General features: G+C 41.8%; 6 protein-coding genes across 9 annotated transcripts; 3 read left to right on the plus strand and 3 right to left on the minus strand.

Annotated features, from left to right (window-relative positions):
- Nucleotides 1-24,123: 24,123 nt before the first annotated feature.
- LOC133010853 (elongation factor 2b-like) lies at nucleotides 24,124-30,922 on the plus strand. The gene is made up of 13 exons (XM_061078506.1): nucleotides 24,124-24,216; nucleotides 25,312-25,526; nucleotides 26,177-26,358; nucleotides 26,738-26,946; nucleotides 27,118-27,296; nucleotides 27,520-27,625; nucleotides 27,824-28,076; nucleotides 28,156-28,351; nucleotides 28,472-28,838; nucleotides 28,997-29,350; nucleotides 29,503-29,685; nucleotides 29,798-29,930; nucleotides 30,556-30,922. Exons 1-13 carry the CDS (start codon nucleotides 24,214-24,216, stop codon nucleotides 30,747-30,749), a joined length of 2,574 nt encoding a protein of 857 aa, XP_060934489.1. The 5' UTR covers nucleotides 24,124-24,213; the 3' UTR covers nucleotides 30,750-30,922.
- A 2,342-nt stretch (nucleotides 30,923-33,264) lies between these two features.
- On the plus strand, nucleotides 33,265-37,399 carry hmg20b (high mobility group 20B). The gene is made up of 9 exons (XM_061077846.1): nucleotides 33,265-33,299; nucleotides 33,605-33,728; nucleotides 34,449-34,649; nucleotides 34,930-35,050; nucleotides 35,228-35,280; nucleotides 35,373-35,439; nucleotides 35,687-35,902; nucleotides 36,145-36,277; nucleotides 36,745-37,399. The coding sequence occupies exons 2-9, from the start codon at nucleotides 33,648-33,650 to the stop codon at nucleotides 36,755-36,757; spliced, it is 885 nt and encodes a 294-aa protein (XP_060933829.1). The 5' UTR covers nucleotides 33,265-33,299; nucleotides 33,605-33,647; the 3' UTR covers nucleotides 36,758-37,399.
- Nucleotides 37,400-39,094: 1,695 nt separating this feature from the next.
- Nucleotides 39,095-86,925, plus strand: unc13a (unc-13 homolog A (C. elegans)). Its single transcript, XM_061078257.1, has 45 exons — nucleotides 39,095-39,116; nucleotides 44,280-44,309; nucleotides 44,422-44,521; nucleotides 48,963-49,080; nucleotides 49,518-49,641; nucleotides 50,389-50,459; nucleotides 50,624-50,678; nucleotides 52,073-52,102; nucleotides 53,025-53,220; nucleotides 55,057-55,176; nucleotides 56,880-57,698; nucleotides 57,929-58,022; nucleotides 59,014-59,060; nucleotides 59,253-59,331; nucleotides 60,678-60,683; nucleotides 60,882-60,956; nucleotides 61,051-61,270; nucleotides 62,301-62,528; nucleotides 63,346-63,487; nucleotides 64,369-64,538; nucleotides 64,656-64,771; nucleotides 65,854-66,017; nucleotides 66,129-66,282; nucleotides 66,832-66,900; nucleotides 67,221-67,310; nucleotides 67,758-67,892; nucleotides 68,554-68,687; nucleotides 68,874-68,959; nucleotides 69,623-69,749; nucleotides 70,634-70,730; nucleotides 71,431-71,574; nucleotides 71,694-71,771; nucleotides 71,997-72,074; nucleotides 72,811-72,899; nucleotides 72,981-73,127; nucleotides 73,541-73,664; nucleotides 74,872-74,877; nucleotides 77,846-77,875; nucleotides 78,821-78,877; nucleotides 79,000-79,080; nucleotides 79,803-79,950; nucleotides 80,877-80,933; nucleotides 83,959-84,051; nucleotides 85,503-85,662; nucleotides 86,637-86,925. The coding sequence occupies exons 1-45, from the start codon at nucleotides 39,095-39,097 to the stop codon at nucleotides 86,923-86,925; spliced, it is 5,499 nt and encodes a 1,832-aa protein (XP_060934240.1).
- Nucleotides 86,926-90,399: 3,474 nt separating this feature from the next.
- On the minus strand, nucleotides 90,400-105,068 carry si:dkey-110c1.10 (unconventional myosin-Vb). Its single transcript, XM_061078358.1, has 35 exons — nucleotides 105,042-105,068; nucleotides 104,299-104,409; nucleotides 104,028-104,196; nucleotides 103,176-103,320; nucleotides 102,597-102,753; nucleotides 102,347-102,490; nucleotides 102,140-102,221; nucleotides 101,914-102,021; nucleotides 101,494-101,606; nucleotides 101,097-101,365; nucleotides 100,933-101,014; nucleotides 100,472-100,612; nucleotides 100,072-100,203; nucleotides 99,537-99,620; nucleotides 99,312-99,428; nucleotides 99,130-99,227; nucleotides 98,954-99,040; nucleotides 97,934-98,254; nucleotides 97,660-97,816; nucleotides 97,280-97,519; nucleotides 96,954-97,163; nucleotides 96,259-96,352; nucleotides 95,993-96,141; nucleotides 95,674-95,883; nucleotides 95,037-95,137; nucleotides 94,819-94,924; nucleotides 94,399-94,504; nucleotides 93,984-94,109; nucleotides 92,775-92,926; nucleotides 92,415-92,504; nucleotides 92,043-92,154; nucleotides 91,659-91,956; nucleotides 90,836-91,010; nucleotides 90,655-90,735; nucleotides 90,400-90,561 (listed from the first exon to the last, which is right to left on the minus strand). Exons 1-35 carry the CDS (start codon nucleotides 105,066-105,068, stop codon nucleotides 90,400-90,402), a joined length of 4,956 nt encoding a protein of 1,651 aa, XP_060934341.1.
- A 526-nt stretch (nucleotides 105,069-105,594) lies between these two features.
- Nucleotides 105,595-114,254, minus strand: mbd3b (methyl-CpG binding domain protein 3b). Of its 3 annotated transcripts, none has more exons than XM_061077959.1 (7): nucleotides 114,226-114,254; nucleotides 111,204-111,363; nucleotides 109,163-109,300; nucleotides 108,983-109,073; nucleotides 108,255-108,432; nucleotides 107,001-107,153; nucleotides 105,595-106,798 (listed from the first exon to the last, which is right to left on the minus strand). In XM_061077959.1, exons 1-6 carry the CDS (start codon nucleotides 114,237-114,239, stop codon nucleotides 107,006-107,008), a joined length of 729 nt encoding a protein of 242 aa, XP_060933942.1. In that variant the 5' UTR covers nucleotides 114,240-114,254; the 3' UTR covers nucleotides 105,595-106,798; nucleotides 107,001-107,005. The 3 variants fall into 3 exon arrangements, with proteins under 3 accessions (XP_060933942.1, XP_060933941.1, XP_060933940.1); XM_061077958.1 differs by lacking the exon at nucleotides 114,226-114,254 and adding an exon at nucleotides 112,439-112,658; XM_061077957.1 differs by lacking the exon at nucleotides 114,226-114,254 and adding an exon at nucleotides 112,343-112,658.
- A 450-nt stretch (nucleotides 114,255-114,704) lies between these two features.
- LOC133010337 (cytochrome b-c1 complex subunit 10-like) lies at nucleotides 114,705-116,992 on the minus strand. 2 transcript variants are annotated; one of them, XM_061077881.1, is made up of 3 exons: nucleotides 116,857-116,992; nucleotides 115,708-115,849; nucleotides 114,705-114,893 (listed from the first exon to the last, which is right to left on the minus strand). In XM_061077881.1, exons 1-2 carry the CDS (start codon nucleotides 116,916-116,918, stop codon nucleotides 115,729-115,731), a joined length of 183 nt encoding a protein of 60 aa, XP_060933864.1. In that variant the 5' UTR covers nucleotides 116,919-116,992; the 3' UTR covers nucleotides 114,705-114,893; nucleotides 115,708-115,728. The 2 variants fall into 2 exon arrangements, with proteins under 2 accessions (XP_060933864.1, XP_060933863.1); XM_061077880.1 differs by having other exon boundaries at nucleotides 114,705-114,919; nucleotides 116,857-116,989.
- Nucleotides 116,993-118,706: the final 1,714 nt, after the last annotated feature.

Raw genomic sequence — 118,706 nt, forward strand, 5'->3', positions numbered from 1 at the left:
CGGATGAAGATGAGATGAGATGAGACTTGCAGGAAATGTTGAGCAGTTTATACTTTATGCTGCATAATAACATTAATTAATAACATTGTCCATAATTGTGGCCTGTATTCCATATGGGAAAGCTCTATGTCTCTGTACCCGGCTGCCTCTTCCTCTCTAGTGCTGTCTTCTTTCACTGCTGCACTGAGGATAATTACTCCTCTCTCTTCCTCTAGCACAGTTGTTTTTATTTAACATGCCTTGTGCAGAAACGGTAGTGAATCCATCGCAGCCAAGCTCCATGTTGGGCAAAATCCATATTCATTAAATCACCTGTCAGCTAACCTGACAGAATATGTATCTGTTTGATGTAGGAAATGTTGGTTAGTGTAGTTCATGTTTCAACAATTTAACAGCTTTTAGTTCAAGACATTTTTGGGTCCATTTGTGCAAACTGTAGACAATTGTACTTATTAATTTGCAGTTTCAGTATAATCTTGCAGTTTTTAAAAAGTCAAATCTGCTGTGAACAAGTGCCCAGTAGATGAAGGTTCACACTTGGTTGTTAAAAATAGGAATTATCATTAGAGAATTGTGCCAAAGGTGTTTGGAATATCTGCAATCCATTTTCATTATCATTACTCACTCCTCTTACTCCTCTTTATCACTCGTATCTTCTTTTTCCTTGTCTCTTTCTCTGTTATGTGTCGTTACAAACTGTTCTTATCTTTTAATTTAAAATTTGAGCCCTCTTGCTAGCTAATCCCCTAATTACATGCATTTACACTATTTTAAGGGCACTTTTAAAAGAAGAACCACAATTTACTTTGGACATAACTTATTAATCATTTAAAGTAATACATTACTGTCTGTGGGAGTTGTTTTCATTTCCTAGATACATATTATGCACCTCTTGGGTGAAGGATTGTGAATATTTTCCATGAATAATATCTATCTATGCATAGTCCTGAGCATATATAACAAAGTTCATCACTGAATTCAGATTTGTCTCCTGAGGCCACAGAATGTGATTATGTCTGACTCTTTTGTGGCCTCATTAGGGCTGAGCAGTCACTCAGAGTTTCTCGGTATTAGAGGCCGACTGTCTCCCTCTCTTCACAGCTTCCTTTTCGCTAATGACTGCACTTGTGATGTTCACTGGACACTGTTCATTCATGCATTCATTCATTCTCTGCCTGCCTTTACCACATTACCAACTTCCCTTTAAGTCCAGACCCTCTAACCTTTCTCTTACCAGTTTTCCGAGCCGTGCTTGCCTTTTTACGTCAAGCAGCCACAACACAGACATTCTTTTGCAGTGTGGCTGGGAGTCACTCGAGTCAAGTTTGGAGGTCACCTAGGAGTAAGATCATCGCCTATAAGAGCCAACTTCCTTGGGACCTGTCCAGTAACAGCCAGAGCTCATCAGTCACCAGGAGGGTGCTGGTAAGCTGGACCCAGAAAACCCTCACACTCTCCTTTTCTTTTCAACACGTGCTGCTCATTTCTCCTGACCTTTCCAGAGACCCTTGACTGCAGGGACTCGTTGTTCAAATGGGGCTCGAGCCACTCCCTCACATATTGTCGAAGAGAGTTCTCTCAGTGGACATTTCCTTTGACATTATCACGTCACCCCTGGCATGCTCTCGGCCCTGGTCATCTCACGCCTAGACTACTGTAACTCCCTCCTGGCAGGTCTACCTGCTAGTGCCATCCAACCTTTGCAGCTCATTCAGAATGCAGCAGCTTGCCTGGTCTTTAACCTTCCTCAGTTCTCTCACACTACTCCGCTCCTCCGCTCCCTTCACTGGCTACCAGTGGCCGCCCGCATCCGCTTCAAAACATTGGTACTTGCGTACCCTGCTGTGAACGGATCAGGTCCTGTCTACATCCAGGACATGGTCAAACGTTACACCCCAGCCACTCCGCTCTGCTTCGGCCAATCGGCTCGTTGCTCCTTCACTGCGAGCTGAACACTCATCAAAATCACGACTGTTTGCTGTCCTGGCTCCTAAATGGTGGAATGAGCTCCCCATCGACATCCGGACATCAGAAAGTTCACACATCTTCCGCCGCAAACTAAAAAACATACCTCATCCGACTAAACTTGACTAAAAAAATTAAAAAAATACTGACAATTTTTTAAACTAACAATTTAGTAGCCCTTAAATAGCACTTACTTATAGCACTTTGTAGTTTTGCTTTATCTTTGAAGAAATTGTACTTTCTTGATTCTTGTTGTTCTTGGTTTGTACCCTCTGGGTTGAATGCACTTATTGTAAGTCGCTTTGGATAAAAGCTTCAGCTAAATGAAATGTAAAATTTAAATGCTGACTTCCCTGTACATGAGCAATTTAAGTAGTTATTGCTCATTCTTGGGTATCCCTGGTTAAGCCCATAACTTCAATGCTGAGTGGACCTCTGGGGCCAGACTGGGGTGGAGGTCTTACTGACATGATGTATTATTAAAGTCACATACTTCAGTCTTCAGATTTTTCGGACCTCTGCTTTGTTCCCCTCAATGTTTGGATTTTAAGGAGGTGTTCAACATGAACTGAGCCAACTCTCGTCATCATCATTCCTCCCATTTCATTGACCTCCCTCCTCCACGTGAGGGGCACCACCCGAGGGCAATGGAGAAGTATAATCTGGATGTCTTCGCCACAGGTCACATACATCCTTCCTCATCGCCAGCTTGGGGTCTTTGTGGAGAAGAAAAATACAACCATCCATCAACTTCTGTGGACTGAAGCACATCGCTGTGAAAAATGTATGTCATATTGCTGCTGCTCACATAACAAGCCTGGGAAGTTTGTTCTGTGGCTGAGAGGGAAATAATAAACATTAAATTATATCAGAGTAGTAACACAAAGATATGTTTATTGAAACATGTATTAATCCTGCTGATGCTTCTTAGTATAATATTGTCTCTTGTCTGACTCTTACTTACCCAAGTGGAATAGGAAGGGCTTTCTACCCTGCATGATGCCCACATACTGCAGGCACCACGGAGAGATGAGATTCAGATCTTAATTTTTATTTTACTGTACCTGAGGGGTAAGAAGTCAGTGTCAAGCTCCTCTGTGGATCTGAAATCCCTGCAGATTGTATAGGCAGGCTGCCTTTTGGTGTTGTTCAGTGAGCATCCTGAATATAGATCAGAAAATTCTGCAGGTAAGTTGGAAGGTACATGAACCGTGAAGTCTACAAAATGTGCCAAACTGCAGACACATTAACTTTATCAGTGTGGCACTGAGCTCGAACTCAATGATACTTTGTTTAAACAGTGGATTGACATTACATGTATTTAGTTCAAAGTGGAGAACAGTTGGTTCAGATTAGTTACAATTCATGAAATTGTCTTGTCTTTTGCAATACAACGGAACAAAGAGTAGGGATGTGTTATTTAAGTAGAACAATTTTAAAGACATGGTCTTCAAGGTGTGTCCAAATCTACTAGTTAAATAGCAAAAAACACTGATTGACCGATTCACCAGGTACATGGTAACAAATGATTGTACTTAGCATAACGATTTTGTAGCCAGAACTTTTAAAAGGTTTGTAGAAACCGTTTAGTGTGTGTTATGGCTGTAACGTTCATAAGACCAATTAGAGTGCCACTTCCCTTTTCCTTTAAAAGACAGGTGCACTTCCATCTTGGCAAATTGCTTTGGTTATGGGGGCATTGCAACCAGGGAGCATAAAGTAAGCCATTGTCCCACTGAGACTGGTTGATTCCATTAGTTCACAGCAATGACAATTTTATGAGAATTCAATGATTGGCTATGTACAGGAAAAAATTTAATTGAATGAATACAAATTAAATTTCTTAATGGCTTGACTTAATTTCATAGTAATTCATATCATAGTTGTTGAGATACTGCTGATCTGGACCAAAGTAGTGGATCTGGACGACTGGACCAAAGTAGTGGATTCATCAGACTAGCCAAAATACCAACATTGCCACTTCTAAAGAAGAAGCAGGCTGAATATGTAAAATTGATACTGATTAGATCTTTTAATTCCAGTGAGCTCTTTGGTTACTTGCAGCAGCTCTGTGGATTAACCCAGTGTCAGTGGCTTTTGCAGTCTTTCTGACCTTTCCCTGCCGATGATGATCTTGCCTTGAGGAACAATAGATTAGCTAAAATACCAGCCGGTAATTCAGGCTTTATCTATTCTTTTGCAGGTCAAAACAAAGAGAACTTTAGATATATCAAGCCAGAATGGTACAACTGCTGTCATCCACGTCTGGGGGTGTTTATTATCGCGCACACCAGGCCAATCTGTGGAGGCAGGTGGAGTGAACGCAGACCAACAACACATGGCTCGATGTTTGTCGGGTATGAAACACAAATTTCATTTTTGAATCTTTGATGACCCCTTGACTTGTCCTCAATTGCCACCATCAGCTCAACATTCAATGTGTCCTTTAGTTTTACCTGAAGAACTGATGACATAACCCAGAGATGTCAACCATATTGTCTGCCAAGAGATTTACTGATATGTTAGTCATTGCTGTTTATGATCCTTAGGGTGCAGATAAAAAAGATAAAAAATGCACCACATGAAGTGTATGAGGGCATTATCAGTGTTGATCATTTTATTATCTTTGGAGCAGCATAGAGGCAATCTTGCCTTGCATAATGATAAATAAATTGAATCTCAAATCTTGAATCTTGATGCCTCAGTTGTACTTTGTGTTAAGAACTGATTAGCAAATGCTTAACACTTCAATGGCAACCCAACTCAGTTATATTTATATATGATAAAATCATAATGGAGTCTTCTCTCTGTACTTTTCACGTTGAGAAAAACTACACCATTATCTTCACAAGATTATTCACAGAGACCCAACATTCCCCCATGACCGGGCATTTGGTAGCAGTGGGGAAGAATGCATAGCTCTGGGTGGGCAGCCATCTGCCCTGGGCAGTCAGGTTGGGGGCAGAATAACATGGCATGATGAAAAAAACTAATGCAAAGACTAATTTGGGATAGATGAACAAATACTAAATATCAACATGTTAGCATTGTCACCATGTGAATCTCTGTTGTTATACATTTCAAAGTTTTTAGCATGGCTGAAGTAGATGGGGCAGCCTTTCAAGAACGAGGAAGGAGTTTTGTACATTTGAAAGTGAAAAGTTGGAGCTGAGGCTGCATAGTTGAAAGAAAAATGTTTAAAAACTACTCTGAGGCTGGAATCTTTCTTAGGGCTCTGATCTATTTCATGAATCTGAAACCATGATCAGATAGACAATATGCCACTGGAGTTAAATCTCATCGGACGCGTCAAACATTTACACCACAAAGACCACTTCCCAGAGGGCAGCACCAGTATCAGAACTTTGGAGTTACTAGGTGCGGCTAGGAAAAATAAATAAAAAGTACTTTCATTTGGAACCGTGTCCCTCAAAAGGTTATGACGTTTTATTGCATCTCTGAATTATAAACAAAACAAATATGTATCTGCGCTTCTACAAAATCAACTGAGCATAGAGAACAGAACATGCTAAGGGTTCAATGTCTGAAATGAATAAAGGATGTGCACACACACACACACACACACATCAACTCACCAGCTTTCCTTGTCTATCATTACAACATGTTAAGTCAAAACTGAAAGAATGAACATTTAGAGGTTATCTACAGTCCTTCCTAGAAGCATGTGTTATATGTATGTTCCATAGATGTTGACCTACTAACCAGATCAATCAAAGTTTTGTGAATTACAGGTAAATAAAAAAAGTACAATGTGTTCTCAGTATAACTGTGTATTTACAACACAGTCAGGCTGTGGGTTATCTTAGGTGTGGAGATGCTATATCAGCCCTGCGATAGAGCAGATGGCGATTAAGTTAATGATTTCCGATACAAGCATACAAGTTGTTTTATTGTGGAAACTTTTAGTTTCGAGACTTGTTCATTTCAACATTCATGACAGAACATGTGTTGGTTTTATTATAAAATGTCATTATGAGAACCTCCCCCCTCTTATCATCCACTTTACAGGTGAGACATATTCATATCATATTCAAGCTCTGATCTTTAGACCTGAAAGACAAAAGTGTTGCTGCATGTCGATGTGAATGACATCTTCTTCATAAAATTCAGCCTAACAGTTTTTTTCAGCCTCTCAAAAGAGGATGGTATTCACCTTTAATACTCATGATGCTTCTCAAATAGAGAACAATTCACAAGTCAGATTCCCCGAGAGACTGAAGGTCTGTAATGTGGGTCAGGTATTTTTTTTGCAAACCTCCTATGACACAGCAAAACCAAATCTATCTATCTACCTTGTCAGGTGTACGGATTCAGGATTCAGACTTATTAATCATTCATGCCAATATAAAGAAAAACATTCCTTAATGTTTCCTACTGAAGAATAACAATGTCAGTAATCGATAATTGAACATATGCAGAGTAACTCTAACTGTAACGTTTTAGAGGAATTACGAATACAGCCGACTGGTTTTCAGTGGGCATCTGGAATCTTGGTTTGCCCTTGTTGTGCAGTGGTTTGCCAACTCATATCAGGGTCTTGGCTCCTGGAGAACAACTGATTTATCTTCAGTCGCTGAGAGAATCCAACTCAACTGACTGTTGTGCAATGCACCGCCCCATGTTAAGTGGGGGGTTTCAAGCTGACTCTTAAGAGAAATCAAGCAAGGTCACCTCGGAACTGCAGGTGAATCTAATGTGGACTGAGATTGGGACAGAGTTGAGGATCTTTGAGGGAATTGATGCCATTTACTGTATGATGTTCATATAACTTTGTCTGATCAAGGGAGGATCGTAGACTGTATATTAAGATAGAAAACATGTCTTCACTACAGAAATTAAGCCAAAATATCCTGGATATGCATTGTCTTGTGCCGATGATGTAACACGGAGCCAGACTCTGTGCAGTTTGTATTTTCTTTTCGCCTTTTTGGAACTACTATCTTTCGTGTTATTTTTTAAAGCGGCACATTGCGGCACATCCCGGTCAGTAGGGGGCAGTTTGAGACCATGGATGGCCCAAGGCACTGCTACTTTTTAGCGCAAGAACACTGTTCCTCATAGCTGTGAGGAATTCAGCAGAGGCAAGCCACGTCTCCGTGTCTCACTCTTGTCTCCTATATTTCCAGAATACAGAATATATAGCTGTTTATGGGTGCCACAGTCCGGTAGCTGTAACATTGACAATTACTTTTTAATTCGATCCCTTTCCCATTCACTAACAAGGAGGAGGCAGTGTCAATTATCTATATTGCAGACAGCCACCAGGGGGCAATCAAGACACATTGACTTCACTTTAGGGCAGATTATTCAGTCACACCAATATATTGGCGAGTATTAGCTAATTGCTAATGTATCAATATTAATTATGAGTTGTGTAATGCTGATGATACAGTGCTATTTATACTTGTGTAGACAGGGAAAACAGTTAACCATTCTACATATTTCCACTATATTGTGAGGTTACTATAATGATAACTATTATAACAAACTTTATTTATTTCACACTTTTCTTAACAATACAAAATGCTTTACAAGCAATACAAATTGAGAATAATACAACAGAACATGAGCAGAGAAAATAGAACAAAGAAAGTAAGTCACGATAAATAAATGCCAGTTTCATCATTTGTAGATGCTTTAACGAAAAAAAAGTTTAGAGAAAGAAGCAAATTTATTAGTCTGTAGGTTCAAGGGGAAGCAAATTCCCTGATTTTGGGGGTCTGATAAAAAAAAGCTTAGTCACCCTTTCCTACAAGGTGAGACCTGGGAAAAACCAGCAGGGCTCCATCTGCAGATCTTAACAGTTGAGCGGGCACCTACCAGGTCAATACTTCTATAAGGTATTTGGGTGCAAGGCCATTCAAGGTCTTAAAAGTGAGCAATAGAATTTAAAAAAGAAGCACAGGAATGGTGTACTCTTGTCTTTTTGTCCCAGTGATAAGCCCAGCAGGAGCATTTTGCATTAAATGACGATGACGGAGGGAATTCTAGTTCATACCTGAGTAAAATGTATTACAGTAATCAAGGCAACATCAAAGCATGTACACTTTTTTGCAAATCAGCAATTGACAAAATGACTGAAGTTTGAGATTGTCTTGAGGGGAAAGGAACAGGACTGAGCAACAGTCTTCCCCTGCACATCAAAACAGAGGTTGGAATCAAATATTACCCAAAGATTTCCAACAGTGAGCTTTATATTATTTTCAACAGATCTGAAAGACCAGCAGCGGCAAAACAGACCTTGTCTTGTCATCCTTGATTTTGAGGAATTCGTGGCACAACCAGGATTTAATGTCAGAGAGGCCAGTTGTGCTGACATCTGATAGCTTTAATTGCATGTATAACTTAGTGTAATCTTCATAAAATTATTAAATATAGCCAAAAGGGGGCCAATTACAGGGTTTTGGGGGACACCTAGCTGATGGGGAAGTGGAGTTTCACAGAGTGACTGACAAACACAATTCCCTTATCATAAATAAAAACCAAGACTCAGGAGATGGTCATGAGTCACGATAAAGCTGTATCACCACGTTTCACCTGTTCTGCCTAATGATCAACCTTTAGATGCATTCTACAAAAGCTTTATCTGATCGTGTATTAACTTTTAATATTTGCATGTTCGGTGTTATGGTCTTCTAGAACAAAAACAGACCATCTAGAATTGTAAAAACAAGCCAGTAATATCCTGGGGGAAGGGCGGAAACAATTTAACATAAACCAAAACCCTGACAAATTGTCACTGATCCTGTTCTTCCCAAGTTTTTTTAAAGAACCCTTTAGGGAAGATGCTTGAAGACTGCCAACCAAGAACATTTACAGAGAGTCTTTCATACCAAATCAACATGGTTCTAAGGAGGTGCGATCTTCTCCCTGTGAGTGCAGTCTGTCTGTCCTAACGCAAAAAAAGTAAGCACAATATCATCAACCATGACAGAGACAAACGCTACACCTCCTCCCCTTCCGTCTGAACAGAACAGGACATTCCACTTCTCGACGCTATAAATATTTAAGTTGAGGCGGGGCGGGGAGCAGGGAGGGCTACACGGCTGATCAGGGAAATGATTAGTATTTAGACACAGCAAAGCATCAAACAAAGAGAAAGATGGTTGGTTCTGTGTTTGTGATCTTATCTTTTGTGTTGGCCTTCAACTTCATAAATGCACGGTGCTACCGTTGATAACAAGCACCGACAATAATGAATTGTTGAAGATGCTAAACAAGATATGACATTGTCGGAGGAGATCTGGGTTTTTGAGAAAAATTTAAACTTTAATACGAGTTATTTATAAATATTTGTGTCCCTTGTTTCACAATATACCAGTGTCCTGCTGTCAGGGCAAGAAAGTCGAGCGATTCTTGACTCATGGAATCTACCAATAGACCTAATTTAAATAAACCTATTAAATGATACGAAAGCTCAATTGATTTCTCTTCTTACATCGGATCCCAAACAACACGATGTCTCATGAAGGATCTGATGTTGCCTGGTTGCATTTGTGGTGGGGAAGAATCCTCACTGTGGGTGAGCATAGCCTGCAGCAGTGCTGAACGCAGTCCCTATATAGGGCACCTATATGAGCTGCTTTTGTTGTGGCGTGGTTGTGGCTGGTGGTTGCTAGTTATACAGGTATGTGGTTGACGTGACTCGTTACCCTGTTGGCTCCTTTTCTGTGGCTTGCACATTCATTTTACTGCCTCCATTACAGCCAGCATGTGCCCTGTTGTCCTGGCTGTGAGAGACACAGACTAAGGCACCATACTGGAGGTGTTGAGTAGTGGTGGCCCCCATATTGAATGTGTTTTCACGCAGCATGGTCTGCATAACTAATATTGTTTATGGTCATATTCTGTATTAGTTTTTGTTTCAGTGCAGATGAGTGCCAGGTGCTGGGAGGCTAGGCACCCCAGGTGAGGTCAAAGGCAGCAAAGAGGTCTAGGTGGATGAGGATACTGATGTGGCCAGAGTCGGCAGCGTTGAGGATGTCATTTGAGATCCATGCTCCTATGTCTCAAAATGAGCAAGATCATATCCGGGATATTTTAGTTAATGTTTGGCTAGTGGGCGTAAGTGGACGGTCAGGTCAAAAAATAAAATGATATGTGATTATTGTAAACAGAAAACTCGGGAACACTGCACAACAATTTCTTAAATGGCTCAGGAGCCTAAACTAACCACTGTCATGCCTGATATTAAGTTAACTGTGATGACCACTTTCCCAGCCTCCTCACACGTTTCAGTCTCCAGCCTGTGACCCTCATTTTAACCTTTTACCACTCAAACTCCTGCCGTGACTCAGAGTGGGCCTTAATCAAAGCCTGCGGTTTGACCAACAGTCTCTTCGTGGGGACACTTAATCAGCAGCTGTCATCAAAGAAATTACTATTCATCTGCAGCAGTGCTGTACATCTCAAATAAGTCAATCTATAGTCACTTTACAAGACAATATTTCTGACAACCACTTATTTCCTGCACTTTAACAATGACTAATTTGCGTCAATACCAAGGGGTTGTTCTGGATAATAGTGTCATTATAACCGGGAATGAAAGAGAGACGTGATGACCAACAACAATATTGGCTGTAAATGGTGTTAACAAGTGTTCTATTATCTGAAGATGAACACTGGCGAAGGAGAGGCATGTCAATATAGCTGTCTAATGATTTCATTTCCCTGAGTGCCCTGCATGACTAAATTGAATGTTCTATGCATACACAGTCTTGTACTGGATGTAATTTGCCATTCATAAAAAAACTACAGATCTTGGTGAGTCTTAAAAGGCTATTGCATGAATGGTTTTGGTCTCGAATTCAGCTGCCTGCCTGGATGGATGAAAATGGAACTCTCTCGCTGCTCCATACTCATAGTCTCTCCCTCACAAGTACAACAGACGTTTGCCCAAAAATGTTATCAGCAATGATTGGATTTGGCTGCAACACTGTTTACCCCTGAAACTCCAGAAGTGATTTGTGGACTCAAACACTTCTGACTGACTGAAAGTCAAATCTTAAATGGTAAGAATCAGGCCCAGTGAGTTCAGGAGTAAAGCTGAACTGCAGATCAGTTAAAAACCGACATTTATCTCAAACATTGAGCACAGAAACTTTTAAAAGATGAAGAATTCTGCAGTTGTATGGTGTATTTGTCACAGCACTAGCTCTTCTAGTTCAGGAAGCAGGGGATCATGAGGGATATCCAGTGTTCAGTTGTGTTTCAGTTTAGTGAGTAGACCGAAAGAGTCAGAGCTCCACTCAAGAACTATCTCCAGGGTCTGACAGTAGCATTGGCTGAGTGTCTTATATAAGCAACTGAGAATCAGGTTTGTCTGTTTTTCTCTCTGCTGGGATTATAAACTGAAATGTTCACCTTTCGAGAGAGGATTCCCTTCTGACCTCTGTCTCCTGTATTGTCTCATATAAAGCAATATTCTATCCTTCAGTGCAACAGTGTTTTGTGTTTTATTTCAGGCATGCACATAAAGTGTTTTCCAGGAGTTGGACTGGGAGAGGCCATACAGTTCTGCAGAAGTAAAAATATAAAGAATGAGGTGGCGAGAAGTATGGAAAACTTCCCTGACCTCCTGCAGTTTACCGAGCTAAGAGAGGAACTGGGTTTGCTGCCATCACTAACTCATTCTTCCCTCTGAGCATCTGGATGGCTTAAAAAATTCCTCGCTTCACTTTAAAATGTTGATATTTCTACATGAAATGATTTAACCCACATCCTGGCAGAGAAACTGCCGATCTATTTTAGATGTGACAGTATTATAGGATAGATTTAATATCTTTGACTTGCAGGAGTAAGAATAAATTATTCTTAGTGTGAAAAAAAACATTTGTACCCTTCTGCTATAACTCACCAAATGGATATACAGTATCTTTTAGACATTTTTTCTCTTGATGAACATGTGAGATTATGAAGCAGTAGGCATGCAGCGAATGTATGTAACTACATGTCTGCATTTGATTAAAAGCAACAACGAGGCCAGTTCACCCCCCAGGAAGTGATCCACTTTCTCTGTCTGCACACCAATGATGTTTCCGATGGCTGGAGCTGTTTGCACACTGCATGGTTTGAAAATCAGTCCAACAGAGAACCAAGGGAACTTCCACACAGATGCCAGCTACATAAGCCATCCATGCAAACGTGGCCACTAAAATCACTGAGGTGAAATAATGCAAATCTGATTCATCAAGTCACACAGAATTGGAGTAGATGGCTCTTTTATTACACAATAATGGTAGATACTAGGGTTAGTTAGAGGATAGACTGTATATAAAAATGGATGACATGACAGCTCACAAAAACAAAACAAACTAAAACTGCAAAAATGCACCATTTTTTCTTAAAGATGGTTTCTGAAAGTTTAGGTGGCTCTCATTACACAGAAGTATGTTCAAGTATTTATGTCTCTGATGAGCTGCTTGCCAACAACCTTTTGTTTTACCTGTGTTTGTTTGTTTGTTTGTTTGTTAGTTAGCAGAATTACTTAAAAACTACAGAACCAATGAGGGGTGGGACGTGGTTGGGCCAACTTTAAATTTGGAGGGTGTCCCAAATGAACGGACCTAAGAATTGATTTCACTTTCTTTGCGGTTTCCACATTGCATGTGAGAGCGAGCATTTAAAAAAAATGTATTGTACTTCTTATTTTCCTTCAAGTTAATGCATGGGAAACTTGTAACATGCAGTACACCTTCTAGTTCATGGCCTCTGCATTGACGTGTTGCTGTGAACTCACTTTCTTTTGTTACAAACTTTCTCCTCAGCCCGCCATGGTCTGCTGAGACTATTGTCAGTAAAGACATGGGGATCTCTGCGGCCACAACGCTGGATCAGTTCTCCAAAGGAGTGAAACAATAAATAACCAAACAACAAAACAGACCCAACACTTGAAAATAGGAATAGACTGAGTGTGCATTTTTTAACCCCGGTATAATCTTTGGCAATTCATAACCATTGTTGCCACATTCTGCCCTGTGTGGGAATGAAGATGAGGGAAGGTTATGAGTGTAACTTGCAGACAAATTGTCGCAATTCAGAAAGTCTGCAGAGTTCAGAAGATACACATTATACAAGCACTCCATTCAATTCGGAAAACACTCTTCTGATTGTGTTAAAAACATTCACACAAATAAGGAGAACAGATTAAACAATTCCAAAGTCTAAAGCTTTTTTATTGGCATACTTACACTTTCTAGGGATTTAATCTCTAATTTAATCACCATCCAAAGCAACTTTTTTCTTCACCCGTTTTAAATCCGGAGAGCACAAATGTCCTTTGACAAACTTTCAAACTGTGCCCTCTCAAGGGAAAGTTAAATGGTGCTTTAAATAATGAATGATGGTGCTTCCAATTAGGTCCTATGCAAAATATTATGGCAGAAGTAATTACATTTTTATTCATGTCCATCAATCACTGCTCGTCTTCTAAACATAAACCCTTCTTTAATTAAACTGTTTCAGAAAAGGTCGACGGAAGACTGGTACATTTCGGTCTATAAAATTAGATGTGAAAAGATGTTGGCGATAATCAACCACTACTTAAAGTGTGTGATTTTGTTTGAGGTAGGTTGTTACAATATAAAATAACATTAAATCCACGACCAGAAATACATTTCTGCCATAAACATTGGCTACAATTAGGTGATTATTTTGAGTGTTTTCCATTTTTAAAAGATTGGTCGTCACAAAGAAAATGCCCAGACAAACCCTGGCAGTAACAACTCTGAGATGCAGGAGGAGCAGCAGGAGGCAGCTCCCCTTGTGTCCTGAACTACTCAATAATCTAATGAAATAGAAAACAACAGTATGCTTCACCAAATGTTAAAATAAAACTATAGAATCCTACAAAATATAGTCTATGCGTGTGTATGTATATATATATAAATTGTGTTGATGATATTGTCATCAGGCAAAATGGATTGTATATTATATTGGCGGTCTGATAATAATCAGTCATTTTCTTCTATCCTCAGTTTCCATTGAAGTGATGTTGTTCAGATAGACGCCTGAATGGAAAATCAATTCATCTCACAGCTGGAGAGACTGATAACACTAGTATCGGCTTTGAGATGTTTCAAATTGCTTTTTATCCATATCTCCTTGCAATTAGTCAATGTTTTTAAATGATGTCTTATCATTCATCCTAGACCATAATAGACGGGAGCAATTTCACTTACACTTGATATTACAGACAAAAGGCTATAAAGGGGAATCAGAGGTCTCTCATACACCCGAGTTTAGACGGAAAAGAAGAAAATTGCAGATTTAAACAGCTTCAGTCATTTATTTGAAAGTATTTACACAATTGTAATCATATCCAATAATAGAACTAAAATATAGTTTTATATTAGTTTGGTCCATGTTTATTGCATGTACTGCAGTCAGCCCTTTGGGCGAATGAGATGATTTGTCTCCACTTCAGGGAGCTGTCATGTCGTCCAACTGCATGTACAGTCAGTTGGTAAACAACCTCTTTTATTTCTCTGCACCACTGCAATACAGTTGTTTTCTGTTGAAGAAAAATGCCGCATCTCACTGACAGAAGAAGTTTAGCACTCAAAGTGTCTAGGGAGAGTCTCGGCCCACAGAGCACAGTCCAAGCAAAAACAGCTCTGCTTGCATTTCTAGCTCCAAAGGGAAGATGGCACAGATATACTATATTCTTTCAAAATCTTTGAATAGATTGACTCAAATACAGACAATCAATCAACTTGTTTGTTGCTATTTGGTTTTTAGATGTAAAAACTTTATGTGTATGTGCTGTATGAAAAAAGATATCCTTCCATGCAGAATGGAAAAAAATCCTGTATGTTTTAATCTGTAGTTGGTCAAAGCAGCACAATCATTTTATCAGACTGTTTGTTCGAGATGCGATTGAACGGCTTTATTTATTCCATTTGTGCAGTTACAGAGAGCCAGAGTGATACAAGAACTAGAAGCAGATTCGTTTGTCCTTTTCAGAAAGTTTCCTGTAAACCTTCCAGTCAGAAATCTCATGGGTTTGACCATATACTGCAAATAGAAATGGAAAGCCAGTTTAACTTGGCAGACCAGTTGCACACTTGGGTATGCTCCCTCTAGATGTTCTAAAGCACAACAGCATGGACGAAACGCAAATAAATAAATAAATAATATCCCAATGGCAATTAACTTTGAAAAGTCCTCCAGGGTGGATGGAAAGATATAGAAAATATGTGATGCAACAGCACCAGTGTCAGTGTAAAGAGTGAATGCACGCATGAAGACCTTTAAAAATCCAGGTCAGTGAAATGTGATGGGTGAAGCAGGTTTGCTGTCAACTGACACAGCAAAGCATAACATCGAAGCCCATTTCAGTCTTGACAAATGCTGGCTTAAAGTCAGCATGTCAGCTGCTCTGAGTTCTGTCTGGGAACCCGTCACTCCAATAAGCCACATCCTGGCCACATAGATGAGCCCAAACTGGCTTATGGAGCCTGCCACATAAAAGAAGTGCCACTGCCATTCAATGCAATACCCAGAGCTGCTCAGCTCCTGTTTATTTATGTGCAACTTCACCTCAAAGTTGTGGATGAAGTGTCTCTCCGAGGAAATTAAAAAAGAATGCACACAGACATCGTAAGCACACACAAATACAATATACCAATTAGCTTTCTGAAGTTAAGTTATCCAAGTTGTCTAGGACTGTGCAGCACTTTAGCAACAACTATTGTATGCAACAGAGGGCTTCTGCATCTGGAGTTCCCTGATGGCCAGACCCCAGTCGCCCTGAACCGTTTGAACCACTGGCACAGGCAGCTCTATTATGATTTCTAAAAAACAGAGTGAATGTGAATGTAGCTATCAATTCTTAGTACTGCTGGCTCCCTGTCTGATAGAGTTTGGAATGCGCTGCCAGAACTGGGTCAGTTTGATATTTTGGGCCTGATTTCAAAATGTCCCTGCATTTTAAAGTTTGTTTGCGTTTGGTAATCTAATGTCCACAAACAAGAGGTGTCAACAACTCCTACCTGCTACTATTTCCTTTACAATATACAATGTGTTCCCCCCCCTCTCACCACACTAACTGCGACTATCTGCACAGCTTTAGTTTTGTACCAACTTTGGTTATATTCTCCCACACCTTCTCCTTGCCTAGACTCCCCTCCTCTTCTTTAGCTCTCATTTGGTTCCTCTCTCTTTTGTCTAATCCTGTGCGTCTCTCTCTTTGTCCAACTGACAACTGATGGAACAAAGCAGACATAAAGGTTCCTAGTCTTACTTAAGTTATTATGGGTTAGAACTGAGCAGAAAAGCTGGTGGGCTTCTTCCAGACATCTACTGAACCCTGGGCATTTGCTTCAAATTTTTCCCGGAGAGAAGAGTATGTGAGAATGAAAATGTTTAAGTCATTTACTCTGGACATTTTCTGTAACTTCTCCTGCCAGCCTCAGTGTAAAATGTCCAGAAAATGTCAGATTGAGTCCATTTGAGAATACGTCAAGATTTCCAGAAACTGCAGTGAAAGCGAACAAGCATGTTGATAACGTTTCTAACACATTCCCCAAAAGGAATACGAGTATTTCAGGAAACGACAAGGTGTCATTCTCGTAGAAGACGCAGACGAAAATGTCATCTTGGAAAGACATAAAGATTCAAAAGCTTTCGGTGATAAGAGCAGACGCCAGAGTCAACACACAAAAACACGTAGTGGAATTTATATATATATTGTGCCTCATGCACAATCTATCCAGGTATCACCCCTCACCTGAAATGTGACATTTTGACATCTCTTTGTGCATTCTTCATATGTGATAGCCAAACTCTGCAAAATGTCTGCACACAATTTTTCTGGACATTTTCTGGAGTTTATGTCGGAAAATGGCTTAAATTGCAAACAAGCCAGACAGTCATAATTTTAAGATGATGATAAAGAATAACTTGATTTCAGGCTCCAGTGTAGCAAAGGAGTTGTGAAAGGTAGAAAGAAATCGTTAGTTATTGACGTTTAAGGCAAGATGCAGAAATCACAAGTCAAACATTCAACTCCCTGTTGAAAACACTGTAGTCTCAGCAGAAGAAGCCCTTCATGGAGATAAACACCACCCTCGTACAGTTTCATCATTCTAAACTATGTAGTACTGCAGATAGACTATGAATGAGATGAAGCGAGATCAAATATGAACTTTCATTTGTATGATAATGTGTCCTTTCTCTCAGTTTTGGGGTGTTGTTATTGGTCTGTGTCGGTTTACATCCAGGAGAGATTACCAAGATTATGGGTTTATTGCCTCATCATAACACAGTCAAAACTGAGAACAGACATGACACACATATGTTTAGATTCTGTTTAACTCACACTCCCAAAGAAAGTCATCGTCCCTGATGTTCACATCCATAAATCTGCACAGAATAAGTGCCTCTCCAGAACTTCCCATTGAAAATTTTCCTCAGTATCATTGAAATCCAGTGACAGTTACCTGAACATTCACTGAGACATTGTGAATGTAAACATTTCTGGGTAGTAGACATTCTCTGTGTGTTCTATCCGCCGTGCAGCAAATATCAAAAATCCACACGAGTGAACATTAAGACACGTCGGCCACAGTGCCACCTGACAGGGGCTTTATTCAGGGAGTGTGAAAGGAGAGATGAGACAGAAATAGTCCTGCCCTCTCCCTTTTAAATTTAACTGCGATGACACTGGAGCATGACAGATTATATCGGCCGAAATTCACCTAACTCTTTAAAGGAAAGCTTCTTTGTGAGACTGAAAACTCAGACTGTGCCCCAACCCCTGCTCAAGTAAGCCAACATGCCATAGTTTTACTTTTAAGGCATTTGTAGAAGAGGATTCAAACACGTGTTTTTTTATTTTAAAATTCTAAACACATTTGACAAAACAGGGAAAAAAATGCCTTTCCTTGAAACTTGGTGGAAGGATGTGGTATGGGTCAAGAAAGAACACATTTTGGTGCAGACACAGATCAGGGGACGGATCCAGAAAATTTGTTATGAACAGTTCCTTAACTAGAATGACACTCAGTGGAGTGCATACCACCAAGGCTCAACAGTCTCCTTAAATTCAACCCAGCTACACCAAATTTCACTCACTCAAAGGTATCACTTCCCTTAATGTTTCTGACCTTTGTTATCAAATCTGGCCAATCTGTGAAAATGTTACCTTGGATCCTAATTTACACCAACATGTAATGGGTTCTTCCCTAACCCATACCGCATCCTTCCACCAAGTTTCATGGAGATCACTTATGTAGTTTTCGCATTATCCTGCTGACAAACAAACAGACGGGGAGAAAAACATAACCTCTTCGGTGCAGTTCCTTTTCTCACCAGAGTAGCTTCATCAGTTCCTGCAGTCAAAGCTCACATAGATGTGTCGTTTTAGCTGCAGCTTTGGATAGTTTTGTATCTCTGCTGTGCTCCACTCTGACTATAATTTCAGTTGGTATCAGAGACGAACAGTTTGACGACAGCGACATGAAATGATTGAGCTGTTTTTATTAAATGTCAGCTGCAAGACAGCCGCACATAATCACACACAATGATCTTTCCCGAAATACCAAGGGGGTTGTCATAGTCAGGAATACTCCTCTGCAAGCATTGTTGTTCAAATTTTCAAAAAAAAGTAAATTTACCTGTCAAGCATCCTCTTGTGGCCGTGTGAATAACCACTGTCCTCTCTGGATTAAAAGGTCACCATTGGTTAAGTCTTCAATCAGTTTGAGCCCAAAATGGCTCAAGGTAGCCAAAAGGAAGTTGTCACTCTCTTTGTAAATATGGTCCTGGAAGATGTGCTCCCCCTCCTCCCTCAGGGCAAGTTCCGCAACATAATGAAGCTGCAGTAAATATGCCATTGTGCGAGGCTGCAGAAATAGGCTTACTTTGGGCCTATAAATACTATTATCAAACAGTTGCGCTGCTCTGTATTGATGCTGGGTGCGACACTTTACATGATTTATATGACATGCCGCAGAGTGCTTTCAGCGCATTGTGTTTTCAGCTCAGGTTTTGAGTCCAAATCAACATACAACTACATGTTCTTAACTTACGTGTACCTTGTTTGGTTAGCTCGTGTTCAGGAGTGTTTTGATTCTGCCCCTGTTATGAAACTTGGAAGGACTTTTCATTCGTCTTAAGACATCTGATGGTCTTTATTAGGGACATTTGATGTATCGCTCTAAATCTCTTTTGTTGTACTCATTTTTGAATTTAAAGAATTTTATTTGTGGACTTTTTGATATTCGGCTTGGACTTTGGTCTTGTATATTTGGCTGGTTTGGATTTACAGACTTTGGCCTTTTACTTTCCATTTGGTTTTTGGATTTGGATTCTTAGCTCAGTTGTTTGAACTTTGAGGTCACTATTTTCTGTTTGACTTTAAAGTTTAGGTCCCATTTCACGACTTTTTTTGTTCATGTGATTTGAAGTTGGAATGCGGAAAAAAGTGCTGTTGTATCCATGTGTTTAGAGCGTTTAAACAACACATTGACACCTCTTTCCAATATCTACATTATAATCATGATCAAATAAGCAACTCGGCGATTTGTGTAACAACATTTCGCCAACTTTCCAATTTGTTGATCCGAGTTGAGATGATGTTTAATGCGTATTATCCCGGACACAAACTTAATTTTACAATAACTCTGACTCCACATGAATGTTAATTACAATCACTATAGTCCACTATAAAGTTAGCTTGTGGCATTGACAGAAAGAAAAATGTTGGAGAGATGACAGCAGTGAGAGCAGCCTTCTCTCTGAGGAGATTTTACTCTTTATTCTTATCAAAAATTCCCACACACCATTCGTCGCTTCACCTCCCTGCATTTCCTAGCTTTTTGGTTTGGCTGTTTTGGAATTTATTTGTGATTCACTTTTTATGTTTTTCTGCCTTACTGCTTCTTACCTGTAAAACTGTAAGCCAATTTTTTAAATTAGTTTCTGCATCTTCTCTACCAACCTTGTCGTTGGTCGGCTACTTGGGTCCTGGAATCTCTAAACCTGTCAATTTGTTCCCTGGGTTGGCAAGATAAACCATACAGCTGAGGGGGCGTTTAGCAAGACACTGTGAGCCCAGCAGAATGAAGGCTACTTATCTTGAAAAAATGTACCTGGACAAGTTAAGACAACAATGACGTATGCTATGCAATGAATGTATTCTTAGTACAATAATAGGTACATTTAATTCAGCAGATTCCTGAAGCAATATGCTTTTTTTACACTTTTTATATATTGATCCTGTGTCAACCTGAAAGACAACATGCAGTGTGTGTACTGCAGAGTACTGCTCTGAATACAATGGGTATTAACTTAAATTATCAGTTGATAAAGAGTAGAAATCTTCCATCTCCAACTATCTTTTGCAGCTTATACCAACTGACACTAGGCGAGTGAAGAAATTATGAATCAGACGACTTGGGTGACACACTTGCTGGAGCAGGACCTTGAGGAAACTGGGATTACTCTAATGGAATCTATTATTTGTAAGTGATCTCCAGTCCACTCTATGCGCTCTGTGCGCCTGATGGCACAGTCTTATACTTGATGATACACGCACAGTGATAAAAGATATTATTAAAATCTATTATTGACTCGGCTCTGCAACTCTGCTGTTTAATGAATCTGAAGATCTTTTCTATCTTTTTCAATTGAAGGTTCTTAATGAAGAATTATGTTGCATGAGCAAAAATGGTGTTGTCTGTTTTAAAGTAAATGATGAAGTGGATCAATAATCTGGTTTCAGTACACTATCCACAATGAATGTGTGTGTGTGTCTGTCCGTTCGTCCACATGCATGTCCCCTGTATATCTGTTCTTGGTGCTGTTAGTGCTCAAAGCTACTGAAAACTGGAATGAAATTCCTCATATGTGACAACAGACGTATAACCGTGGGTTACCTGTCATTCGATGACAGATTCTGTTTATTTGCGTCATTTCTATATTATATATTGGCTCAGCTTGTGTTCGGTATCTGAGCTACATTTATAGTCCAGATAGTGCAAATGCATTTTGAATGTACTCAAGGTTCTAAAGTAATTCAATCCAACAATGTTGTGACGTGAATTTGGAATATGATACTGGTTTGGCCTTTTCTCTACAATACGCCTTTCGATTGGTGAAAATGAGAGTTCAATTTCAGACTATAAGCTAATTGAATATGAGATGATTTCTTATTTCTCAATAATATGTGCTGTCAAAGACAACTGATAGCATGTGCTGGTCAGACCTAGATGCGAAATAAATGAGGGCAGGGAAGTGAGAGACTGTGGAGCGGGGCAGACTGTGGATGAATTAGACTGTGGACCTGGTGTGTCAGACTACTGTCTCTCTGTCAAACAAAGTACCAGGGCAACATGGACTACTCAGAGAAGGAAAAACAGCTTTGAATATTTACATGACGCATGCACTGAGGTTGCTCTTGTGGCAGAGAAATCATACATCCTCTGAAAACTCCTCTAAACTTCTCTAAAACTTCTTTGTCATTTTAATCTATAGTCAATTACTCAGGCTGAACTGTGTGACGTCTGTGCCCGTCAATCATCTGTGCGTGACTGTTTTCAGATACGACTGCGTGCTGGGAGCTACAGCTTCAGAAGCACATCAGGTGCGATGGTGTTAAATGAGAAAATTTTACAGAGTTAACTTCCTTTTTTCGTTTTTTTCGAACGGGTAATTAACAATGTCAAATTAATTCTGGGTGCTAGGTAGAGTGTTTTCAGAGTGCGTGTGTCTGTGTCCGTGTTATAGGCCTAATTGTTTTCAAATTGTGTCCTCTACATGCCCCTCTCTGTTCCCAGTTTCCTCTAAGAATATTAATCATGGGATAATTTATCCTTTTTGTGGCACTAGAGCAACCCATAAGATTCGTCCCATTACGGTCAATCTATCAGAGTATTCATCATCTCTCGACAAGCAATCAAACTGACTGCTGCCTTTGAAGAAAGACTGTTTCAGCATGGAGTGCAGACAGAGATGGATTTCCCTTCATTCCTGGTCACTGTTGTCTTTTCTTCCTCGCTCACGAACTACCTCCGCTCCCATCCCCACGATTAAAGGTTTGCGAGTTCACGTGTCAGTCCACAAAACCCTTTTGAAGTCTCAGGGGTTTAACAGTGTTTCAGCCAAATCCAATAAAATGTAAGTAGCCTTCTTCCGACATAATATAACAACAGGAAAAAAACATGGCTCCATAGTGTCTGTGAGCCCTGACCTCCAAATTCGACTCGAAACGCATCATTTACACTGTTTGAGTAGGTGGTCTATGGCAGATTAACAAGAGATAAGCCAGCAATCCACAAAACACCTTTATATTCTATGTGCAATCAGATTAAAAGTAATTTGTCTGACATCATTCTTGGATTGTGGGCAGTATTTTGGTCAAGGAACAAATCTGTGACAATTACGCAGTTATTATTTAGTATTCATATGTAACCCTGACTGTTGTCAACCATAAGAGATTATGTAGTCCAGGTTTAATAATTTAGAGCCTCCAATCACTGGATGAAGCAATTACTCACACAGACCAAGGGAATTGCATTCTTTTGTGAATTTCACAACCTTCTTCTAAAAAAACACACGCGTTAACTATACATTTATTTAATTAGATACAACTACCTTACCATCTGCTGAGGTTATTCTCAGCTGTATCCTATAATGAGAGTCAATTAAACAGCATATTTTCTTGAGGCAAAAATAAACCCACAGTTGAGCATCACTTGTGCTGAAAGTTGGAGTGGCTGGTTATGAAGTTGGGGCGCCATCTGCTGGAAGAAAAAAACAAGTATGCCAATGGGCAGTTGAAGTGTTTGAGTCCAAAAAACACTTTTGGAGTTTCAGGGGTAAACAGTGTAACTGATTAGTGACCTATCTTCAGATGTTATAAAACAACAGAACAAAAACAAAACTGCTTATGTGGTGTCCTCCAAGTGTCCAGAAGACCCGGCATTCAAATTCGACTCGAAACGAGGTCATTAACATCGTGTTTTAAGACTCATTTCAGTGTGATGACATTTTGGGGTGAAATTGTTAAGATAATCGAATCCATAGGTAATGTTAACATTTCAAAAATCTAGTAAACCTGATAACTGAATAAATGAAAAGATGAAAAGTATATGAGGTATGTCAAGTAGATTTTATATCACAAGGACAAACAATACAGCAAAAAACACAACCTGAAAACATGTTAAATACAAAAAAGAACTCAAATGTCAAAACCGTATATTTTCATATTTACATATTTACTGTAAATGTTGTGATATATCAACAGATATCACACAGCCAAAGCGCTGAATTTAAACACTTGGATGACGTCACATGAGCAGTGTTTAGGCCGCTTTTTGGTGGAAGAATTGATCATCGGTAACATCAATTGTGTGCACCCCCACCTGACTTGAACTTGTATTTCGCCCCCACACCTCAAGGATGTGTTTCATTAACATATATTCATATTGTATTATATTGCAAATTGACATTGCTGTCCTGTTTTGCATTACACTTAGTTTTAACTCTACTTTTATATCTTTTATTTTATATATTGTTGTTTTTTTTCTTATGTATGTTGTATTTATTGTGTTTTTATGTTCATTGCATACACCAACAACCAGAACAAATTCCAGGTATGTATAAACCTACTTGGCAATAAATACATTCTGATTCTGATTCTGATGCATGCAAACTGTTTACCCCTGAAACTTAACTCTTTTGAATACTATGAAAGTATATGCCCATATTTCCCCTGTCCCATTCTCCCTGCCATCCCTTTTCCGGTCCTGATTTTGATTAAACTTTAGATCTCAGCCTTCCAGCCCAAAGTGTGCAGGAATCCATACAAACAAGTAGGGCTTCGATATCTACTGCGTCGTCATCACGTTTAGTGCACAGTCACGAACCAAACTTTGAAAGTTGAACTTCTTCACGTTTGTGCTGCGGCTGTGGACCCTAGACTGTATATTCCAAGAAGAAGAAGAAGAAAAAGAAGAATAAGAAGAAGAAGATGATGATGATGATAATGATGACTGGACCCTTCTTGCTCTCTGCGCATCAGTGGCGGGAATCACCCGTGAGCCTCTGGGGTTCCGTCAGTACGTGCTTACGTAGGATGGTGACGTGGGGTGGTGACGCAGGCCGGTGACGCAGTGCCTATAAACGTCTGTTGCTTTTCATCAGCTGCCTCTTCCCTGCCTAAGCCATCGTGTGGTGGGCAGCGTAAAATTTACTGAGCGAGCGTATCCGAAACCATCCGTCAAAATGGTAAGTTCCTAACATTTCTCGGAGCAGTGTTTGAACGCTAAGTCGTGTCAGTGGTTTAGAAACGCCGGTATTCGCGGATGGTGCGCTACCAACGCGTATATAATGTGAATGTGGCTTGGATGAAAATGGCAACCATTTTGTCGTCTGTCCCGCTGGCACCGCCAAAGGCCGCAACGACTCTAGAAACAAACTCAACTCGCTCCCTTCAATGTAAAAGTGAAGCTGTGGATCAGAGAATTGCGTGAAGTGGGGTTTAAATGGCTAACGTCAGATGACATGGCGTTTTTTGGGGAACATCGACAGTAGCGGCTTTTGCTCCGTTAGCTGCTGAAATGCTCACTAAAAAATGAAATGTTGATGCGTAGCTTGAAGCGGGGGAGCGAGCACCTCGAAATGTAATCTGGGTTTTATACATGTAGCGGTTTCCGAGTCATCTTCTGCCGGCTTTTCGTGGCCTGGCGCGTAAGGCTAGTTTAGCTGTCAAGCTAATGTTAGCGTTTAGCATGTTGTCCATTCTGTACACGTGGCCTATTCATGCCGGGTGGTGGTGGTCCGATCACTTTTTTTGGAAACGTCAGTGACGCACTTGGTTGTTAAAATGGATGACGTCATTGCTGTCCACTTTATGTCCGCATACATACTGACTGAAGGCGAGGTCAGAATTCTCTGTGAAACTCAGACAACAACAGCATTCCAGCTGTGGCCGTGGCGGACGCCCAGAGAAACGGTGCAGAGCCATGAATGTTGAACCGGCAGCCATTTTTGAAATGCAAGGGTGCAGCCACTGTGGGAAATTGTTTCTGTCGCAATTCACCCAAGACGCTGTCATCCAATTTAACTAGACAACCGTAAATTGTCCGAACAAGTAGATTAGCTGAGTCCATTAGTAACACCATAAGTTATGAGGAGACACCGTGTAGTTAATGAATCCGTTGGTAAGTGGCACTTCCAGTAAATTCTCCATCAGATACGATCTGGATTGTCGACCGAAGTAACTATTCACAGAATACAATGACCGCTGCATGACCGGCTCTAACGCAGCTGTACAAAGTCTGATTCGTTTTGTGTGACTGTTCAACTTGACTGTCCCCCCAGGTGAACTTTACTATCGAGCAGATCCGTGCCATCATGGACAAAAAGGCCAACATCCGTAACATGTCTGTGATTGCGCACGTCGACCACGGAAAGTCAACCCTGACAGACTCGCTGGTGTCAAAGGCAGGCATCATTGCCAACAACCGTGCAGGAGAGGCCCGTTTTACAGACACCCGCAAGGATGAGCAGGAACGGTGCATTACCATCAAATCTACGTAAGTATCTTGCTTCATTTCACACTATTTAATTTTGTATTCTATTTTATTACATTCTGTGTTTTTTTGCATATATATGGCAATAGAGGTGGTTGGAGCCTGAAGGAAATCTTTTGGATAGGGATAAAAGTGCAGGACAGACCCTACTGCTGTATTGCTGCATCACGTCTGACTCTATAATACTGGCACACAATTTGAAAACTCTTCATTGCAGCTTTTTATTTTGTGCAGAGTAGTTTGGCTTAAGTGGAAACTGCCTGATCATGAAAGCTCTTCTCAATGACAATACAGCAAAAAAGAAGCTTGTTTCTCTAGGTAACCTGCTAGTCTTAGTTGGAAGACAAGTGAACTATTCAGATTTTTTTTCTTGCTTCAATTTTTAAACATTGATAACTCGGATCAATCTTCCACATGGTCAACCAGTTTACTCACAATGTTTAGTTTTGCGATATTACACTTCATTAAGCACCTAATCATTTGATCTCTCTTTCCTACTGTAACATGGTAGATTTCCATCTTTTGGGACTAGTAAAGAACTTATCTGATGTTGAGAATTGTTCTGGCTCTGTATAGTTGGATTAAAAGAAAAAAAGCTAGTCTTTAATGTTACTTTGATTAAATCTTGACATCTGGTTTTGCCCACATTGCAGCGCCATCTCCATGTACTACGAGTTGAGTGACAGGGATCTGGCCTTCATTAAGAATAGCAAGGATGGTTCTGGCTTCTTGATCAACTTGATTGACTCACCAGGACACGTTGACTTCTCCTCTGAAGTGACTGCAGCTCTCCGAGTGACTGATGGAGCCCTGGTTGTTGTGGATTGCGTCTCTGGTAAGAACAAGTCCAAATCTTCAGTGGATTGTGTAAGCGCTTGCTTCTGAACTTAGAATTAAATGTAAAGGTGGAAAATCAGGAACACAGGCTGGCAATTTTAAAAATGAAGCATTCCAGTCACCGCTTCGTAAGATTTACTTAATCTATAAAAAGTGGCTACAAAAAACAAGTTCTGGCCAACTGGCAGCTTGCTAATAAGACTGTCTTCTGAATTGGGAGTGCAGAATTTTCTTACCGTAATTTTGTTTTTCATAAAAATATGCTGTTTCCATGATTTTTTTTTTTTTTTTTAACACCATTGGCTACTTGTTTTAAATTAGATTCACAACTTGACGCTGCCTTCCCCTGGGTTAATTTGTCTCTGTATCCCTGCCAGGTGTTTGTGTGCAAACCGAGACTGTGCTCCGTCAGGCCATTGTTGAGCGCATCAAGCCAGTCCTGATGATGAACAAGATGGACCGTGCTTTGTTGGAGTTGCAGATTGATCCAGAAGATCTCTACCAGACTTTCCAGCGTATTTGTGAGACTGTGAACGTCATCATCGCCACTTATGGAGAAGATGATGGTCCTATGGGCCCCATCCAGGTGAGTGGAAGTCTCAACATTTTATCTAAAGTACAATACTCAGTGGTATAATTGTAGTTTCACACACGTAGTTTACCTTGAGCACTGTCTTCGAAATAGTGATTTCAGCAACCAAATTGTCATATCCTCCCTTTTGGCATATAGTGATGAATGGTCTGTCGCTTCTCCAAGATTGATCCACCAATAGGTACTGTTGGCTTTGGCTCTGGACTCCATGGCTGGGCTTTTACCCTGAAGCAGTTTGCTGAGATGTATGTAGCCAAGTTTGCTGCAAAGGGCAACACCGAGATGACACCAGATGAGCATTGCAAGAAGGTGGAAGACATGATGAAGAAACTGTGGGGTGACAGGTGAGTCTAAAAGGCGCTTGACTGCCTTACAGATTGCATTTGAATAGACACCATAGCCAACAGTGACACAAACCAGTAGAGGGGCCATAGTGCGCAAAAGTGGCTTCTCTGAAATGTTCATCTTTTTGTTTAAATATCAGACTCTTAACTTTCAGAATTTGCTTATCGATGTAGCTTATTCTGGCCAGTTTTTATTGGTAATCTTAAACCTCTTATGTTTTAGGTTCTTTGATGTTAGTACTGGAAAGTTCTTGAAGTCTGGTAATACAGCTGATGGCAAAAGCCTCCCCCGTACCTTTGTTGCTCTTGTGTTGGACCCCATCTTCAAGGTAATAAGAGATGCTATTTACCATATACAATTGAAAATTTTGCCTGCAAGTGATGATTTGATTATTCTTCACTTTGACCTGACTAAACATTGATGATGACCTTCACTCTGAGCGGGGACCATTCTATGGTTTTCTCTATCATCATTGGTTAGGCTATGTTGGTTTTCATTCATACTTGCAATCAACTTCCTTATTTAGGTGTTCAAAGCCATCATGGAATTTAACAAAGAGGAAACTGCCAAACTGATCGCGAAGCTGGAAATCAAGTTGGATAATGAGGACAAAGAAAAGGAGGGCAAGCCTCTCCTGAAGGCTGTCATGCGTCGCTGGCTTCCGGCTGGAGAAGCACTTCTGCAAATGATCACCATCCATCTGCCTTCCCCGGTTGTTGCCCAGAAGTACCGTTGCGATTTGCTCTATGAAGGACCCGGTGATGATGAGGCTGCCACCGGTATGAAGTTTATTTATTTTTCATTTTAACAGTTGTCAATAGATCCTGGTCTAAATGTCTGACTTATTTGTTTACCCAGCTATCAAGAACTGTGACCCCACTGGTCCTTTGATGATGTATATCTCAAAGATGGTCCCCACCACCGATAAGGGTCGCTTCTACGCCTTTGGTCGTGTGTTCTCTGGGTGTGTCTCCACTGGCCTGAAAGTGCGCATCATGGGACCAAACTACATCCCTGGAAAGAAGGACGACCTTTACGTGAAGCCAATTCAGAGGTTGGTATCAACTTTTTGTCTGTTAATTTGTTATTATTTGAAATGAATCTGGAGCCTAGCTGTGAGATTTATTAATAAAGTAATCGGAACATTAGAATTGTCCAACTTTCTCTTTGCCAGGACAATTTTGATGATGGGCCGTTACACTGAGGCCATTGAAGATGTACCATGCGGTAACATTGTGGGTCTGGTTGGAGTGGACCAGTATCTTGTCAAGACGGGAACAATCACCACCTTTGAGCATGCACACAACTTGAAAGTGATGAAGTTCAGTGTCAGCCCTGTGGTGAGAGTTGCTGTGGAGGCAAAAAACCCTGCTGACCTGCCTAAGCTGGTGGAAGGTTTGAAGCGTCTGTCGAAGTCCGACCCTATGGTGCAGTGCATCATTGAAGAGTCTGGAGAGCATATCATTGCTGGAGCTGGAGAGCTGCATCTGGAGATCTGTTTGAAAGATCTGGAAGAGGATCATGCTTGCATCCCAATCAAGGTGATTAAGTCCATAATTTAAGTTTACTTGAGTTAGTATTTTTTTTCTTTAATGATTTTTCAATTCATAAAGATCAAATATGCAATTTTCAATCCTAATATTTTGATAGTCCCTAGACGATGACTTTTCTAAATTGCAATTTCTGCTTTCTTTTTTAGAAATCTGACCCAGTGGTGTCCTATAGGGAGACAGTCAGCACCCCATCAAGTGTCTTGTGTCTGGCAAAGTCGCCCAACAAGCACAACCGTCTGTTCTTGAAGGCCCGTCCCCTTGAAGAAGGCCTAGCAGAGGATATCGACAAGGGCGATTTCACCCAGCGTCAGGAGGCCAAGGCCCGTGCTCGTCAACTTGTTGACAAATTTGACTGGGATGTTGGAGAGGCTAGAAAGATCTGGTGCTTTGGACCTGATGGAACTGGCCCCAACATGCTGGTTGATGTTTCCAAGGGAGTGCAGTACCTTAATGAGATCAAGGATAGTGTTGTTGCTGGCTTCCAGTGGGCTGTCAAGGAGGTAACGGGGCCATTTAGAATTCAGTCTCCATCTAACTCAGCCCATACACTCTGTTAAAATAGTGTCTTGTATTCATTAGTTTAGGAGGAGATGTGTGCAATTATTCTAACTGAGGTCAGTGCATATACTTCAACTATTTATTTTCTCTTTAGGGTGTCCTCTGTGAAGAGAACATGCGTGCTGTTCGCTTTGACGTCCATGATGTGACCCTGCACACAGACGCCATTCACCGTGGTGGTGGTCAAATTATTCCAACAGCCCGCAGAGCCATGTATGCTTGTGCACTCACAGCTGAGCCTAGAATCATGGAGCCAATCTATCTGGTCGAGATCCAGGTAAGTTCTCCTCCTCTAGTTACCTGATGTATCTCAGAGTTAGATGTATGATTTATTTTTTTTAATGTATATATTTTTCTGTTGAACCTAATATTTCTTCTCCACTCTGTAGTGTCCAGACGTCGCTATTGGTGGAATCTACGGTGTGTTAACCAGGAGGCGTGGTCATGTGTTTGAAGAGTACTCCGTCCAAGGGACACCCATGCATGTCAGCAAGGCCTACCTGCCTGTCATGGAGTCATTTGGTATGTTGGGGTTGTTTTTAAACTAGCAGTGCAGGGAAAACATTTCTTTTTAAACCAGTATTGGGAACTGATTCTGACTTAATATTGGTACTTGCCTTATGTAACAGTATAATCTAGTCATTTCAACACGACATCTTGTAGTTTCACACGAGATGTAGTAGTTTTGATTTTAACAGTAACTGACATTAACACTTTTGCTGTATAACTTGAGTAGTCTTTTACCATAGATCTGACCCACTGGAACAAAAACTATAGACTACTTAATCTTGCTCTATTATGAATATCTACATCCAAATACTGGAGTGATATGGAAAGCTCTGCAGGAGGCCAATGGTCAATTTAACAAGGGATGTGTCATTTGGAATTTGTAACTTAGAATCACTTGCACCTCTGACAAGTACAAGCCAAATTTTGTTCGTACACGTACCACTAATCTTATTGTTCCTATGATCTCAATTTAATTTAAGCCAAGTGAAGTGCTCCCACTGTTGCACCCTGGGTGGGTTTAAAGCGACCAGCTCTTAACTCACTAGTTGCTACATTAATTTAACATACAACCTCCATTGCCACTATTGTAATTACTTGATGAGGATATATTGAAACATTTTACTCTGTCCTTTCCTAGGTTTCACAGCTGACCTACGGTCTTCCACTGGTGGCCAGGCCTTCCCACAGTGTGTGTTCGACCACTGGCAGATCCTCCCTGGAAACCCAATGGATTCAACTACCAAGCCTGGCATTGTTGTCACTGAAACGCGTAAACGCAAGGGTCTCAAGGAAGGTGTCCCAGCACTGGATAACTACCTAGACAAAATGTAAAAGCTCACCTGGCTCATGCCTAATTCCTGCTTTCCCATCAAATTTAAGTCTACATCATGGGACCGGACTGTACAGAACACAGTGTTCACCGTTTGCCACAAGGATTGACAATATTGAATAAATATCTACAAAAATTGTAAACCATCAATAAAAGAAAATAAAAATGTGTTCGAGCTCTTTGTTTTCTCGGTTGATTTTTAAAGAGATAACTACGTTTCCATGTTTTACAAAGACATGAACACGTCCAAAACAAATGTAGTTACACATAATTGAGTGATATTAGGAGAGATTTCAGTTTTAATGCAGTCTGTAACTAGCTGATGTCAGTGGGGTGTTCCTCAGTCCAGCAGCTAGTTAGACATGCCTCCAACTGTGGATGTAGAGCTGGGAAGAGTGTTGTAATGAGAGTTAAAGGAATAGTTCATAGAGAAATAAAAATCGACTTGCCATTACGATGATTCGGAGGTGGGCGGGCTAAAAAGATGTAAATTACTTGGTCAAATTTGAATGTCTGGCTTACGGACAGTTCAATGACATCACAAGCAGTCGTTTTTTTTGTAGTCAGTTTTCTTCAATTTTTTGGGATTTGGCTGCACCGCTGTTTACCACTCAAACTCCAGAAGTGTTTTGTGGACTCAAACACTTCGCCCACCCCTCCATCGACAGGTGAATTAAAAATTGAATGATGGAACATTTCATTTATTTGTAAGGTACTGCTATAAGGTTTTAGGCATTCTAAGTTACTATTTTAACAGTTCCATTTTTCCTGATACCTTATTACTTTCAACACTTAAATGGCTTACCCTAAACAAGCATTTACAGGCAATCTTATACTGGACGAGGCCTGTGCAACTATTAATAAAAATAAAATAAGGTTCCTAGACACATTCCTGCAGTGGGCCTTGATGTAGAGGTAGCAAAGAATCTGATGCAACACTTTTAGATAACAAATCAAAGAGACAGGGTGATGTTTGACATACTTATGTTTTCTTCAATTTGAACTAGGAGAGCAAGGTTACACTTTAAGGGGCTCTGTAATGTGTGCCGTAGTGTGTAACTGTAAAGCTCCATCCCTCAGAAGCAACTGAACAGGCTTAGTGACATGTGGCCTTAGGTTCAACACACCTTTGTAATGGGAAATTTAACCATTAGACCACACTATATATGATCTCTTCTTATGCATGTTATATCTGCTTATGAAACTGTTACGATGACATTAGAGCCACGAATCTGACCTGGTTTGTCTCCCACCACCAAGACTTCGAAAAAGCATTCAACCTGTGTCCTGGAGGCCTTCAGCATGTGTCTTATCTCCTGGGATGTTATTATTCACTCAGTTTACATACAGTAGTTCTCACACATAGAGTTCTAACACACACACCTCTTCATTGCATCTGCATAAAAAGCATACGCCTGCAACTGTTTCTGTCACTCCCTCTGCAGAATGCTCATCACACACTATGACTGTCTGACCTTCCTTGCAAGGAATAAAGTATATTTAAAAGACTATGACTATTCTCTAGCCTCTTTATTTCAGAAGTGTCACCAGGTCAAATTTCCATCACAATCTCAACCCTGAATTGTTCTCTGAGAACAACTTTGTTTCACACTGTTTCATTCCCAGACTTTAAAATCATTAAATCAAGTCAAAATAATAGCTAAATTCTTGGTAGGATAATAAAATAAATATTCCACAACAATATATCACTGTGTTTTTCTTTACATTAAAAATCAAGTAATTTGAAGGAGCGAACTTTATGACTTTTACTTCTTGGTTTCAAATTTCTCTCAGTTTGGTCACTTCGTTTTGAAAGTACATCTCAGATGTATTAGTATGCTGCATGCTTTTTGACTTGGTTAAATATATGTACAGTTTTGTTGTAATTTCTCAATGTAATCAATTAAATGGTGGTGAACACTTAATCCAGTGTATATACAGCAGTGTGGATTTAAAAGTAAACTAATAATTATTAGTCTGGCGATAAAACATGCATAAAACATACCATCGCAAAACATGCTTAGATAAATAATTTGATAAATAAACATTGTATTAGAATCCAAAAATCCATGGATACAGTCCATAGTTTAAAGAAAGGTACTCCAATGAGTGTGCTCAGTCCAAAACGCTTTACAAAAAACATTCTATATGATATACAACTATCTTTCAATGACAACTTTCAGGCATAGACTTTCAAAATAAAACATACCACAAGTAATTGTTTGTTGAACTCCACCCTGCCTTTGATTATACTTCAAATGTCACGAGAACCTAAAACATGTGGCACTTAAGTATTACTTAACAAAAATTGTATAAAAATGGAAGCCTTTCAAAAATAAAAGTGAAATGTAAAACAAGTAAATTGAAATATATCAGTGGGGCATAAGTGATGGATGTTATTTAACAGAGAAAACTAGAGGAATCTAAAGTATCGAACGAGCAGACGAATGGGGGAGGGGTGAACGGCCAACCAGCCAATCAGGAGTGTCCGTTTCGACCAATCAGATAACAGACAGTCTTCTCTTCCTGTTTGGACGAGGACTTCACTGTCGGTAAGTAATATTAGGTTTAGGTAAGAAGTAAAACTACTTGTTAAAAACACTGTCCCAAGTGTGTAGTTTGTACTTTAAAGTAAAATTACGTATTTTGCTTTGCAATATTTGTTCCTTCGGCAGAGCGAGTGTGTTGTGTTACCTTTGTGTGTGTGTGTGTGTGTATGTGTGTGACCAGTTAGCCACAGTGAACAGCTAGCAGGCAGGTTAGCTTACCAAGCGGCGTAGCTGTGGGGACAGTAATACCACAATTAATCTCTCGCCTCTTGTTTCAAATATTTTTTCTCCTATTTTATTTTGCACAGACACTTGACCCAGTTTCAGCCTGAACACAGTCGGTTTTCCCCCATGGGAGGGATCAAGCAGGAGCAGGGTGATGCCTCACAGCAGCTCCGAGCCTCGCACTCAGCCGAGCAGACCCAGGATGAGGTGACCACGATCAACGTCAAATCATTTAGATTTTGCCTCCTGTATGCGGGAATAAGGCTGTAAGATTTTCAAAGTGAAGATCTGAGGACATGTGTCTTTAACTTTATGCACAAATAGTCACTCTTTTGTCGCAGCAGTTCTGGAATACTCTTTTATAAATATGTAAATACAATATCAGCTTCCCTCTTTCCTTTCTGCCTGGTTTTACTTGGCATGTTACTCCCTCCACCCCCTGGACTTCACAGGAAAATATAAGTAGTATACATGTTTGTAGGGTGTTTTATAGTATATGATGGGGAGCTGACAGTAAAGATGTATTATCAGCATAATGGTACACAATTGAACAGCGGTACTAAACCTATAGCCTCTTAAATGGCCTCAAAATAGAAGAACGGGTTTCTGTCGTACTTGACATGTATCTTACATTTCCTTCATTACTTTCTAAAAAAGTGGTTTAACCTGCAGGAACCCCAAAGTTATACTGATCAGTGTCTGCGGTACAGCTGGAACATCTGATTTATTAATTGTAATCTTTTAAGTAAAGATGCCAGACATTTTTTCGTTCTATACGGCATTGAATATGTTTTCATTGTGGGGTCTTAGTTGGATGAAACCGGAAATTTGAATTTGTTTTTAAACATGTTTAAACATCGCATTTACAAACCAAACAAATGACAAGCCTCTCCACTCACCAGAGTGTCATTCTTCCTCTCTCTGTAGCCCAAGAAGAGAGGCTGGCCAAAGGGAAAGAAAAGAAAAAAGGTGCTACCAAATGGGCCTAAGGCACCAGTAACCGGATATGTGCGCTTCCTGAACGAGCGGCGGGAACTAATGAGGGCCCGATACCCGGACTTACCTTTTCCTGAAATCACCAAAAGACTCGGAGCAGAGTGGACACGTTTACTGCCAAATGACAAACAGGTAACATTTCAAGATATACAAAAATATGTAATGACACAGTATATTCAGTGCTCCAGGTACTTTCTTACTGGTCCAGTTGGAATCTATGATGACTCGTGGACACCAAGTCAGGAATATAATAGAAGGTGTTATCTGTATTTTAGCAATTACAACATATTTTTAATATAAAATTTCAAAGATTTTCAAACCTCATGGTTTGCAAAAATATTTTAAACAAATTCCAGAATGTGCCATTAAGCAAGTCAGGTTTTTTCCCTGAACATTATTTGTGTACCGGCAGCGCTATCTGGATGAGGCGGAGCGGGAGAAGATGCAATATGCACAGGAATTGAAGGATTATCAGCAGACTGAAGCCTATCAGATCACCACTGCTAAGATACAAGACAAAAGGATCAAGAAAGGTAAACACTAACTTCTACTCAACTAATGTTTGTCATGTTGATTACTGTTGTGCATGTGTGTTTTAATTAGTTACTGCCTAAGAAATAACCACCGTCATCAGGGAAACTGACAAGATTATTATTCAACCTCTCTGTTCCATCTGAGCTGTATTATGGATTATAAAGTTTCTCTTTCAGAAGACTCTCCATCTGTCATCATCAGTACTAGTTCAGGGTCATCTTTACCAAAGGTACACTGTCACTGTAAACTTGTCACCACATATTCTTCAATATTTTTATAGAGTAAATTGCAGAAAGCTAAGTTGTGCATTTTGTCCTCAAGGCTTCTGACCTCCCGAGCAGATTTGACATCCCTATCTTCACAGAGGAGTTCCTTGATCAGAACAAAGGTAAGGAAAAACCTGAAAATAATCACATGAGAAATAAAGCACCAGGCGTGTGTTCAGCATGGCTAGGTACTAATGCTAGGACAGAATTATGACATTACCTAATATACTAATAGGACATTAACAGAGGTGGCGCCTGGACATCATGCTAAGAGAGGTGATCACATTGATGTAATGCTTTTTCAGTTTTAATTCTACCAACAAACAATCTCATCAAATCTTTTTTTTATTTCACCATTTGCCGTTTCAGCTCGAGAGGCTGAGTTGCGGCGGCTTCGTAAGGCCAACATTGAGTTTGAGGAGCAGAACGCAGTGTTGCAGCGGCACATCAAGGACATGTACAACGCCAAAGAGCGCCTGGAGGCTGAACTGGGGCTGGATGAGAAGCGCACCCAGGCTCTCCAGCAACACTTACTGGCCATTAAACACACGCTGGTTAACAGTCTCTCATCAGTCCCACTGCCAGGTAAGGAGTCAGGAGGCTGTATTTAGGGAATACAACCACAGAGTAATATAAAGGTTGTGTCTTCATGCCAGGTTCATTCAATTTAATGTCATTATGAAAACAGCGGTCCTCATTCTAAATATCTGGCTATATTAAAAAACTGTACCGTCCTAGGAACTGCTATATAAGTGCATAAATTACATATTTTCCATTTCAAAAATCAAATATTCAAATATGTCTTAAGATATTTTTTTCCTGGACAGGTACAGGTGAGACAGCCTCTCTTGGGAACCTAGACTCGTACCTGAGTTGTCTCAGTGGCGCGCTGGAGGGAAACCCACACAAGCACCGTGCCCTGCTTACCCAGCTTTGTGAGGTCCTCTCTCATCTTGACAGGTAACTGAAACCTCTTTTACATACAAACTGTGGGTGTGTCACACTCAGACTTTTGCATTTAATCTGTATCTGACCACTGATACATCTACTGATCATAGACATGCTTTGCTGAGTTAATTTGTGCACACATACACATGCAGCTATTACCTATAACACTTAAACTTAACCATCATGTTCAAGTGTCGGGTAGTTAATAAATAATAATTTACTCCAAGATATTTAGTATCTATTGTAAACTTTGTAGCTCTAACCCGTTGGAGAGAGAGAGAGAGAGGGAGAGACCCTCAGGAGAAAAGAGGCATGTAAAAATAAACATTATTAAAAGTTGCACACTGTCATTGGGCCTTTGTCTATCATAATTATCCTTTTTCCAATTCTGAGCTTCCAAGTTTTGAAGACCATATTTGAATTGTAACCCTGAATATGTCGTTTTCTTTCTCCGTGTGAATGGACTATTTTCTTTTTAGTGAGAAGCTATGAGGAGACTCCATCTGAAGAGCCTTTGATTCCTGCAGCAGAGCGACAGGTGATGGACATGTGGTATTAGCTCAAACTAGTGCCATTCAACAACACACGTGGCTATCTCAAGGATAGGGAAGACAAGGGTACAAACATTTCAAAACACCACATAACTTTTCTTTATGAATGTGTGTATTCACGCACATTTTTCTTGTGAATGTAAATCTGTGGGGTGGTGTTAAGGGTTTTTAAAGTTCAGGAATTTCATTAAATGTTATGTACAGTAATTTTACCTTCTCGGATGCCATAAGTAAATTTAGATTGACCTTAACTCTCTATTGTGTAGCTTTGTATCAACAGTTGCTCACCAGCCCTATGAGCTGTCCAATAAGGCTAGACTAATACTCAGTTTACATTTAATGTCATTGCGTATGTGGTGGGTGGGTGTACATAGGGTTATTTAGACTGCATGAAAAAACGAACTGGAAGGGATTGAAAATGTAATGTTCTGGTTTACTGCTCATGTTTGAATTTACATTGATGATGGCAGGTAGTGGGATCGATGAGCAGATAAACATGTCAGAATATTATATATTTGTGAAGTATATTTGTATTTTTCTTAAATGTTCATTAAACCATATTGAAAATTTTTCCAACAAAAAAGTGAGTGTGTGCAGCTTGAAATGTTTAAATTGTCATTGGTGCATTGTTTTTTAAATGTCACATCTTAAGTTTAGATCCAATCCCAGAAGTGTAAAATGTGCTTTTGTATAATGTTGGTGCTCTGACCCTGAGGACTGTGAAGCTGTATAGGCTGTTGTGTACCAGCAGGGGGAGCTGTTGGCCCACACAGCCAAAGCTAGACCAGCAGTTTGTTTTTTAATTGACATTGAGATTATCTGTTTTAAATATGCAACACAGTTTACACTGAATTCAAAGATTGAGACGGTTTTAGATTTTGTCAACTCACTCAGTCAGACAAAGGCTCAAAGATTGATATCCTGCTCCACTTACGGTTGGCTGTGGCTCAGGCGGTAGAGAGGGTCGTCCACTAACAACTAGCAGGTCGTCAGGGTGATCCCAGTCTCCCATAATGCGGGCAGTGAAGTGTACTTGGTTTCTAAGTGATGTGTGATTGAGATAAATTTCTGCACATAGATGCAATGTATGAATGGGTGAATGGCAAAAACTACTGTGAAGTGCTTTGAGTGGTCATCAAGACTAGAAAATATATAAATACAGCTATTTACCATTTAATTATGATATTTTGTCTTTCGTTAAGCACCAACAGTCCATCTGCTAAATTATCACCCACATTACCTCATATTGGGGCTATAATAATTTCCATCATTGTTTAATCTATCTATTTATCCCCCTGATTAATCAGTTGGTTCATAATATGTCTGTCTATGTGCGTGTTTATTCGTGTACCTTGCATCTTTTATACTTTTGCTGTAAATGTATCAGAATAAGAATTTTCTTTAACATAATGATGCCCAGTAATTTTTGCCCCGTCCGCTTTGTTTTAGAGTTCTATTGTTTCTTTGAAAGTCGGGCTGGAAGATAGGGCCAATAACTACATTAAGATAAACATTTCCATATCAGTCAATTTTGATAATTATCACAACAAATGTCACATTATCTTTTCTATTACTTTTAAAGACAGTGTTTTGCTCCTGAGTGAAGGTTGTGGCTTTAAACTCTACTTCATGAAAAGCAAATGACAAACACTTGATAAACAGCAAGTGTTTTTCATGTCATTGTTTGCAAGATGGTTGAAAGTTTGACTAGTTCTTTCTTTTTATTCTCCAAAAGGTAGTCCTGCATATTGTGGCAGTGACTGAGGAAGAATTGCAATATTCCCAAAGAGATAGTGGTGAGATAAAAGGTGTAAAGCCTCAGGAGCTTAAGAACAACTCCTGAATAGATGTCTGCTTGTTCAAACATACAAACACACACACTGGTGGGGGAGTCTCACCACAGACCACCGCCCTGACGTCACTGCCAGGAGCTGTCCACGCGGCGGTGGTGCTGAAGCTGAACAAGATGGCTGAGTGCTGGGGAGCGGAGAGCTGAGAGAGAGAAGGTGGTCGGCGGAAAAGTCTCAGATTTGGACAGACGCGCCACTCAAACGAGGACAGACGGGTTTACCTCTCCGGAGCTCGGCCTGAAACAGCGAACAGTTGATTTCCTGAGCAGCGGAACGAGCCCGGCCAGGCCCCGGCTCTGCTGCCGACGGCAGGCTTCTCCCCTCCCGCAGCCCCGCGACCCTCTCCCCGGCTGCGCTGCCGCACAGATTAGCTCCGTGAAGGAAGCTGGTGAAGAAGCTGCACCCGGGGCCAAAGGCGCTCATAAGAAATGTCATTGCTGTGTGTTGGAGGTAAGAGCGACGAATGAGCAATAATCTGGCACGACTTGCTTTCGATTTCCTCCACATTAGATAAATCCAAATCGCATCTTGTCGGCTGTTTGTGGAGGGGTTGACCTGTGAGGATGCATCCATCCCTGTTGGGGATTAGCTACTACACGCTCATGACTCTTATTTGCAGTTTATTTCGTGCACATCTCACTAATAAGGCGAATACTTCCCATTATCACCTATAGCGTTTGGTGTCTTTTACCCTGTATTCACTCCCACTGTCAGCCATGAGCACGACCTGCCCGCCTGGGCTCATTTCAGCAAACCTGGGATCACTACAACATTTAAGGATCGATTCATGGTGTCGGTGTATGCTTTCTGGCAGCCGCTGTCAAACAAGGTAAAACCAGATGTAGGTTGCTCCACTCGCAGTTTGTGCCTGCATGTGTTTCATGATACAAGTCATTACGGGTGCAGACGTCTCCTCGGTTCTCATCCGTAAATGTGCGAAAAAATAAGCATGTTTTCTTTACATTAGAGTTTTCAAAACAGATAAGATTAGATTTTTAAATTATCCTTCTCCTATTGATCGAGCTCTACAACAACACCCAAAGTCTTTTGTGCTTTTGAACAATTCAAGATTCTTCAAATAGTTGTTTTTCTTTCCTCCTAAGAAGCCTGATTTACAACAGTGTTGTGTAATGACTTCTTTTCAAATATCTTTCTCCAGTCACTGATGATGTATTTGTATTTTTTCAGTGAAGTCTATGTGGCAGAGAAATAGAACCTGGACTCCAATAAAATCTAGTCCTCTGATTACAAACCTTTAAATGTAATTTATAGGTTATTAACACTACATTTAGTTTAAACCTGTGAAGATTTGTAGTTGTGTTGTTTTTGATTGATTTATGATTCCGGTTTGACTAACATTTTTGTATCAGGAGTTTCAAACTAGTGAGTGAAGACCTCCATTCATCAAAGGTCACTTAATTTTAATCAGGAGTCTTTTGCTGTCAATTATAACTTAAATTGTTATGTATAAATGTCAAAGGGAAAACTTGGTGGACAGATTTCTGCAAATGTCAACGGAATTAAAGAGTCCTACTATTATCCTGCAGCGGATCTCCTCCGAGCACCTCAATAACACCTGGTCAGCTGCAGATTTGGGAACCCGAAAGTTTAAACCACTTAAGACAGCTTTATATTCAAGATTTTATCAAGAATCTGAATGTGTGGATTTATTATGGTTAGAAATTCTCCCCCCTCGTAAGGTTTAATTTACACTTCCTCCATAGGAGCAGACTTCAAGTGTTGATGAAGATGCTGCTTCTGTGTGTTTTGACACCAGCTGATACCGCCATTGTCAAGATTGAGATTCAGGCTCATTGGTGGCCCCTTCATGTCCTGAAGCTTTGTTGGCATGGCAACCCCAATGGTATTTTAGGTCTCTGCTGGCATTTTCTCATTAGTTCCTTCACTCTCTGTGGCAGGCCTGTAGCTAGGTTTATATTGGTATTGTATTTTTTCACTGTGGTTGTGAGCAGAATGAAGTTATGAAGAGGAAGATGAGTATAGGTGTTCACCTTGGTGCAATTGTTACAGGCTGATATGAACATTGCAGTAGCAGTGATGTGACATCGCCTCTGCATGTTCTGCTCCCACGTCTTGTGATGTTAGATTTAGTCTTTAAAATGATGGCCTGTGTCACACAAGCTGAATAAGCATATTCAGATCTGACGGCTCTCCACTCGCTGTCATCCCTAGAGATGTCAAGTCACACGTTACAACTGTATAACAGAGCAAACCATGAAAGACGTCTGTATTACTTTCGCCTTTTTGCAGTAATATAATTACCTCCAACAAGGAGATTACACTTTTTAAATGTTGGTTTAGATCTGGAACAAGGCGCCAGATCCAGGATCTCTCTGCTTTTTAAACATTTTTGTTGATTTGTCAAAGAATCTTACGCAAAATAAATTCAGACATAATTAGGGAGTAGGTATCGATGAGTGTGTGTGCAGTTTCATGTGGATCCAAATAGAAATCTGTATCTAGTGGATTTAAACTTTAAGGTTTAGGTGTGTAGGCTTTGTTCAGACACCGTATCAGGGCTAGAAACCTGTAACTACCACCAATGTGTTGCTGAGAAATGTAAAGTGGTCTCAGCTTTAAGTTTGTTTTGATTTATAGAGTCTGTTGGGCCTTGTCAGAGGTACATGCTCTACTGAGTGCATTTCACATATTAATATACGTGATCAGATCATTAAGAACCTTGGTAAAAGTAGTCACCTTTGTCAGACACTATAAATTAATATAAGTTAACCAAGTCAAACCATCCTAAGCCTCTGGTGTTTGTTCTCTTATTACATTTAAAACACAGTGTTATATTACTCTCACTACTATGGCACTCAGAAAAGCACATATCTCTGCCAAGATCAAACAATCCCACACATGTCCGTCTAGCTCTTATAGTAGAAAAAAATATATAAAAAGGAAGTAGTCGGACAATCTGCTAAAATGTGTACAAACTCTTAAATCTCAACACCATACGTATGTCTGGTTTGTTCTCATCAAACAATTAATTTCCCCTAAGAAGTTGATTTCCTGGCCCACATTGGGAAATCCGTTTTACAAGCAAAGGGCGGGGTGAAAACATAACCTCCTTGGTGAAGTTAATAGAGTTATTGTGATTCTGGGTTTATTGTAAATAATAATACTAGATAAAACACAGCATTCATATTCTGTGCTTAATGATGCAAAGGCAACAGCATTACGTACTGTTTATATCCTCTATAAAGTCTTACGTTTGATCGCTAAGCTTCTTCATTAGCAGACATGAATTAGTGCTTATTAGAGGAGTGAAGTCACCAGAGACCGTAGTGCTTTTTTAACAGTTACATTCTAATCAGCATCACTAACACACAGTATTCCCTCAGGTATTGTTCAGGAGTCTGACTGAATGTTATCCAGCAGAGCAGACAGGAGTGCGCTGTAATGACCTCTCAGGTTTACTTCCATCGTTTCTAGTTTCTTTCCGTCCATCTCTTGTCTACAGGTTTTTAGTGTTTTTCCTGGTGTCTAAATCTGAGGTGTGGCCTGTTTGAAACCTTAAAAGAGGCTTATCTGCACCGGGCAACCTGTAATTTCTGTGGTGGGGACTCCACGATTTGCAGAAAACTGCTACCTTCTCCTCCCTCCTCTGTTCTGTAACCACAGCGATGTTGGTTTAGTCTCATGCCTGAGAGCTGTGAGCACCCCACCCCCCCTTTCCGGCAAACCCCCCACCCTTGTCACACTGAAGTGGTTATTTTTAGTGTTGGGGATGCAGCGCGCTCTGCCCGCATCCGGCTGCACACAGAGATTAATGGAGCACAAGCGAAAGAGATAGAAAGGGAGCACACGTGCATACTTGCCACATGGCAGGGGAAGCTTGTAGGAGCAAGTGATTGAGAGAGAGAGAGAGAGAGAAGGATGACGACGACTGGCTGATGGTGTGGAGGGCGCAGCGTTTGACAGCGTTGGCAAGGTTGCAGCCGAGGATGCATCTGTCACTTACTGTCTGTATGAAATTATCCATTTGAACGTCTCTTTTACAAATGTATACATTCGGTACTTCCACCGAAATGAACCCTCTGTACCCCCTTAGGCGTGACTGCCCCTGACAGCAGCTTTAATACCAGCAGGGGGATTTCACTTTGAAGTTGGATAAGTAGCACATATGCTCCACCGCACCTTGTACTCTGCCACCTGCCTCATGAATCAGAGAGATATTTAAGTGATAAGCAGGATCCCAAGGGGGTTTGCTGGGGTTAGGCTATTTTTAGAAGCAAATTTGTCCACAGTGATTATCATACCTGCTCGGCTGTCACCGACTCTGAATGCATCACTTTTGCAACTGTAATTTTTCTTGATTGAATAAGTGGGCGTCTATATTTATATACTCAGCTCCTTCTATTTTAAACAGTCGGACTGTAGGCCATACATTTTGAAAGCATTCTTCTTACAGCCACACACACACACTCATAGGATTTATTAAGGGCTTGTTGCTGTGGCCTGATTAGATCGATTTTAAATGATGCTAAGTTGCTCTATTTCTTTCCCTAAATGTAACATCAGTGAAAAGATGCAATCAGCAGGGATTAAAAAGCAGAGCTGTGAATATTAATGCCTCACTGCAGAACATGGGGACGCTGGGCACCAACAGGGTGCAGGGCTGAATGAATAATGGAACGGCTCCTGACGTCACTGTGGCTATAAACGTCAGACTGGTTCCTCCAGAGGTCCCTGTGTTGAGGAGTCCTTTTATCCCCCCCCCCTGTCGATGACCACGCAGGAACTTTAACACACACACACACACACATCATAGAGGCTCATTGCTACTCTCCCTGCTGGCATCACCTTTTCCCTGTCACCTGCACAAACTGCCCTCCTGGCCCCCTGTGACTCATAGACCCTGAAATCTGATGAACAGATGCAGTCTTTCATACTGAGATCCTGGCATTCTGCCCAAAGAGGATGGCGGAGTCCCAGGGTTGAGAAGAGCACCACCTCCCTCCTCTCCCTCCTCCCCCTCCTCCTCCTCCTCCCTCTCTCTCTCAAATGCCAGGCGCCTGTCAATCACCAACCAGACGAAATCGCACACAAGCTACAGGCAGTGGTCCGTCTGGACTGTAGGGTAGAGTCGCTAAGCACAAGACGAGCCTTCGTGGAGTCACTTAGAGCTTCAGAGCATAAAAATGTGAAAACTTAAAATATATTCTATAGCCTATAACCTTTATATAATAACCTTCGACAAGAAGGTTACATTTTATGTCTACAATTGTCTATTATAAAGCAGGATTCTGCAAAAACTAACTGTCGAAATACCACAAAACTGGGTCAGGAAAGGATGAATTACATGTTGGTGCAGATGCAGATCCCAGGGATGATACAGTTTTTTTGACATACAATGATTTTGAACATATTTGTTAATTTCTAAAACAATAATTCATGGGTCTTGATGAAAAACTGTGGTATGTTTGGAAGACTGATATTTACGGCTGTGTCCAATTTGTTGCAGTGACAAAAAAAAGAATCTGGATTTAGTGAATTTAACCGTGTTTTCATGAGGGGACTGATGGGCTCTCTGAGGGCCACATATGTTCCTCTTTCCATAGACTAATTTGTCCATTGTTTTATTTACAGTGAAGAAAGCCAAGCTTGATGGACCCCAAGGTGAGTAATGGCCTTCGACCTCGGGAGATCAGCCATATCTTATTTATTTTCGCTGACTGCTGTTAAACACACACTCATTGGTCAACACAGTTTTTCTGTTTCTTTTTCACAGAGAAATTTAACACATACGTGACCCTGAAGGTGCAGAATGTTAAGAGCACCACCATCGCTGTGCGCGGCAGTCAGCCGTGCTGGGAGCAGGACTTCATGTTGTGAGTGATTCTTGCCATCTCTCCGTCTTCCACCCCTCTTCTAACTCAGCACGTCGTTCCCCTCTTTACTGCATGTCCTCCTCTCTGACTTTTTATTAGGTTATTAAATGGGGGACAGTGCTTAATTCAATGTTTTTTACCATATTCGCTCTTCTTCAGACCTCTAATTTTCTCTCTCATTGTTCCCATTAAATGTATCCTCACTTGGACCCACAAACTATGAATGGGCTTGTAGTGTTTCGATATAGAGAGGGTTTTGACTGGTTTTCTCAGGTAGAGCACTGCTTCCTTTTGAATAAGATAAATATGAAAAACATTGAATTATAAAACAATACATAAATGCCAGATTAAATAGTTGGGTTTTTAGGGGTGAAATTGAAACATATTTTTTTTATATGTTGGCTGTTGAAGTTATGATCTTATAATTCCAATAAATAAACATATAACCACAACACTATCAGCTAGCAGATGTTAGTCTATGGTTGATATTTTATATATATAATTGATTATATTAATTCACACATATAGAGATGTCACCTCAGGCTTAACTTTTTTAATACACAGATGTTGTGTATCACAGGGTCAGCTGTGGCATTTCTGCCTCCTCCTATTTTTGCCCTCTACTTGCTTCTCGTCTTTCTCTCTCCCTTTGAAGAGGGAGATGACATAACAGCTCTACTTGAGCTACTCCAGCAGAGTTCACACACCCAGTCGAGAGGGTCTCCCCCAGTTCAGACTTCAGAACATCCTCCAAAGAGTTTATATAAAAACCTGCCAAAAACAACAGATAAGCATCACAATTTTAATCAAAAATAAAACCATATTCTTTGAGGATAAAAGACATTGGTCCAAGAGGAGATATGATGTCATTAATCATCATGATCGTATGTTGAGGAAATTATATATATTGATTAAAAAAAGAATAATTAAAAGTACAGAAATAGATAGATAGATAGATAGATAGAGTACTTTATTCATCCCCGAAGGGAAATTAAGTTGTCATAGCAGCCGGTATATTTGAATACAATAAAATACAATACAATACAATACAATAAAATTAAAAATATTGAGGTAGAAAGAATAAAAAACAGAAGCACAAGATAAAATACAATAAAATAGGTAGATAAGGTGCAGTGTCAAGATGATGGTAATACTGATGAAATGATGGTAATGGTATTGTTAGAATACAATAAAATAGATAGATAAGGTGCATTGGCAAGATGATGGTAAAAGTACTGATGATATGATGGTAATGGTATTGTTAGACAGTATATAAGAATAGTACAGTATATATAGTATATAATATAACATAATATATATTTATATATGATAGTAATTATACCAATATAAAAGCAGTATATGGTAATAATGGCAGCAACAGTATATATAATAGTAATGGCGGTATAATAATAGTAATTATAACATGTACACATGTATAAATATGTGTATATAGACTTACGTAAACAAGAATATACAGAGAGTATGATATGATATATAGTAGAAGTATGAATATGAATATAAGTATTTGACTATACAATAGGTAATATAATATACTAAGAGTCTAAGAATATGTAGACAGAGTGTGCAAAAGACAATATTATTGTATAAAATGATATATAATATCAATATGGTATATATGAACACATATCACATATGATGTGAAGTAAGTGTATATGGAGCGGAGTGTTGTACAGGATCCACAGTGCAAGGAGACAGGTTTAGTGCAGTTCTGTGATGGTGGCTCTGACAGAGGTGGATGAGTTGTACAGTCTTATTGCGGTTGGGAGGAACGATTTCCTGTATCGTTCATTAGAGCAGCGGGGTTGAATGAGTCTGTGGCTGAAGCTGCTCCTTAGCTTGTCCAGTGTTTTGTGGAGGGGGTGAGAGGGATGGTCCATGATTGCCAGCAGTTTTGCCAGCATCCTGTCCTCAGCCACCTCCTCCAGGGTGACAAGCTTAGAGCCAACCACAGACTCTGCTTTCCTGATGAGTTTTTTCAGTCTGTTGGCGTCCTTTGCCTTGATGCCCGCACCCCAGGACACCACAGCAAAGAAGATGGTGCTCGCCACAACAGACTGGTAGAACATCTGCAGCATCTTGTTGCAGACGTGGAAGGACCTGAGCCTCCTCAGGAAGTAAAGCCGGCTCAGGCCCTTCTTGTAGACGGCCTGTGTGTTGGTGGACCAGTCCAGTTTATTGTCCAGTGTGACACCCAGGTACTTGTATGCCGACACCACCTCCACATCCGTCCCACCGATGCAGACAGGAGAGGGCAGAGGCTTGTTCCTCCTGAAGTCCACCACCATCTCCCTCGTCTTCGCCACGTTGAGCTGCATGCAGTTCTCCCCACACCACTTCACAAAGCGGTCAACCAGGTCCCTGTACTCAGCCTCCCCCCCGCCCTCAACACACCCCACAATGGCCGTGTCATCAGAGAACTTCTGTAGATGACACGACTCAGTGCAGTGCTGAAAGTCAGCAGTGTATGTGGTGAAGAGGAAGGGGGACAGTACAGTTCCCTGGGGGGCCCCGATGTTACTGATCAGACGACCAGACACACAGTTCTGTAATCTAACAAACTGCGGTCTGCCCGTCAGATAGTCATCGACCCAAGTGATGAGGGGAGCACTCACCTGCGTGCCCTCCAGTTTGGCCTTCAGCAGTCTGGGCTGGATGGTGTTGAAGGCGCTGGAGAAGTCGAAGAACATGATCCGGACTGAGGTGTTGGGTCTGTCCAGGGAGGAATAAGCCTTCTGCAGCAGGTAGATGATTGCATCATCAACCCCTACATGGGGCTGATATGCAAACTGCAGGGGGTCTTGTGATGGGAACACCAGCGGCCTGAGGTGTGCCAGGACCAGTCTCTCCATGACCTTCATGATGTGAGAGGTCAGTGCCACCGGCCTGTAGTCCTCCAGTGCAGCAGGACGTCCTTTTTTGGGCACTGGGACCAGGCAGGATGTTTTCCAGAGCACTGGCACTCTCTGAAGTTGTAGGCTCAGGTTGAAGAGGTGCTGGAGAACTCCACAGAGCTGGCTGGAGCATCCCTTCAGCACACGAGGGCTGATGCGATCAGGTCCTGCAGATTTCCTCAGTTTGAGCTTCTCCAGCTCTCTCCTCACCTGGCTGGCTGTGAATTTGAGTCCAGACTGGGGGGTGGGGGATGTCAGTGGTGGGTTTGAGGGTGGAAGGGATGAGGGTGGTGCAGAGAGGTGTGTGTTGTAGGAGGTGGTGGGGGGCTGTGGGTGATGTGAGGATGTCCTGGGGGTGGGAGGTGTGGGAAGGTCTGTGGTGAAGGTCAGCGGGGGGGTGGGGGGAGGTGGTGGGGGGCAGGGGGTGATGGGGGGAAGTGGGGGGTTGTTGTTCAGAGAAGCAGAGGAGGCAGTGGAGGGTCCGCTGGGGTTGGGGGGGTTGGAGTTGAACCTGTTGAAGAAAGAGTTCAGCTCGTTCGCACGTCCCTCATCTCCCGCTGCTCCCCCACCTCTCCTCTGGAAGCCGGTGATCTCCTTCATCCCACTCCAGACGTCCCTGGTGTTATTGTCTTCCAGTTTGTGCTCCAGTTTTCTCCTGAAGTTGTCCTTGCTCTCCCTGATGCTGCGTTTGAGCTCCCTTTGTACACGTTTGAGCTCTGCACTGTCCCGTGATCTAAAGGCCCTCTTCTTCTGGTTCAGAAGGGCCTTCAGGTCGCTGGTTACCCACGGCTTGTTATTTGGGTAACAGCGAACCTCTTTAGCGGGGATGGTGTTGTCAATGCAGAACCCAATGTACTCAGAGACACAGTCAGTCATGCCATCAATGTCCGCAGGGCTCCACGCAGTGTTTCCATGGCCTCAGGAGACCATTTACTCACAGTCCTCACTGTGACTGGGTGCTGCTGAACCACAGGCTTGTAAGATGGTGAGAGCAGGACAAGGTTTACTCTTAAGTAAACACACGGGCACAAGCATAGTGTACATATATGAAGCAGACACACACATACACACACACACAATAATCTGGACATTTTGTAGTTGTACAGATAAAAGTTATCATTACAATATCAGAGGCTGTTGCTCGGTTTGGCTAAAACAGGAGAAAAAGCACGATGCGAAATTCTCACTGTTACAAGCGTTTCTGATGAATCTATATGTGGTGTTTACTGTCCATGACTGTTCCATGATGGAAACAGAAATAATTTCTGTTGTTGTTCCATCTTCGCTCCCTCTTATATCTTGTCAGCGACCTGGTTGACAATCACCTTCTCCCTCCATCCTTGTGCTGAGTGACTCATTTCCCTCACAGTGTGTGTTCATCCCCGAGCTGAAGTGAAGCTCCTGATGGCACACTCTCTATTCCTGTTCTAAACCCTGTCTCTCTCGTCAGCTCTTTATATCATTCGTTCTACTTTTCGCTCTATTCTTTCTTAACGCATTCTCTTTCTCTCCCTCGCTCTGCCTCACAGTGAAATAAACCGCCTGGATCTGGGCCTCACAGTTGAGGTGTGGAATAAAGGACTGATCTGGGACACCATGGTGGGCACCGTATGGGTCCCCCTGCACAGCATACGGCAGTCCAACGAGGTACACTGCCACTCCCTCTGTCTATTCGGCCCTGAAATGTGGTTTCACTGGCCATACAGTAAACGTAAAGCAATGAGGGATGAATAATTGTAAAATGAAAGACACATAACTTTTCATGTTACTTTGATTAAGGCGATTATGTGAGACATATAGTTCATATGGTTTTGTTTTATGCATGTATTAGTAAATTATATTTCTTGGTGGACAGCAGCCAATCATGATGACTTCCTGGATTCTTGTCATCACTGTGTGGAAGTCTGCACTTTTCCACGGCCTGATGATCAGACTGAATCCCATTTAGTTTTCTTTTCATTCATTTGTGATTTACATTATACAGAGGTGTAGAACCAGACCAGGAATGACAGACTAGTCTCATAGACTAAAAGACCTGTTTATTTATTGTCCCGATCACGTTCCTTTCCCACTTTTATTTCCAGGACGGTCCAGGTCAGTGGCTGACGCTGGACTCCAACGTGATCATGGCTGAGAATGAGATCTGTGGAACCAAAGACCCAACCTTTCACAGGCTGCTGCTCGACATCCGCTTTGAGCTGCCACTCGGTCTGACCTTTACGTTGATGTTTGATTGACCTTACCTTCTGCATTGTTCTGTGTGTTTTCTTTTTATTAATAACATTTTATTCTGTCACTATTAGTACTAATACTACTGTAGTACAACTACTTCTCTCTCTCTCTACCGCCATCATAATCAGTACCATAAGTAGCACTACTATGACTTATATTACTTCTTCTACTAATACTTTTCTTCTACAGTACTATCACTACCTTTGATACTATTCCTACCACTATTTGTATTTCTTGCAGTATAACCATAACTCGCAAGACCATTCTTATTCAATATAATTAGTAAGGTTTGTTTTTGAGTATAAGACTGTGCTTAAGCCTACAGCATCACTGCAGGGCGTGGTTACAAAGCACACTTATGTCATTTATATTTTCTATGTCTTTATACATCCTTGTGCTTATGTTGCATGTTTATGAATATATTACTTTTAATGATGTCTTTTGACTGTTCTCTTTGCTGCTCCAACATGATAAATGTCCCTGTTGTGGGGCTAATAGAGGATAATTGTATTTACTCTTAAACCTAAACATACAGAGGGCAGTCAAGCACTGTTGTCTAGCCTGGTGATGAGTCACACTTTAAAGTGATCATTATGCTTGGACCTGATTATGGCCTCTCCCAATAGAGTCATCGTTACTATATAGAAAGAGAGATGTTTGTATGTCCACGGCTTGATTTGCGGAGCCGAGTGTGATGTTAAGTGTTTTTGTTGTGTGCTGCAGACATTCCGGAGGAGGAGGCCAGATACTGGGCCAAGAAACTTGAACAACTTAACGCCATGAGAGATCAAGATGTAAGAACTTTGCGACATTCTAATCACTCTCTTTGCGCCGTCATGTGTATTTCCTCATCTACTCATTCCTTCTGCCTTATTGCCACAATTGCTATAGTCAATATTAGTACAAGTGATTTACCTCAGTGCATTTTCTGATCTGTCTCTTGTTGTGTTTTCCTCAGTATGCCTATCAGGAGGAGCAGGAGCGGCCGCTGCACGCACCGACCACACAGTGCTGTGAGTGTCTGCAGCTTCCTCTGCTGTGTCCTTTTATGCCTCCTGTTTTTACTCCCTCTGTTCCGTCGCCCTGACTTATTGAGAACATGACTAGACACGAGGTACAAATGAGGCTGATAGATGAGGCAGAGAATCAGTGGAGCGAGGGAGGAAAGCTGATGTGACGAATCACCCGGGCAGGCCTGCTGGAGCACTCCAATGACTTAGAGGTGCTAGATGTGTAATGCATGTGAGCTGACATATGCTGGGTTGTTAGACACACATCAGCCTCTCTGTCTGTCCGTCCATCCGTCTGTTTGGTGGTGACACAGGGAGCAGATTGATACGTGCATACAAATCTGTGGAGGGTACGGGTTGGTTGGTGGCAAGAAGCTTGTGTATATGTGTTCAGAGAGGATCATGAGAATCTTCATAACGCCTCTGGCCACTGGCTGTTGGAGGAGCGGAAGAGTTATGTTTTTGTGTTGTTTGTCTGTCTGTACATACATCTATTCGTCCCATTCTTGTATATATGATATATCAAGAACTCTTTGAAGGAATTTCTTTGATCGGACAAAAACATTAAATTGGACTAATTTGATCAACATCTCAGAAACACCTTGAGGGAATTTCTACAAAATTTGGTACAAACATTCACTTGGATTAACTGATTAAATTTTGGTAGCCAAAGGCCAAGATCACGGTGACCTCATGTTCTTGTGAACGTGATATATCAGGAACACCTATAGGAAATAACATTATGTAAAAACATTCACTGGGACTCAAGGATGACCTGATTAGAATTTGATGGTCAAAGATCACGATCACCCTGACCTCACAAACATTAAGAATGCCACGAGAGAATGCTTTCAAATTTGACCAAAATGTTCACGTAGATTCACAGATTGCCTGATATAATATAGTTATCAAAGGTTAAGGTCACAGCGGCCACATAACACATGTTTAGGCCTTATGAACATGAAAATGAAATCTAAAGTCTGCCTTTAGGAAATTTCGTCAAATTTTGACCAGCTGTCACTTCGACTCAAAGATGATCTGATTAGATTAGGGGTCAAAGGTCACAGTGACCTCATATGAGTCTGGAAAAAAATGCATGTAGACTGAGTCTGCACTGGTTGGCAGAGTCATCCAACCTCACGGTGGTAATTATATTCTGTTCTTAGTTAGCAGCATCAAGGCGGACAGCATTTTAAAAAAAGACCTTGTACTTTTCTTCACTCACACACTGGATTTACGTCACCTATGAACTCTCTGCACTCAAATTTGCATTTTATGGTAATTATCTCCCCCTGCTTTAACTCTCTATATCTTTGTTTACATGGATTTGTGAAATGATGATGTGTTTAGTTTGTAACCCAAACCTAATTTTTTTCCAACCATTCATCTCCTTGCAGGTAATTGGAGTCTGTGGGGAGAGCAGCAAAGTAGGTTGAAGTTTCTTTCATGCTTCTCTGCTAATGACTTGCTGTAGCTCTGTATTTATTTTCTGCGTCTCACTTAATGTAATGATCTTGTGTAGTGTGTTGAATTTCCTTTCTGCTTTGATCCATATTCTCCCAGTGGATATATAAAGTCAGGCAGCAAGAGTTACCTTAAATAAAGGCACAATAAAATCAAATCTCTAGTGATTGTTGAAGATATATGTCGAGCACAGTAACAACCGGGATGCTAGGATTACAAAAAGTAGTTGATAGCCTTAACCCTTGCCTTTATTAACCAAATGAAATGCCTAATTATAATTTGGCCATATTTTTAATTAATTATTAAAACATATTTAGCAAAGAAATGCAAACTTCTATTTTGGAAAAATAAATCTCCTTGGGCCAAAAATGAAAAACTCTTCCCTTCAGAGATATTTACTGTTGAAAGACTCAGCAGGGCACTTTTTTTCCTGGAAGAATTTTGGCTCGTATTATTTTCTTTCTTGGAGAACTCGTTCAAATATGATCTACAAGGGAACTGGGACAATTTCTTGCCCTGAGCCTTTATGAATTGAAGTACACCCATTAAGAACACTATGCTATTTACAACTGCCAGTGTTTTGTTTTGTTTTATTTATTAGTTTGTTTGTTTTATTGTTGTTGTTTAGTTGTTTTTACATTTTTCAAACGTATTTATGCACTTTAAATGTGTGAATACATCTGATGCCATGTGTGCATGAATAAGAATAAACGAAATTTCAAATTTAGCATTTGTTCCACCAATGACACCCTGTCTGACATTATACACATTGCTCGAGGAATCCCACTGTTGTAAAAAATGAAAACATGAAACAACTGTTCTGTCCATCACTCTCATCTCGCCCCCTCGTTTCGTCCGTTCACTCACTGGTGTTTGTGTGAACAGACGAGGACCCCGACAGCGCCGTGGACGACAGGGACAGCGACTACCGCAGCGAGACCAGTAACAGCATCCCGCCTCCGTTCTACACGACCTCTCAGCCTAACGCGTCCATGCACCAGTATCCCATGAGGAACCCGCAGTTAAGACACTCCTACAATGACGATATCCACGAGTTGGACTATGACCACCGAGCCATGAGGTAACACGCACAGTTCAGCCGCTGCACAGCCACAACTAAACCAGAGTGGTTCCTTTTCTTTTTATTAAGGTCTAATTGTTTATGTGCACCCATGAGATTATAATGAATCAGCTAATTTAAGAGGGAGCAAGGATTTCTTTTGGGTAGACAGGAAGGAAAAACACCAGAAGGACAAAATTGTTTAATGCTGATAATGTCATATCACACTCTCTCTCTCTTGAACAAAAACTTTTAATGAATCCATTTGGAGTCTAGCATTTAGCCCCGAGACAGCTGAGACCCTGCGGCCTTGCTCTGTTTCACTGTTTTGTTCATGGTAACATGTTGTCCCACTATGCTCTCCTCCTATAGAGAATAGCCCTGGCCTCAGTGTATACAAGCATGCTGGGGCACACACTTCTTGTATACAGGTCATGTATGAAAGTGGGCCTTTGGGGCTATCCTTTACTGCGTGTGTGCATGTCGAGTCATGTGATCAGAACATGTGACCTCTTCTGCGCTAACTCGCTCTGCAGGAAATTGGTTAATTTCAGGACATGACAGTATATGTGATGATTTCTGGACATGTTTTTAATGGTGGCAGATGAACTCAAATGAATGCACTGCTCAGGAAAGCTGAAACAGAAAGTTTGGATTTCTAATGGGTGAATTAAATCTTCAAGTGCCTAACCTCGGTGAAAGAACCTTAAGGATAAGGGCACACTTTTTCAAGTCTGTCTTAAGTCAACAGTCAGGTGTTCATATGAACCATAGCCTGAGCCGATGTGTCCTAATCGCCTCCTGGTGGCTGGTTCCAGTACAGATCATAATTCCAGTCTCCTCCATGTTAGTGGATGGGACATAGGCCGAACTAAAAAGTCAAAGTTAGCGTCAAAAAGATAAATCTCAAAGATATCTTCTGTCATTTTCAGACGTTCTTATGACACTGTTGATTCAAGTGTTCCTCTTTGTGAAAACTAGTTTTAATTCGTTATTTGGGGCTATAAATGATTGACAGGTGACAATGACTCATTGGTCGAGTGTATGTTTTGGTAGGACTTTGATGTCCATGTCTCCATCACTACTGTGCACACTCTGGCTCCAAATTTGTATGTTTTTAAGTTTCATTTCTGGACAGTGGGAGGAAGTGGAGATGCATCATCTATCTTTATGTAGAGTGTATCATATGAAAACTCTTCCTAATGCACTTGCAATGTTGGTGACATGGCACACCAACAAGTGGGAATATTCCAAAGTCTTTTTAGCACAAATTTACCTCTTTGTATTCCAACAGTGTTTTCTTGGGATGCTGCGGTGGGAGGACTGAAACATAACACTGAAAAGACCGTAGCTCTGGAATAGACCCACTTGATTTTAATAGACCAGGCTGCAGAAGCCTCATATTAGCTTCAGTCAATTTAAAACATAGGAAAAGATGGTGAATAACCCTAGTATGTTTGAGGGTCTTCTGCACTAGTTGGATAAGAAGTTGCCAACACAGTGCATGTTAGTGTCCATCAGCGGCTGTTAGAGACATGTCATAAGTTGTGTACCTTAGCGTCATCTGGTCTTTCGCCCTTTTAATCCCAAGGCACCCTCTGCTCAGTGAGGTTCACCATAGGCTGATCAGACCTGGGTGGGTGAACCTCACATCATGAGACCCAGCTGGGGTCTTTCCTCCATACATGCACCTGACTATTGTTTTGAGACTTGAAAAATTGTGAGGCTTTCACCCTTTTTACGTTATATTGCAGAGGCTCAGTTTGGTTTTCTTTGAACGACTTGCATTGAGCTCTACTGATGCTCCTCTCCCACCTCTTCCCTCCCCCCCACCTCCCTCCCTGCTCCTCCTACCAGACGCAATGATAGTTTAGACTCTGCCACCAACGGGGGCAGCGATATCGACTCAGGCTCGGGGTCGAGCCGGCGCACCAGTCGTCAGTATTCACTAGACAGTAGGCACTCGCTGTCCAATAGGTGGGTCTCTGTACCTCATCCCCGAATCCTCCCCCCCCCACCCCCTCCTCTACTTCCTCTTGCTCCGGCCTGTGACTCCGTCTCGCTGTGACGTCAGTGGTGGACTTGTCCCGTCCTCCTCGCTCGCTGTGCTTGCATGCATGCGCTCTTGCCCTATCTCTGTATATGTATATATTATATATATTTTCTTGAAAAGAAATCTACTGGTCCTGCATCTATCTTTACTGTGTGCCTGGCGAAGAATTAGAAATGAGTCTCACCAGTAATGTATCATGCTTGTCTTTCTCCATCTTTGAACCCTAATAAGTTCTGTGCAGATGTCTGTTTATCTGTGTGAGTGAGTGATTGAACCAATGTTTATATATATATGTGTGTGTGTGTTTGGTCCAGATATTATTTATTAGTTTACACAGTCACATAATGGGGACTTGTCTTCTTTATATGGAGACAAAAAGCAAGTCCCCATAACATAATCAATACATTTTTTACGTGAAAAATGTATTGATTAGGTTAAATTAGAGCAAGGGCTAAGGTTTAGGTTTAGGTTAAGGTTAAGGTTAAGGTTAAGGTTAAGGTGAGGCAAGTACCAATTATGGTTATGGTTAGAATAAGTCTCTGTAATATTAGTACATTTGATGTCCTCTGATGTCATGGGGACGTGGCTGCGTGTGCATCTGTTGTTGTGGCAGCCTGCTGTTACTCTATGTGAGACTTTAAGAAGGGCCCTGTCTTATTCTGGACGTCCCATACATGGTAATTATACACATTTAATTTCCACTTGTCAGAAAGTAGGAGGACATTGACCCAATGATGAGGTCCTAAAGAAGAGAGGCCAAGACAGACTCTTTATTCTTCATTTCTTCATGTTTTTTTATAGGGCAGCCATTTATTTAGAGCGTTATGCAAGCGTTTGACTGTCAGTGTTGGTCTTTGTGTTGGATGAGAGGGAGATAGGTGATGAATAGTGGGGAACAGGGGTGTCGTAATTGAATGTCTATGTGTCTGTTCAGCCGTACGTGTGTATTCCCTGTGGCTCACAGCCCAAAGCCATTATACAGTTTTCTCCTTTATGGCTCCTGCACTATGCATTATTGAACCGACGTGGCTGTAATCAATAGAGACAAAACAATACTGTGTGAGTGTGTTTGTTAGAAATTGTGTTATTTGTCTTAAAATCTCTTACTGACTCATGGTCTGTCTTAGTGTTTAATAGCCTCATTCATCATAGGGAATAATACAATTCACTCATTTCTATGCAGAAAGACTGTTTTTGTTCTGCCAGGCTAATAAATTACCCCGGACCTTTCCAGGTTCCTGTTCTTTCATTTGATTAGGCCTGTTGATATCATACATTTCTCAAATATCTCTTTTCTAATCATCTGCTTCTGTATGCTGTGTGTTTCTGTATTAATTTGTGAACTAGTATACATTGTAACCTTTCCCATGACTAAAAATATGGATCCCCTTACAGTTATATAGAAGCACCTCTAATCTGATCCCTTACTGTAAGTCTCCTGATTGGTTGGTTTAAAGTTACTCCTCTTTTCCTATTGGTTAATGGTCTCCCTCCCTGGTCCCTAACACAAGACCCTAAAGTGTCACTGTGTCAGCAAAAATCTTTAATGTGCAACTCTGGGAACATCCACTAGTTCATTTTAAACCTGTGTGGGTGTGTAACATTCTGCATCTCCCCCTTCTTTTAGTCCCACGGACAGTCGTTACGGCTCATCAGGCGAGTTGAGTCGAGGCAGCTCGCAGCTCAGCGAGGGGTTTGTTCCCGAGGACGGCGGGAGCTTGCGAGGTTCGGAGTTCTACGATGAAAACGACTCCTACCACTCCTGCCACTCCTCAGTCAGCGGCGGCAAAGAGGATTCCCCGGGCTGGGAGGGTGAAGATCCCCAGGCCATCTACAGCGACGATGGAGCCTACCTCAAAGACGGAGGGGAGGAGGGGGCGCTGTATGATGAAGATGAGGGAGAAATGTACGGGGAGCAAGGAGAGTACACCTACGAAGATGAGGAGGAGATGCCGTATGAGGAGGATGAAGATATGTATCAGCTTGACGGCACACTCAGTGAATCCCAGGAACCGCCCTACACCCCCACACCCACAAGCACTGACCCCACCCTGATGCCTCCCTCTGATGGTCAGTCCTCCACCCGGCCGCCGCTGGAGAAGCAGGCGTCGTTGCGACAGCAGCAGCAGCCGGCCCACGATCAGATCCAGCCTCCGATCACAGCTCCTGGTCTACCTCCGGCCTCACAGGACGACATGTTACCACCTTTCACTTCAGACTCGACCAAAACTCCCTTTGCATTCCCACAGCCAGATATGTCCACCACCACATCCACACCCACTCCTGCAGCCACTATACAGGCTCCAGTCCCAGACTCCAAACCCCTGGAACCTGAACACAAAGCTGAGTTAGCACTGGAGGAGCCGAAACCTTTCGAGCAGCTTCCAGCAGCAGAAGGCGTCCCTCCAGCTCCTGTGGAGAAAGCAGAGGAGCCTCCTGTTCCAAGGTGAACACTGCTCATACCGTTACAACTTCAGAGAGGAAAATATACATAAATGCACATACTGTCAACATTACTCAACTCATGTGAAAACTCAGTGGCTTGCCCTTCTATATACTAATATTATTCTGTCATTGTTATCTTCATCATTGCTATAGTTTCAGTGCATACATTTCAGTATATACATATATATTATATATGAATAACCTTTGGTCTTTATTCAATCGTTATTTTAGTTTCCCGAGGAGAGAAATCATGGAGCCTGGTACTGCCAGAGCCAAAGCCAACTGGCTTCGACTGTGCAGCAAAGTGCGATTACAGCTGCAAGAGGTACAGCTCCTGTGTGTGTGTGTGTGTGTTTGTGTGTGTGTGTGTGTGTGTGTGTGTGTGTGTGTGTGTGTTCACTGTATCTTTCAGCACGTAGGTGTCGATAACAGGTAAAAGTGGGAAAATCTTGTTTTTTTGTATTGTTATGTGTTTCTCTGTTGATGGTCTGCTTTAATTCCTATGTCTATTATTTTAGCTTACTGACTTGTAGGATCAGCCCCTTCATGTCTAACTGTTGTGTTTTCCCCCCTCAGCTTTTTGTGATTGATGTGGATTATGCTGTATCGTCTTGTGTGTATTTGATTGTTTCTGTTTACCCCTTGTACTGTGTTTTTTTTGCCATTTCCTTATTTTCTTTTCAGTTGTTTGCCAACCTCGTAGCGATTTGCATGTTGTCCGTTCTGATTACCCATGGCTGGAGCCGACTCTCAGGTGGGTGTGGCCCAGAGTGTGTTGATTTATATTGTCCGGCCCTGTTCAGCTCGTAGTTATTTGCAGAGAGCCAAGCGGCTGTCATTTTCAAAGCCTGGTGTTTGTACCAATCGTGACTATTTCTGTGCCTCGGAGTGACGTGAGTGATCAGTGCTGCGTGTCATTCCCTGAGCAGACAGGCAGACAAAGAACGTGTCATTGGATAATAGAACAGATAGAATTAGAGGAGCGATTGCATGGATAGTCATCTGCTGATGTCAGTAACCACCTCAAGTCAGCTATACCACTTTCCTCTTTCCCCACTTTTCCTATCTACCACTTGTATCACTCTTGTATTATTCATCCGTGAAAACACTTGTACTTAATATTACAATAGCTACGAGTGAAACTCACCATGAAATATTACTTTTTCCTAATTAACCCCATGTAAAATCGCTAGATTTTGAATTGTCAGGATAAAGGACAATGTCTGTACAGTACTATAAGATGATACTCTTCGTCTTTTTCCACATGGCGTCCTGCTTGCTTTTCTCTCTCATCACATCGCCCTCTTTCTTCACAGGCCCGAGGAGAAAATGTTGGCATCGCCCGCCTGCTGCTATCAGCAGGGTAAGCCACCATGACGCTGTTACTACTGCAAATGGAAATCTATAACCTACCAGCCAAAAGCCAAGCCTGTGGCCATAATGTCTGAATGCATTTACTGTCTAATTGAACTGTCATGTCCACGTTCTGTTTAACAACTGTTGCAACTCAAAACCCGGGATGCTGAACGTTGCTCTGTGCGTGGTTTGTCTCCAGGATGGGCGGCGCTCTGTACAGCATCGACAGCATGCCAGACCTCAGGAAGAGGAAAGCTGCGCCTCTGGTCAGAGATCTGGTGAGTTTCTGTGCTAATCTCTTTATATTCCCCCTGACTAAGTGTCTCACATCTCCGCAGTCCATCTCTCACTCAGCTCAGCAGTCAGTGCTCTCGTCTACTCGAGCTCCTCCTGGGCTTTTCATCTGATTCTCTGCTTTCTTTATGTCATCTTATCTCTCCTTTGCTCTTTCCTTCTCCATTTGTGCCTTTCAGTCTACGTCACTTCATCCTCTGTGCTTACAGATGATGCATGCTGCTGTTACAGGGTGACAGGGCAGGCTGCAGGGCTGAGGGGTCAGGGGAAAGGCCAGAGGTTTCCACAGACATACACTGATGTCTGCTCGATACTCTCATACAACAGACCTTTCCTAACCCCATGACACTGACTCGTTCATGGTTCGACTATGAAAAACATAAATCCGATGGAGGAACCTGTAACTCATCTAGTACAAGAAACCTTAAAAGAAAACTTTGGCACTTTGGGAACTTCTTTTATTTCCTTTTTTATTCTGAGTTTGAAGGGAAGCTCACAACCATTATCATATATGTCTATCCAGAGCCACACAAGAACCATAGAACCACAACTTCAGAGCTCAGTTTTACACATTGGCTTTTGTAGAGATTAAACAAATAGAATACAGTGTACTAAGTAGAATGGAAGTCTGTGGTCTGCAAACCTCTGCCAAGGCTCAACAGTCCCCTTAAAGTCATTAAAGCTCATAGATATCAGTGCCACAATGTCAAAAAGCCCATTGTCTTGTTAATAAAGATTTTTTTTTAAATCCAGGATTACACCCCTATTCACTGATCTTAACCCCTGACCTAATTTAATCAAACCTGCTCCAAAGCTCTTCATTGGCCTATACCCCACCTTTCCACCAAATCAGTTCATTAGTGTTTGTGTAATCCTGCTAACAGACAGAAAAACAGATATAAAGTATAACTTAGAGGCACTGGTATGTAAATTCTCCCATTTCCTGTCACCTGGCTTCTCCAAACAAACTGAGTCATGCTAGCTGCAGTGGCTTCAATCTTCTCATCTCAATCCTGGCAAGAAAAAAAAAAAGCTTAATGACAGGGTGGAGTACTGGTTGTATGAGCAGTGATCACATTTTATTTACATAACATATATATCCGACTGGTTGTGGGTGTGGCCTCCTCGCCCTTCAGGTTTCCACATCCTTGTTCTGACTCCACGCTTTTATCTTGGATTCCTGTGAGGACAGCAAACGCACAATAAATGTGTCGGTTTCTCATCATCACTTTTGCATTTTTAACAACCTGCGGAAATTTCTTCCATAGTCTTTCCTTTTTCTAATGTCAAATCTCTCCCTTGTTTCTTTCAACGTCACGTTCTGCCACAGGCCATGGTGAGTAACAAAAACAAAATTTTTTAGATTTTGACAGTATACTAGTGTTCTATGTGTCATGGTTGCTATTACAAAAGGAGGCACTTTAAAGTCTTCAGCTGTCACCTCTACTTGGTTTGTAACTGTTCAACATTACTAGACACACTGTAATAATTGGGAGCTGAGAGACGTGACATCTTCTTTTCTCGCGTCGCTCAGTCTTTGGTTCAGAACTCCAGGAAAGCAGGTATCACCTCGGCCCTGACGTCCAGCACCCTCCATAATGAAGAACTGGTCAGTGCTCTCTTTACACTATTAGATCGAAACATATCACATCAGGCTGAAAGGCTTTTAACTCCTCTTCTCCTCTTCCTCTCTAACCTTGTAGAAGAGTCATGTCTATAAGAAGACTCTTCAGGCCCTCATATATCCCATCTCCTGCACCACCCCACATAATTTTGAGGTGTGGACCGCCACCACTCCGACTTACTGCTACGAGTGCGAGGGGCTGCTGTGGGGTATCGCTCGCCAGGGCATGCGCTGTACCGAGTGTGGAGTCAAATGTCACGAAAAGTGCCAAGATCTACTCAACGCTGACTGTCTGCAAAGTAAGAGACACGATGGAAAACAGTATTATTACAATTGGAGCATCTAAAACATTGGAAAGAGAGACTGAAATATGATGATGTCGTATACATTTTACATTCATGAGTCCGTATAGTAGAAGACATACATACCTGTTACATGCATGAAGTCTTATCCTTTGAAATTCAAAAAGGAAACTCTATTTGCTCAAATAAACTTAACTAACACACATCAGTCTGATAAGAACTACCGTAGATGACCGTAACCATCTTTGAGAAAACTGTATTTAATGTGTACTTTAACCTTTTAGTTTGGTCCATGTTCCATCCACTAACATGGAGAAGGTTTTTAACACTGTCTTCAGGTTTCATGCTAAGCTAAACTACCTAGCAGCCACCTTCATGTTCACCTTACAGACTTAAGAGTGGAGTCAATCATCTCATCTAACTCTAATAACTCTTTTGAATGAGATATCACAATTTGTTATTGGCCTACAACTGCTTCAAGAATACCTACGAATGTTCTGTGATATATAGCTAAAAAGTCATCTGAATCATGGCATGTTGATTGACAACCATTTACTGACTTCTTTCTGCGTCAGTGCTGCTTTTTATTAATAAGACCAAAGTATCCATGAGCACTTTTTCCCCTTATCTCTCTCTGTCAGTGTCAACCTCCTCTTCCTTCTCCCCTCACACCCACTTTTTTTATTGTCCTTGTTTTATTAGGAGGATATTAAAAGTCATTTATCTTTTGTTGACATCCACCTCTCGTTTCCATTTCTCTTTTACACAGCAGTTTATAGCACTGCAAATGTGTCCGGCCCTCATTCATGAAATATAATATCATCTGCAGTTCTTCTCTGCTCTGAATAAAATTCCCTTGGCAGTTTTTTTAATAAGTTGTAAAATGTTGTCCTCCAGGGAAAACTCTTCTCTACTTTCTGTCATGATTAATCACTGTATGGAAACTAAAAGCCATAAACCTCTCATGGAGAGTCATTTATATATGGCTTGAACTTCAGATCCTTTTCTTAATTGTCCCACTTATCAGGGGCGGCGGAGAAGAGCTCCAAACACGGTGCGGAGGATCGAACCCAGAACATCATCATGGTCCTGAAGGACCGCATGAAGATCCGTGAGAGGAACAAACCAGAGATCTTTGAACTCATTCAGGAAATGTTCACCATCCTCAAGGCCACCCATGTCACCCAGATGAAGCAGATCAAACAGAGCGTGCTCGATGGAACCTCCAAATGGTCGGCCAAGATCTGCATCACAGGTGGGTGGGGGGGAGGGGGGGGTTATATCAGTACAGTAGGTTTGAAGGGAGCTGGCAGGAGTTATCAGCATTAAAGTCAGAGGAGCCGAAGCATGTCATGTGTTTGTGTCTATGAAATGAGACGAGCTGCCGTCTGCATGAAGAGCGCACAGGAGGCGTTTGTGGGGCAATAGAGCAGAAGGTCAGATGAGTTAAGAGACATCTGTTTCCCTCAGAACACACACTCTCACGCATACTTGTGCTTCTATACTTGTGAGGACACACTACTGCCCCTAACCCTAACCTTACCCGCCACAAATGGAGCGATGCTCGGAAGCTACTTCAGGCCGCCAACTCGAGCTGTGCTGCTGCAAGCACATGACATACCCCACTCTCCGGCTGTCGATTTGAACAGCAAAGAATTCCCATCTCCCAGCATCCACTTGTAGGCTCCGACAGCATCCATTTTTTACTTCTCTTAATAAAACACAAAGGTAGAGCGCATATCTCTGCCAAGGCTCAACAGCCCTCTTGTGAAAGCCTGCCGAGGGAGGGATGGTGCCCCACCTGTGTCCTTTCAATGGAAACATGCTCTGTTCCTCTATGCTTACCTAAGCCTAATTCTAACCATTAAGCAAAAACCATCGACAAAAGTCTGAACACTCAGCACTTTGAAGCTGTGTCTGAAAGTGCAGACCATCTAAAATATCCTGTTGATTTAATCTACAGTGACACTGGTCCTCACACAGATAGAAAGAGCAGGACACACAGTGTGGTTTGCTGGTTGACTGTGTAACAGTGTGGCTGACCAGTTTTTTTTTTTTTTTCTTCTGCCTAGTCTTGTGTGCTCAGGGTCTACAAGCCAAGGATAAAACTGGTTCCAGTGATCCTTATGTCACTGTCCAGGTGGGAAAGACCAAAAAGAGGACCAAGACCATCTACGGAAACCTCAACCCCGTCTGGGAGGAGACATTTAATTTGTGAGTCAAGACTTCCTGGAAACTACCAATTTTATAGTAGCTTAAAGCTTTTATGTTATTAATCTTCAGGCGATACGTTATTTTTTCCACAATTTCTTGTCAAGCAAGAAACTGTCCTATTTTAGTGGAAAATGCTCATCACAATTTCTCAGAGCTCAGGGAGATGTCTCACTATTCCTTAACTTTGCCAAGAAAAGAAAACATTTGAAGAATAATTGCACTTACAGTTACATTAAAGAGAGAGGCAGAATAAAGCAAATGTTTGGCTCTTTTACTTATATAGCTTTTTTACTCCCTAATCATTATTCAGTTTTCCGTGTTGTTGACTATAATTGTGTTGACATTTCTCTTCAAGTTATTGAGTTAGTTCTGAGTGTTCTAGTTCTGAGTGACTTCCTAGAAACTACCAATTTTATAGTAGCTTAAAGCTCATATGTTATTAATCTTCATGCAGGCAATACGTTATTTTTTCCACAATTTCTAGTCAAGCAAGAAACTGTTCTATTTTAGTGGAAAATGCTCATCACAATTTCTCAGAGCTCAGGGAGATGTCTCACTATTCCTTCACTTTGCCAAAAAAGGAAAACATTTAAAGAGATATTGCACTTACAGTTACATTAAAGACAGAGGCAGAATAAAGAAAATGTTTGGCTTTTTTACTTATATAGCTTTTTTACTCATAACCCTAATCATTATTCAGTTTTCCGTGTTGTTGACTATAATTGTGTTAACATTTCTCTTCAAGTTATTGAGTTAGTTCTAGTTAGTGTCAGAATTAAACGTTTTTATCTCCTTTGTGTTGATGAAAGAAAATAGATTCAGATTATTTTGAGGCTAGATTTTATGTTTAAGGTGTAAACTGTTGCTGATTATCTGTGCAGCGAGTGTCACAACTCCTCAGATCGGATCAAGGTGCGCGTGTGGGATGAGGACGACGACATCAAGTCCCGTGTGAAGCAGAAGTTCAAGCGAGAGTCTGATGACTTCCTCGGTCAAACCATCATCGAGGTCCGAACCCTGAGCGGAGAGATGGATGTCTGGTACAATCTCGGTCAGTTACATTTATAGTCAGCCTCATTTATACTTCCTGCAATAATCTCTTGACTTTACAATTATAAAAGTAATTCAAAATCTCTGATTGATTGAGTTCCGTGTTGTGTGTTCACAGACAAGCGTACAGACAAATCCGCTGTATCTGGAGCCATCCGCATGCACATTAATGTAGAAATCAAAGGAGAGGAGACGGTCGCCCCGTATCACGTTCAGTACACCTGTTTGCATGAAGTAAGTTCAGTGTGTGTTTGTACGTTTAAACAAGCAAAAATCTAGAGTTGTACTTTAATGCTGTTTTGTGGCACTGCTACGCATTTTGTGAGTCTTGTTTATCCTTCCCCCGCTCTATTAAACATTTTATTTCAAGCCTATTTCTTGCAGAATAAAGAGAAAGAACTCGTAAAAGTTGAATCATCAAACAAGTAGCGTTTACCCCAAACTTTATAAGACTATAATCGGTTGATGTTTTAAAGATGTCTCCCTCTGACGGGGGGGAAATCTTTTACCTATAATAGTTTCATCCAATTTACTACTCAGACTTATTGAAGTGCTTTTACTCAAAAAGCCTAATTTCTAATGAATAGTGAGCAGCCACTTCATTGTTGCCGTAACAATTTGCATTCTTTCTTTATTTCTGCATTATATGTGAAGCTTTTGCACTGGACACCGAGTGAACAGGGTTTCAAAATGGAAAGAATTTTATATATATTTTTAATGGTGTTTGTGTGTCCATGTACCTCTGTGCCAACTCCTCTCACGAGCTCTGCCAGACAGTTTAACGGATGTTCCCTTCCATAATGGATTCATTCTAAATTAAATTTAAGATATTACTCCACGAACCTTGCTTAGCTCCAGTTAGGTAAAGACCTTTTCTAAAAACAAAGACATCAGACATATTACACACTGTGCAGAGAACCTCCCTGATTGGCTGTGAACCAATCACAGTCTTGTACGGAATCATTACTGGGCCCATTACTCAACAGAGCACATTAGCTGAACCTTAACCGACAAATGACCACTGTTATTGCTGCACATAAGTGGCCATAAACCACAAAGCCAACCCTTAATGTTTTACTGCTGCACAATGCTTTACGGCTGAGTACCCTCGACAGCCACCTCGTGTTGGCCTCATAATGTGGTTTAACGTGGCACAGTCGTTTGAAGATTAATAGGTCGAGAGGTTGAAACCTGCTTCGTTTTTTCACAATGACATATGCAAGCTACCATTTAAGCAGAGGCTCAGCTCCTCTCCCTCTAATCTTCCACACACCTCCTTCAATCGTTCCCCTCACTCTGCTACCTCCGCCCGGCAGAACCTCTTCCACTATATGACAGACCTGCAGAACAACGGTGTGGTGAAGATCCCTGACGCCAAAGGGGATGACGCATGGAAAGTTTACTTCGAGGAGACGCCCCAGGAGATTGTAGATGAGTTTGCCATGCGCTACGGAGTGGAGTCCATCTACCAGGCGATGACGTATGTTATTCTTTTTGGGGGTGGATTTCATGCAGCATTGGTCGTTCTCAGGCTCACAGTAAGCTGTTAGCACCCAGTGTTTGTTTACGTGTGTCTGTCCCTCATTTGCAGCCACTTTGCCTGTCTGTCATCCAAGTACATGTGCCCAGGTGTGCCTGCAGTAATGAGCACACTGCTGGCTAACATCAATGCCTACTATGCCCACACCACCCAGGCAACTAACAACGTCTCTGCCTCTGACCGCTTTGCTGCTTCTAACTTCGGGGTGAGTCATTGCAAACAGAATCTATAAATTCACCTGGTGTCAGAATGTTCTACATCAAAAACTTGTCGTTGAATTTATCCAAAAGCCACGTCACAATAAAGTCTGTGTGCACTGAATGCTTACCTCCGCCACGAAGGTCATGTCTTCGTCTGTTCGTTATTTAGCTAAATTGCTCAAGATCTACTGAACAGATTACAATGAAACTTAGTGGGAAGATGTGGTATAGGTCAGGGTTGAAACCATTGAATTCTGATGCATATTCCAGGGCAGGGGCAGATCCAGGTTTTTTACCCACCTTTCTTTAACATTGCGAGATAGAGATAAAAAAAAGGCATAGGGGACTGATATTTTATGAATGCAATTTGGTGTCGATCCATTTTGAAATCATGATCTACTAGTGAATGCCTGTTGGGCCTTGGCGGAGGTATGCATTTTACTGAGTGCCATTCTCATTTGTCATAGAGTTAAATTGCTGTATCTTTCTATATTAAGCAGTGAAGTGGATGTCGATGTTAAATTGTGTTTTCATGTGTGTTGCAATACCCACAGAAAGAGCGATTTGTCAAGCTTCTCGATCAGCTGCACAACTCTCTGAGGATCGACCTGTCCATGTACAGAGTAAGAAACTCCAACTCACTGTTTTCCCTCATGACTTAGATTCTATAATGTCTGTAATGCTTCCTTTTCTCCTAATATCTGCCTCTATGTGAGAAAACAGTCACACAGAGGAGAGGGATGCGTTCATTCGAGTGACAGCTCCTCTCAAACATGCGTGGACACATTCAGGAAACACTGCACACCCACACAGTAACAAGTGGAAGGATTCGGTGGCAGTGCTGGATCTTGTCCATGAACCCACAAAAAACCACTGGACAATGAAGGATGTGATATTTTTACTGGTTGTGGCTCACTGTTTTTTTTTTTGTCTGACTCTGCAGAATAACTTCCCAGCCAGCAGTCCTGAGAGGCTGCAGGACCTCAAGTCCACAGTGGACCTCCTCACCAGTATCACCTTCTTCAGAATGAAGGTACAAAGATTTGTTCTTTTCCACTGGGTTTCATAAACACAGCCTATCCATTAAAATGGAATATTGCTCAATGTGTGAACTTCTTCTACCAAATAGTTTCAGGAAGTTTAACCCGTAACTAAGCAGAGATGTATTTATTTGGTGTTTGCAGTATTTCTCTGAAATGTTTCTACAAAATCAGCACAAGCAGATTGCAGATTGCATGATGATGTTAACCAGTTCATCCATTTTCTTCATTCAAAGACACATTTTTTTTCTCTGATCCTTATTTAAAAAAGTTAGTTAATACAAAGCTGAATCAAAAACTTTGGTACAGACTATGGTCTGGACTTTCAGGTGAGAAAATGCCTCTACTTTACTTTACTTTAACTTTCTCTCTCTCTCTCTCTCTCTCTCTCTCTCTCTCTCTCTCTCTCTCTCTGTCTGTCTGTGTGTGTGTGTGTTCAGGTCCAAGAACTCCAGTCTCCGCCCAGGGCCAGTCAGGTAGTCAAGGACTGTGTCAAAGCTTGTCTCAACTCCACCTACGAGTACATCTTTAACAACTGTCATGAGCTATACAGCCGCGAGTATCAGACAGACCCGGTAAGAACCTCTCTGCAATATCCTCGCTGGTGTGTGAAATCCAATCTCTCTGTGGTGTGCGTGCATGTACTTTGTTTTGTGGAGAAGTCCGACCGTCCTCTCTGTCTGAGTAGGCCAGGCTCCTCCATCCATCACCCTGAACCAGATTTCAGCTGGAATTTCTAGAGTTTGCTCCGAGTCTTCATTAAAGCACAAGCCCCATTCATACTCCCTCGTGAATTTCAAATAAGCATTTTCCCCTTTGAATAAAACATGTCATCCTGCGGGACGTTGCTATATTTTGTCGAAATCTCTGCAAGATCATTCTTCACTCTTCATTTCCTGCAGTGCTCAGCTTAGTCTTTTTCTTTTTTTAAACTTCCTGTGCATCTTCAGCTCTTTCAAAGAAATCACTCATATGGTTGACATTCAGTCTGTTTTATTCTGTTTGAGCAACATTTGCTGAGTCACACAAAAGTGGATGTACGGGAAATTTCACATGACAATGCAGGATTTTGTGTAATCATGACAATAAAATAAAATGGAATTGCTTGAGAAGAATACAATTATCTGCAGATTATGCAAGTTTATAGTTGTTATTTTCTTGTCATATTTGAGGTAAAGTGAGCAGCAGGCAAAAGTCCTATTGAAATGTTTTGTGTTCATTTTGTGACCCTTCCAGGCGAAGCAGGGTGCCGTGCCTCCAGAGGAGCAGGGACCGAGCATCAAGAACCTGGACTTCTGGTCCAAACTCATCACACTCATTGTTTCCATTATTGAGGAGGACAAGAACTCCTACACCCCCTGCCTGAACCAGTATGTCTCTACTTAATCACATTTCCTTCCTAGTGGCCTTTTTCATTTTACCCTCTTTACTCTGTCTCTTCTCCTATTACCCTCACAACCCCACTTTCAGGCTTGTATCTTTCTGCTGAGTTTAATTTGCCTTCTCTTTCAAAGTGCATATACATTAAGTCCATCTCCTGTTCCTCCTCCATTAAGATTTCCCCAGGAGCTCAACGTGGGTAAAATCAGTGCAGAAGTGATGTGGAACCTGTTTGCTCAGGATATGAAATATGCAATGGAGGGTGAGTGCACATCGTTGTTATTCTGAGCTTCTCAAATGACACAAAGCACTGATGAATTGTTACCGCTAACAGTGTGTGGTTCAAGCACTATTTGCACTCAGGACCAAACAGACAGAGAGGACAATATAATGCATTTGACCTGCACTTCATAATGATACTTAAAGGGTTGAATGGATACTGGTACTTGACTGTTTCCAGTGGTTTGGTTGTAAATCCGACAGATCATGAATGATTTGTTCTGTGTTCACAATCAGCTGGAAGATTTATACATATTTTATGACATAATTTATGATTTTATTAAGTGTAAAGTAATGATAAAGCATTTATTTTTAGGGACATTTTCTGCCTTCATTGATTTCATTTTGAATAAAAAAAATGATTTCAAATAACGCAAGGCCTGAAGGGTCGTATTCAATTGTATATTTAATTGATTTTGGATTTATTCATTGGTTCTCTTTCCATAATGATCCTATGTGACAGCTTTACAAAATATGATCACAATTCATCATATTCACCTACTCTGTGAGGAAGGGTGTATGATTCTTGGCTTATGCCCCTTTAAGCATTGTGTGGTAAAGGCAGGTGGGTGTAGTCAGCTCAAACACCTGAACCAGACGATCTTTTGACTCAACGTGGATTTGTCTGCTTTGCTCTTTCTCTCAGAACATGAAAAAAATCGCCTGTGCAAGAGCGCAGATTACATGAACCTGCACTTCAAGGTCAAGTGGCTCTACAACGAGTACTGCAAAGACCTTCCTTTCTTCAAGAGCAGAGTGCCCGAGTATCCTGCGTGAGTAGCAGCTCCACCATCGATGTCTCACAGCTTCATGCACACACACGCATCTGAACATATTCTGAAAGCTGAATATAAGAAGAGCGGATTAAGGCCCCGATCTTTCACCTGTGATGTAAAGCAGTGCGATGTGCAAGTGTCTTCCCTATTCATTAATCATGGGTGTTTTGAGTGTAACATGCAATGTACCAATCAGAGTCCTGTTTCCCGTTGCCTGTAAAAACCAGGTATGCTTTTCCACATTGGCAGATTGCAGTTGTAATGGTCAGTTTGCCAGGTAGTAGGGGATGGATAGGTAGATGGGTGAATGGATGGATAGATGGATGGGTGAATGGATGAATCGATGGATGGATGGATGGATGGATGGATGGATGGATGGATGGATGGATGGATGGATGGATGGATGGATGGATGGATGGATGGATGGATGGATGGATGGATGGTTGGTTAGATGGGTGGATAGATAGATGGATGGATGGATGGATGGATGGATGGATGGATGACTAGATGCATGGATGGATGGATGGATGGATGGGTAGATGGATGGATTATGGATTATGGATTATGGATGGATAAATGGATAGGTGGATGAATGGATGGATGGATGAATGGATAGGTGGATAGGTGGATAGGTGGATTGGTGGATAGATGGATGGGTGGATGAATGGATGGATGAATGGATGGATGGATGAATGAATAGGTGGATGGATGGATGGATGGATGGATGGGTGGATGGATGGATGGATAGGTGGATGAATGGATGGATGTATGGATGGATCAGACTTGCTTTCTCTGCTTGAGACCACGTGCTCAGCTTGTTACCATCAAGTGTTTTTTCCCTGTGTCATTTTGCTTCCTGCTTTGTTTTATGCACTCCATAGGTGGTTTGAGCCATTTGTCATCCAGTGGCTGGATGAAAATGAAGAAGTGTCTCGAGACTTTCTGCACGGTGCTCTGGAACGAGACAAAAAAGATGGGGTAAAAGTTTTGCTGCTCTTCCTCTCCTTATCGGCGCTTCAACCCTCTTGAAATGCAAAGTCGCTGTTGTTGCTCAGGCAGAATGACTGTAATCCATCCTTTGTACTTCCTCTGTCACGCTCAAACTTATCAGCTAACGGTGCCTCCCGCCCGCTCGCTCTGCTTGCTTCAAAGGCTGCCAGCAGCAGGAAAGGCACGCGCACCGAAGCCCAGGTGTGGTCTCGAAATAGAAAGCATTTGTGTGTTTGGGATGAGTGGATGTTTCAGCAGAAGCACTTCATCGTGTAAAGAGATTCTTTGGAAGTTCAAAGACGTGCGGTGGAGACGTGCTTGTGACAGCAGGGTATTGTGAATTAATGGCCTCATTCCAGAATTTTGACTGCAAGAAAGCTGTCCTCACCTCATTACCCAGACTCCCTGGAGGAGCACCTTCACACTCACCTCCAGCCAATTAGGGACCAGGCACAAACCAACAGCCAATTACAAGTAGACAGTCAGGATCTCCCACCTATCCCCGGATGGCTGTCTAACAGGCAGTATGGCGCGATGACTGCAGGGTGGTTGAGGATCTGTGCACGCTGTGAAAGATATTCAGTCTAATGGTCCATTTCTATGATCGTAGGTGGCCAGGATCTAATGTGCCTCGCCTCTATCTTTTTCCCGGTTTTTAATCTTCTCACACATCTTCTCTGCCCTACAGTTCCAGGTCACATCAGAACACGCTCTGTTCTCCTGCTCCGTGGTGGATGTGTTTTCTCAACTCAACCAGAGCTTTGAGATCATCAGGAAGCTGGAGTGTCCAGATCCACAGATTGTTGGACACTACATGAAGAGATTCGCCAAGGTGATTCAGAACATCCCTTATTGAATCAATACACATTTTTTTTTTATAAAGGTAACAGCATTATTTTTAAGCCACTATCCCTTGATAACTAATTGCTTTTTCTTATTTTCCATCTCCAGACAATCAGCAATGTTCTACTGTCCTATGCTGACATAATCTCCAAGTGTTTTGCCAACTATGTCACCATGGAGAAAGTGGTGAGTGGCCAAAGACTTGATGAGCCCACCTGGAGTCATATCAAACCTTAGATTTCAGATTTCAGTTTAGCTCTTTTTTTACTTGCTTGAAAATCAAGTTATAACATGTAGAACGTAAAAAATGATGTTATTATTACAGTATATTTATGTTTTACTATGTATACATCATCGGAATCCTTTTTCAACAGAAGTCTTAAAGACAAACATGTGTCATTTTGTCCTCAGCCCTGCATCCTGATCAACAACATCCAACAGCTGAGAGTTCAACTGGAGAAAATGTTTGAAGCGATGGGTGGAAAAGACGTGAGAATCTCCATTTAAATTGTTTTTTTTTTAATTGTCAGAGCCAGTAAACCTCATGGGGACCAAAGCCTGGTCCTACTGAGGTAAATCATCATTTCTGAGGTTCTGGTGAATGTCAGTGGAAAGATGTGAACTGTGGTTAGGTTAAGGTTAGAGTTAGGTATGAATTGGTCATGGTTACGTTCAAGGATAGTTTTCCATTAGGCTGTTCACAAAGTGTGGAAATCAATGCAATGTCCTAATAAGGATAGCCATGGGGGTTAGTGTGTTAGAGTGTGTTGGTCCTAGTATCTTAGTTCAGACATCTTAAAGGTATAGTAGTCATTTGTTTATGAAGCATGAACAATCATTTGCTGGAACTCACCGACCTGCCTGCTTGTGCACTCCCTGCCTATTCTCTCACTGCACGTGATATCCTCAGGTTTCCCCTAGGCCAGGTGTACTAGTGTCTTCTGGTGGGGGGACATACACTGCTGAAGTTAGCGAGCAACTCCCTGAAAAGTCTTATTCTAGCAGTTGTCAGGCAGCGATCATGTGTTTTGGGGGCTTAGCTTTGCAGAGAGAGCAGATTGGAAGGGGTGGGGTGAATCTGTTGCTTTCTTTCATAGTGTATCTTGCTCTTGCTAGCTTCCAGGATTACCAACCCTAGCTTTAATCCAAATCCTTCCGTTAGTGACATATTACCTCCCATCCACAATTCTGTGTGTGTGTGTGTATTTCTCTGTGCGTGTGTCAGCTGTGTGTGGAGGCCAGCGATATCCTCAAGGACCTGCAGATTAAGCTCAACAATGTTATGGATGATCTCAGCAGGGTCTTTTCTGTCAGGTAAAGAAACTCACTCACACACACTCACATCCATGGATTGTAAAGACCAATTTATGATATTATTCTACTTCCTCTCTGCAGTTTCCAGCCTCATATTGAGGAGAACGTGAAGCAGATGGGAGATATCTTGGCCCAGGTGAAGGGAACTACAAACGTAGGGAATGCCAGCAGCGTGGCGCAGGATGCTGACAACGTCCTGCAGCCCATCATGGAGTTCCTGGACAGCAAGTGAGGCAATCTGCCATTTTAGTGCCAGTTTATAAGGATTGCTCCATTTTGGAGGCATTTTATGAATTAACTAATTTAGCCAAGGTCAGACAAATTGGGGATGCCTAGTTTTTGGTCACGTTATCAAAGCTCAAAAAGAGTTAGACCAGCAAACCATGAACAGAGGTTTAAGATTTGCCTCTAATTTCCTCTCTTTTGAGAAGAATTCTTACTTATCTCCAAAGTCTATGGATCATGTCAGGTTAATATTATTATTCAACACCCAAACTGTTCACAGGGACATAGGACTTAGAAATCTATGAATTATTTGCCTCTGGATGAAGTAAAAGTAATACATTTCCCTTAAGTCTTTTTTGGTCATGAGGCGATTTCTAGCAAACACTCATTTTGGTTCTCTCCCCCGCCCGCACCAGCCTGACTTTGTTTGCTAAGATCTGTGAGAAGACTGTGCTGAAGCGTGTGTTGAAGGAGCTGTGGAAGCTGGTGATGAACACCATGGAGAAGACCATCGTCCTGCCGCCGCTCACAGACCAAACGGTGAGAGCACACAGGCCTACAAGCGCACACCTACAACCATAGAAATACATACAATATAAATGCCAAGCAACATGCTTTATACTGACACTGCTGACCTGTATAGTATACATGCATACAAATATATACATACACATAGTGCCTATACCACGAAGACGATGTTTATTCATGTACTCGTGTAAAAACTACATGGGATAGCAAGATTTAAGATTTTTTTTAAATATTCTATTGATGACAGCAGCAGAAAACATGCCCCCAAGGCAGCATCAAAAAAACAAACACAAAAACAGAGGAGGAGGTGGAGAATGAACATAGGGAATCATACAGAGGCAGACATTTTGTGTGTGTCGCGGCTCAACGCGGCTCTCCTCTAAAAACAAAAAGCCAGAGGAAGATCAAACTGCTTCTTCCTCACATCTACATGGCATCCTACCCACTCCTCGACCGCCTTGCACACATTATCTTCAGCATCGCCCCGGGTACCTTCATTCATCCGGCAATCAAGAAGAAAGCCTTTACAGAAAAAGAAAAAAGGAGTGCACCATATCATTATAACACCAGCTCATGGCTGCTTTCCAGTATGTCAGCCAACGATTGTTTGGAGAGATTCCTGATTCTCAAGTAACTCCCATCAGACTGGCAGAAAATGTTTGCCCGAATGATCTGGCCCTCTTCCCAAAAGAGAATCATGCATTTTGGAAAGCAGCCACTCGTTTTCTTTGTTTTAGATATATGTGTTCTTATTTGTGTTTGGTTATTAACAAAAGAGCCTCATATCACGTGATTATCAATCCCTGGTTAACATGAGCAGCACAAGCCAGTTATGTATTTTAGCGGCTGGTTCCGCCTCAGTAGCCACACGTCTGCAGGTAGCCTTTATCCAATTCAGCAGACACAGGAAAGTAAAAACACATAAAGACAGGCAGTGTAGATAAAAGCCACATTATTATCTTGAGAATTTGCTGTTAAAAGCTAAAACACGTATTTTTCTATATTCTCAGTGAAAAAGGTTAGTTACTTGCAGGACGCTCTCAGTTGTGTAGCTGTCCTTAGTCCAGGCTTCAGACAGGAGTCCTGGAGCGTCCAGCCCTGAGGCCCAAACATGTGTTATTGATTGATGTGGGGCTCTTTGCAGCTTGACTGACCCTTCTCTCTGGTTGTTGTCGTGTGATTACTATTACATCCTGCTCCCACCGCTCTCCCTCCACAGATGATTGTAAGTACAGCACTCCTGCGTGTGTGTCTGTCTGTCCGTCCACGGTGGTTGGTCCTCTGCTATATGTGGCTGCGATCTTCCCCTGTTTTTTGCCCCACATCTCACCCTGTCCCTTCTCAGGGCCTCACCTCTCTGACCTGTCACATCCGTGTCTTCTTCTTCTTCTTCTTCTTCTTATTTCTCCTCCTCTTTTTCTTTCTCTTCCTCTTCTTCCTCCTTCTGTTCTTCTACTCCTCCCACTTCTTCTTCCTCTTCCTCCTTCTCTTATCTCCTCTTTTCTCCAACCTCTGTCTCTCTTTGGAGAAGACAGGAGCATGGTGCATTCCTGACTGGTTCTGATAGGCCCCACCCCCTTGACAGTCTCCACCAATCAATGCCTCCCTCCCTCCTCTTCTGCCGTCTCTCCTTCCTGAACACTCTCCTCAAACAGGAAGTGGTACTCCTCTCTTGCGCCTGGTGTTGCCTTGTTTCTTCTCATGCATTGTGTCTCACTGACCGGGACTCAGTCGAGGTGACTGATCTCTTGGTAGCTCGGTATCCGGTGTCCTGCCCCCACCTCCAGACCCTACCCCACTTTTCCCTCCTTCTCAACCTCCCCCCACCCCCACTGTCCCCACCCTCCCCCTCCTGTTTGAACTGTGTCCCGACTCCCCCACCCTCCAACTGTGGGTTTGCTGCTTGCGTCTGATCTATTTCAACAGTGCAGTCCTCTCTCAGTATACTGTACAACACTGTATTGTACTGTATGTCTCTGCAGACCTGTCCTGGTTTGGTTTCATGTTCTGTTGTCACTATGATGAATGAAATCCTGCTAAACTGAATGGTAACAGTCCTGATCCACGGACTACTGTTTCTTACAGGTGGTCATTAGTTAGCTTTGATGTTTGGCCAAAATGTAGCTGTTTTCACACAAGACCTCCGGGTAAAATCTGGAGAATTGGCTACGGAGTTTACCCAGATTTTGTCTTTCACACATGAACAACACTGCTGAAATTTGTCTGCGCAGACGCGCTCACATCTGCATTAAATCCTCCACGTTATTCGGGCGAGAGTTGGAGCAGCCGGGTGAGGCAGGAAGTGATGTGTCAACTCCACTGCACCCCGACACCATCGTCAGCTCTTATCACCACCAACTTTATTGACTTCTTTGTAGGTTTCTTCTAGGTGCGTGTCACGGCTTTTTCAACGGAAGATATTTGTTTTCTTTTTGTTTTTCTCATTTTTGCATCTGTCACGTTGAATCCAGTGGGGGATCACACGTGGACTTCTCCTGGATTTCTGCGAACTTTATGCTAGGAGGCCAAGTGGAGAAAGTCTGCAGAGACTGCGGAGTGTCTGGAAGCAGCTTAAGAGAAGGATCCTTTGAAAAGTGATGTTAAAGGGGAATTCCAGTATTTTTCAACATGGGCCCTATGTTTATAAATGCGGGTGTGTAAATGAACAGTCCAATAGATTATGGTATGGCCACTTATGGGGCAACTGCAACATTAAATATAACCTAAAAGTTTTTTCCAAAATAAAAGGATCAATTAGTTAGTCTGGGTCCTAAAGGGATAGTTCACAGAGTAAAGACACAGTATAAACCTTTTTATCAGTGAAATAAACACTTTCGTGGACTGTTGAAGTTGGCATATAATACAATATAGAACAATACAACATAGCCAATGGTGCTATGTCATGGCACACCCAAATTTATCATACAGACCACACATTGGAAAAATAACATAATTCCCCTTTAACTATTTAAAACTCTATGAGATGACTTTTTAGCGTGAACATAGTTTGTTTGAAAAAAAAAAAATTTTGTAATTGAGTTCATTCTCTGTAATGTAGTAAGGTAGTTAACTTAATTAACACCATTCAGAGTTGGGTAATTTGTGAAAAGAAGTTTAAATCTGACTGTATATCCACCCAATATGCAAAGTCGTCGCATAGCGCTTTAATGTAAAGAGTTCAATGATTTTTTTATTGATTTTTTTATTATCTTTTCCACTTTTTTAGAGGAATAGTTTTGAATATACATTTTGGTTAATACACTTATTTGATCTTTTGCTGAGAGTTAGATAAGAAGATTGATTCCACTTTCATGTCTGCATATTTTAATGGCTACGCGTCCCACTCAGGTCCCATTGGACACAGGAAGTGTCACAGATGGTTGAGCAACAAATAAAAGTAGTTGTATCATTGTAAAACACTGATTTTAACTGCACAACAGCTGTTTGCAAAGGTAACCGGATCAGCAGCGCTTGTAATTGATTATCCATGTTACTAAAACGGGATGATCTGCGTTTCCAAACTTTTAGCGGCTCCAAAAGTTTGGAGTACCATGGACGCCAGACGTATCTCTAGTAGAATTCATGCATTTTCAAGCAAAACAACGTAGTAGTGAGGATGTGGCCTTAGTTAGAGGGAGCCAGGCTGACTGCAACTCCTTGTCTCCTGTCTTTATTCTAAACCGAAACGTACAGACATGACAGTGCTATCAATCATCAAAATTCAACCCTGTGCAAAATAAAAGCAAATTTCTCTTTAATATCACATATTTTTGTTACATCCATTACACATGTCACCATCTCACTGTTGTTTTATGCCAAACATGAATTTATGTATTTGTCAAATTATGTTTTTTGTTGTTTTGTTTTTAAAGCACAAAATTAGTTCAGAAGCTGACATCCCTTGCAGTGATGATGATGATGGTTAGGATGAGAATGAGTATAATGATGATGATGATGATGATGATGATGATGATGATGATGATGATGATGATGATGATGATGATGATGATGATGATGATGATGATGATGATGATGATGATGATGATGATGATGATGATGATGATGATGATGATGATGATGTCAAAGTCCTCAAATTATGAGCAGTTTTTCATTACGTACTAGTCAGTGAGAGTGAAGTCAGACTGCAGGGACTGGCCACTGCTTGATGTATTAACCACATGCTCTCTTTCCAGGGGAGGCTGAAGAATGCTTCTCACAGTGATGTAAGGACTAAACCCCCTCAGATCATTATGTCTCGTCTCTCTCCTCCGTGTCCATGTCTTTCTCCCTCAGCTTCTCAGTCAAACAAGGCAGTGGAAATATAGATTTTTTTCTAACGTCACTCAATAGTGTCTATAGTTTAAACAGTTTAAATGACACCAACACAGTTTCAAAGGTACATTCTTGTTTTTCTGTAGGTTTGACCAATAAGGGAAACTTCTACGCACATATTTATGTATTTTGTTTCATTTTCTGCTTGTTTGTATAATTCTTTAAACTTCATTAGGCGGTAGCTGCACACAGTATATGGTAAAACCTAACTTCATACGCAAAGCTGTAACTAAAGATAGGATTTGAAAAAAACAGTGTTGCACTCCCAGAAAAAACCTGTTTGTGTGTGTGTGTGTGTGCATGTTTTGTTTATGATTGCAGTACAAACGTACAAACTTCCTTGCCCCTGACATGAGCTGAAGCACATTCCTTCCTCTTTGTACTGAAATGTGTGTGTGTGTGTGTGTGTGTGTGTGTGTGTGTGTGTGTGTGTGTGTGTGTGTGTGTGTGTGTGTGTGTGTGTGTGTGTGTGTGTGTGTGTGTGTGTGTGTGTGTGTGTGTGTGTGTGTGTGTGTGTGTGTGTGTGTGTGTGTGTGTGTGTGTGTGTGTGTGTGTGTGTGTGTGTGTGTGTGTGTGTGTGTGCGCGCGCGTGCGTGTGCGTGTGTGTGGCAGAGTGAAATGTTTTGGAAAGAATACATAAGTGTGGTAACAGCACTTGAAGGAGAAAGTACTGTGACATCTGTAAAGTGGCTCGGAGTGACTGTCTATGAATGTCATGTCGTCCTCTGTGTGACACTAAGCCGTTTCCCGCTGCCCCTTTTTGTCATAATAATAATAACAACACCACTCTTTTCTCTCTGCCTCTCTACCTTTCTCTCTCTCTCCGTCTCTTCCAGGGCACTCAGCTCATCTTTAACGCTGCCAAGGAGCTGGGACAGCTGTCCAAGCTGAAGGTACGATATGTTTTTACACCACCGGGCTCTGGACTCCAATCACAGAGAAAATATGGGGCAGGGTCTGAATGGACAGGCTCCTCACTTTGTTCTGTGCTTCTCTTTGTTGTTGTTGCCTTCAGGAGCACATGGTTCGTGAGGAGGCCAAGGCGCTCTCACCCAAGCAGTGTGCGGTGATAGAGCTGGCCCTCGACACCATTAAGGTACAAACTCACTCTTACACGGGCACAGGTTTTGTCACATGTATGAAACGGAAGAACAATAAATGGAATGGCTCTTTCAAGCTAGTAAAGGCAGCCAACTTAGGCTGTTCAGCTCAAATCATGTGACATGGCTCACTCTACACAACCTCTATCCTCCAATCCTCTCCACCAGGATTGAGTGAATTGAGTTGTCTGACTGAGATCACAGTATATGCTTTGGTTTGCTCCATAGTGTTGCCTACAAGGGTAAAGTTTCTTTTTTTGTAAAATAGCTTTTGTTCGGTCCAACCTTTCAGACTATAAACTTTCTTTTTGTCCCCTTCCAGCTTCATTATTTCTATAAATAGTAACCCATGTAGTGGGAAAAGCCTTTTAAATTAGAAAAATCTTTGCAAAAAGACAACAATTCATATGTTGACTCATGTACATGCAGTTAAAATGTGGAACATATCAGAGATAATATGCTTATATAACTAGAATCTAAATATTTCAATAGCTATCAAAATACGCTCATCTATTTTCTGTAGATCCATTAATCAAATAAATCGACTAATCATAACTCCTCGAGATGTGAGTGAGTGAATTATTGAAAGACATAGCTGAACATCACAATATACTAGATATCTCTCTGTGTTCTTGAAATAAGAAGTGCTTTTGCTTGTTCGGGAGCAAAGTGTTTTGACTGTTTTAATTGTTTTCTATTTTGTCTCGGTGAACATTAGCAATACTTCCATGCCGGTGGCGTGGGTCTGAAGAAGACTTTCCTGGAGAAGAGTCCTGACCTCCTGTCTCTGCACTACGCCCTGTCCCTCTACACTCAGGCCACAGACAAACTGATTAGGACCTTTGTCTCTTCACAGAACGCACAAGGTAAACTAACGCTCTTTAATCTTCATGACACTTATTTTCTGTGTCTTTTAAATACATTTGATTGTCTTTATTTTCCGGTATCTTTATTTGCTCTATGTAAACTTAATTTTTGATGTTATGTCATTCTCTGTAATTCAGATCCTTTTAATATATCTTCTTTGGATAAGCTCTCTCTCAAAGGAAACCCCCTCTCAGTATCTCCTGCTTCTTTGTTGATGTTAGGGTTTCCCAGTCGAGTTGAGGCTATATTTTCTCCCTGCTTTAAGAAGCTGAGTCTCCCGGTAGCCAGCCTCTGGATGCACACAGATTATTCTTTACATGATCTGACAGCTATTTACAATGAAGAAATAAACACCCACCCACCTTCTTTTCTCTCGCTCTTTCATTCCGCTGCTCAGCCTCCGTCGCACCGTCAGATGGCTGCATAACAGCCGTCATCTTTGTGGAAGCACTGACAATGACACGGTGTCCCTGGGCGCTGCTGTAGAAATGGCATTTGAGTCGATAATTATTTAAAAAATCTAAATCAGGCAACATCCTAAAGTACATTTTACTGCAGTAGATCTGAGGGAGGTCACATGTTGCAGGACTGTCACACTGCAGATCAGAAGAACAATAGTAAGTTCAATAGAAGTAACTCATTATTCAAAAGACTTTTGAGTGGATTCAATTTATCAATTGAATTCAGTAAAATTTTATTTTATTGAGATAATTTTATGTATAACAAAATCAATTTGAATTACCTTAATGAGTAAATTCAAATACATTAGTCATCCTATTTTGATTGAGTAATTTCAACTAAATGACAATAACGCATTAGACAAAAGACTTATTCGTGTTGGTCTGTTTTCTCGTCTGTAAACCTCATCTTCTACGTGTCTCTGCTTTCTCTGTTCACTCCTCCCTCTGCCCCATCTGTGGGCCAGTGTTCGGCGGGAAGGGGGTGAGGTTCACCACTAGTGAGGATGTTTACCCAGACAAGGGTATGTGACACTCGGGCTCAGGGCCTGAGACATGCAGGACAACCAGAAAAGTCTCCAGACCAAATCCCAACTCCCTCCACCCTCCACCTCCCTCCCCATGTGCATCCTGAAACGCCCCCCCTGCCTGCTCGAACTCATCACAGCAGACAAATGCATTGCACAGATGCAACATACTAATTCCTCTCTTCCTCGCTCTATCTCTGTAAACACACAACAATATGAATGTAGACTTTATGCATTCATGCATGTAATATCCACACTGATGTCTGTATGTATGGAGCTGCACTGAATACATACGCCACAGACTGTATGTATGAGCAGACATTGAAGCATGATGTGCGGACATCAGAGGAAAAGAACAGAAATGCATTAAAGTGGAGGAATCCTGATCCAGCATGATGTCACCGTCAGTGGCCCGAGGGCCAAGCGTGCGTGTGTGTGCGTATGTTGAGAGCGTGTCACCGGGAAAAGCCATGTGACAGAGAGGGACTGTCCTCAAGCTTGCTGAAGCAGAGGTTCAGTGAATTATCTGTCTCCAGTGTGGAGGACAGGGATGAAACCCCCACCCCCTCCCCACGTTACTGCCCCTCCCACTGTGTTTGAAGTGAAAGGCATTGATGAAGAGGAGATTATGAGGATGATGATGACTGTTGGCTCAGTTTGTCTGGGAGGGCTCCCTGTCCCTGCCTGCTGTATCATCACACACAAACACACACAGAGAAGCACAAACACAAACACACGCACACACAGAGCTCCCACGTGCTGCGCTGCCCACCCTGCAGCAGTGATGAGAAAAGGGTGTTCGACCCCCACCCCTTCCCTCCATCGGCTGAGCCAATCAGAAGCAGTCCCTCAGGTCATGTGGTTTGAGTTCTGTCACTTCATATTTGTATCAAAACAATTGACTTTTTCGCACACACATGCAAGACAATGCATAACTGTATCCATTCAGCTAATTAAAAAACAATTAACCATTACATAATTACAAGTTACGTTAAAAAAACATATTTTTCTTGTAAAGTTATGACTTTATCCTCATAAAATTTTAACTTTTTCTCATAATATTACATCGTCATAGTCATAGAATTCAGATTTTTTTTTGTATCACAACTTTATTCTTGTAAAATTAGGAATTTACTCTTGAAATATCCCAGTCTTTTCGTCAAAATGTTTTGAATTTAATTTTTACATTAAATTTAAAATTAAAAGCCTTACGTAAGCATGAGCAGCTGTTTATTTATCAGTCAAGAACAAACACTCTCAAAGAGATGTCTCCAGTTTAGGAAAGAAACATTAACATTAGAGTTTCTTTGCTTCCATTTCTATCGACTCTTGTGTTTTAGGCGTAAATTCCAACAAATCTATCAGATTGCCTTCTAATCCTTTAAAAGCCACATGCTCATCATATTTATTCTGATTAAGATTTGCAGTGTGGTTTAAAGCAAGCACCTGTGATTGTTTAAGAAGCAAAGCCTTCGCCTCCCTGGCAACATCTCCATTCCTCCCCGGCCAGCAAAGTTTTCTTTTTTCCTCTTTCATGGACGTCCTCCACAGTGTAGACAAGGCCAGATGGATGAGTGCTGCTCTCTTTGGTCCCGCTGGCAGCGAAACCAACAATCCCATAATGCTCTCCAGGGAGCTGCAGAGAGCTGCATGCCAGGAACATTCTGCCGTCTAACTCCCACAGACACCTTGTTTAGTGGGCGGCTGGTTGAAAACACACACACACACACACACACACACATAGGCTGTTGGTCGTCGCCACAAAGATACCGTTGACAGAATGAAGTCGCTAATTAAAACATTTAGAATTAATGTCCATCTGTCACCGTATCCTTCTGGAGTTGTGTGTGGAAGTTAACCATGACATAACCACACCAACACACTGAGGAAAGATCTGACCACCATGTCCCTCCCAGACAAAGGAGCTGGAGCTCCTGGTCCTCTTCTCCCTGAAACAGTGACAGCAGCTAGAAGTCAATGCCACAGGACCCTGAGTCCAGGGCTGAGCTATTTTGGATGGAGGGTGCAGACGTGGAATAATTGAAATATATATTGTATTCTTTCAGGGTAACAATTCAAAGATGGATCTCAGACTAGATCTATATGCATTCCCAGCCATATAATCTGCAGTGTAATGATTCAAATTTGAGTCTTCACGACTCGTGCCCTGTCGCACAGTGCAGCTGTATTAGGTGAGCTGGATGTTATTAGAACCATCACTCACCGTCAGATCTGAGAGGCTGAACGACTCCTCTCTCCTGTTAGCTCCTTCCCCATTTCCTGCCCCTTTCTCTGACCATATTAACGTCTGTACCAAGGAATGGGTGTGTCCATCTGAGCATGTCCCGACCTGATCTACGTCAGGGGAACTAACCACTTCTTACTGTCTTCATCTTCTTCCTCATCTTCTTCTTCTTCTTCTCCCTCGTTTTCTTGTTGCTCCTCTTCTCCCTCTTTGTTTTATTATTTTTCCTATTCTTCCTCCTTTTCTCTTTTCTATCTCTCTTTCTCTTCTTCCTCTCCATCGCTCTGTTCTTCTGCCTCTTCTTCTTCTCTACATCCACACAGACACTATGCATCTATGAGTGGGCTCACATTACTGTCCTCACTGGATCCACATTGTCTCTGAACCACTAAATCTGTTTCTGGGCGCCTCACGATGCAAACTGCACACTAAATTTAAAACACTTGTGCCCACTCATAGCAGCTTTGTCTGATTGACCACTTCCAGACCACAACACTCACACAAACAGATCACTGTGCCTTGTTTAAAATGATCCTGTTCCACAGTGATTATTTCAAAAAAAAGAAACATTTGTCCAGTAAATATTTTGTGTACTATCCACATGGTTATAACTGATTCTATTCCAATGTGAGGAATTGAAATGGAATTGGTCTGTTACCTTGTTTTCTGTGAGGGCACAGTGGCTTGTGTTGCTGTTTGGTCTGTGGCAGGAGCTCAAGTAGTTCATGTGTGCAAATGTGAGTGTGTTAATGAACTGTGTCCTGTCGGCACTATCAGGCTCTGGGGTGGACGATGCTGTGGGAGAGGTGTCCATCCACGTGGAGATCTTCACTCACCCCAACACTGGAGAGCACAAGGTCACAGTGAAAGGTAAAGGAGAATGTTTACTTGGAATAGAAACGGATCAGCTTGAACGTTTATTATTGACACTTTGATTAATATTTGACAAAGACAGTCCTGCGCCGAGTTCCACCATCTTTTTCCAGAACTTCTCAAATGCATCATACGGTTGACATCAGTGGACAGTGTTTGTTCAGCTGGAGATGTAAACGATAACTTACAAAATACAGTTTGCATCTCTACACGTCAATCTCCATGACAACTGGGCAAACGCTAGCCTCCTATGTAACTGTGTGATACAGTTGTAAGCTCCAGAAAAAGCTTATAAGTGGACGTTAATTTGAGATTGTTTTGTCAAACATTATATAATATTTTGATACAACTATTGACAGAAATGGTGGATTTGAGAAAAAAAAAGTTAAGTTAACGTCAACACTGCAAAAAGATAAACAACCAAAATCTTAGACAGGTTTTGTTTTTTTATATAAATTGCATCATTAAACCAGCAGGTAGTTTTTATTCTAAATGTCACTGCTTTGATGAGCCAAAGTTCTTTAATAATATATAAAAAAAAATTCAATAAAGAAAGTGCACATTCCATGAGTTTATTCACCCACCTGAGAACAGTTAAAGATATAATATATTACACTTCCTCATTAAATTACCACTAGACGACTAGACCTACATTATTTATTTAATTGACTGGTGCATTTACTTCACCCAAAATGTGTCCAACAATGTTCAAACCCGGAGAAATACACAATTTTATTCAATGTAGCAGGACTTTCATTTGTGTCGCCTTTTATTTGCATCAAATCAGCTTTAACTTTGACAGAACTTGAATACACAACCTTATTCGTGAACATGATTTGCGTCTGAGTCGTGTCATTTTCATCAGCAGCGGTGGTGCGGTCGACAACACCCATGATCCCACGCTGCTTCATGACATCATCAAACTAGATCTTTTTTAGTTTAGTTTTAAACTTTGCACATTTAAGATTAAAATAATCCTGTAATCAGTCATTTCCACCCGCCTCTAACAGAGGCTTGTCTAAATTTATTTCACATAAGGTTATTATATAGTCACACCATTGCATTTTTTACACTTAAGTCTTCAGTGGAGCAGGTGAACAGGAAGGGGTCAAATGGAAACATGGTCTAAGAGGAAATTTTAAATAATATTTGTTAGTTTTTCAGTGTCAAAGGTATAAATTAGTGCATTGGGAAGTTATTTTAATGTATGTATTATTACTATGATAGTAAAAAGGAATAGATGCCAGCATTCAAAGAAATATCGAACTTTGCATGTATCAAATTCCAGGGCTACTTTTATTGTCTGTGAATGTGAGGCCTGAGAGAGAGCCAGTATTGTGTTCTTCTGAATCTTCCCTCTCTCATCACATTTTCACACATTTTCTCCTCACAAATGTCTCACTCGCTCACGCACACTTTCCCATCCTTTCCCTCTGTCCCTGCCTCAGTCGTGGCTGCCAATGACCTGAGGTGGCAGACGCAGGGAATTTTCCGGCCCTTCGTGGAGGTCTACATCATCGGCCCCCACCTCAGCGACAAGAAGAGGAAGTACGCCACAAAGTCGAAGAACAACAGCTGGGCTCCCAAATACAACGAAACCTTCGCATTGTGAGTAGTTGATGACAATAACGATGATAATAATTGTCTCCGCAGAGGAAGTTATGTTTTTTCGTCCGCGATTGTTTGTTGTTGATGGGATGAGGCAAAACCTACTCAACCGATTTCCCAGAAATTGTGTGGAAGGGTGGTGCATGTACGGAACGTATTGCATTCACTTGAAAAAAAAAAGAAGCTCTGGGTAAAAAAACAACAAGAGTCCCAACCACCAACCTGCTTATAACAGGAATGACACATCAATCTTCCATAATAAAGCCACTAACGGGACAAAAATGAAAACTATCCTCTAACTATCTGTAGCATATCTCCCGAAAGATGGTCGAGACTTTCAACTGATGTTTTCAGGTTTATTTGAAACTTGATTGAAGATTGATGTGTAGTTCCTGTTATAAACAGGTTGGTGGTTGGGACTCTTGTTTTGAAAGGGGTTCTAACGGAAAGGGTAAAAATGGGAAAAAAATGTGAGCGAAAAACAGGATATTTATCTTGGAAAAACAGGGGGGAAAAAAATTCGAAAAACAGAAAAAAATAATTACTTCGAAAAACAGAGCTTTTTTTCATTTAATTTTTTTTACCTGGAGCTTTTCTTTTTTTTCAAGTGAATGCAATACGCTTCCGTATGCATGACCAAAAGAAGCATCCATTCATTTTGGTGAGGGTCCGGATCAGGGGTCTTTACCAGGTTTATATTTTATTTATTTCTCTTTTCGTTATCTTTGCGCGGTTTTTCAACATTTTCTTTGAGATTAACAGAATATTCATTCATCTTGATGAAAAAATCAGGCACATTTATGGGATTAATATGTATGAGTTTGCGCAATTTGGTGCCGATGCAACTAGAAATCAGGATCTAGTGAAATAAAATGCGGTTTCATAAGGGGACTGATGGCAGAGGGAGGCTCTTGTTTTACAACAACGATTTAGAGATGTGCTGGTATTTGACTTGTCTCTCTCCTCCGCCGCAGCACCCTGAGCAGCGAGGTGGGTCCGGAGTGCTACGAGCTGCAGGTGTGTGTGAAGGACTACTGCTTCGCCCGAGAAGACCGCACCGTGGGAATGGCCGTCTTGCAACTGAAGGACATGGCCTCCAAGGGCAGCGTGGCCTGCTGGCTGCCGCTGGGTAAACGCATCCACATGGACGAAACGGGCCTCACCGTGCTGCGCATCCTGTCCCAGCGCAACAACGACGACGTGGCCAAGGAGTTTGTCAAGCTCAAGTCCGACCAGCGCTCTCCTGAGGAAGGCCGCAGCTAAGACTCAAAAAAAAGAATTAAAAAAAAAGACTGTTTGAAACCTGAATCAGATGTCGCCATATACTGCCCTGGAGCTCTCTCCCGAGCCACTGCTAGCCACTGCCCTGATGATCCAGTGTTGTAGAAGCACAGATAAGACAGTCACCACACACCCAGTGCTGTAAATACATTCATTTCAGTGGGAAACACGTAGTGCTGCGCAAAGCATCACTTTCATTTTCTTCATACAAAAAAAAAGCCCCAGTGTCTTCATTGTCACAGATATCAACCGTCCTTATGAAGAACAGCACATACACTTTAATCCTAGAGCATATATATACTTTCTATCTATATAGGTGAGTCATGCTGTTCCATAACCAGTGGCTTGACCACCCGCCCACACATGCCCACATCCTTCCGGTTCCTCTCCTCCCTCCCCGGCCTGCGCCCGCTCAGGCAAGTGCCAAGAGATAAACGCTGAAACATCCCGAGACCAGCCCTAAGCACACTGGGACCAACTGACCCATTAACAACCACAACAATGGCTGCACTGCCTCAAACATTCCAGATATTATGGAGGGGAACAAAGCACTATTTATTTTTATTTACAGCCTTCTTCCGAGTTATATTTATATTTGAGTATCATTATAAGTAAAGAATAATATATGAAGGACGTAATGTATAGTAGTTATAAAGGGATTATTCAATGGACGTGTGCCACTTGAGAAATAGTCCTCGTCTGTCTTTCTGTCCCTCGACCCTGTAACAGAGCACACTGCCTGACACCCTCAATGCCTTCTGTCCCGTTGACCCTCGTACATATGGTTTGTGCGTCATCAATACAGCGACTGTATAGAGAGACGAATCTGATGAAAACACAACTGCAGGCACTGTGATTCATCAGAGTGTGCGTGTGTGCGTGTGTGTGTGTGTGTGTGTGTGTGTGTGTGTGTGTGTATGATCTGCGTTTGTAATATGTTCTAATGTCGACCTCATGTGTTGCCTGTTACCTGCAGATGTAATCACAAAGCCATCACTAACAAAGCGTGTCACACAGAGGAGGGATTTATTCACATTCTGGCTGGATTTTGAAGAGATTATTTGACTCTAGGGGTTATAAAACGTGTGTCTTCTGATGGTTATTCCATCTTCTTTGTGTTACTATAAACATTCCACAACCAGACGGCCCTGAACTGGGTGTGTGAGGGTGAAGAACTCTACCTTATCAAAATCAGCACCTAAGCAGATGATAAAAACAAGAAGTTCCCTGAGACCTTATTTTGCTAAAGCAACCTCCTGTGGGTTAGAAAGCAGCAGCACCGGCGCCCCAGGGAGAGCACAAACCGTTAATGATCCCACTACCCATCATTCCCTAATGATTCCGCCACAGGTGCTGTAACCCTATTCCCTGGTAAGGAGAAGTCCGACCTCTGCTAAAGGGCTGTAGATCCACACCACACCAGGGTCTGGTACCTGCACTTAAAGAACCTACAGTTCAGTCTGTTGCTCTAATCAGTGGAGAGAGAAGCATGGAGATTTTAGAAGCACAAGGTCGTCGCCGCACCTATTTCAACATGTTTATACTGAGCTTGTCCTTCAGTGATTGTTTATAAATTTACATCAGTGTCATGTGGAAATAAATGTAGTGAAATGGCCATTGACAGTCCAGCATGTCACTTCTATTTTCAGTGAATGCCCCATGAAAAAAAGAAAAGATTTATTTGCCTGTTCGAGGTTTATATGCTTGTTGTGATTTTAAAAACAGCATCCAAATGAGGAACTGATGATCAGGGTCAACGAGTTAAAACGACAGGTTGTATGTTTTGTTGTTCTCTTCCTGCTTCTTTGTTACATCGCTCCTGACGAGTGCCTCTCCAGCCCGGAGCACTTGACGATAAATTAATAATTTTAAAGACCCCCTTTTTTGAACAAGGTGTAAGAACTGAACTCTATGCATTTAAATCTCTAATTAAAATCTATGTAGATGAGTCATTTATGAGAAACTCTTATAATGTTTACAATGTGGATTATTTTTCAGATTATATCAGCACAAGCGTTTGTCTGATATGTTGTTAACGCCGTCTATATTGTAACAGGCCGGATCTCGCGGGTGTAGTCGAGCTGATCAGAGCTGAGACTTGTTTGTACAGCGTCTCAGTGCAGATTTGAATATTATGGAACAGACAGAGATTGATGTTGGTGTTGGTGTTGCACAGTGTAAATAGCTCAGATGTAACAGACACACGTCAGACTATGTGAAGTGAAGTTTGCTGCTCTTTTGTAGACCTGAATTTTACTCTTGGTGAATGGGCAGTTGGGAAATGATGTCTGTGTGTGTGTGTGTGTGTGTGTGTGAGTGCTTGCTGGCGTGCGTGCGTGAGAGAGAGAAGGTGCCCATTCAGGAAATGTAGCTTTAATTAAGAGTTATATTAAGACTGCGTACACACAGGATATGATGATGAAACAATATGTACGAATCTATAAATGAGCTTGTTAAGCTGCTGCAAAAATGGAAGAAGTGAGAAACTGAATCTAAAGAATGTTGGTGTGTACAAGGTCTTTTCCTCGAAGGGAACATCTGCACATTCTTTTAAGAACTTTACATAACAGGTAAACAAGCGTCACAAAGCAGTAAATTGCCACGAAAATAAATCTTTATTTATTGCTGTTGACAATGATATTTTAGAGGAGGAGGTTTGGGTGTAACCAGGCTGGCATGAGACACAGAGATGTTAATGGAGTATAAATGTAAAAGCACAACAAAAAGCACAGACACAAAGTCGACAGACATGCATGATCTGTTCTGTGCAGAGGAGGGCACCTGCGCCGCCATGCCGGTTCCTGTACTTCCAGAAATGGTGCATGATAGGAACAATAAAACAAAAAGGAAAAAAATATTATTGTGCCAGCACGCATTAATTATTTGATGTTAATTGCCAATCGTTGTCTCCTTTATTTTGTAATATTTCCTTCTTGTTTTCTATTTTTCAAATGGTTGTGAATATATAAATATGTATTACTGATGATGTGTAGTGGTACAAAGTACTCGCATGGGAATTTTTTTTATACACAAGATGTTTCTAATTTTTTTTTTTTTTATATTCTGGTTGTTCTTATTGGGGGTTGATTGGGGCTGATGTCCCACTGTGTTCCTGCTTCCAATAAAAGATGGAGAAAAAAGCTTCAGTTCATTGCCTGTTTGTTAAGCTGTAGTTCTACTTTTCTATTTCTGAATATATAAATGCCTAATTCGGGAATTTACCCATTAAAAAAAACTTTATATTCCTTGTCTTCATTAGCATTCATGCCATTTTAAACACCAGTTAGTTAGCTGAGGTGAAATGATTAACAGGTTCATCGGACAAATTAAGGTCCCTGGAAAGATAAATGGAAGAGGAATTAAATTCACAACACACCCTGTTAAAAGTAATCCAATTTCACTAAATCCAATACGTAGGCAGTGACACTGAACCCAAGAGGCCAGACGTCCTGTTTTCTAGACTCTGCGTAGAAAGGAAATCTTGAGGGCGTCTGGGATGACTAACTGCTCAGCGAGGAGCCCGGTGGGAGGCGAGTAGAGGAAAGTGACAGGAAACACTCGCCTCACGTCCAGTAAGAGCTGTGGAGGCTGGGAGTCAGAGCGGCCTTTCAGAAGCCCCTGCAGGCGAGCGAAGATAAAGAAGACCGACATGAGACGCATTACTTCTTAAATGATAATCAAACATGTGACAGCTGTAAATCTGAACTGCACCTGGACAGTACGGATGAAATTCAGTGAGACTCTTTCTTCAAGGTCACTGTGAGGAGTGTAGAGGGTCAGAATCTTCACTATCTGTACAACAAAGATAACACACCAGCAGACAGTTAGACAAAAATATTATAACACAAAAAGAAAACATTTTCTCTTGATAGCAGATGACAGAGAGCCCCACCTGCTGGCTGGACAGTGCACTGCAGGTCTGAACTAGGGCCTGTGCCTCCGCCTCAGTTTTTTTCCCAGTCTGGAGAAGCTGAACTGCCTGGATCAGAGGCTCCAGCGTGGCCACAGCGCCCCCTGCCTGCAGATTACGGCTACGCAGCCACTCCTCCAACAGGCTCACATTGTAGCTGTATGTCAAGAGGAAGACAATAATCCATTATTTCAGCGTTTCAGTCATTTTCAATCACACACGTTGACCCTCACTGGTACCAGCTTTTCACACCTGACCATTTTTGTATTTTTTTTAAGCAAACATCATCTTGGGCTTTAAGAAACCAAGATGGCTATTTGTCACTATTCAGAGATTTGCTGGGTTTCATTTTGTTAGAAAACACATTTTTTATGTTAAAAGCTGTAAAAATATATGAATGTGGACATTTAGGTGGTTAATGGACATAAACAAGACTCTGAAAACGTGAGTTTAGATCCTTTGGCATTGGAAGATATTGTCGCAAGTAGTAGCATGAGACATTATATGAATTAAGGGCAGTATCTATCCATGATTCTTCAGTCGTTGCAGTATATATACAGTATATAAAAGTGTCACGATATGTATATATAAGTTTTGTGGTGATTGAAAAATAATTTATCGATCACAATAAATAATCGGTAAGTTCAGTGTATTTAACACCTTCAAAAAGAAAAAAAGTGTTCTACTTTATATAAACTAGCAACAAACATGTCAGCAAGTTCTCTGTGTAGTCCAAATGAAGTTGCAGTTGACATATTGGGAAATGTTGCATATGTATGTACAGTATATGTGTGTGTATTGATACCGTATTTGCATGCCCCGATTCCAGCAGCACACGTCCTTCCGCAGCAGCAGGCTGTTCAGAGCAGAGGCCGAGATGAGGTAGGTGAGCTGGTGAAAGGCCTGTTCCATCAGCGGTGCGGGCAGAGCCTGATGGGTCATGGCAGCGTGAAGGGCTCCCAGCTCCCTCAGCACCGACGCTATGGTGGGAGCAACACCTGCTGCTGTCCGGGGGTCCGAGCCGGCTCGCTTCCTGGATGCTCCCAACTTCACAGCTGAGCCAGAGAGACCAGGGATGGTTTCAGACTCCAGCATGGCGGGGACTGAGGGAGACGAGATAAGCAGCGTGTGAGTGAACCGGAGAAGCTGAGGCACTAGCATGGGTATCATCCTCAGCGTGTAGTGGCACCTATGATGTTCTGCAGGCGTGTCTCAGTGATGGAGAGGAGCTGCTGATAGGCCTGGATGCAGAGGTCGCTCAGGGCGTGAATCATTGGAGCCAGTTCAGTTGAATCAAGGGTCTGAAAAGTAACAAATACATTCACATCGTAAAATATATTGGGAATTTCTCTGTGAGACCGTGACTTATCCCATCAAGAAAAATAATCAGTTATTAAATATGGTTTTTTACCACTTATTTAAGAAAGTGACAAAATACAGAAAGCAGATAAAAAATATAATTATTAATCTAAAATACACATCATAATCACACATTGAAGTATAAGATAAATATACAACAAATAAATAAAATAAAAAAATAAAAAATGGATGCTCCTCCTGCCTGTTTTGGGGAGTGCTGGGTCAGCAGGTCGTGCAACACACAAACGTTCTTCAGCCACAGAGCTGTCACATCTATATTGTTGTTATGTTTCTGCAGGAACAGAGGAGAGAAGAAGTCATGTTGTCACATGGAAATAAACAGTATACTGGGTTTTGCTGTGGTTTAGTTTCTCCATAGTAAGCAGATTGTTGCAGTTCGACTCACAAGACAAAACTATCGGTGGCGATCACAGGAAAGAGTTTCAAAGTTATCTGTGCCTGTCTCTCTGTGAGTGACAATCTACCTGACGTGACATGACCTGTCCTCACACATTCATCCTCAACCATCTGGTACAGTGAGCAGGTTCAGAGCTCAGGTTACCTTCAGAGCTGCCTTCACAGCAGTGACAGCAGCGCTACAGAGCGAGCGAGCGTGAGTCTGGTCCCTGCTGCAGTCGGCCTGGCGGACACACAGGGAAAGCACGATAGCAGGGAGACCGGGAGGCAGAGACAGGGCGGTGTCCACACGAATGTCTGGACGTCACAGACGAGAGAGAAGAGCACAGTGAACTTGGTCAGGTCATACCTGTCAGACGTGATTTTGTTCTTGTGACTCAAGTACAGCAACACTTCATAGCTATGGTCTCTTGATGTGGTCGGATCAGCGCATACAGGACTGGAATTCAGTCTAATGTAGAGTGTCTGCACAAGCTCATGTGTTCATATTTGAATCACACGTGTGCACAAAAACATATGGACACTCATCTGAGGACAAATCCAGTCACTGAGGCTGATTGAACAAGTTTATCTGAATCAAGGGTCTAAAAGGTACGAGTGCAGTCAAACATTACTTCCGTAAAATGTCTCTTTCATTATCTATAAATGGTAAATAGCTGTATTTATACTTTTCTACTCCTGATGACCACTCAAAGCTCACACACACTCAGTATCATGCCCAAGGACACTTGGTAGGATGGGGGATACACTCTACCTCCTACCAATACCACTTTGTTATTATATTATTATACAATACATTATATATTTTATAATAATTATATATATTATTATACAATTATTATAAGAGTCACAGGGGGCTGGAGGCAATCTCAGACATAAAGTGAAAAGCCAAATTTAAGGTTTGACTTCAAACTGAGTGTGAACGACACTCCTAAGGTTACTGAGATCAAACAGAAAATGTATTGAAACCTTTAATTGATACATCTAATTATGTTTTTGTTGAGCATATTCACAAATCCAAATTTAGCTCATAGCGCTTAGCAGTCTGCACAGGGTGCGACATCCTCTGCTAAGAACCCCCCCACTAGAGTGAAAAAGTACCAACACGATAAATAGAATCAAAAGGGGAAAAATGCAAAAACCTCAGATAGTCAGAAGTGAGGGAATCCCTCTCTCAGAACGGACAGAAGTGCTTTAGATTTCACGGGTAACAGAGCATTCAACATTTCCGAGAGAAAAACTGTGTCTGATATAAAGTGAGCATTTAAAGCATTAATGCACCTTTGATATTCTGGTGAAGGTGTATAAAAAGATGTGTAGATGAAGGTGAAGGTGGGCAGGGGCTCAGTCTCACCTGTGATGAGGTTCTTCATGAGCTTTGCTTCGTCTCTCTTCCTACACTCCAGCAGACCACAGACTGCTGCCGGCTTCGGTTGGAACGGACACGACGAGCTCTCCGCGGTCAAAGCTGATGGAAAAACTGGAAATAAAACAAAACAACTCACAAACCAGCATCGTTGAAATAAATACCAAGATAAACACAATAACTAAAAATTGGATATTTTATCATTTCTAAGTTCATATTTTAACTGTCTGAAAAGTACATTATGCATTATTTTTTTTTTAAGAGCAATATAAGGTAATGCTCCAAATATCGCTTCTTACTCCTTATTAATATAAGATTAAGTTATTCTGAAGATTTTAAAACAAAAATCCCCAAACAAGAATTTAAAATCGTAGACTTTTTCATGGTAGAAATGAGGCATCACCTTGAGTGAGGAGTCGTCTGAGTGACACGGTGCTTCTCAGCTCCTTCAGCTCTCTCCTCAGTCTGACACACTCTTGCTCTCTGGCCTCCAGCAGCTCCTGCAGCTCCTTCAACCACAAACACACACTCACATGTGGGATTCGGGGTTTTATCCAGCGCCCTCGACCCAAGTGACTCGACACGAGTGCAACAGACAAAGAGCTTTAAGTAAAACAGCATTGCCAGCAGGGGATTGTGAGGGCAGCTGCACTCCACAATACACTGACTCTTACATTGTTGACTGGTTATGTAAGAAAGAAATGCTGGGAGATAACAGAAGGAGGTGAGGATGAGAGCATGAGAGCAACAACAGTTCAGGACTCAGTTTATACATAAGCTTTCAACAGAGTCCTTCATGCACCACAGATGGCCACCTCCATACCTGTGGCTGTGATGCAGAGGAAGAAGCAGAGGATGCTTGGTTCCTCAGAGCCTCCAGCTCCTCCTCCCACTGACTGCGCTGGTTACGCAGCTGACTCTCCAGGAACCTGACACCCACAGAGGGCGAGATGAAACAAGAGGACAGAGTTTATCCATCACATATAAATCCCAGCATAAAAACCACAGGGATGAGTCAGTGGTGACAGACGACTGACGGACTTGTTGGCCACTCGTACGGCGTCGTAGGCGTGTGCCAGGTCCTCTCCTCTCATCTTCACAGCCGGGTCCTTGGCCACGTCCATCTTCTCCATCAACGAGTCCTGTCAGAGCAAACAAGAACACAGTGAGAAAAAAGGCCGATTTTTTAGGCCGATGTTGATACCAATATTAGGGATAATTACTGATATACATTTTTAAAATAATTTGCCATGAGGACTAAGATTTTGTTATCAAACCCTTATGAAAGAGAAATTTGTTTAAGGCTTAATAAGTTTTACAGTTTAACCATAAACTTCATAATACAAATACAACCAAATATATATATAACCTGAATAAACTTTTTAAATGTGAGATGTACACTTACTGCCTTGTTTATTCTGTATGCAGACACATAAATATCTGCCAAAGACTCATTTTGGCAGATATTTATCACAATAGAAAAAATCTTTGCACATCTATGAAGTACACTTTTTGCCGGATGAATTTCTATCACCAAAATTTCACAAAAAAATTACAGAAAGTAGGTAGGACTGATACATCGGTCGAGCTCAAACAAATACAACGGGAAAATTTGATATAAGACAAAATAACTCAACAAATATCATTTTGTTTCTCTTTGACTCCTACATCATCTCACCATTGTTGTTTCTGAGCTACACACAGAGAGTGTCCTCTCCCGGCAGGGAGACGTCACGCTGACCCTGCGAACCTCCTCAGGAGAGGGGAAGGCAAACGGGAAGGGTGACAGGGGGAGAGGGGTGAGGGACTGGGGTGACAGTAGGGTGGGTGAGGGAGGCTCAAAGCTCTGACTCTGGGTGGAGTCTGTCCTCCTGTGGCCACTGGTGCGCTGTCATGAGGAGGAAAAATAAACACACTCAGCAACCAAGATGGAGTTTAACACCCAAACTGTGTTAGTGTGGAGTTCTTTCAGTGGGTGGCTCAGTGTGTTTGTGAACCTCAGTGAGCAGACTCATCTCTCGGAGGTTATCGTATCTCTGCTCCAGTCGGGTGAACTCTCTCAGGAGGCCCTGGTACTTTCTCCTCTCTTCATCCAGCTCCACCCTCAGAGCCGCACTCGCCTGGGACACAGCCTGATGGACACACTCTGCACACAAACACACACACACGCACGCGCACACACACACACAAGAAGAGGAAGTATACAGGAAACAGTGTGAGGAGAAAAAACAGAGAGAGTGTATGAAGCTGTAAAGGAGCTCACCTTCTTTAGCTTTTTCTTGTTCAAGTAATCGAGCAGAGAGTTCTTCTCTCTCTTTGCTAAAATCATCTTTTTCTCTCTGCAGCGTTTGCAACTCCTTAAAAAATAAGAAAGAAAGAGAATCAGTGAGTAAAACCTGAATAATTCAATAGAAAATAAGAATGGTGAAATATTCATTACCAGAAAGTGGTGGGATGCAGAGAAGTACATTTACTTTGTTACTGAACTTAAGTAAATTTTTCATGCATCTTTAGTGAGAGAGATTCACTTTCACTCCACTTCTTATATCAGCAAATATCTGAGCCCTCCACTATATTTTATAATGCACTGTGTTACATGTTCACAATGTTTTTATATATTGAAAAATAATCAATAAGGTAAAGGGGATTTGTTCATCGATCTAATCAGAGCGGGAACATAACATTAGGCCCCGCCTCCTGCAGCGGCAGCATCACTGCTGGTAAAACCCCATTAAGAAAAGGTTGAGTCATAATGATTTAGTAGTCTGTTGCATTAGGGAATAGGAGACACTCATCAAAGACTTTTACTTTCAATACTATAAGTCCATTTAAAAGCAAGTACTAACTTACTTTTATCCTGCAGTGGAACAACTTGAGAACATTTTTGTCTATTTGTACTTTTACTTGAGTAATATCACCACTGTTGTTCGAGATGTTTTCTGTCACTCTCTGGCCTACTTGTGTGAGCTGCAGGATCTCCTGAGCAGCTTTGTCCTCAGCTCTCTTCCTCTTCTCTTCCTTCTTCTCACTGATGTCTGAGCAGGGCGGAGGCCTCTCGTGTTTCTGGCTCTCCAGTCTCTGTATGATCAGCCTCAGAGCCTCCAGCTCAGCAGAGGCGGCCTCTCGCTCTGCATGCAGGGTCTCTTTCAGAGCAGCCCTCTCTCTGGCCTGGACACATACACACATTATCATATAATTATGAAATCACATCTCAACGCAGACGTTTTAGAGCTCAAATGGATCCCATCAGTGGATCACACCCAGTCCTGAAACCCTTAGCCCACCTCCTGGTCGGCTCGTAGCTGCAGCTGCATCACTTTGACCTCCATGCCCGTGTTGAGCTCTCGGTACCTCTCCACGGATCGGGCCTCGCTCTTCAGTTTCAGCAGCCTTCTCCTGGCGGCCCTGCGGCGCACGCAGCACTGCATGAACACCACCGCCGCACGCACTCGCCTGTACGCCCGCCTCGCCAACCACCCACGCACTCTCGCCTGAAGCAACACAGTGGCCCGTTCTGCAACCAACTGAGGAGAGAGAAAAGAGTCCAAATGTTTCATCGGTTCAGGTTATGTCCCTGAAGCTTGCTCCTTTCAAAAGATCAAAATAAGAGGCTATAAAACACAGCGCAGATGGACAAGAGGAGGTTTGTTCTGACTGTGCTGACCTGTCTGTATGTGCGGCGTGCCAGTGTGCCCCTGGTGAAGGCCTGGATGGTGATAGTGGCTTGGCGGATCATGAGGAACAGCTGTCGGACCACCACCATGCGGTACATCTTCTGGATCACTAAGGCAGCCTTGGTGTAGCGCAGGGTCAGGGCCAGTCTGTCGCCAATGTGACAAAGAGGCAAATACTACTTAGATAAGTTTTGAGGAAGAACATGTGTGTGATCCAGAGAAAAACAACTTCTTGGATATAGATATAGTTTCTCTCCTCCTCACCGTCTGGCCAGAGCTCCTCTGCTGTATCTCTGTATGGTGACAGTGGCCCAGAGGACCCTGGTGAATCTGATCCGGGACAGCCATCCTCTGACCCGGCTCTGGATGACCACAGCAGCCTCACGCAGCCTCTCGGCCCTCAGCCTCTCCAGGAGAGCCACCTGACCGGCCCTGAAAAACACCTTGGTCTTTCCGAAGCAGTACTGGTCCGGGTCTGAGATGATCTGAGGCAGAGTCCGTTGACACGAGGCCTGCGCCTGCTCCAGACTCTGAGGCCCTCGCAGAAGGACACGGTACCTGCTGAAGAACTCCTCGTACGTCCACCTGGAAAAACAGGTTCAGTTCAGAAGTATGTCCTTTTTTTTCATAATGTGCCTGCATTCAGGGTTGATAATATACAGTCCATTAATAAAGCCCCTATTGACACTATTGTGTTCCCCAGGGACTGTGTTGATTTCACATGGGAGTGATTGAGGAAAAATGGATTATCTAAACTTGAAATCATATTTTTTATCATGAAATCTTTGAAAAATGCCCGATCTCACAATTTTAACGAAAGTGCAACTGCCCTCTAATCTGAATCTGCCCTAAAATGTAACAGGTTCTTTCTTGACCACAACCTTCAATCAACTTTTTGTGGAAAGTTGTTCAGTTGTTATTGTGTAATCTTGCTAACAAACATACAAACCAACCAACAAAAGGAAAAGGGGAAAAACATAACCCCTTGACAAAGCTGCCTGTCTGATCTCAATAGATGATGTGTTTCCAACAGAAAAGGCCTTGTCACCTTTGGTAACCACAGATCGATGAATAACAAGATCACGTCAGGTCGATACCAATCTCTCACAAAGCGAAACATGGTGCTTGTAAGATAAAAACGACATCTAAGAGTTTATTTTATAAACAAAACTTACAAAACCTCTGGCCCTCTGGTGTCTATTTCATTCGTAGGTGACAGTTAATGCCATTTTAAATGCTCAGTTCTGGATGAGAGCTTTGAATGTGTGAGGAAGTCCTCACTACCTGGATGGAAAACCTGCAGCACTGATACGAATGGTCTCCAGCACCCCACAGGCTCTCAGCTGTTGCACTGTCCTCTTGGGGTCAAACCTAACCCGGAGAAGATGTTGTGTGTCATTTAGTGTGTTTCCACATCTTTAACACAAAATACTGCAAACAGTCACAACTGTGAGACTTACATGAACGGCTCTTTGAGGTCGTTGGGTTTGATGCAGCGGACGTAGTGAGGGGTGGTGCTGTTGAGGGTGTCCATCAGCATCTGTAGGGACTGACGGAACTGACAGGCACAAACAACAGACTCACTGTTAACTGTCTGCAGTAGGAAATGGAGTGAAGCATCAGTGACTGAAAAGCAGCTCACCTGGAAGCCCACCGTCAGCCTGTGCTCTCTGGTCGCTCTTTTCCCTGAGCGAACACTCCCATTGGCCACAGAGGGCACGTTCTCCTGCTGCTGGAACAACTCGGCCACAAGCTCAGACTGACACACACACACACACACACACATTCAAACACAAGGGTTATGGATTCACTAGTCACATGCAAAATAAATATATTCATGAAATTTGTCACATTAGCATATATCTACCTGACTCGCTTTCATGATATTAACAAGCTCCTCATAGACTGTGTCTCGATTCTTGTTTAGAAATCCTTCACATTCATACTGCACCTGAAAGGAAATGATACAAACACAGCAGAGAAACACAAATCACTTTCACAGTCATGACGACAGCTTCATCTTCAATAATGGACAGCGATGAATGTTGATTCACTACAGTTCTCATCCAGTTATTATGGTGGCCCTGAGGAACAAATCACACAACATGAACTTCTAACTGCTATATCCACAATGATCGTCAATGATTGGATCTGCACCCTCTCTACTTGTGTTATGATTTGTTGTCGTGTTTTGTTTTTTTGCCATTGTGCTTCTCTAATTATATGTTTTTTCCCTTTACTTGGAGTGTTTTTATTTGCCCTTTTGTTTTCTTATTCGTGTTGTAACTTCTTTTTTACTGCTGTGACTTAACTTTTGCTGTTGTGTTTTCTATAATGTCGTTGTATTAGCTTGAACTATCATGAACTGAATTGCGTGAGGAGTTTGGACCTTCGTCACTCACCAGGTCAGCAAAGTGCAGAACGATGAAGGCGCTGTTTGACATGCGAGGTTTCTGGAAGTGAGGGTGGGGCTTGCTGCTCAGGTGCTGGTCGTACAGCTTCCGTACCCAGCTCTCGTCTGAGCCTTTAGGCATCTGATCATAAACACAGAATATTTTCACAGAGGCCAAAGGGAATTTGTGAAAATTGTCAAACAAAACACCCTCACAATGTTAAAGAAAGTGGAAATAAAAATTCTGATCCTGATCTCATCAAAACTTCATGGGTTCTCTCCTGACCACTATCCTTCACAGTAATCAGACCAGTAGTTTTTGCATAACCCTGATATCTAACGCAGCCGAAAACATAGCCCCCCAGAGGCGAGAGAGAGAGAGAGAGGGAGAGAGAGAAGGCGTGTCTGACCCTGCACTCCTCATCTAACAGATCAAACAGGCCCAGTTGTCCCTCGACGAGGTTGATGCACTGCTGATTGTCACTGAATTCAATCTTGCTCCAGGCCAGCTCCTCCCGGACATACTCCTCCTGCTCCAAGTGAAACACGTGCTGCAGGGAAACACATCAGCTCTTAGAAAAACAGAAAAATATCAAACACTGATCGTGATAGAGAAAGAAGAATAAGACGCAGGTATTGCGAGTGCATTAAACTGTAGAACTGAAGACAGGATTTACACTGAGACAAGTGTCTGCATGTTACATCTGTGACTGACGAATTAAACAGTGTAGGAGTAAGTGATGAAGTGACAGGCTGAACTTAATGAAGATGGTGACAGACACTGAAAATCATTTAGCTGCTGGCAGGTGTGAGTCCAGTGCCTCTGGTTGTAAAAACAATCACACACACAAATCCTCAGTCAGTGGCTTACCCTGTTGAACTGCTGCTGGAGCTTCTCGTTTGCATAATTTATACAGAACTGCTCAAAACTGTTCCGATCAAAGGTCTCAAACCTGCTCCGAGACAAAGACTCGTCAATTCAACTATACACTACATATCTTCTTGTATTTAATGCCACCAAGCCAGATCACTCACCCATAGATATCTAGGACCCCTATGAAGGATCTGGTCTGTCCCCTCTGGGAGCGCAGGGCTGAGTTAAGTCTCTGGACGGTCCATGTGAACAACTGGCCGTAGATGTGTTTAGCCAGAGCATCTCTGGCCTCTGTGGCCTGCTGCCCGGACCTCGGCTTGACCAGCATCTCTCCCCCTACAGCCAGCCTGCGATGACACAGCCAGTGAGCCATCTGAGGTCCCTCAACTCCAAGAAGCTGGGAGAAGACGGCCAGGGAGCGGTCATCTGCCTGGAAGAGATACAGAGAGAGGTCAATTGCTACAGGGATGCACTTAGTGACAGATACATGAGTACAAATGTGTTTAAAGAATAACTGCAGCCTTGTGGGCGTAAGTACAAAAGTAAAAAATTCTTTACATCAATATAACTCTTATCAGAACTTCTCCCACTGGCTTGGATCTTGGCATTTCCCAGGTGTAGAATAGCTGAGAGGATCCTGAAGAGCTCCATCTGCTGGTCAGGCTGAACACCTGCAATTTTTAGAAATACGTCAATCTGTTTTGTTAATTCTACATAATTTAGGATGGTGTGTGTGTGTGTGTGTGTGTGTGTGTGTGTGTGTGTGTGTGTGTGTGTGTGTGTGTGTGTGTGTGTGTGTGTGTGTGTGTGTGTGTGTGTGTGTGTGTGTGTGTGTGTGTGTGTGTGTGTGTACTTGAGGGGGGAGTTTTTGTGTTACATTCTGTTTGTGTGAGATTTATAAATAAAGTCTGATTGATTGATTGATTGATTGGTTGATTGATTGAAAAGGTGCAACGTGTGAATTTAAATACTCCATACCCAGGATGGTGAAAGCATTTCGAGTGCGCTCCAGGTCTAACACATCATCAGCACCAGGAATCTGCATCTCTCCTCCCTGATTGGTGTAGCGGAAATTCTCGGGTGCATCTGGGAAAGGAAGGAAATTTACCCTCATCGCTCTCGGACTGCATGTGACATCACGACTATATACACAGAGTGTTTCATGTGAACGTGGTTCAGAGCGTCGCCTGTGATTCAGTCTCACCCAGTTTGAGGGACCTCATTTCAGGCAGCTCTCTGGAGGCACACAGCTGGTAGAAGATGTGGTAGTTCCTCTCTGAAGAAGCCTTTCATACAAACAAATATCAGATGTATATGTATATGTATGTATATGTGTCACAGAACTCACAGATAGCACCTTTTAACAATATATATGTTAAAAAATAAAACAGAAATGTGAGTCAATGTGTACCTGGAAGACGACCCGTGACTTCTCCAGTAGATACGTCCTCATTTTAGCACCGATGATGTCTCCCTTTCTACCAAAGCCGATCTCGATGTATTTCCCAAAACGACTGCTGTTGTCATTTCGAGTGGTTTTAGCATTTCCAATGGACTGTGGGTAATGACACAAATTATTCGTTTTTTTATTTGATTATTTTATATCTTTATATGACATCCCATACTGTAACTAAGAGTAAGTGACACATTTCCCTCCTCACCTCCATGATAGGGTTAGAAGCCAAGACTCTCTCCTCCACACTGGTCTGCTTGGCTGCTCCTCCGACCACAGCAAAGTATCTCATGGTGAATTTGGCTGAGACAGTTTTTCCTGATCCTGACTCCCCACTGATGATGATCGACTGGTTTTTCTCCTCCCTACCAACATATTTATACATCTCATACACGCTCATATCTGCAGGTTTATCACTATAAGTGATAGAGTGTATTAAATGTTAACATCACAGCTGCAAAGGGCCAACAAACACTCAGTTAAAGGGATGGTTCACTCAAGAATGAAAATGCACTCATTATCTTCTCACCACTATGCTTATAGAGGGGTGGGCGAAGTGTTTGAGTCCACAAAAAACTTATACACAATACAATTGGTGACTGATTCTTCAATTGTAATAAAAACAACAGAAAAAACATTGTGCTGTAAGCCCTGACGTTTCCAGTGTGTTTTGTGGACTCAAACACTTCAACCATCGGCATAGTGGCGAATAGATAAAGAGTGCATTTTCCCTCTTAGAGGAACTATCCCTTTAAAGTCCAATGGGTTCTGATCTTTGAGGTCTGACCTGGTCATGGTGCGGTAGGCCTCCTCTGCCACTGAAAAGATGTGAGGTTCGATGTCGGCCATGTCCTGACCACTGTAAGCATCGATCACCTCCTCTCCGTAGATGTGGAGCTGGTCATAGGGATTAATGGCCACTAAAACGATACCTGAAACATGAGCATCAGCATGAGTGTGGTAATAGATAAACAGTAGAATATATAAACAGAAACAGTCGCCAATCGGGCAAGTATCATTCTGGGTGATGAGAGGAATCGTCTCGCCTCCTAATTTAAACTATTTACAGAAAAAAGATCCAAAATGTCCTTTATTCCACAATGATGAGCTGCTTAAAGGTGCCATGTAAATGTAAGTGTTGGGTATATCTTCATGTTTTTATATTGGTGTGGAAACGCTCTGTGATTATTGAAGCAAAACAACTTCCCTACAGGGACAACTAAAGAATCTATCTATCTGTACTGAGAGGACGTATACATACTACACAATGCACAATGGACAGAGAAGTACAATGTGTATTTACACTTGACCGTCAATGCAGACAAGTGGGATCATCGAAGGATTTTAAGTAAATTTTCTTGACACAACTAGGTAGATGTAAAGAAATCTAAAAGTGTGAGCTGTGGAGCATATTTCTTAGATGTTAAATCATGATCTTAACAGTAAATATGGTCATTATAAGTTATGTGTTTCTAATTATTCAAACAGAAGCACATAGTGGCTTCCCGTTTCTGCTTCTAGCATTTGGCCAGTGCAGGAACACTTGCAGGTACATTGTCCCCATTTCCACTGTGAGAGTCATCCCTAAGATTTCCATCAATCTTCCTCTGTCCTCTGCCTCCATCTGTTCCAGGCTCACCACAGTACGTGTAGATGCTGTTGTAGTCCAGGAATCGAACCCGCAGGTTGTGCAGGACAGCCGGCTCATGGAGGAAGCTGAGAGCCGTGAGATCGTTTTCCCCTTCCAGGATGTCGGGGTTCCCCAACAGTGGGAGATCAGCAGGAGAGCCCACTGGGTAATGCATCTCCTGTCAATGGGAAAGGAAGTCAGAGGTCTATTTTGGGGGAGGGAGACCAGTAAGTACTTTGTGAAAATATTGGAGGGATGTTACAGCTTTCATGTGGGTCACCTTTCCATTAGAGAGCTGCAGCAGCAGATGTTTCTCTCCAGGAGTGTAGTCCTGGAGGAGTTGGGCTGAAACCCAGACTTCATCCGGATCAGGAATCCACACACCAGCCCCCTGAGGAAGAAACAGACAATTGTGATGATAAACTATTAAAATACTGCATTGAATAATAGAAATGGAAAACACATTTGCCATATGTTATAACAACGTGGAGTCCGGAAGAGAAGCATTTTTTATTTCACTCTCTAACACTGTGCAGGTACATGTCACACTTCCTGGCCTCACCCTCACAGATTTGTGACCCATCAGCATAAAAGCCTCCTAAACAGTGTTAAAAATTAACACTAGTCATCCTCCTCTAAATTGCCTACATGGATTAGTTATTATTTACGTCCAACATGTCTAATTCACCAACTAATACGTCAGTTTCAATCCACATTCTGATCAGTACAGATTTATAGATTATTGACCATTGTTCATAGAAATGAGAATAAAAAAAGCAACGTTTTTGCAGATTTTTTAACAGGAAATCTATCAACTATTGGCTGAAGAACACAAATGAAGAAAAGTAATGATTTGGACATTAGGGATAGAGTTTATCAAAATGTATAGAACTGGAAAAGGACTGACAAATACACATCTTACAAAACAGCGGTTGTGTTTGTAATGTATACATTTATGAAGGGTGAATTACTTTAAAAATTCTAAGAAAAGAAAGAGACACACTCGATTACATTCAGTCTTACCTTACTGTAAAGCTCCAGTGTTGCCATATCGACTACTTTTCGACTACTTTAAAGCGTGAGCAGCGACATAACTTTGAAGATCAGAAAGGCAGGAGGTTGACACGAAGACACCGGTGTATCCTCTACTCATCTGCGGAGCCACTGTCAGTGCAGGTGACAGCATTTTGCACTTTGTCCACTTTGCACATAAAAGCATTGGCACTGTCACGTTAACTGTTAATCTGGATGGAGGAGTTTGTCCCTTCTGACTTATTCCTGCAAGGCAGAGGGGCTTTAAGACAGCCCTTCTTAGTGAGGGGGGGGGGGGTCAGATACACCTAAATACAGAGCACATTCACCCGCCTCTTATTTAACAACATTTTAATTCACATGATCCAGATTTTTATTCAGAGCTGCACAAAACTCCCCACACTCAAATATCAGTCCTCTGTGTTTGACTTATCTTGCTGTAGACGTACAAACACACACAAACACATTAATCTTGGTAGAGGTAATAAAATGGTGAATGTAAAGAGACATTTTTAAGAGAGAAAATAAAAACACCAACAGCAGATTTACCGACATACTGACTCATTTTAATAAGTAATACAATCAAATTCATTTCAGCAATCAGCCTGCTGATATCGAAAAGGGAATTTTTAATAATGTGAATCAAATTATTCACCATCAAGCTTTGACATACAGGGAGACAGAATAAAATAAACTATTATTACTCTGATAATAAATGAAAAGACATTAAAACTATAATCTGTCATTTGCTGTCACCAAATTTGCGCATGTGTTTTGCGAGGAGGCAGCACGTGTGTGTGGTAATGTTGACACACAGAAACAAAGCCTTGGCACCTAACAGCAATGTTTACCAACATCACTCAGCACCTACGTAAATATATATTTATATATGATGATAAGAGTTAAAAACAGTAACAGCTGTACTACAGAAAGAGGTTTCAAGTCATTTCTTCACTATTGTGCTCATCATGTTTTCAAATACAGACAAAAGTCAATGACCTCAACGCTTCTCAAATATGACGAGCTTCCTCTTTGGTCGGTACTGAACGTGACTCACAGGGTGACACAGGTGACATGGAGGATATTTCTTTGAGGTAACAATATAAAAGTTGACTCTGTCCCCTCTGATGGATGAACACAAGCTTCAAAGTACATCTGCAGTATGGCCCTGAAGCTGATTCAAGTGAGCTCAAAACCCTCGAAAAGAGGGCTCTCTCTCTGTGTGTCTTATCGAACTATGAATGAAGTGCATCATGGAAATTAAGAGGGAGACGAGCCAAGAATACAAAACATTCATTTCAAATCTGCCCAGAAAAGAAGCATTAACACCCAAATGAACCCTTTGCTGACGTTAAATGTTTGGAAATGACCTGATTGTCGCAAAAACTACAAACCCACTCAAAGCCTTCTACTAAGAAGTATGCACATGATCATCAACAATGGAATTTGACACTGTAGATAAGTTATTAAGAATATTTGCCAGTTCAGTTGAAGTCAATTTAAAAGAGAATCATTGAGTATATTTCAATGGCCGTTGGAGTCAGCGAATCCCATCCAGAGGAGTTAATGCTGAATGGGCGCATTAGAGACTCAGTTCTTTAGGCTGTTCTGGAGGGAATCAGGTTCATGTTGGTACTGGGGCAGGGGTCTTCATGGCTGGACTGGTGAAGGGCTCCTACTCTTCATAGTCGTGTGTGTGTGTGTGTGTGTGAAGCCGTTGAATGAACCGAACCAGGCTTTACAAAACCCTAAAAGGAAAAGATATCAACAATTAGGATAGATCTCAAATAAAATCATTTTAACTCAGCAAATGGCAAGAAACAGAAGTAGAAACAGAAAAATACATTCAGATCTTATTTATTGTCCTTTGTGTCCCAAGTGGAATAAAATCACAAGCTCACAAATTTTCCGTTATTTTATTTGATGCCATGTACTCGTCCCCTGACCGACCTGTGCTATGCGCTCTCCATGTCTTCGCTGCTGTTGCCCTCATCCTTCAGAGACTCCCCCTGGTTGGCAGACTCCTCGACGTGGGCCATCATATCAGCCATCAGCGCCTCCTCCAGCCTTTTCCTCACACTGTACACCAGCTCCTCCTGTTTCCTACACACAAACACAACAGGAAGCTGTTACAGTTGGCAGTTACAGCTGCTCATAACATCCACAGAATCAGCACACAGCAGATGGTTTTTACAGAGAGCCGGGTCACTTGTTATGGAATCTGGAAATTTTCAAACAGAGACCAGCCTGTCATCTTTGGGCAAAATACAAATTTTCAAATTTGGCAGATATTTTAATTATTTCTTTACCATTTTACCTCAATTTAGGAGGGTATAGTTTCACCTCTGTATTTCCTAATGTATTTTCATGAAACTTTGAATGATGGAACAACATTGCCAAGAAAGAAGTCATACTATTTTGGCACGGATCCATACTAAGAGGCAAATTCAGGAAGTTGTATCACTCTTATGAAAATGTTGTTCTTTTGACATATTCACCAATTGCACCTGTGTAGACAGCGGATATCTGGGCCAAAACTTTGTCATCCGTTTGCCGTACACAGTTTACAGTCCGACAAGAACGTTTCTCCTCACAAAACACAAACAGCAATACTTTTTGTTTTAAGTCCAGACAACATTTTGGCTGATCTCTATCGACACGTGAATGCAAATAAAATTAAAGGTTATAGTCGATGCATTTTGGTCAATGTGTTCCCCCTCTTTTGCGCTCCACACAGACTGTTAACGGTTAATTTGCTCCAGATCCAAGTAAAAATCTGGATCTCACGGATTTGAATGTGGTTTCATAAGGGGTGCAGGCTTTTCTCAGTCGGTAGAGAAACAAATTGGGCTACCTGTTACCACCCTTAATGTGTTGCTGAGAAGATGTGGATTCAGCAGGAAATGAACTGTTAATATATATCTTCAAAAAATGTTCACAACTGTGTCCCAACAAACATGAAGGACTTTGTGTAGTGTGGAGTTTAAGGGGTCTGTTGGGCCTTGGTTGAAGTGTGATTGCCATTATGGTTATAGTGGGTGTTTCGCTTTGACCAACAGAAGTCAATACCACAAAAACAGATATGACAGTCAATCTACACAAGAAGTGACAAGATCTTAGCACAATTTGTTACACAACTGTTTCCTTGGCCCACATTCCAACAGATGTTCAAACTGTGTAGAGTTGTGTTCGGTGACCGCCCACCTGATGTCCTCATCGGTGACAATAAAAGCTTTGCATAGCGGCTGTGCCGTGTTGAGCCACACTCCCGGGTTCTTCTCTACAGCTGCAGACAGCTGGCCGGTGATGGGAGCGGCGCTGGTGTGAAGCGCGCTCGCAATGGCCGACAATAGAGTCTTATCTGAGCAGCCGGGACCAACACCTGAGAGAACAACGGAATAATTATCAGATTTTTTTTTTTTTTTTTAAACATGTACGTTTCTTAAAACTCCACTCGGATTTAGTGATATCATAGACATAACGGTTTCTGAAAAATCTGCTAAAAGCTACTTGAATCTGTAACTCCCGACTATATTTTCATTAATTTTTTTTGTTGAAAGACAGCTTTAGAGTATTTAGCCTAGATAAGACAAGTATAAAATGGGGAGACAGAGCCGGGGAGATGTGCAGCAGCAGGTCGGGTTCAAACCCAACCTGCAGCCGATGTGGAGCACCAGCTAATCAGGTGAGCTATAGGCCGCCTCCGACTCTATATTCTAAAAGCATTGCTTAACTCTGTAATACTCATTTTACTTGGTATTCAAACATCCTTGTGTTTTTAATACTCTTATATGCTCATGGCTTCATGCTTACTCTGGTGCAGCATTACCCTTTAATATAACCTTATGAATACATTTAATTAAACAATTATATTAAAAACACACTTAAATGATATTTAAGGAAAATAAACAATGTGTAATTGGTGTATTTACCTTGCAGGCCTTTAGGCAGTTCCATTGTTTTCACCAGCTCCTCTGCAATGTCATAAGCATTTAGACCTCCGAGTTTCTTCTCCCAGAAAAGCTGTGAACAATAAAACAGTGACAGTCAGAAAACACATGTCTCCGGTTTATGTGGGAAGATGTTAACTGTGACGGACAGATGCTGTGTACCTGTCTGGGCTGGTCCACGGCTTTCTGAGGGTCCGTCTTCACTTTGTTGCTGGGATGGTTGGTAACCTTGGTAACAGGCTGCTTAAAGATGGAGGCCGTCTGTCTGACTGGCAGTGATGTGTTCAAGTCAGGTTTTCCCTTCAAAGACCCAAGGGCAGGATGGACAGGAGAGAAAACACACGTGCACCAGGTTATTTTAAGACCACATGAAGCCATTCAAACGAGAACAAAGCTTTTGCTGCGTCTGTGGATTTAAGAGTTGACTGAAGTGAACCAGTAAATAAAAGAAACTGGTTTGACTGTGGCCCTGTAAAACAAAGGTTCACTGCGTGTTTGAAAAAAAATGTAAAAGCCACTTTTGGTTTGATTTGAATTAAGTATTTTTAAGTTATGGTACTATTATCAAGTTCTATTTTCAATATAGACCTACTTCTACACTAGAGCCTTTCCGGTTCTGGTTTTTAGCTAACTTTGTAGCTGTTTAAAATACGGCACCAGCAACAATCAGCCCGAGAAGATTTTCACCTCTATTTACACTAAATTATTGTTTCTTGTTGACGTTGAACATTTTACCTGTAGAGTTGAAACTAAAACCATGTTTTCCAACTAGAGTTAAAACACAACTCCACCTGCTGAAAGTAAAGGCAGTGTACAATATAGCTCCTTCTTTCACTTATGCTGCTTTCAGATATGCGCTGAATTCCAGACATTCTCCTGAAACTTTCAGAGGGGGCTGTATGTGAGGACGCAGATATACAGTAAGTCAGCTGATCCCGACAATCTCTCCGAGAACCTTCCAGCCTCCCCTCGTAAAAACTCCAGAAAATGTAGAATGGGAAGCCCTTGAGAGAATACAGCAGGAAAATGTCCTGAAAATGTCCAGAAAGAGTGGGGGTGCTGGGGGCGGATGCAAAACTGAAAAAAGCTAAACAAAAAGAAAACAAACATCTCAGGATGAAATGTAAGTGTCATACACGTAGAAGACACCAAAAAGATATAAAACTAAAAAGACAAGAAGAGTCCATATGACCCAACGCTGCAGTCGATGTGATGTTAACAAAAACAACTCTTTTACGCAGCAGAATAGATACTTTATGTTCTGCCTCCTGCTCCACAGGTGTCACTCCTCGCCTGAATGTTTCACACATTTTCCTGCTGTTGTGAAGGAGACTGACTCGAACAATCTCCTGCTGCGTTCTTCAGGTGTCAAAAGCAACTCCGGAAAATGTCCAGAACCGATTGTCTGCACATTTTCCAGAAGCAATGTTTGCAATGGCTTCACTCACTTAATATTTTACTCTGTAACTAGCGGTAAAAATTAAAATGTGTAGGTGTAGTGCTGCTACATGTTATTTTTGCATCTATTAAAGTATTGTTCCACGCCATGGATGACTTTCTGCTCCACACTTGGACTTCCTATGGTCACTATATAGTAAACAGAGTGTAATATGAACATAGGTCCTGTTCAGACCTGGTATTAACATCCGTCATCTGAACACAAGTGGACAGCACTAAGTATATGTTCACACCTGACATTGAAATGAATCCGCTAATGTAAGTGCTTTTGATTGGATCTCACTTGCCCGCTCTATAGGCAAATAACACGTAATTTGGGTTCGCGAAAACTAAATTAGGTTGTTTTCACCCAGTCTGAGTTTATAGATGTGGCCACTGTGTTTGTATGTGTGTGTGACGATGTCAGGAGGAGCTGGATGAAACTTGTGTAACAGCTGTGAAGAAAGATTACACCAATTTGAGAAGTATCAGCGATTATGTGGGGATTAGTGTTGTTATTGTGGACGTGGCTACAAACAAAAAAGTGTATGGATACCGAGCAGCATGAAAATAGAGACATCAGCCGAGTGAGTGGTCCCTCATGTGTGGCTCAGGATGCTCTCACGCAGCAGGAAATATAATGCCACATGCATCCCAGAACCCTCCTGAATGTGGTCTTTGAGACCTGAACCTGGATCTGTCCACTAGTGATCGGATCCCTCAGGTCACAGGCGTCCCATGTGTCTCACGGTCAGTTTGTTCTCACCTTGTTCTGGTTGTTGTTGTCGTATCGCAGCCTCTGGCGGTTCTTGTTCAGCTTGCTCATGAGCATCTTCCCCGTGCGGAAGTCGAAGGAGCTGAGGTCCATCTGGTTGCCAAGGTAACGGGCCAGCTGAGGCTTGCTCCGAAACTTCTTCCCGGAGGGACTGGTGGAGGAGAGGCAGTGGACAGGACATGAGAAAAACCACTCCACTCACCACAACCGTCACCATGTAGCCACAAGTACAAGACAGGTCAGAACAGAACACAAGACACACACACACAAAACCACACAGAGAACAGAACAAGGATGAAGGCACAACAGACAGATAAGTAACAACAACATGCAACAAGTCAGAGCACAACCAGAGCACATCCAAATGAGAGATGAGACTGAACCCACATCACACCGCGCTGCGAAATGGAAGCAATCTGAAAAAACTGAGGCCCTGATCTGAATTAAAAGCTCGTTGGTAGCATGAGGAGCAGACATGAGTTTATATAGAAATATCCAAACACGATGTATAACCTGTGAGTGTCTGTGAGTTAACATGACAAGATCAACACACATGTCTGGATGGAGACACTGTGGGAGCATCTTTCTCGGTTTGTTGTGGAACCCGAGCAACACAGCTGCGGGTGGACAGGTGCCAGGGCGTCATGCAGATGTGTGTTACATCACCACACAGGAAACAGCAGGAGGAGTGAACACAGGTCGCCTACCACAGACTATACAACCGACCCGCCTCCCCCCTGTCCTGCCTCTGCTCCTCATCGTGCTCCTCTCCTCTGCTAAATGGAAACAAATCTGGCGTCGTTCATTCACTTCAATGGCAGATCAGTAAACACACAAGACGGGTAATGACACTGGGCTGGTTCCTGTGTGAGTCATCGGAGGCCTCGTCAGCTGCTGCCGGTGAGCCCGGGTCAGTTCGCTCCTCCTCCCGGCGGCGGAGGCAGAGGAGCCCGGCCCGTGTGGCCTCGCAGCCCGGCTCCGTCTCCCTCCGCCTCCTCCTCCCTCACATCCCCAAACTTTATACCGACCCGCCACCCACCTCCTCCTCACACACCTCCTGCCCCCCCACCACACACCTCCCCTCCCCACATGAAGTTTCTCTTTACGAGCCCCCCGGTTCGTTTTAGTACCTAAAATAATAGACATCGCTTTTTCCAGCGGACAAACCCGACTTTCTGGTCACTTCTTCCATTTTCCAGCCCTTGGGGAGAGCAGTGCAATCCCACCTTTTCTTCTCCATTTCCCCCGCGAGCAGCCTATTAATCCACTGAAAAGTTACAGCGGGAAGCGACGCCGCTTAACTACGTGTAGCTGTCGGTCTACTTTAGAGGAGAAGGACAGGCCTATCGCTCCTCACGCTTTTGTTTCGACCATATTACAACATGCGTCCCCGAAACGAGTTCTGTCCGCCGCCAGCGACGTCTCCTCTTCCCTTTGTCGTTTCGCAGATCGCTCCGCCGCCGAACCTCGGCCGCGTCACTACCCCGCCTCGCTACAGCGGCCGCGAGGGGCCACATCCGCGAGGAAAACAGGGGACGTCGCCGCTGCGTGAAGACAGCGCAAGTGACAGGAAGTCACTGGGTGTTGGATTTCAGAATAAAATATTAGTCGTCACCAATCAGAGCTGGATTAGGGTTTTTAGTGCAAAGTATTTTCTTTGATGTTTAGCGCATTGGACGCATATGAAGAGGTATGAAGCAGATTAACAAGCAAGTATTGTCGTCATGAACCACAGTCTGTGGAGTTATGGCATCACATGAAGACTAAAGATCAAGTTCCTGTCGTCTAAATGTTTTAAGCAATCAGATGTACCTTGCAAATTAGGTATAATCTTGAAGCAATTTACCTCAGCAAAAAAAGCTTTATGAAAAACGTGCAGAAAAGTATAATTATGCAAGAAAACTAATTTTCATCAATGTTTTAAATATTTATAATAATAAAACTCTAAGGTAGATGTGTAAGATTCAATAATAAACTTGGATTTAAAGCAAATCTGGTTGGGTCAATTAAAACACTTGATAATGATATATCAAATCATATTTTATTATGTCACTTTGAATCAATTTGAGCTTGAAATTTAATGGTTGACTTGGGAAGATATTAAAGTTAGTATCTTCAGTTGATGTCACATACTGTGTTGAATTTAAAATATATATCAATGCTTTTAGACATTTGTTTAGGTTTTATTTCTCCGTTTAAACTCTTTAGCTTAATCTCAACACAACGGGGTCGGGCAGAATGTAATACCCTCCACAACCATTTTGGGTCTTGGTCTTTTATTCTGAAATGGCCTAACGGAAGTGCTAATTTACCTCCTGTTTAGCTTGACGCAGAGTGCTACCTGCACAGCGACGTTAACCTATGGGAAACATAAATCAGGCTGCAGCTGCAACTAGACCGTAAATAGCGACGAAACACAGATGCGGTGGCAACGATCACACGTGTAGCAGAATCATTCAAATAACCGGATGTAGTAAAAATATAAACATTCACCTGCAGCGGCTTCGAACTGTTGAAAAAAAAGCCTAAAAAGTTCATGTTGGTGAGCGGAGCCGCTTCACCTCGACAATCCCCCCCGATGTCAGCCGGCGGTCTGGAGCCGGCTTTTATGAATGGACCGAGTGGAGCTCATCGATTAAACACAGACACCATTTTAAGGCAGCATGTCACACATCTACAGTGTTCAGCTGCAGGAAACATCCGATCTGCGTCCGAGGCTTGAAAACCTCACGACGGAATACAAACCTGTCGACGCAGTGCACCGACTCCATGCTCCGTCCAACATTAGCTGTGGATATGAGGCATATTAAAGACAGAGAGGCAACAGAAAACACACACACACACACATCCCGGCTGCAGAGCGCTGCTGTCTGCCAAAAGCTGCGAGACCACCGAGAGCATTTTTAGTCTGATCGATGATAAACATACTTTGTTATGCAGACGACCCTCCACTTATCAAAGGCTACAAACATCTCTGTCCGCGGGTTTCTCGCCCTAATGATGGGGTACTTACTCGTTTTTATCCATCTTGAAGACACTATCTCGTTTTCTCCCTCTCGCTATGTTAAATCCCTTCTCCCCTCTCCTCTTTCAGTCCCCTCCCCCTTCGATGGGAGAAATGAAAGACATTATCCACGCAAATTTCGCAGCCAGCCGCAAAAAATTAGCCTAATGTCAGATTGAAAATGGCCTCAGTGTGCAGCTGTAGGCTTGTTATGACTTTTTATTCCATATTTGTAATCATGCACTATTGGTGAAGTATATATTCAGATACTTTACGAATGCATTGTCTTCATTTCATCAAATATTTCACAATAACAATTTTGACAAAACAAACAATCGTGAACAGTTTGCATAGATCACATCTACAGAGCCACTCCTTCAAAATCACCTCAAACAAAAAAAGGGATATGTGAGCTGATTTATGTGAACACAGTTTTAAAAATAGCATCGACAGTTGGAAATTTGAAGGAGACAAAAATGGACACAATGTAGAACATTAAAGCTTTATTCACATTTAATAATACTGGAAAATGAATTTCCACAGATTGCGTCCCGAAGTCCACCTCCTTCCTAACAAGTCCCCAGAGACTGATGGCTGAGCCAGGGTCGTCCTACTTAAGTTTTTCGATGTGCAAGCAATCCACCCATATACTGTATGCCCATTCCCAAGCTCTGGTCCTGCAGGCGGAGACACAGCCCAGTCACTAGTTCAACAATGAAACAAAATGTACAGCACAACACAAATCAGTTTGAATGTATGAGAAGCACATCCTTCCTGTCCCTGAGGCTGGGAACCTGTTTCCCGCTTCACAAACTTCCTCATCTGACATAAGTGAACAGGTTCAGGTGGTACCATACCCAAAGGTTTCAGGGGGTGGGGGAAGAGAGATATGTAGCTTCCAACAGGGATATAATATCTGTAATTATATCAATGATATAATGGATACTGTTAGGCATTTAGGTCACAATATTGTATTATACTGATTTTTGTCTGCTAACTATAAGAAAACACTAATTGTGATATCCACAGTATTGTCTTAATATAGATAATGTACAGAGTCACACTTATTTACTCATCATTTCAGTATTTCAATCAAGATTTAATTGCAACATCACTATAGTTCACTACACTTGAATTCTGCTTAAGGCATATAGTCTTATCTTTTTTTTATCTTTGTCGTTCACTGACTTTGTAAAGCTCTAGATTAGACAGAAGCATAAAGCCTGTCTGATGACAGGTGTCCTGCTCTCTGTGGCCTGTGTTCCCAGCCTGTGGAAAACACTGCAGATGTCTGAGGCATCTCTGACCTCACTGTCTGCGCAGATGCAGTTTAGCACCTGTCATGCCCCCCCCCCCCTGTGTCTACACCTGTCGCTTTCTTATCTGGAGTGCATGGGTGTGGCTAAAGCTAACGGGCAATCCAACTAAACAAAGTGTGCCACAAAAAAAGCTCAGTTGCACACGTGCTGGTCACATTGGCAGTGGACTCACATTTTAGAGTTGTGCGAGACTTTATTCATCGTCGCTGAACTTCCCTTTAACGTACGGCACATAGTCTAGAAACAACCGCCAGTCTGTGAAGTGGATCAGAGCCACACCGCCCACTGCTCCCCAGGCAACCATGTTAGGTACCCTAGAAGAAAGATAACATGTGACATATAAATGAAACAAGAAATCATACAAGAAATAGACTATAATGCAAATATATATACTGCATAACTGCTTCTTGTACGCATAAATATTTTACAAAATACACAGTATTTCTAATGACATTCGTTAGGTTCAACATCTTCTAAGTCTAGACACAAACCCCAAATGACATTTTAAAAATCGTAATTAATTTCCTGAAGATAATTAAATTCAGGAAATGCAATTCAGTGGTTGTGAATCTCATACTTTATGTTGCTGGTGATTACTAATGATCAGAATCAAAAAAACATTTTTATCCATCCAGCTGTGTATTTAAAAAAAAATAGAAAAACGTTTAATAAATTGCTGACAAAAGTATGAATTAATCTGACATTAATCAAAAATGTTTCTGATCAGTAAGAATAATTTGCCTTTAATTATGATATAATCTTATCAATGTCTAGTCAGCAATGGTTGACCTACTTTTTTGCAAGGTCAGTGAGATCACTGTGCTGCCAGTATGCATATACAGAAACAAGCTGTTTAAGAGAGAATGCATCTATTGGACTATTTTAATACTATATAATCAAAATACTTTTTTTTAAGATACTCACACTGTAACTTATAATTCACTGCAGGTTAGAAAACATCAATCGAATGATGATTCAGGGGACAAGTTTATTGACAAACAGTTATGTGCTGAACTAGGGTTGAAATTTTCGACAGGGCAGACACAGCTGTGCCTGACTAAAACCTGCACGATCATATCGATATAACTCGTCTCCTTCACTGGTTGTTCACTCGTCAACACGGGGACGCTAACAAGCGATGCTAACTAGTGCAGCTAGTAAAGCTTATAGGACATAAAAGGACAGGCGAAGCTAATGTCGACTTATAAACGTCATGCAGAAGGACACGGGGGCGTAGCCTGTTTGTTTACAACACGATGGAAATTAATAAAAAAATCTATTTCCAGTGCTGGTTAGCTCCCGTGTTGTGGCCGAAACTCACCACGTCCTCAGGATAGTCATGTACTTGGCACCGATGAACTTATTGAGTATTTTCTGGACCATCCTGACCTTCTCTCTCCGGCGCTGCTTCCCTCCAGGCACTGTGGACGGCTCTGAAGGACCCCGGGCTGCCTCCGCTGACGCCTGACTCAAATGAGCTGCGCGGTGTGTGCGTGCGGCAGCTCAGGGTCGTTTCAGGCCACACTCCGAAAAAAAGAAAAAGGATCTGTGTTTACGACACAGACCTTTGGCAGCCATCCGCCTACAATTAATACTCCAGTCCTGCGCCATGTTGACTTCATGAAATCAATTGTATTAGCTGGTATGTCTGCTTGGATTGAATGTGGTGCCTTGGTTTCATATTCATAAAGCTGACACGTGCATTAGTTATTTATTCGGCGGCCAGCAATAGAAAATATGAACAAATTCATCTTCCGCACTACAGTAATCCCTTTATTACAATGTTTTCCTTTATTTTCCTTTTTATGTATACAATATTCAAAAGCCAGACATTGGAAAAGGTATAATCTGTTATTAAAAATGGCACATTTATTGCTACATTACTGTTATATACAAGACAGTTCTCAACTATATATATTTATATATATTAAAAAAAGAAAGAGATTGAGAGAGGCACTGGGAGGACCCTGCAGGAGTCAGTGTCCTCACTCCCCATGATGTAGGGCTGTGTACCAGTGAATGCATTTAACACTCAATAGTCACATCAATTCAGTTCAACAAAGATATGACAAAAAGTTGGAGGAAGCAAGTGTTTTATCACTGCTCTCTTATACTAAACCAAATCGCAGCACGTAGACTCAACACTTCCCATCATAATAAAGTAGGTTTGTGTTAACTTTGTGCTCCTGCAGTGGTTGGGGGTGCTTTTCTGCTAACTGTGCCTTGTCATGACTTGAGAGTAAAGATAAGATTCCCCCAAAGATACATTTTTAGCATTTAACTTGCTGCCTAATAGGAATTTTTCCAGAATACTAAATGACGTCAAGTCAGATCTTCCCTTGGAATAAATCCACAAACTTCAGAACACTTTATTGATCTTGTAATATTAATGATTATGGCTAAAGAAAACTTTAAATATAACGTTTTGAAAGAAGTGATAAGAGCTTCTCACAAAAAGGTAATTGTCAATATCCACCAAGAGCTGGAAGAGTCAAATTTCAGAAGTGAAAATTGTCATTGAAGACGATAAACTTGATGTTTTACAGAAATAAAATAAGAAAAAAAATGCTCCAAATCATCAACTCCAGCTGCTATGGAAAGTAAAACTAACGCCCTACACTGAAACTGAAGAAACACATTCACAGAAACATGTCAACGTTCATCAAAAGCGGACAGCCAGAGCCACAAGCAGCATCTCTTGAACCCCGTTATGTCAAAACTGTTAAAAAATATAGGGCAGGTAGAAAGAAAACTCAGGATCTGGACCCATGACCTTCACTAAAACAGCAGTGTGGACATTATCATCCAGTTGAATATTTAGAAATGAGGAATAAAAACTAAACAAGATCTATGTAACATTTATTTATTTAACTAGATACACTGAAAGAAAAATCTCTTTATACCATTTAAACTTCTTCCTGAAAATTGAAAAAAGCATTAGGAGAAGGGAGGGTGGGGGAATGAACAAGTACCTCTTTAATCTCCATGATAAATGAAATGATATGGTTCACAAAATAAAGACTGTCTTAAATGAAAATACAAGTTCAGGCACTGATAAGGTATCACTCTCCCATCATGACATCTTAAGTCTTGAGAATGAAAAGGCCACACTATTGACTTGTATAGGTCTTTTTCTTCATCTTTTTTTTTTTATAGAAATAAAAACACACA

This window comes from Limanda limanda, chromosome 9, assembly GCF_963576545.1.
Source record: "Limanda limanda chromosome 9, fLimLim1.1, whole genome shotgun sequence".
Taxonomy (NCBI): domain Eukaryota; kingdom Metazoa; phylum Chordata; class Actinopteri; order Pleuronectiformes; family Pleuronectidae; genus Limanda; species Limanda limanda.

What these genes read in the sequence shown, in the direction of transcription:
- LOC133010853 (XM_061078506.1), top strand. An exon ending in TGATGATGAGGCTGCCACCG is followed by an intron (nt 28,077 to 28,155) that starts GTATGAAGTTTA and finishes TTGTTTACCCAG; the next exon opens with CTATCAAGAACTGTGACCCC. An exon ending in TACGTGAAGCCAATTCAGAG is followed by an intron (nt 28,352 to 28,471) that starts GTTGGTATCAAC and finishes TCTCTTTGCCAG; the next exon opens with GACAATTTTGATGATGGGCC.
- hmg20b (XM_061077846.1), top strand. Translation starts at nt 33,648, where the DNA reads ATGGGAGGGATCAAGCAGGAGCAGGGTGATGCCTCACAGCAGCTCCGA. An exon ending in CCGAGCAGACCCAGGATGAG is followed by an intron (nt 33,729 to 34,448) that starts GTGACCACGATC and finishes CTCTCTCTGTAG; the next exon opens with CCCAAGAAGAGAGGCTGGCC. An exon ending in CAGGGTCATCTTTACCAAAG is followed by an intron (nt 35,281 to 35,372) that starts GTACACTGTCAC and finishes TTTGTCCTCAAG; the next exon opens with GCTTCTGACCTCCCGAGCAG.
- unc13a (XM_061078257.1), top strand. Translation starts at nt 39,095, where the DNA reads ATGTCATTGCTGTGTGTTGGAG. An exon ending in AGAGTGCCCGAGTATCCTGC is followed by an intron (nt 69,750 to 70,633) that starts GTGAGTAGCAGC and finishes TGCACTCCATAG; the next exon opens with GTGGTTTGAGCCATTTGTCA. An exon ending in AGCAGGGTCTTTTCTGTCAG is followed by an intron (nt 72,900 to 72,980) that starts GTAAAGAAACTC and finishes TCCTCTCTGCAG; the next exon opens with TTTCCAGCCTCATATTGAGG.
- si:dkey-110c1.10 (XM_061078358.1), bottom strand. Translation starts at nt 105,068, where the DNA reads ATGGCAACACTGGAGCTTTACAGTAAG. An exon ending in AGTCACGGGTCGTCTTCCAG is followed by an intron (nt 102,222 to 102,346) that starts GTACACATTGAC and finishes TTTGTATGAAAG; the next exon opens with GCTTCTTCAGAGAGGAACTA. An exon ending in GGGGTCCTAGATATCTATGG is followed by an intron (nt 101,015 to 101,096) that starts GTGAGTGATCTG and finishes GTCTCGGAGCAG; the next exon opens with GTTTGAGACCTTTGATCGGA.
- mbd3b (XM_061077957.1), bottom strand. Translation starts at nt 112,452, where the DNA reads ATGGAGAAGAAAAGGTGGGATTGCACTGCTCTCCCCAAGGGCTGGAAA. An exon ending in AGCGATGTCTATTATTTTAG is followed by an intron (nt 111,364 to 112,342) that starts GTACTAAAACGA and finishes CTCCTCCACCAG; the next exon opens with TCCCTCCGGGAAGAAGTTTC. An exon ending in ACTGCCTAAAGGCCTGCAAG is followed by an intron (nt 108,433 to 108,982) that starts GTAAATACACCA and finishes TTGTTCTCTCAG; the next exon opens with GTGTTGGTCCCGGCTGCTCA.
- LOC133010337 (XM_061077881.1), bottom strand. Translation starts at nt 116,918, where the DNA reads ATGGTCCAGAAAATACTCAATAAGTTCATCGGTGCCAAGTACATGACT. An exon ending in ATGACTATCCTGAGGACGTG is followed by an intron (nt 115,850 to 116,856) that starts GTGAGTTTCGGC and finishes TCTTTCTTCTAG; the next exon opens with GGTACCTAACATGGTTGCCT.